This window comes from Silurus meridionalis, chromosome 8 (assembly GCF_014805685.1).
Source record: "Silurus meridionalis isolate SWU-2019-XX chromosome 8, ASM1480568v1, whole genome shotgun sequence".
Taxonomy (NCBI): domain Eukaryota; kingdom Metazoa; phylum Chordata; class Actinopteri; order Siluriformes; family Siluridae; genus Silurus; species Silurus meridionalis.
The window spans coordinates 13,983,092-14,127,270 of NC_060891.1; the positions used below are offsets into that span (position 1 = coordinate 13,983,092).

At 37.4% G+C, this 144,179-nt stretch overlaps 5 protein-coding genes and 1 long non-coding RNA gene across 13 annotated transcripts in view; 3 read left to right on the forward strand and 3 right to left on the reverse strand.

Moving 5' to 3' along the window:
• Positions 1–10,137: 10,137 nt before the first annotated feature.
• exoc5 (exocyst complex component 5) lies at positions 10,138–25,662 on the reverse strand. The gene is given in 19 exon segments (XM_046856541.1): positions 10,138–12,003; positions 13,046–13,058; positions 13,060–13,259; positions 13,408–13,522; positions 13,689–13,775; positions 13,859–13,979; positions 14,069–14,177; positions 14,270–14,417; positions 18,027–18,236; positions 18,342–18,421; positions 18,514–18,654; positions 19,019–19,063; positions 19,151–19,260; positions 19,413–19,441; positions 20,228–20,292; positions 21,429–21,623; positions 21,758–21,905; positions 23,936–24,030; positions 25,471–25,662. Coding segments are annotated over 19 exon segments (2,127 nt in total). The 5' UTR covers positions 25,498–25,662; the 3' UTR covers positions 10,138–11,814.
• Positions 25,663–25,807: 145 nt separating this feature from the next.
• Positions 25,808–29,363, forward strand: ap5m1 (adaptor related protein complex 5 subunit mu 1). The gene is made up of 8 exons (XM_046856542.1): positions 25,808–26,048; positions 26,752–27,418; positions 27,516–27,743; positions 27,855–27,994; positions 28,303–28,388; positions 28,478–28,590; positions 28,684–28,780; positions 28,917–29,363. Exons 1-8 carry the CDS (start codon positions 25,933–25,935, stop codon positions 28,994–28,996), a joined length of 1,527 nt encoding a protein of 508 aa, XP_046712498.1. The 5' UTR covers positions 25,808–25,932; the 3' UTR covers positions 28,997–29,363.
• A 4,179-nt stretch (positions 29,364–33,542) lies between these two features.
• On the forward strand, positions 33,543–36,877 carry naa30 (N-alpha-acetyltransferase 30, NatC catalytic subunit). Its single transcript, XM_046856547.1, has 4 exons — positions 33,543–34,693; positions 35,946–36,069; positions 36,352–36,407; positions 36,591–36,877. Exons 1-4 carry the CDS (start codon positions 33,872–33,874, stop codon positions 36,726–36,728), a joined length of 1,140 nt encoding a protein of 379 aa, XP_046712503.1. The 5' UTR covers positions 33,543–33,871; the 3' UTR covers positions 36,729–36,877.
• Positions 36,878–37,014: 137 nt separating this feature from the next.
• Positions 37,015–43,105, reverse strand: LOC124390544. 5 transcript variants are annotated; one of them, XR_006926760.1, is made up of 7 exons: positions 42,573–43,104; positions 42,270–42,337; positions 42,102–42,173; positions 41,923–42,002; positions 41,380–41,530; positions 41,087–41,198; positions 37,015–40,972 (listed from the first exon to the last, which is right to left on the reverse strand). It is a non-coding gene; the product is annotated as an uncharacterized LOC124390544 (long non-coding RNA). The 5 variants fall into 5 exon arrangements; XR_006926757.1 differs by lacking the exon at positions 41,380–41,530 and having other exon boundaries at positions 42,573–42,801; positions 42,896–43,097; XR_006926758.1 differs by lacking the exon at positions 41,380–41,530 and having other exon boundaries at positions 42,573–42,813; positions 42,896–43,097.
• A 2,592-nt stretch (positions 43,106–45,697) lies between these two features.
• slc35f4 (solute carrier family 35 member F4) lies at positions 45,698–80,190 on the reverse strand. Of its 3 annotated transcripts, none has more exons than XM_046856544.1 (7): positions 79,547–80,031; positions 54,893–55,193; positions 53,048–53,267; positions 50,419–50,544; positions 50,124–50,316; positions 48,447–48,536; positions 45,698–46,637 (listed from the first exon to the last, which is right to left on the reverse strand). In XM_046856544.1, exons 1-7 carry the CDS (start codon positions 79,785–79,787, stop codon positions 46,396–46,398), a joined length of 1,413 nt encoding a protein of 470 aa, XP_046712500.1. In that variant the 5' UTR covers positions 79,788–80,031; the 3' UTR covers positions 45,698–46,395. The 3 variants fall into 3 exon arrangements, with proteins under 3 accessions (XP_046712500.1, XP_046712502.1, XP_046712501.1); XM_046856546.1 differs by lacking the exon at positions 79,547–80,031 and adding an exon at positions 68,533–68,915; XM_046856545.1 differs by lacking the exon at positions 48,447–48,536 and having other exon boundaries at positions 79,547–80,190.
• A 53,527-nt stretch (positions 80,191–133,717) lies between these two features.
• Positions 133,718–144,179, forward strand: part of pgfb (placental growth factor b) — a 16,714-nt gene continuing 6,252 nt past the window's right edge. The window contains exons 1-2 of one of the 2 annotated variants that reach the window (XM_046856397.1): positions 133,718–134,399; positions 143,347–143,383. In XM_046856397.1, coding sequence (XP_046712353.1) covers positions 134,334–134,399; positions 143,347–143,383 — 103 coding nt within the window. In that variant the 5' untranslated portion in view covers positions 133,718–134,333. The remainder of the gene's footprint in view (positions 134,400–143,346; positions 143,384–144,179) is intronic. The other variant, XM_046856396.1, reaches the window with a different exon arrangement.

Sequence of the window (144,179 nt, forward strand, 5' to 3'; positions counted from 1 at the left end):
AAGTTTCAGTTTCCAACTCATTCAATTAATTTCTGCTCTTCTACCCCCACTTCCCGCTTTATTATGTGACAACCGAAAGCAGGCAGAAAACTAATTCACTTATGAATAAATACAGAGTGATGACTGTAGCATTATATCTTTATAATGTAAAGAGTGGAAGGTTAAAAACAAGACATATATGTTACCTTTTTACTAAAGTTAACATTTCAGCTCAGTAACTTAAACAATGATGAGTAGTGTAGACTTTATCAACATACAGTTTCCATCTCTCAAAATTTTCTCTCTCATGAGATACCACTAATCCTGTCTCCTTCTTCATTCTATATCTGCCTGATTTATCCTGATGCTTTACTTCTTAAAGTGTTCTCTTCAATTGGAAACCAGTTGCTGCTGCTAAAGATGGCTCTTAGGACTGCAATTGTCATTAACAGTTTTCCATTCAAATCTCCATCTTTGAGTATTTTGAGTTAATAATATGTGGTTGTTTTTTCTTCAAATTTTGACATTTTTTCTTTAAGTTTGTGAGAGAAGACTAATTTGAAAAGCAGAGGCTTATCAGAATACTTTTCTAAACAGAGGACAGAAGAAAGCAAAAATGGAAATGTGAACATACTTTCTAGGAGGCCATTTTTTATACATATGGTGAGGAATTAGATATAAAAATAAAAAACAAAAAAAAAAGTGTCTCCATTTATTTCTTATTGATTATGGGCAGAATTTGCTGAAGCTGTGTAACCTATCATAGCTCACTAACTGATGAAGGCAGGGCTGTGGTGTTTGATATGCTTCAGAGAAAGATTTAAAGAGTGGAACTGATTGTGCATGTCTCACTCAAGCTCTGCACAGCATTCAGCCAGCGGGCCTGCCTTTCAAAGCTTGCCGATACACACACACACACACACACACACACACACACACACACACACACACACACACACACAATAATACATTCTCAAAAGCCCATCTCTTACTGGCTCTCAGAGACTGTATCTCAGCTCTCCACTTTAACCAATCCCTGTTTATATAGTTCTATAGTTTCTATATGTTTGTATACAGTATATGCCTTCGTATAGCAAATGTTTCATTAATTAAATATAATTAGTATGCATTAATTTATCAAAAGTAATTAAACAAGTATATATAAAGTATATAAAAAAATACTTTGATTTTTCTGAAGAGGATGAAGTGAGGTTCACTTTGAAGACTCTCAGACACAAGTTTCACAAGATGACATTTCAATCACTGTTCAAAACCTTTTATAATGCTTGATTTTTAACTTAGTAATTATAAAATATGGGTTATAAAAATCTGTTACATACATTAGTAGCCTACAGAATAAACCTAATACATTAAAACAATACTTTATTATGTCTGTTAGGCTGGCATCTACAATAATGTTGCTAAATGTATTTTCTCCATAATTAAACATAGATGGATGTGAATGTTACTGGCACACGCACGTTTTATGCGATATTCAGGTGTGAATACATGTTTACATGGTCACATGAATGTGTTATGGATATATATACGAAAACTTCTATCATGATATTGCAACATTTGTGAATTTGAAGAGAAACTTTATGTCCGCTGCAAATGCCACTCTGGTTAGCTTAATCAGCCTGCAAAACCTCTCTCTTTTGTTTGATTTTCTTTCCCCAGTGCAACAAATTGCAACATATACAGTAAGAAAATTGTAGAAAGAAGAGAGTTGATAGAAAGTATGACAGGAGGGATGAAGAGAGAGAGAGAGAGAGAGAGAGAGAGAAAACTGAACAGTTAGAGGGAGATCTTTGGGTCATTGCCTCCTGACACACTCACACACACACACACACACACACACACACACACTGGCAGATCACCACCTCATCATGTTTGCCCTGAGCCTCCCTCATCAACCCACACATTTGATGTGTTTATCTTTATCAGATATGCACAGAACAAGACATGAGAGGGAATGCTCTCTCTCTCTTTCTCTCTCTCTCTCTCTCTCTCTCTCTCTCTCTCTTTCTTTCTTTCTTTCTCATTCTCACTCATGCTCTATGTCTCTCTGCCATCATCGCCTGGGGGCCAATTACCTTCCGCTTTGCCAACAGAAGCTCACATCCCCAGCGCTGCAGCTCTCCTCTTCTCTCTCTCAGCATCAACAGAACCACAGCAACATCTGTCTCTGAATATGCAATCAACTCTACTTGTCAAAGAATGAGGAAAAACACATACACAAAGCTAATATTTACTGACATCAAGCTTTTCCCTCTGTTCAAAGTCACCAGTTAGTAGTAAATGTTAACCACTCTCATGGGCACCTGATCATATGTTTAGACTTCAGAAGTAAAGTTTTACGGCCATGCCTATGCACGACATATCACTGTCTGGGATAGGACCACCCAGAACTCAACTAATTAGCAGCACAAATAATTGGGTTAGTGTCAATTTGCATTTCAGAGGTAAGCAATGATCAATGTTTGTAGCTATTTATTACTAATTACAACTAATTCATAGTTGTAACAGTCAGTTGATAGAGCAGTTAGTGTTGCAGCTATGCAATACAATTAAGAGGAGTAATACATTTGATGGGAAGTGGCAGCTTAGTGGTTAAGGGTCTGGGTTACTGATCTGAAGGTCAGGGGTTCAAGCCCTTGTATTGCCAAGCTGCTCTTGGGGCCCATGAGCAAAACCTTTAACTCTCTTTGCTTCAAGGGCACTGTTTCATGGCTGACATTGTGCTTGGACCCCATCTTCCTATCTTTGCTGGGATATGCGAATAAATAATTTCAATGTGCTGTAAAGTACATGTGACAAGTATAAAGCACATTTACTTTTTCACCTTTTTAACAGGAAGAACTCCTGTTGCTTAACAGGAAAAAGTCCCTGTGGCTGAAAAATCAAGTTTTGACCAAAATAAAAGACACTGTACATCAAATTTAAGATATCATAATAATGAAATTATTATAATCTTTGCTAGACCTTTGGCAAAGATTATTATAGAGTAAGGACTAGTAGTGCAGGGACAAATTGACTGAGACATGCATCCAGTGTGTATAATGTCGAAAACCATCTCACACAGTGAATTTTTGACAGATACACAAGGTACCAAACCAACATAATGGTAATCAACTGGACGGATACCAGCTGTCAAAATGCCTGTAATGCTTCACATCCTCAAAACAGGACAAGGCTTACACACTTTATACAGACGACAAGCTGAAAAACAGTTTCAATATTGTGAGTAACATTTACTTCAAGTGCTAAGACAAGAAATGCAGTAGAGGATGATCAAAGTAATTTGACTCATAATTCTTTGATAAAATCTGTACATCTTATTAATTCTGTATAAAATTAAATGCAAATTAAATGTACAACCAATAGTTTTAATGGAAGTTTTACATACAATATTCTCTGTTTTAATGTCAAGATTGAAGAAGAAAGTTTACTTAGATTAATGAAATGCACATATTATAGACAAAATAATGGGGACATGAATATAAGAATCATGTGTTTTTAAAACATCCCATTCCACATTTAGTCCATATTTGCTGTTAGATTAACCTAGAGAAGATGTTCTAACTAGATTTTAGAGTGTGGTTGTGGAGATTTCTGCTGATTCAGTCAAAAGGGCATTAGTAAGGCCTGGGGTGCAGTCATAATTTCAATTCATAACAAAGGTGTTCAACAGAGTTGAGGTCAGTAAAAGCAGACTGTAAAGCAGACTATTTGAGAACTCCATTCTGATCAATGTAAACCATCTTTTTGCTTTGTGCACAGGGGCATTGTCATGGAAAAAGTTTGGGTCTCCTAGTTCAAATGAAAGGGAATCCAAGGCATCATTTGTGTGCCTCCAACTTTGTATGTGAAGTGTTTTAGTAAATATATAGTCATAGATTACAGTTTCTATCTCAGAGATCATGTTATTTGAGAGAGGAGGAAGAGAGAAGAGAGAGAAAGACAAGAGACAGAGAGTGAGAAAGAGAGAGAGAGAGAGAGAGAGAGAGAGAGAGAGAGAAATGGTGGAAATCACTAATGTTTAGACAGCTTGGGGCCAATTATCTGCTTTAAATCAGAAAGATTAATGAACTGATATTAATTTGAATGCAAAAAAAATATAGAAATGTGGTGGATCTCTGCAATTGAAGGAAGGCAAATTGTAGAGGGGGGCTGATGAGAAAGCATGTGAATAAGATTGAATGAGTGACAGAGAGAGGCAGAGCGAGAGATTATGCATAATGTCCTCCACTACATTTGGACCCTTAGGCTAGTGTGCAGGATAACACAGGGCCAATACTCTTAATTCAATCTCAAGCTTTTCCCCGTAATACTTCAGAAATTATTAATTTTGGCCCCCGCCTCCACAAACCACTGTGAGTATGAACATCAGTGAGCTGCATAAGTTTGGAACTTTAACCCAAGCTATTGATGTGGGAAGGGCCTTCAGGCAGACCTACTAATGAATGGATTGTGTGCAAAAGAGGGAACGTTAAAAGATGGTATTTTATAAAGTAATTTAAGAAAATCCTGTTAGCTGGATCAAGTACAAGAGTATAATTTCTCAAAATGGTGAAATAATTGAAGTTTTTTTTCCCGCTTCCCTGTCCCACTCACACACAGAGATAGGAGCTATAAAACACACATACAGTGACTTGCCCTTATTTAATAAATTACCTCAGAGATGTTGATAGGAAATCAATTGCACTGTAAACACTGATATTTGTAGTGTATAGGCATGGGAATGATCTTACACAAACACACACAAATACACTACATAATATACATACACTCAAACTGAATGGATATTATATACATTATAAAATGTTTAGATTTATCCCTGTGTAACAACTCTTAATTAACACAAATAATCAATAAACTACAAAAATTAGCTACTTTTTTACTAAAATTAAAGATTTTCTCATACAAAAGAGAAAAACCAATACTCACAGCATTTTAATACATATTTTATAGTTTTAGTTTTCATATTTGACACTCTAAAGGGCACATACAAATAAGATACTTCCATAGTTTGCTTTTAATTTTTAAAGCCATTATAATAAGTCCAGTTTCTTTATTCACATCAATTAATCATAATGAATGCTCATTATGAAATAAAATCCTGAGACATAGATGTTTGCCCTGAAAATGTTTTTGTAGGACTTTTCATAAGAAATCATGAATAAAAACATTACAATCACTTTAAAATACCTAACGCTTTTGTAATGTATTATGCCAAATGACATCATTTGTTTGTTTGTTTCTATATGTTTTCCTATTTTTTCTTAATAACACATAATTTCAAATACTTATGTTAACTAGGCAGCATATTTTGTCAGAGCATAATTTTTTAAATATATCCCACAAAGTCAATATAATAGTATGAAAACATTGTACATTTAAAAACTAAATTGCCATAAAATTAGCATTGTATTTTAAACTAACTTTTATTTATATTTTTTAGCTGAATTAGCTACTGTTACATTAATTCACAATAATTATGCTTAATTCAGTGTATAATAAAAATAGTGAAAAACATTTCTTAGCAGTACCTTTTTCCAGCAGCTAGCTTTTGTTGCTAAATATATCAGAATATATTTGAATTTCGTCTGCAGGGGGGAGCAATTAGCAAGCTAGTTTCATGTTAGCTATTGTTCTTAATTTATGCAGGATCTAATAAATTACCTTATTCTTGGTCAGAGAGCTCAGATTTTAACTGACAGTTATATTATGATTTTATCATTTAAATTTGAATAGCTACAGTCGTATAAAGATTGACTATTGTATAATAAATACAATTTTATGTTGCTAGCTAGAGGATAATATGTCTCCTGACAGGCCCATTTCTAGTTTTACTCTTGAATTTAAGATTTACTTGAATCTATTTATGTTTCATGTTAGGAAAAGAATTGTAAATTGTAAATATATATATATATATTTTTTGTTTTTAAAAAAAAGCAGTACTCTAATAGTTACAAAGAATGTAATTTCATACAGTATAATCTGCTAGTAGTATTACAAAAAGTAATAATACGTAATTAAGATCATGTGATGTCAAACTGTAAAATGAATGAAAATTTTGGTTCTGGTTTTACTGTAAATAAAGAAATGTTTATATTGAATGTTGGTGAATTTGGTCAAATGAAGAATCACTGTATTTCTTAATTGCAAACAGCTGATTAGTTGCTGATGATCTCAAGCTAATTTAGTCTCGTCCTTCACTCTTCCTATCAGTATATGTTTAGGTGAAGTGACCCAAGTGTATTGCCTGAAAAGTGAATGTATGGCAGAGATGAACTTTGATGGACATTAACTCTATCCTCAGCTCTGGTGCAGTACACACAAACATTCCTGCTTTCTAATCTCTTTAAATTATTATTTTTTATTTATTAGTTTTCTGTGCTCTTTACCTTTACATTAGCTATTTTTGTCATCACCTTCTCTCTCTCTCTCTCTCTCTCTCTAACCTCACTCACTCTACCTCCTTTCTAAATTTACCCTCTATATTCTCCCCTCTATCTCCTCTTTTCCCTTTTTGTTCTTTTTTTCTGTATCTTTTCCCTTCTCTCTGCATTTCTTACAAAGGGAGCAGGCAGCATGCCTTCCCTGAAAATGAGGCCACGCACAGCAAGTATGCAAATGAAAGCAGTGCTCGTGGATTAGAATGGGACACCATATACCCTAAATCATGATTGTCAATCATGGTGAGGGATTAAGGGATACGGGCTTATAGACCTAAAAAAGCAACACTCCCCCCCCCGGGTGCACTCCCATTGTGAAGAGCTGAGAGAAGAGGACTTGTCAAGAGGAAAAGGACGCTGCTTCAGAACACTACTGCCCTCTTCTTGTTCATAATGAGCACTGCAGATGATCTTCAAGCAGTTCAGCTTCACTAATTATGCCCCTTGTTCTGAAGCTCATCAAAAAAACAATAAATGTGCATAAAGGTTTGTCCACAAATTAAAAAAATGTGTTGTCTCCAAGGTGAACAGATGCTCTTGGGAATTTGGAGTGACTAAAGTGTGATTCTGTAATATGCAGTATATATATATATATATATATATATATATATATATATATATATATATATATATATATATATATATACAGTATATGCACTGAATAGAATATAATACTAAATAAACAGTGGCAGCGTATAAAGAAATTGCCACTGCCCACACTAAAATGGCTTTCAAGGTGAGAAATGGTCTAATTCGAATGTTACGTTATTTATGTAAAAAGTTGTTCCAAGTTTGAAGAAGTAAAATAAAGCATAATGTCTTATGAACAGCCCTGTGAGTTGTATTAGAAAGCAAGCACCTGTTTACACATTGACTGTTTTATTAGAATAAACCTAACATTCATTTACAACATTTGACAAATATCTTTTGCAGTCTCCATTAATATATATATATATATATATATATATATATATATATATATATATATATATATATATATACATACTCCTCATTTATTTTATTTTTTTTGCAATCAAATGCCCATTTTAGAGTGAAGTCTTCAATCTTTCTCCAAATACAGCATAAATGTGAGCTGTTCCGACAATGAGATGGCAGAAGAATCTTCATGTATGCCTTCCTTTAATTTCGTTCCTGAATTTTATACACAGTATAAAATTCCGTCTATTTCTTTTTAACCCTGGTTACTAATTCAGTTGCCTTGAACGCCATCGGTTCATTGGTTAAAAATGGCCTGTATTAATATATATTTTTTTACACGAAATGTCCAACATTGGAGGCCAACATTGCTATGATGCTGATTTTAAAATCACATCATGATTAACAATTTACAAGCATGTTATTTAGCAGACAACATGCTTTGCTGATGATGCAATGGTCCATTTCTTGAGCATCATTCCTGTCTAAGGCAAATTGGCATTTACATCACATAAACATCAACAGTGTTAGCTTGTTAAATTAGTTTTTAATGGCGTATTTATTGATGGCACATTTTTGTACTCAATTAAAGAAAAATATTTAATTTAAAAAAGGACTTAATATTACTTAATTACTCAAAACTCTTAATATCAACATTAAAAAAGCTCCCAACTAAAATCTCAGGCAGTTTTTATAAATATGTACACAAATGGATGTAGAGTCTGTACTGATTTTTATTGAACTCCTCAACAGGGTCCATCATTTCTATCTTGAAATCTGAACTCCAACTTCATCACGAGACCAACTGACACAACTGCAGTGCTTTTCTTGCAATACCTTTTATTGCTATTGGGCAGAGAAATTGGTGAGGAAAGATGAACATGATACCCATGTCAGGAACAAAACAAACCTCAAAGAGCAACAAGACCTCCTGCAAATTTCACAGCTCCATGCTCCATTGCTCTATGCTAACATCTTAAAAATGAATATGTACATATCCTTCCAGAAACTAACCCACAGAGAGACACTAAAAAAAAAGATTTATTGATACAAGCCCAGTGGCAGACCAAAGACCAAGTGCTAATCGTTCCACATAATTAGGTAAAGATTTAGCTTATAGCTGGTATTAAGCAAAGCTGCTGTTGACATGGATCGACTGCTGTAATGCTGTATTGTCAGTGCTCCAGGAGGTAGAGGGAGGACTGTATGAGAGAGTTATGTGCTCAAGCTGGGATTTGTGGGCTGCTCAAACCACTGGAGGGGACAGGACACAGGGGACAAGTTAGACCTATGACACGCCAGTAACATCTATGTGGTGTGAAATCACTGCTTTGGTGTGCGCACCTATCTGCATAAAACACCATAAAACTGTAACCTAACTTTTTCAGGACTCCAAACTCGTTTTTAGGACAAGTTAGAGACGATGGCTTAATGAGTAGGAACATATGGAATGTATGAGCACTGGTCTACACTGAGCCTGCAGACAGATCACTCCAGTCGAAGACACTTGAAGGCTAGAAGTGACCCTTCAAAAGCCAGAGTGGCTCCACTGGGTCTCAACAATGTCTCGGAAAAAGTAAATTTTTACAGTCACTTAATATAGACAAATAATAATACGAATAATTCAATTTATTTAACTATATTAATTATTGCAAGTTACAAAACTTTTTTAAATAGTGGCAGTATTGATTTTTAATCATTAATGATCATGTTCATTTATTAATTACTTGTCTTTAGTCTCTTGTTGGGAATGTGTTGAATTAGGAAAAAGGGGCTGATCAGTAAAAAAAGAAAAAATTCAGAGTGTATTTTTTTTTTTTCATCAAAACACTTATTTTAGACACAATATTTCACCTTTCAGTTTAAATGAATAATATAAAAAGGTAGAGTTAAAAAAATATATAATTAAAAAAAATTGAAATAAAGTCTACAAAAACATACTTGCCTGTGAATAAGGGGGAAAATTTTTTAAATGTAAATGTAAAATCACTATGGCTAATAATCAGAGACGGGTAGTGCGCAATGAGGTTGTATTCCAGCATTTCACTGTTGACAGTGTTTCTAATCCATGCCACCTGCTCAAACAGAAAGCCCCAAACACGGCAGCGCTCTGTCCTACCTCCATAATGAGTCAAAGGTCCCATGGGACATTCACTGCTCCTCTCCCTCCTGTTATCGCCCCTCCACCGGCTCACTCGCTAATGCGGAGCACTAATCGCTACGGAAAACAAATAGCTAGTTGTCAAATGTTTGGAAAAAGGCTTCAGTGTTTGCACCAGGGCCTAACAAAATAATTTTTACAAGCTATCCAGTTGTGATTAGGGCTGAGAGAATTGAATTTCCATGGCACTGATCATATTAATATTAGACTAATTAATTGTGCTGTTTAACTTTGAACATTTGTCATTGTGTACCTTCAGTACACTTAGCCAGAGAAAGAGTTTGGCCAGCTTTCGAGCGCCTGTGTACCGCATCGCTGTCACATCATCATGTCTTTGAAACTGCTATGTGGTTAGGATCATAGCTTCACCCAAGTCTGGAGAATAATTTTCTATCTTTGAGCATTATTACGAAGTGTTCCTTAGCAAAAATATTTTAACAAAATGGGAGAAAAAATAGAGTGAAAAAACTGTACATTGCGCTTTAGTAACTGCCGAGCCATGAACGTTCATAACATAATCAAGTAATCAGTAGTGAACTTATAAACCCAGTGAACACATGAGCATACAGATCATCAAGGAAAGGAATGCATACTCTCAAATATTACTCATTGTTATACTTTATTGTATTAGGTTTGCATGTTAATAGCGGGAAAAAAAGTAAGATTGACTATGTGACAACTTGTTTTATTGTTCAATATCAGCAGGTTCAATATCAGTAGAGCAGTCATAGTGCCTGTGTCAATGCAGGAGATCAACGGCGAGGGAAATGAAGGTGTTAAAAACATAAAATAAAAAGTAACAACAAAGTCAGGCACTGGAATCAGACATTCCCCTTCGTTTCCCACAGGTCCTTAGAGCTAAGTTCATGTAGGGTCATATGGCACTGTGTAAAAATAATCACAGACTGGTTTTAGAGTTTGAAGAGAAGTGGTGTTGACTGGAGCTCATTGCCAAAGTTGAAGATGGCAGACACTTGACCTGTTTTAATCAGATTCAGCAAACTATTGTACTATGGATTGTATGTTAGTACAGTAATATGTACCATCATTAGTGTTTTACATCTAATGCTTTTGTTATATTTCTTTGTTAGCTGGTAGTAAACACACAACATTTACAGTCAATATGTCTGCACTATACATGCCATTCACACAATGAAAGTCTTAAAAGTGTCAGGGTTTACTTTTTCATTTGTAAAATGACTTTTCAGGAATTCTTAAGGAACTGTGGTAGATTACAATGCCATATGCAAATATATGCACGATGTGTACATTATACTTTTAACACACATTAAAAGCTTTATCTTGACTTCACAGAAATTTAGATTTTTTTTTTTTAATCTTACCCCATTGAACCCCATTAAACTTCACTACCAGTACTCTAGGAAGAAAATAACTCTGATTTTGAACCAAAACAATTAGTTGATCAAGTGTACAGCATTACAATAAAAAAAAAAAAAAGATTAAAATTTAAAGTAAAAGAAATGTGCCTCTAACTAATGTGATGTGATTAAAACTAAGCAAAAAGCTCTGTTGATTGGCAATATCACCAATTACTTCCAGTTGTTTAGCAATTAATATTATTTATTCAAATTCTATGTTAACAGCAGTGACCTGGGCCATGTTTTTTTTGTTGCTAAGTCTTGACCACACGAAGTGGCTTTCGTTATGCAAATTCTGTAACGGAAACCAAAAACAGATTTTACAGACTACGCAACATTGTGAGGAAAAAAAAAAAAAAAAAAAAGACTTGCTCATTAGCAGGCGCATTATGCAACCTTCTGAAGTGTCTCCAGTGCCAGCAGAGTCACATATATTTGGTACAATAAACTACCTAATTTGTTGTTTCCAGATGTAAACCAAATTCATCTCCAACCTCAGCTTAAAAAAACAAACAAACAAACAAAAAAAATAACCCACAATTCAGCCCTCTTAATGCTTTTCATTTTACAGATCAGTGATGTGTGCATTACAATAATGCAAAAAAAAGAGAGAAGAGGGGAATACATTTCACATCAATGAAATGCCATACATTCATACATGTAGATTACAGGTTAAAAGAAGAGCACAGAAAAAGACACAGCAAATAAAATTTGAATATACAAATGAGCAGATGCATAAATATTCTTTTTTCAGTATGTATTGGGCCACACAATCTTTGATGAAGAGCTGTTGTGTAATTAATAATAAAAAAAGAAATGTCCGAAAGCCACTCAGATTGACCCGAGAGTGCTTCTCTGATTGGACAGCTGTGTACTGGTTGTGCAGTCTTACCAATCATTAACTAAAATGGCGGCCCAGTCTAGCTGAGCGATAGTCCGCTCTGAGCTGCACAAAGGCATGCAGGAGGTTCCTGTCCAGGTTTGTGAGCTGCTCTCCAGAGCAAACCTGCTTCAGATTGTCAGGAACAACAACCAGAAGGTTACAAAGAGCGTGCAATGTGTCAAAGAGCTGCAGGACCAGAGGAACCTGGGACAGAAAGTGACAACACCCGAAAATCACAAATCCAGGTAGAAAAAAAATTTCCACAAATTCTATGAATAAATGTGATTTATATAATTGCGAATAACGATACAATAACACAAACTGTAATGATGTACCAATTTAAAAGGGAACAATTTTTTAATGTATTTAAAATTGTATAGGCAGCTATTAGTAACCAATTAATAAGCAAATAAAGCTAATTTGCCCATAAGTAATTCTCAAAATATTCTCAATTTCATAATTTGTAATATAACTGTGGGCCTACCCTAGATTCTGATCAAAGACTGCTAAATCAAACTGTATCATATCATGGTAGATTCAATAGTGTTGTAAATATGTGGTCAATTTTGGCATGTGAAGAAACAGTAGAACTGGTACTATATAAGTAAAGATTTATATAAAAAAAAAATAGATGTGATGCGGTTTACTCATTTCCCCACCCATATTCTGATGAATCCCAGTCCTGTTTTGTTATTTAGCTAGTAATTCAACTTTTGGAACATTTAAAGTGGTTTAGTTTAGCAACTATGCTCATATGCTCAACTTCCTCATATTTTATGCCATTATATGTGTGTACAGTGCAACCTCGTTCTATGATCCCTGGCGAGTAACCAAAACTCTCTCCTTTTTGATTGAAGAATTGTACATGTACTATACTGTTAACTAAACAAAAATTAGGAATTACTCATAAATGTTTTATTTACTACTTTAAATGAATAATACAATAATAAAATAGTTTTTCAAACATTTTTATGTAATTTATCAGTACAAACTCTGTTGTGAAATGTTACTCCGAACTTTCGAGCCACTCGCGCCTTCTCGTGAACTATCAGACTAGTCCGGTTCCAAATGAAAAGTTGCAAACTATTGAGATCGCAAGTATCGAGGTTCCACTGTAAATGCATGCGTTCTACATAAAGAATGTATTGATTACTGTTGAGAATTATGGTTTGGCTGCCTTTCACATTCAATTTGTCCAGAAGCGAACTTTTACCCCTTATGAACATGAACTCTGACCCCTCCTTACCCGGAAGTCTTTGGCAGCGGCGATACTCTGCCACATCACAAATGGCCAGCATGCCTCCCATGGATGTGTAGGTGAATTGCTGCAGGTGCTCATGTATGAGCCTGTGAAAGCGCACGCCCAGCTCGGCCAGCACAGTGTCCACGTTTTTTCCGTCCATAGACTTCCGTACACGCTCCACCTGCTTACTCACGTAGGTGCATACCTTAGAGCAAGCCTAGGAAAAGAACACAGAAGCAACACTTCAGCATCAGGTCTAAAGCAAATGAAAAACCTAAAAGTTCTATGATTAGATTATAGTTTAATAAGTAAGTTTTACATTCTATTTGTACTTCAGCTATAATCAGGAACTTGATATTACTTACTGTAGTGTACTGTAGTGTACTCATCGCATTGTTTTCATCTTCTGGCCTGAAGTCAGTTTTCTTTTGCTCAGTGGCTAGAATATATTTCATCTGTCCGATCATGCAGTTCAGTGTTCTAAACATCATCATCAAGAGAGGCCAAATTTACTGTGTGGTCTAATTTCAGTAAACATCCTAACTCAACTTCATTATTCATATACTGCAGAATTATCATGCTGATCATAGTAATTTCTCAAAAAGCCATCAGTATCAAAAAACATGGAGCGATGTAGAAGACTAACCGGTCGATGCCCGTGTCTAATTTCACCTCCATCTGATCAATCACATCCTTTTTCTTTTGCAAACACTCTGTTAGCTTAGGAGAAGAGCTGGAACAGTCATAGAACAGGCGATATAAAAGACAGTAAAGGTAAATAATTACGTCTTACTTAATAGAAGTAAAAACACTTACCTAATAAGAGGCATAAGATGATCATTAAACTGCTTATCAAAGAGGTGAAAAATAGTGTTAGCCTGCTGTACAACATCCAAGAAATAGAGGTTGGCATTTTTGGCATCTGCAGAAGGAATGGCTGAGAAACAAAGATATCATTCTGTTTAATAAAGCAACCCCAGACAAAAACCATAAAAATTGCAATATAAGTATTTTTATCTTTTCTACCTGAAAGGCCAATCTCCAAGGCATAGTCAATATGGTCTACACAAAGGTGCTCAACAAGCAGCAAAAAGATCGAGTAGGCATTTTTAGGGAGATCAGCTGGGTCAGACAACTGTAAAAGAGAGAGGGCGAGATACAGATTATTAGGTTCCACAATCCATTTACAGAATGTGTGAGGTTCTAGAGTAAATATAAAACGTTTGCCTTGTTGCATCTCTGGAAGGCATGACGTGTCTCCTGCAGCAGACTGACCACAACCTCCTGTGAGAGAAAGGTTTCTCCATGCGTGTCAATAGTGGGACCCAAAGCCAGGTTGGTGCGCTGCCTGAACCGCTCTTTCAGCTCCTGGATACTGTTTGTGTTTATGTGAAAAAGAAAATGGCATATATACTTATTGTATTCAGTTCATGAAGACTCAAGTTACAGGGATGTGCTGAAAAGTCAGTTTGTTCTGAAATAGCACAGGTTCACAGTTTCTCTGCTTTGAATGAATACTTCAAAATTTTCAACTTTATCATCTGCATGTGCAGCATATATTTATGGACAAAAGTTTCCTCTGCAGAGAAAAAAAACCATTTACTCTTAAGTTACTTACAGTGGAAGTATACAGTCTGTAATTCATCTCAGTCACAACATATGAATATGAAACCTGGATTTATGAAAATTTCCAAATAAGCTATTACAAATTAACTTATATACATTAATAATAACCAGTGGAGAGAGAATTACACAAACCATGTAGTTAAGTTAAAGTAGAGATACACTCAGAAAAATACTACACCAGTAAAAGTGCTCCCTTCAAAATTCACTTGTAAATGTACAAAAATATTTGCCTTCAAATGTACATAAGTATCCAAATCACTATGATTAATTATGGCTATAATGTTCTATTATCTTTTTTGTCTCTTCAGAGACTCGGGTGCCATCCATCTGATAGGAAGTAGTTCTTTAACTCCCTTCCTGTAATAATCTCTCTGAGAGATGTCCCTCATTATAACCCAGTCATTATGGTTGCACAAGCCAGTGCAATTCAGGTATGTACACACACACACACACACACACACACACACACACACACACACACACAGAGACAGACATCTATCTAATATTAGATAGATAGACAGTGGTCTGTAGGATGGCTTTGGAAGTGAAGAAGAAGATGGTGGAAACTGAAGGAGGAAGAGTGTAGTGTGAGATTCAGGGAAGAGGTCAGACAGGGGCTCGGTGGTGGTGAAGAGGGACTGGATGATTGGGCAACTACTGCAGAAGTGATAAGGGGGACAGCTAGAAAGGTACTTGGTGTGACACCTGGAAATAGAAAGGAAGACAAAGAGACGTGGTGGAATGACAAAGTGCAGGAGAGCTTAAGGAGAAAGTGGTTGGCAAAACAGAATTGGGATCAGCAGAGTGATAAGAAAAGTAGGCAGGAGTACAAAGAGATGCGGCAGCAAGTGAAGAGGGATGTATGAGAAGCTGGACACTAAGGAAGGAGAAAAAGATTGGCAAGGCAGAGGGACCAAGCTGGAAAGGATCTGCTGCAAGTCAGAGCAATCAGAAATCTTCTGCAGATGGAAATGTGTTGACTAGTGAGGAGAGTGTGTTGAGAAGGTGGAGGGAGTATTTTAAGCAGCTGATGAATGAGGAAAAATGAGAGAGAAGGAGTGTGCTGGTACCAATCTTTAAGAATAAGGGATATGTGCAGACCCCAAGGATCGGCTCTGAACCCTTTCCTATTTGTAGGGGTGATGGATGGATTTGTCGAACGGGTCAGACAGGATTCTCCATGGACTATGATGTTTGAGGATGATGTGATTTGTGGTGAGAGTAGGGAGCAGGTTGAGAAGACCCTGGAGAGATGGAGGTACGTGCTGGAGAGAAGGGCAATGAAAGTCAGGAGGAGTAAGACAGAGTACATGTGTGTGAATGAGAGGGAGGGCAGTGGAGTGGTGTGATGCAGTTGCAGGTAGAAGAGGTGAAGAAGATGAAGGAGTTCAGGTACCTGGGGTCAACAGTGCAAAGTAATGGAGAGTGTGTTAGAGAAGTTAAGAAAAGAGTGCAGGCAGAGTGGACTGGGTGGAGCAGAGTGACAGGAGTGATGTGTGATAGAAGAGTATCTGCAAGAGTGAAAGGGAAAGTTTATAGGACTGTAGTGAGATCTGAGATGTTGTATGGTTTAGAGACAGTGGCATCAAGAAAAAGACAGGAGGTGGAGCTGGAGGTAGCAGATCTAAAGATGTTGAGATTTTCGTTGGGAGTGACGAGGATGGACAGGTTTAGAAACGAGTTTATTAGAGGGACAGCGCATGTAGGACATTTTGGAGACAGTGTAAGAGAGGCCCGATTCAGATGGTTTGGACATGTGCAGAAGAGGGACATGGGGTATATCTGTAGGAGAATGCTGAGGATGGAGCCACCAGGAAGGAGGAAAAGAGGAAGACCAATGAGGAGGTTTATGGATGTCGTGAAGGAAGACATGCAGGTAGTTAGATTGAAAAAGCCACATGTAGAGGACAGAGTAGTATAGACCCCTAACGGGTGCAGAATAAAGAAGAAGAAGTCCCTCGTCATCCCGAAATCTTTAATCACACAAACCGTTAACTACACACAAAACTGAACTGAATAATCTTAGAAATACTTTTCCTCATTAGTGTTATTGTAGTGTTAATTCATTCATTAATTGCAGAAAGAAATAACATGAAAAAGAAATAATTAATGAAGAAATAAATAGATGACAATAAGTTAATTAATGTATTGATTGATTAATTGATTCATTCTTCATATCATTTTTTTCTTTCTTGTCTTTAGTTTTTATTTCCATCTGTTTCGAACATTTTCTTTATTATTATTATTATTATCTTTTTTATAAATTTGATAAATTATTATTAAAAAAAAATAACTTTTTTAACCACATTATCTGTGTAAAGCTGCTTTGAGACAATGTCCATCGTTAAAAGATCTATACAAATAAAAATGTATTGAAATAGAATTGAATTACTCTTAGTACACCACATTGATATCAATTAAAATGATTGAGTCCAAAACTTTCTTTTCAACTATTTAAAAAAAAATTACACAAATAAGGCCACGGATGTTGTGGCAAATTAGAGTCAGGAGTTTCTTTCGTCATTTATTACTTTAAAAATGTCCTGCTTGCTGTTGAACTGATGCTGAACTGTTTTTGTGCTAAATAGATAACACCGAACAGCAATAAAAAAAACAAGTTCAATCTTTAACCTCACCTTGGTTGGTGGTTGCTGCCTGCTTGATCAATAATAGATATTTGAATTTGAAATGTAGAAGTTAAAGTAAAAGTCTCCCCAAATGGAAACATTTCAGTTGAGTACAGATACACGAAACAGCTACTTCAGTACTGTAACAAGTTACAATTACTTTGTTACTGTCTACCACTGATAATAAATTAGCTCTAATTTTTAAACATCCTTTGATAAAAAAAAAACTACTAAGAAAATAAACAGCATTATTTGCCTAACTGTGGACAGATACCACAAAACACAGAACTATTTTTATAGTATCATCACACCCACCATAAAGTCTTTATTGATGCACTTGAACAATTTCCCTAGAGATGAGGCTGGAAGAGATTAAGCTGAAAATTTCTGGAGTATTCTAGAAGACTTTCCACTTCATACATGGTGTGTAAATTGTTTGAAATATTTTTACTAAATAATTAACATATTAGCGGGATGAAGATCAAAGAAGACATTCCAGTTACTTGTTCAAATGCTTTTTGATAGTTTTGCATGTTGAACATAAAAAAAAAAGGCCATCTGAATGTGCCATTTGCGACCAGCGATTTGAACCTATGTATTTCTCTTAATTTTTACAGAGTAAAAAGACATGGTTATGAGTTTGACAGCTCAATCTAACTAACGTTTCCTGTGAACTGTGCAACAGATAATAAACCGCCAGACAGACGTCAGCATTTAATAAACCTCCTCACCTTCCTGTGCCAACTGGACGTTTTTGGTGGTTCTTGGAGTCGTAGTATCGTTGCAGAATAGAAGCACTTCGTGACTGCAGATACTGCCGCTCCACGTCTATGTAGCTATCCAGGTAGGAGGAGAAGATGCTTTTAATCAGTTTGGATAGAAAGGTGTGTTTGTCCGAACCCAAGTTAAACTCTGTTAGTTTAGCAGCCAAAGCTGTTGTCCTGAAAGCAGAAAATCCAAAAAAAATATGTAAACGTAACAAACATTGTTAAAGGAGGAGTCAAACAGCTATGATCTGTACTTCAAATACAATAAGCGATAAATACCTGGTGTAGAGGTCATAAAGGTTTTTGAGGTATTGCTCCAATTCAGTGGAACGAGTCTCAAGTCTTTCTTTAACATATGTCTAAAAGCATAAAAGTCCAGGTCACTACACCTCTCGAGATGATTTCACACGAAATGTACAATGTACTTCAGCATCTGTTAATTGGATTGTACCTGTAACTTGTTCTCAAAGATGTTTTGGATGAGTTTAGCCATGACCATTTCAGGGCTGCAGAAGACCTCGCCCACCTGCTTATTGACCCGCTGACAGAGAACAGCAGTGTCCTCAAACACATCACCCTGCATGTATGCACCCTGAAAAACAGACAAAAAGATATTATTTTGCTATTTTATAACAAATGCATCAATATAGTCACTACATACAAGTTATAGTCTAAATTATGATTTGAAGTCTAATATCTGGTATATTTGTTCGGCAATATCATCTGCAATATAATTTAATAATTTAAAATTTTTATGTGCAATATCTTCACATTTTCATGGCAATTTTTTATTTATTTATTTATTTATTTTATAACTATATAATGTTTACTACAACTATCACGTGTTTGCATTCTTTGTTGGAGCAGTCTCTGGTACAAGAATTCCTTCAGGATTAAAAAAGTTCTCTCATCTTATCTAAAATATATTAAATATGTGGTGTCAAAAGCGAGCTCACCTCTTGGCACTGTTTGATGTAAACATCTATACAATGGGCATATCCCTGAGTAAGAAAGAAGGAAAGAATAAGGCAATATCTATAGACAGTGTAGACAAGATCAGAAGATCCGATGCAGGTGTTCTACCTCACCTTGAAATGTAGCAGGACTGCAGCCACTTCTCTCATGCGGCCGATTTCCCCTCTTTGCTGAGCCGAGGTGAACTCCTGAATCAGCTGCCGCTCCAAGTCATGGTATTTACCTTAAATCAGCACACGTGTCATTTTAAAATAAGCACACTGCTATTATTGACAAAATTATTAATCATTTAATACTTTAAATTTCTACTTTGTATTTATTTTATCACTTTTCACGAATTGTACTTTAAGTACAGTAAATGAAATAAACACTCACTTGCTATCTTGGCCTTTACATCAGCAAATCTGAATGTGAATAAAGAAAAAGAGATAAAATAGCAAAGAAACTTAAAACATCCAGGTTGAAAAGATGGGATGGCAAAAGAAATGATATAAAGATATCTCAAAAAGCAAATGCATCAAAATTTAAGGTTAAATTTCTTTCCTTACTTAAAAAAATAGGTTATGTTGTAAAATTGTTTCCTGAATATACATGAAACGTTTTACAGCAGAGACTAGTAATCAAATAAAGTTTAATGTAATGCTGTTTCGGTCGAAAACATTTTAAGTTGAAAAGAATCTGCTCTGATCTTATTAAAGATTAAAATTTCATAGCTTAGTATCTTAAAATCATTATAAAAGACCCTTATAACTCCATGGTGTTGATTTGTCTGGGTATGTCTAAGCATGAACAATTACCAACTTTTATTTGCAATAATTAGTTTGGATACAAATCAAATGTGTTCAGTTGTTTGTATTTATAAATTATTTTTCCAGTGGTGGACAAATGGTAAATTCATCAGCTAGGCCATCATTCAAGTATTTACTTTTCTGCCTCCTCGCATTTAAGAGTTATTTTAGTGTAGTTATTGTCTGTATTTTCAGTATGTTTATTGCAAGGGCCAGTATTGCAAGATGACTTGTTATACAGCTGCAGGCATGGGAGTAACTTGACAGCTTTGCCCTACCGCCCTCTGGGCAACTAGGAGTAAAAAGATTAATAATCAGGACACACTGATTGTCTGCTTGTCTCAGGTAATTTGTTCTCTCATTTCATTCGTATCATTATCATCGTTGTCTCGCACTACCTACCTATCAAACGGCAGCTCCTGAGCGATCAGGTGCAATTTCTGAATGATGTCAGCAGCTTCCTTTATCTGCTCAAAAAATAATAAGTAAAAAAAAGAGAAAATAGAAAAACACATTACAATGTGATCATGACTCGCACAGATACAAGTGTGAGTCAGATAAGAAGAGATGGGTATTGTGCTAACAGAGGAAAAAGGACTTGATAAAGGCCTTTGAGGCATTGTGGCACAGGGCTTAAACCCAAGGATCACCTTACAGTAAATCTCTGCATCTCCACATTCCTCCAATCCTTCCAACCTCTTGTCTTGCACAGGGTGAATATAAACGTGCCCAACAGAAGCCCTGCCATCCACTGCCCATCTAGCGCTTTACTCTCACTCTGTAGTAAGTATTATGAATGGACTACGGCTAATCCCATGGCAGCCTTACTAAATCTATAATCTGTCCCGATGGGCAGGTGGGAGGTCTTGCCAATAACAGAGCCAGACAAGAATAACCCCACACCTCTCTTCACTGCTTACACATTGGGAGAACAGGATCGGAGAAGGCCTCAGCATCCTCACATCTTCCACTCCTGCTTCCTATTCCTGCCTGCCTCAGCTAACATCATTACTGTGCTCCCGTGAGGTGGATCCAGCTTTTTCTGCTCTCCTCATCGAGGTTTTCTAAGTATCTGTCCCCCAGCTAAGATTAGCTAAATCCCATGTAAGTGATGTAGCAGTCTCCCTGCAGTGGGGGTTTTTACCAGTGCTTGTCTTCCCACTGTCTGGGGCCAGGCCTCTTTTTCTAAGGGATTAGGTCGGCCTTCCTTTCCTCTATTTTTTCTCCCCCTTTAGCTATTCACCACCGTCTCTTCTCACTGACCCATCAATTTTCCTCATAAAGGTGGGCTCATTTCTGAGGGGGAAAAAAAAACCTGAAAGGTCTGCCGGGTATATTCCCACACGTCTCTCAGGGAATGTGTTGGTGGTCTAATGCTAATAACATATGCAAGACTTACCACCCAAGTTACACTGATTTGAAAGACTCTTATGAAGTGGCATTACATATTGAGTTGGTGAGCATCAATGTTTGGATATTAAAACAAGCTAATCATTACAAGCTAATAATTTTTTCTAAGCTGCTCCATGACCAAACATAAGCACAGCTTTAGATCAAATAAATCATAGAAATATAGCTGTGGTTAAACTTTTGGAATACAGACCTTATCAGAGTTGTTAAAGACATCACTTCGTAAGTCTCCATCAAGGAATTCATTAAAGTAGGTCATAAGCCTCTGGGCCTCCACAGCCCGCTGCCTCGGAGTATTCACTCCCTCTAGCTGGTCTCCCAGGTGACACACCTTGGTGGCCACGTAGCTGATGTGGTCATCCAACTCCTGGAAGTGCTGAAAGGCGACCTGTGAAAACAACCAAAGACTCCCAATCTCAGAATTTCCAAATCCTTCATAATCACACATATTCTATTGTTTCAGTTTGTGGCTTTGTCCAAAAATAAGGTCTTATAATGTTCTAATCTATCAGCTCAACAAACCTGGTTGCTTCTCTGCAGTTCCTGGACTTTGTGTGCAAACTCTTTGGCTTCCCGATGGCACTGCTGTTCAAGCTTCTCAACTTTCCTCTGGATCCTCTCATCTAACAGTTTCAGTTCCTCTATATGGTTTACAAATTCTTCTAGCAGCCTACAAAAACAACAAAAAATTACTAGATACACATAAATCATTTTTTTTTCCAGAGTGATGAATGTAGATGGTAAAAAGATCAGACTTTAATGTACAGCTATTAATTTAAAACAACACACATTGGCATACCTTTACTGGGGGATGGTTGCTTTTTAATTCCTTTTATGACAAAACAATTAATTGACAAACAACAACATTAATGATGCTCAATTCAAAAAATTACTAACATGATAATGCTTAAAAGCACTGATGTTGCATGCTGAATGTCCACACAGTAAACAACTGTTTATAAAAAAACCATACATATACTCGGGTATGTTTTCACGGAATAAACGTTCACAAGCCAGGTTTTTAGAAACTGTATCCGACTGTTACCACTCGAACAATAGCAACTGTCCTTGAACATGAGATAGAACAGAGTTTAAACAGAGTTTTTGGAAAGCTGCAGTAAGACATGGGGGACGCATTACATTTCTTTAAAACTACATTTACAGTGCTGGCAAAACAGTTAATTGCCCAGTACCATAAACTGCAACTCCACATAAAAGTAGCCTTTTCATGTGTGTGTGCATCACATACTACTCAGAGCTTTGTCAGCTGCATTTCTAAGCACTTGCAGGACAGCAGAGTAAAAACCTTTGTGTCAGCATGTTTGGATTCTCTGGATGGTTAAAAAAAATAAATAGAAAAATTCCAAAGTGATGAGTGCAAAATCTCATATCACAATAATTCCCCCCAATGCTCAGTGCAGCTTAGGGTCTCTCTTTCACTGAAATTCGTTCTCTTCCATCATTTGTGAGTCAGCACTTCAGATGCTTCTATCAGCCTCTGCACGGGTGAGAGGGTAGTGTAAAATCTGGGCTGATGTTTCTGCACTGCCAGACATCACCACCATACTTCTCAACAACATTAAAGTGAACTGCTGTAATATATCTAGGATACACAGTTAGGCCTGACGATCCAGCACCATTAATCCCCTCACATAAAGTTAGAGCCCACAACAAAGCATGACATTATGACAAAATAATCTACAATGTAGTTGTGGATACTGTTACCACCCAAGGGTTGGTAACAGCACATTTATTCCTCTCACAGTACCACAATTTTACCTTTCTTAAAAACCTTTCCTCCATTTATATTAATGTTTATTAATATGGGATGTCCACAAAATTTGTTAGTTCCTGTTGTCAGTGATTTTAAAGCAGCTCACAGCATAACCAAAATCTTTGGTTATGAAGATATAAGTGGAAAGAATAGAGACACAGCTTGAACTCTCTTTAGCAGAACTAACACAGGAAACTACTTTCAAAAACATTCAAAATTTCCCAATTGGAATCAGTCACTCAGTTGACATGGCTGTAACATAAATTATTGGTTAATGATAATGCAGTCCAATAATATTTCATTAACAGCACATTCACAGGGACTGGAACAGCAGATGCTACACATAAGCTAAAACTTATAAATGGATTTTAAAAATGCTGCACTCCAACAAACAAAAACATGTAATCATTGATGGAGTGACTATTGAATTTTTAAAAAGATATTTATGAAAGGCTGAAAGAGAGAAAGACAGAGTGAGAGAAAGCAGTGCTGAAAGCAATTTAAGGCCCGTTGCAGAGGAAGGCAGAAAGTGGGGGCTAACGAAAGAATGACTGTTTATCAAAAGTGTACAGGAGACAAAATATAACGCAGGTTAAACTGGTGTAAAATGACACTATTCCAAATGCTTATCCTTCTAATGAACATTTTCAGGATGCACTAACCTCTTTACATATATAAATAATCAATGACTGGTCCTAATGAATAATTTACAATAATGTTCTCCAAATGCAACTGCATTGCTTGCAGGTGTGCGTGTGTGTGCGTGTAGCACGTCTTGGAAACCTCAATGGATGCTAAACAGCAAAAACTCCTACTGGCCAGAATACTGTTTCTCCACCTAATTCTTCTGTACTTTTGCAGAGAAAAGAAGTCGGTGCAATAAACATTGGATTACATTATTCTTTTTTTATGTCGAGAATTCATACTTTTTAGGATCAAATGCTTCTGCCCCTCCTTTAGAACCACCTCCTGGAGTTCTCCAAGCCAGACGCTCAATGTACTCATCTGCATCAAATGGCTCCTATAGGGGGGAAAAAAAGTGAATGACAGTTACGTACACATACATAGAGATACATGCGGAACGGTGTTCGCCTTGTACAGATTACACACGGTACGCAGCTCATTTAACAGGTAAATTACGATAGGAATATCAATAATTCAATGCAGATCAGGTGTTCTACATACATTTTACCATATCAGTTCTACCCTGTCACAAGACCATCAAAAAATCTGGAAGGTGGATTTTCAGCAGCAAAGATACAATGATATGGTAGTGCTTTATCTTTATTATCCACTATAGAGACATGTACTGTTGGTCCACCTAGTAGACAAAGACGTGATGTCTAAATAGAGCACCTGTATGATCTACAGGCGAAATGATTAGAGGGTGACATTAAGAGTATTTGACAGACACCCATATTCGGAGTGACTTACAATTATCTCATGTATACAACTGAGCAGGTGAGGGATAAGGGCCTTGCTCAAAGGACCAGCATTGGCAGCTTGATTTTGCTGGGATTTGAAAAGATGTCAGTGACAGTTACGGATTCATACATAGAGATACAGATGTCAGGATTCACCTCGCACAGATTACACACTCCATGCATCCCTTTCAAAAGGTACAATCGAATAGGAATATCAATAATTCAATGCAGTGTTCTACATACATTTTATCAGATCAGTTCTACACTGACACATGACCAACAAATAAAATCTGGAAGGTGAATGATTTTCAGCAACAAAGATGCATTTATATGGTAGTGTTTTACATTGATTGTCCACTATACTATACTATACTATCCTATACAGACGTGCACTGTTGGTGCACCTAGTTTTTGAGACGTGAGGTCTATATAGAGCACCTGTATATTATATATGGAAGCTGTCATTATGAGAAATGACAGGCTTAGTCTCTGCCAGACAACAACTTGTTAACTGCACTGAAGCAGATAATCTTTTTAGTGTCCTACAAACAAATAAGGGACACACACAAAAATGATATATACACTTAATCAAGCAATAAAATCAGATCTAAAGATACTACGAAGATCCTCCTGTAGAGACACTTCATCAACCTACAAAAAAGCAGGAATGTTGAGAGTTTCCTCAGAGCTCAGGATAGATCTGCATCCGAAATGACTCTATAATGATTAGAAAGTTGTATTACAGACGGAATGACTGCTCTTTGTAGTGCACTACTTTTCAAACCATTTGAGATTTAGCCCTTTTACAGCTGCTCTTCTTATCCGCCTTGTTAAACGCTAGCAAGCTTAAGTCGTAGTCAGTCTTATAAAACACGCACAATCGTTTATTCACAATGATTTTATGTTAAGCATTTTTAAATTGAATAAAAAGTACAATTTATATATACATTATTAAATTCAAGTCGATGTGTTATTAAGCGAGTTAGCTAGCAACCCAGCTAACCTGCTAACTAGCTTGGCTAAATAACGCAGCTCACCTCAAATAACTGCGCCGTCGTGGCCATCTTTCCTGAGCAGATAGACGTTGCTCGAGGTCTGACAAAAAGTCTGACAAATTCTAAGTCTTGCAGCGGCTCATACAGATAACGCTCATTCCCCGTGAACCAAGGCCCTCTGCTTCCTGCATACAGCTGCCATAACCGGGCCGGAAAGAGCGAACAAGCACAACTCGGCTTTAGAAGCAGGTCTGAGATCAGCTCTCAGTTCGTGTCTCTCTATCAGAATGATCCGTGAAGGCGCGCGCCTGTTCTGACGTCAGCGTCCAAAAGCACCGACAACAGGCAGCCACGCCTCTATGTGTCACATGTCATTTCAAAACAGGAAGTAAACCAGAGTGAAAATCCGGGGTGTTTTTGCACATTCAACATTTTTATTTTTTAGACTTTAAATAAAAGAGTTTTCTACAATGAGAGGAAAACAAGGCTGCACGGTTAACTGTTATGCTGTCAGCCAGCTTTAAAATTATTTTTGTGATTGAAGGGGCCGGGATGAGTATCCGAGCGCTATGGGTTTTCACCCACGAAAAGGGTGAATCTGTAAAAGTGCAGTTTTCTAGGTAAGAAGAAATCATAATTTACATCATGCAACATGTGCAAATATGGTACTGGTTTTCTGACAGTGGCTAAATCAAAAGTCTGTTAGCCAAAAGGTTCAAGTTTGGGCATATCTGGCCTTTTGTTTCTTCTTCTTCTTCTTCTTCTTCTTTGTTTACAAATGAATGATAATTGCATTATGCGAGAACAAAGCAACACTTTTAAATCTTTCACTGATAATGTAATCCTGTGAAGAAGCTTTTCTTACTTTTTATGCATATATTTGACTTTTTTTTTTTTTTTTGCTGATGTGTTCTTTCAAACATGTATTTCAAACATGGTGCTATACCTGGAAATTATGAAGATGCATGAGTGTTAGGGGTGGTGTGTCACGTGTATGTTCTCATTTTCGTGTTACTGCATTAACTGCTCTGTAATACTCGCAGTACTTGGTCTAAATGCAAGACTAAATTGATTTAAGCCAACATGAGCTAGATATCATTCACATGTGCATAAATAGCCTTTTTAAAATGTGCTCTATGGTATTAAAGCTGGGGTGGAAATTAGGCTCATATTGTTTATTTCACCTATGTGGCCATGCTAGTGCTATGGTCTTGGGATGTGAAATAAAATATGACATGGCCGATCTATTCTACCAGACTGTTTGTCTCTATTGAATGCTTTTGTCTTTTCATTTCACATTGTACCCTGTGGTCTTTTATTCAGGCGGTACCCCACAGTGGAGTTTCGTGCAAAATCCTTTGCTGGAGCTCAATATGTGTCTGTTCCTGAGGACAGTGATATAGCCCAGCTCCTACTGACCGAATTGGGCCTAGCAGACCCTGACAAGCCCTTTATTGCTGCAAGGGATGACTGTTGTCACCAGCAGCGGTCACCTGCACTGGAGCTTCGTGTTAATAGCTCAGGTGTAAAAACCCTATGGCCGGTCCTAACCATCGTCCAGGGTGGACTAATCCTTGCCTGTCTCCTGCTGATGGAAGTCCCATCTGATCCTCGACCTCCCCTTCCCAGCCTGGCTTCCGTCTCTCAGGGCTTAGCCCTGTTATCTAGCCTACAGGGCTTCCTTAGTGGCACAGCAAGTAAACCATCAGAGCCAGATGTGCTTGTCTCTCGCTTGGAAACCCTTCCTTCGGTACTAATGCAGGTTTGTCCATTTGGGACCCCCCTGGACAGTCTTCCTCAGTCTGGGGTGCTGCCTGCAGCTATGGCTTCAGGTCCTGGTGGTGCTCAGAAACAGCCTGCTTGGAAAACCGGGGTTCATCGAGGAAAAGCAGTGGTAAGCGTGGCCCTCTCAGAAAAGGTGAGGTCCATGCAGTATGGAAACCAAAGCAAACAGGATCTGTGGGATGTGCATGGAACAGTTACATGCAAAGTGAGTAAAGTGTTCTGTTTCTGTGAATATGTAAATAAATCATAGTGCTGTGTCACTTAACCAAGATTGTGCCTTCTTGTGTCTGTTATGCTGGTAGTGTGAAGTGGAGGGTGTTTTGCCCAATGTCACAGTCACCCTCACATTGCCACCCAATGGCTCACCTCTGCAGGACATCCTTGTGCACCCCTGCGTGACATCGCTGGATTCCAGTATTCTTACAGCTAGTAGTGTGGAGGAGAATGACAGCTCTGCTTTTTCAGGACCATACAAATTTCCTTTCTCCCCGCCTTTGGAGCCTTTCCGACTTTGTAGTTATACCTCCCAGGTAGATGTGGTACATTTAATAGTTACAAGTGTTAATGATTTCTGTAATATGCAGATTGAATGGCCATCAGTAATATGGGACACTAATTATATATTTTACTTTTATAACCAGGTACCTGTGCCACCTATTCTTGGTTCTTACTTTCTCAAGTCAGAGGACAACCTCCTTAGGATCAACGTGGTCCTCAAACTCCATGAGAGTGTCCGAAACAGCTTTGAATACTGTGAAGCACATCTGCCATTTTTCAACAGGTTCATACATGCACATTTCTTATTCAGCATTTGTTTATTTATTTATTATATCTCCAGGCTGATATGGGAGCACTGGGAATGCAGCAGGATCAAACCATGCAATGAAATGCTTTTTTTTATTAATTACTTCATTACATATAATCAAATGAATAAATAAGGATAAAAATTTACATGTTGCATACTATAATAGAATATAGTAATAGAAGAATTCACAATAATAGAATAGAAAAGGAACAAAAGGAGCAGTGTTGTGCTCCTTCATTACCTCATAAATGAGAGTGAATCATGTCTTAATGGTGTCTTTACAGAAACCTAATGAGCCATGTGGATATAAAAGTGACTTCAGGGCAGTTAGAGGTTTCCAAAGAGAAGAATCTGCTCATCTGGTTTCTGGGTAACAAAATTACATGTATTGTATAGAAAAGACTAATAAAAGTATCATTTTATAATTGTTTTATTACATTTATAATTTTTATATAACAGGTCAGAAATTTCCAAAGTCCCGAGAGGTATCTTTGGAAGGAACAATTAATTTCTCAGGGCATCTTGCTGGACCATCAGACCCCATGTGTATAGATCTCATTGCATACATAAAAGTAAGTGTGATTCTGCTTACCAATCAGCTCTTGTTTTAGATAAAGTAGATTATTGAACATCTCTTTATCATTAGTATTTATACTGTATTTTAGCTTTACTTCCGCGTAGCTGATTTTACATTATCTGGATGCTGTGTGGACCAGCACTCTGTGCAAGTGTATTCTTCAACAAAGCCACGTATCATCACAAGTGAGTGTTTTAATGATTTTTCAAAACAATACAGCAATAGAATTGTGTGTCAAATGAGTCAAGAGCATAACACAGTTTTTTATAATGAACATGAGGGTCATGTAGATTTTATAATAACTCTTGTTTTTTCCCAAAGCACGAGAACTGGTGTCTTCTGAATACTACATCTGGAACGCTACTGGAGATGCCCCTGTGTCTGGACCTGTGATACTGTAGGAGAATGATTATACAGCACAGAGACCTTAATATCTGATACACCACCATATTAGATCTTTCTATATTTTAACATAATGAGACAATGAGACAATATGAGTGATTTTGTTGTCAGTAGACAGTGACTGAAGTGTTAATGCTGCTTATAAAATGATCTTTAAGGGTAAGAGGTGTGCAGTAGTCTGAAGTGTCAATGTGCCCAGGAAGAGTAAACCTTTTGCAAGTATTTGTTCCAATTAATTCCAAATCCACATGAATTTGACACATTAGGTGCATTCTTTGTTTAAAAACAAGTTCATTGGTCATTTTGTTCACAGGCACAAAATGTTGCTGTAAATAAAAAATAAATATGGCACTGATTAATGTAAAAGATGACCTTTATACACATTTCTTAAGAGTTGAGCTTTTTTATATTTCAATTTAATTATTCAACAAACTCAAGCTTTGTCATTCTTCCACATACATATTTATACAAAAGAACTAAATGTCGTTACTACAGAACAATGTGCATAGACAATGAACAGTAAGAGTAAACATTAGAAATAATTAAAAAACAAACATTAAACATAGCGGAGTTAAGGTGAGATAAGTATGAGGTAGATGTAATTAATGAGGTTGAAATGTAAGTAATGTAAAGAGTTAAGTGTGAGTACACAGTCAGAGGTGACCATGGGAAAGTGTGTGCAATATCCACTGCATTAAATCATGTCCATAGTGCACAGTTAAGGAGGAGGAAGCAAGGTAATGGGTGGCACAAGGGTGTTTAGCTGGCAGCTTTTGTAAAGGAGCTGTTACAGAACTTTGTAGTGCAGATCCTGATGCTTCTGAACCTCCCACCCATGGCAGGGTCTTTATCAGACTGGGAGTGGTGAGAGGGAACCTTCATAATTGTAGAGGCTCAGTGTACGTAGCATGTATTTAAGATGTCCTAGATAGAGGAAAGGGGGAACCCATATGATCTTCTCAACCATCCCCATTATGTGTTGTAGGGTCTTGCGTTCTAAGGTTTTGCAGTTTCCGAACCACACAGTGATGCAACTGGCCAGAACGTGCTTCACAGTTCCTTTGTTGACGGTGGCAAGGATGGGAGACTGGCTCTCTTCCGCTGAAGATGTTGTTAGGCCTTCTTTACAATGGAGTTAGTGTTGGTAGTCCAGGTTAGGTCATCAGAGATGTGTACACCAAGAAACTTTGTACTACTGACTCTCTGAGTCACTACTGAGCCACTGATGAGCAGGGGAGGGCGGTCACCCGACCTTTCCTGAAGTCTACAACAACTTCAGAAAAGGGTCGGGTAAACATCTGCGTACACTCTGAATAGCTCCTTCAGTCTGCTTTGTTCCAATTAGCTTTTGGCCAGAGTCTGTAAGGAGACCCCTTAAGTCTCTTTGGCTTCAGCATGAGATTTTCTGACAGACAGAAACACTTCAACACAGGAGTTAATTACTCCACAGTGGTCCACTCCAGCTTGTCTCTGCCTCCTATTCCTCTACATGAAAAAGACCTTTATAGAGCCTTCATATAATAATCAAGCAGTTTCTAACATGCAAGCTTGTAAACCTTCTACTTCAAGTCATGGATGATGACCAGAAATGTAATGTTGCCATTTACTTTACTGTTACAGCTACATTGAAGCTGATGGCCATTGTACAGAGTTCTCAGTCTGGTCAGTTTGGATTTATAATTAATTGTAAGAGACTTCACTTGAATTTTATTTAATAGCACGTTACTTAGACTCTGATCCCTAATGAGCAAACCGGAGATGATGGGAACAAGGACTATTCCCAAAGAGACATGAGGAAGAAGGACCTTGAGACAAATCCATTGAGATCCAAATAAGATTATACAGCAAGGTACAGACTTCATCTTAAATGGCTGCCACTTATTAAAAGCCTTTATATTGTTATACATGCTATTGATGTATTGATTAATACTCCATTTTATTTTTGCACTTAATTTTGTTCCCTCTCCTAACAATTTTAACATTATTCAATATACAGCATACCCTTGCTAAAGGGTGCATTTCCTCCCTTTTATTCAGATGTTAAACAATTATTTTGACTAACAAAAATGTGTTAAGCTTATGTGCTTTGTTTTTGTTTTAATCACCAGATAAATACAATAGAAATTCAGATTGAGTGATAGCTCTGGTCATTTTAATTTTAATTTAGATTGAGAATTTGAAAAAATGAAAAAGGACTGTTCTTTTTATTTTCTTTAATATTTCAGAACCAAACTACGAAAAAACAAGTAATTTTTCTAATTTCTCGTGAAAATTAGGGAAAACAAAACTAAAAAAGGCTTAACTTGTTTATGTCTAATTGCAGAACTACAGAAGCAATACTTTTACAGCAGGTTCAGGACAGTCATGCCAGGCCAGGGGTTTCATATCAGAAGTGAGCATAGTTTATACAGTCTATAGAAGTTGTTGCGCTTCCTAATCCACGTAATTTTCTTTTATTAGGTGTAAGCTATTTTACATATACTTTTATCATTTTTAAATAAGGTCACTTTTCAATTCATATACTGTGTGTGTGTGTGTGTGTGTGTGTGTGTGTGTGTATATATATATATATATATATATATATATATATATATATATATATATATATATATATATATAACAGACCAAAAGTTTGGACACACCTTCTCATTCAAAGAGTTTTCTTTATTTTCATGACTATGAAAATTGTAGAGTCACACTGCAGGCATCAAAACTATGAATTAACAAATGTGGAATTATATATGGAATTATATACATAACAAAAAAGTGTGAAACAACTGAAAAATAAAGAAAACTCTTTGAATGAGAAGGTGTGTCCAAACTTTTGGTCTGTAATATATATATTTATATATAAACAAAATAACTGGCAACAAAAGTGAGTACACCCTTGTTATCTAGCACTGCTTTAATCCTCCTGGGCATGGAAGTGCCAGAGCTGCACAGGTTGTTGCTGGGATCCTCTTCCAGTCCCCCACCTTCAGCTTCCTCAGCAAGGCAGTTGTCATCTTGGCGGTGTGGTTGGGGTTGTTATTATTTTGGAAAACTGCTTTTTTCAAAGAAAAAAAAAAAAAAAGGTTCTTAAGGGAGAGCATCATGTTCTGCTTCAGAATGTCACAGTACATGTTGGAATCCATGTTTCCCTCATGTTTTCTGCAGCTCCCCAGTACCAGCAGAACTCATGCAGCCCCAGACTCAGATGATGCTACCACCACCATGCTTGACTGTAGGCAAGACACAATTTTCTTGGTTCTCTTTACCAGGGCGTCACCACACATGTTGGACACCACCTGAGCCAAACAAGTTTATCATAGTCTCATCAGAGCTCAGGACATGGTTCCAGTATTTCATGTTCTTGGACAGGTTGTCTTTAACAAACTGTTTGTGGGCTTTTTTTGTGAGCCAGCTTCAAAAGAAGCTTCCTTCTGGGACGATGGCCACTCAAACTGTTGCAGTGTGCGGCATATGATCTGAGCACTGACAAGCGGACCTTTCACTTCTGCAACCTCTAAAGCAGTGCTGGCAGCATTCATGCGTCTGTTTTTTGAAGCCAGCTTCTGCACTTGAAGCACAGCACGAGGACTCGACTTCTTTGATGGATCCTTGTAAGGCCTGCTCCAAATAGAACCAGTCTTGTAAAAACCTCTGTATGACACTGGCCACTGTACAGTAACTCAGTTTCAGGGTGTTCCGATCTTCTTATAGCCTTCGCCTTCTTTGTGGAGAGCAACAATTTTAATTCTCTTATCCTTAGAGAGTTCTTTGCCATGAGGTGCCATGTTGAATATATCCAGTGGTCAGTATAAGAGAATTGTACTCAAAGCACCAAATTTTAACTCCTCTGATATAAGATAAAAACAAATTTGTATGTTTTAGACATGTGGCTTTGCATGGTTACACGACGTACATCTGTGTATTCACTTTTGTTGCCAGCTATTTTGACAATAATGGTTGTACTGTATGTTGAATTATTTTGGGACAGTAAATCTGTACTGCTATACAAGCTGCGCATTGACTATTTTAAAATATACATGAGTATGTGGCAAATTAAATTTGATTTGAGATATATATATATATATATATATATATATATATATATATATATATATATATATATATATATATATATATATATATATTCACTAATGTAATGTGTATATCTGTATATATGTATTTTCAGCAAACATCTGATGTTTATATATATATATATATATATATATATATATATATATAAAATAATCAAATAATATTTAATTTGCCACATACACATGTATATGTATTTGTGTGTGTGTGTGTATATATATATATATATATATATATATATATATATATATATATATATATATTACATTGCTCATGCCCTACCGTCACAGGCAAAATAAAAGCTTCAGTCGGAGTGTGATTCTACACCTTGCTTTGAATGAATTATTAAATTAATAACACACATTGCAACAAATGATTAATTACGTCGTACCGGAAGTTCCACCCATAGTTCGTGCAAAGCCTCATGGGGCGTAAGAAATATGTGCCTACGCTCCGCCCACTTCTGATCTGAAACTACTGTTACGTATTGCTACTGTAGTTCTGCAATTAGACGTAAACGCTGCATGTGACGCAATACTTCATTTCCCAGGATCCTGTATGTGTCGCAAATTGCCAACCCTGCTTTGCGATAGCCGATAGGCCAGCTAGTGTGAAGTGACTTGAGTAATGGCTAGAGGGGACACGAGATAGCAAACGAGCTTACAATTATTCGCCAGTTTTTATTATTTTACCGATCCTGGAAGTCCGGCTTGTATTAGTCTTACTCGGCGTTTAGCTCGAGGGCTCGGTTTGAGCTCACTTCTATTGTTTACACTCATACTGCATGCAGTGGAATGGCTGAAGTGCCGCCTGGGCCTAACACACTGCCTGCGTCCTCGGCTGAAATTAGATCGCTGCCCGTGGATGGCTGCTCGTTCCTGGGGAACAATGAGACATTGGACTGCGGCCGAGGAGACATAATAGCCCCGGGGACGGAGGCGCAACAAGCCACTGAGCCCAAAGGGATAGTTAAATTGAGCCAGAATAGCGTCCATCACCTTAACTCGCCTGCTCAGCTGCATTCTTCACCGGCCCAGCTCAACGGCATCGCCAGCCATCCAGAGCACGACGAACACCTCGGCTATAAAATCGCCCAAAACCACGTCCAGCACCGAGCTCACAGATCGGCCGACTGTCAGCACACTGCCTCTGAGTATGTGGACAGCACTGGCGAGCGGGCAACCAGGAAATCAGCGTTTAACGCCAGCGACAGCTCGCTACCCAGTAACGGAGTAGACTCCCTCGATCCCGCGGTCAGGACCGAGCCCGGCTCTTCAGATCAGCTGGAAGGAGATTGTACGTGTCTGAAAGCCGAGCTCGACAGGACTGTTTGTCGCTCCGAGTGTAAGGATCATGTGCAGAAATCAGCGGGGGACAGAGAGCGAGGCCTGGGGGCGCAGGGAGATGGAGCTGAGGAGGCACCATTAGAGGATCAGATAGCGAAGCTGTCAGTGAGCACACCGGCAGCGGATCACAGCCCCATCACTTATGTGAGATACGAGTCCGAGCTGCAAATGCCGGATATCATAAGGCTCATAACTAAAGACTTGTCCGAGCCCTACTCCATATACACCTATAGGTACTTCATTCACAACTGGCCCCAGCTCTGCTTTCTGGTATGTATGTAGTAATACTGCCTACTAGGGGTGGGCGAGATGAAAAAAAACACACCACGATAGTTATTACTTTACACATTGATAGATAGAGTAATATTTATGCTTGGTTGCGTTAGTAATATTTTGAAAATAAATCGACTGATGTACTTTTCTGGAGATGTTTAAAGTAGTGAGATTTAAAAACAAAACAAAAACTATTGCATGTGTGTGTCCACAACTTCTGCTTACTGACAGCATGTTTGTTAAATGCAAGCCTAATGGATGTTCCTAATTTTGTTTGTACAGTCTTGATCTGAGGTGCCCAAACGTTTTCCTATGAAGGGCCAATAATCAAACATGATTGAGAGCGGTGGGCCAAAAGTAATTTTGCATTATACCTAACTGTATTATGTTCAAATGAAAGTTGCCATGGTTACCCTCGTTTGAGTTCATAATATTTAAAAATAAATGAATCAAAAACATGGCTCTGTAATCTGCGTAACTGATGCAGTTCCATTTTTAAGGGTTCTAGTTTAATTAAACGTTTATAAATAGTAAAATATTAATATAGAACAATCCCATTTATAGTACAACAAAGTTCAATGCTTAATACAGCCATTGGCTTGTAATATCATTGACCTTTAATGCGATACATGAAACTGGTCCTTTATTTATTTATTTAAAACATTTTTTAAAGGTTTCTCAAAATTGTGCTATTTCAGTTATATTTTCTATATTTCATTTTAATTGCCATTTTTTTGCAGGTTAAAAATAAAACTTAATATGTAACATGGATATGAAATTTCTGCTCTTGATACACTGACATTAATTTCTGTTTTTTTTCCTCATCTGAAACCCTTTGCGATTAATGAACACTATATTTATATAACTTTTATTTATATATATATATATATATATATATATATATATATATATATATATATATATATATATATATATATAGCTAATTGTACCATACCATATGCAGGCAGCAGTTGACCCTGGCACCTTGGATTTCAAGCTTGGTGAATGATTTGTGTTGAATTTTATATATATATATATATATATATATATATATATATATATATATATATATATATATATATATATATATATATACACAATGCTCAAACATATTTTAATTTTAGTTAGATTATTTAATCACTTCTGTTTGATTAGATTTAAAATTATTAGAAGTACTTTTTATTCAATCGACGGTTGGCACCTTTACTAGCCATTTCTAGGATGATTTTAATGCTGATCTGTATTACAGGCAGTGGTGGAGAAAAACTGTGTTGGTGCCATTGTATGTAAGTTGGACATGCACAAAAAGATGTTCAGACGGGGATACATTGCCATGCTCGCTGTGGACTCCAAATTTCGCAGAAAAGGCATCGGTATGTATGCTTCGTGCAAGTTTAGTCTTGCCATTTAAAAGCCTTCTAACGTCTTTTAGAGGTTAGGAGTTATTTGTGTGGCTTTACCTGCCCTGTTTGCTTTTTCTACCTAACTGTTACAGTTGCTTGGATTGCGTGGATCATTAGATATGTTGGTTGGTTGTGCCGGGTTTTATTTTACTTGTGCATTATGGTAAAGACTAAAAAAGTGGCACAGTGGTGCTCGAGATCAGTCACAAAGTTCATTGGTCATTAATGTGTATCATTCTGTTGTAATTTCAGGTACAAACCTTGTTAAAAAGGCCATTTATGCTATGGTGGCAGGGGACTGTGATGAGGTAAGACACAGCCTAGCTCTTAACTGATAGTTCTACACAGCTTCTATTTTGGCTGTACATACTACTGCACAAATCCATGTAGATTATTCCGACAGCTGTTTTAGAATTATTCTATTACCATTATCAGTTCTGATCAGTTCCTTATTTGAACCTTTTGCATATTTCCCTTGCTGTGTTTTGCAGGTGGTGCTGGAGACCGAAATCACCAACAAATCAGCCCTGAAACTTTACGAGAACCTGGGCTTTGTCAGGGACAAGCGGCTGTTCAGATACTATTTAAATGGAGTGGATGCTCTCCGGCTCAAGCTGTGGTTACGCTGAGCTCTCCTGTGACGTCCGGACGCTCCGTCAAGTCCTCTGTCCTCCTGTCCCTGTGTCCAAGTGAGTACGGAGAGTTGGCCTCCAGGAAGCCAAACCAGAGAGGCAGCCGCATGACAAACAAGCAAAATGTAATAAAGCGTTTTACGTACCTTTCTCTGTGCGAGAGAAGTTATTGCAAAAAAAAAAAAAAAAAAAAACCGAAACAAAAAAACAAACAAAAAAATGGGGGTGCTAATATTTAAAGCAGTCACCGACTCTGAAGAGGGACAGTTTCTGGATTACACTGTTGTCCAAAAGCCGGATTGCAGGTCATTGTGTGAATGCAGGACATTAGCATCACCTCAAGGAGTCGTGTTGAACTGGATCAGGCTAAAAGAATACAAACAAGGCATCACCCTCTATACTTTTATTTTTTATGAGTAATTGTAACTGAGGGATGGAAAATAAACTTCTACAGTCAAAATGATTTAAACATACAGAAACAAACGGAAAAAAAAATAGAAGCTACACTAACAAATAATTTTTTTTCCTTCCTTCCTTTTTTTTTTTTTTTTTCTTTCTTCAAAAGAGGGTTCATAGGGATGTTCTGATTGTGTTAAAGGTCGAAGGATTGGTTTGTGTGTGTGTGTGTGTGTGTGTGTGTGTTTGTGTGTGTGTGTGGGGGGGTATTCTTTTATGTGTGTATTTTAGTCCCTATATTTGAACAGACCAAGCTCTTTTCACTGTAGGAATACAGCTGCTTAAGCCAGATATGCACTTCTTGCTAAAGGAAGACATCACATTGCACTCAGAGATAGACCATACATACAAAGCCATTGAATTGCTCACACCAGTCAGCTTCAGTAAGTTTTTACCAGAAATCACTGTCTGCACCTAATTTGTGCCAGAATAATCCTTCTCTCCTATTAAAACTACTTTCTTTAGCGCGTGGGGGACATAACTTCAGGCTGGTACTTTTCTTGTTTTTCAGAGAATAACTAGTAATGGTTTGTCAGATATTCTTGAGAAGAGAAATCATCAAGCTGTGCACATTATCTGATCTCTAATGTGCTGTGTTATTTTATGCATTTGATTATTTTATTTTCCCTTTTCAATTTTTAATTTATAGCTCGTTTGTTGAAACCCTTCCAGTCATTTTGTGGCATATGCACCATTCAGCACCATTAGCATTTAAGAAAAAAATGGCCACCCATCTTTATAAACATGCAGGATCTTTTAACATTAATGAAGATGAATCACTGATAGCAATTCCCTTAATATAATAAAAGACTTCCAACTTGTTTGTGAATACTCCAGTGAGTACCCATCCTAAACAGCTATCTGTCCAAAGTGTTTAAAAACGTATGGAAATGCATAACTTACAGACTGCCAAAGGTGCAACTTATCAGTGATAGTCAGTAGTTAATTGGTAAATGAATGCCTTGTACGCTAATATGCCATATGTTTTAGGAGGAAGAAACTACAAAAAATAAAAAATTGGATCATCTCCTCATTGCCTGAAGTTACTTGAGCTCCGGCACTGCTTTAGTTTCACAGCAGGGGGCAGCATAAAAGTATAAGCAGCTCATCACTCTGTATTAGCAACCACTTGTGCTGAGGAGGATCTGCAACAATTTGCATTGTGAAGTTGTTTCACAAAGTGTACACAGTATACAGTGTGAACTATTATATGGTGTTGGAATGAAAGACTGATTGAGAGTGTAGATGACTATAGACCCCACACTGCAATGTAGAAGTTTTCATTTTTAATTTTTTTTCCCCGTGTGTTCCTCTGTTATAAATACTGATTTCTCTTGCGATTCTGGCTGATGTGCTTTGCTGTTTTTGTTGTTTTGTTTTTTAAAACATGCAGATTTTTGGTGGGGAAAATGTGATTCTTTTATTTGTACAGAGGTGCAACAGTATTGATCAGATGGATTTTTTTTTTCTTCGCCGAGAAACAGAGTTTTGTGAACCCAAATTGAATAAGAAATGTAATGCTGAATTATACTGACCCTTAATTCATTGGATACAACAGTTATAGAGTGAGATGCTGTATACCCCTTAGAAACCAGCTCTGGTGTCCAGTTGTCCTTTTGGTCTCTTCTCCTTGACAAAAGCTCTTTTAAAGGACCCTATTCTTATTAAAAATCATAATCCACTTGTTTATGTAAAGGGTTGGGCTCCTTCAGGACTTGAATAGCTGTTGAGAGATGGAAATGTGAGCTGTTATTGTGCAAATGCCCCCTCTTATCATTCACCACTGTTGACAGATATGCCTGTTAAATAACTCCAACTCTTTGGGCCTAATTTGTTCTAGGTACAAAAAAAATACAATCTGAACAGACACTAATATCTGTTTGGAAGCTGGGCAGTTCTACATACGTTAGTTCATGGTTTCTTCCTAGGTTTATCAATGCTTTATGAAATGAGCATCCACAATTCTAAAATAGTTTAGAATAGTTGCACTTTCAGATGCATTGTTACTGATTCATTTCATTTATTAACGTTTAAGATCTTTATTATAGGTTCATTTACAAAAGGACAACAGCTGGCAGGTCCTAGCTGCATATGACACCATTCTTAAAAGCAGACATGATCCTGATGTGTGATGTTTTGGTCAAGGAATTATCAGGGCATCTGCTCTTCACTATAAACATTTCAGTTGTGTTTGTGATCTGGTTTTAAGTTGCTTCTGATTTACAAAAAAAAAAAAGAAAAAAACAAAACAAAAAGGAGACCTGCACCTCACGGAGTCATGGAGTTGGGACGTACAGTATGGTCCACATGTTTCGTCATCCCATTCATCTTCCTCTGCCTCTTACAACATTTCTTGCAAATTTTCTTTGATTTCAAGTGGACAACAGACTTTGTTTAAAAAGTATAAATAAATTATTTGATTTTTTTATTGCAAACGTGTCGTGATTTATTGCTACCTGCTTTGCTTGATTATTACTGTGTACTTTTGTATCGTTGTTTTCTCATATCCGATGTGAATATTAGCTGACTGAGAAGAAAATTAACATTATGTTGCTTTGCATCTGACATTTTGTATTACAGAGAAATTTGGTTTAAGATCATATTCACCACTACTTCAGTCAACCCTGTCTTCAGTCGACTCCCACACTGGATTTATTTGTGGTTTCTAATTAGCAACTCATTTGAATCGGTGTTAAATTCATATTTCTACTGGATAAAGACCACAGTACAACCAAAATGAATGTGTATTTTATCATGATAATTATGTCAGCTGGGAACCATTCAGCAGCAGCTAGCATTGTTTTCAGGAGGGCTGGGAACAGGAGAGCCACCATGAAGCTGCGCTTTGCCCGCACAGCATATCAACGGTTTATATTTGGATTAAAGCCTTACTTAAGAGGGAACATTTGATTTTTAAGTGGTTCCTGGTATTTGGTCATTGCATCTAGTTATTTTATTTGGAACTGTAATAATTTTCAATCATTTGCCATAAAATTAAAAGAGTTAAATATCAAACATGGGTCACATTTTCACAACACAAATGGACTTTAGCACGTCACTTGGAAATGTGTTTGCATTAGCAAATAATGCATTTACACAACAGTGTTCAGTGGTCAAGGCTGCAGACAAAACACGTCAATAATGTACAATTTAAAATATTTGCTTTCATTAGACAGCTTTCATAGTCAGATTATATTAGCATTAGACAGCCTATCCGCTGAACCCATGTGCATCAAATCATCATGTCAAAACCAATGAGGTTAGTCATGGCTTTTCAGTTGCATCTCCAAACTCACATCAGTATCTTAATTTATGTTTGGTTTTCTCCAACTTCCATTTTTGGTAAACAGCGTTTACCTGGCCTGTAGTATTTCTTCCCTTTTCCCTTTCTTCCTTTTCACAATGTTCCCTGGGTGCATCAAGCCACTGATGGTGTCCCCACTGGCCCTCCAGTATATCCCAAGAGTTTAAATGGTTTCGCTCATGCTTTCGAAAGTCCTCAAGCCAAGGTAAAATCTGCTGTCCTAATCTTTTTGGCGATTTTGTTACACTGTTATTCAAATACCCAAAGAAACCATCCGAATTACCCTTTAGTCCAACTTCTAAATTCTGTCGTCCTGGCAGTTCTTCTATTTCAGTGTCTGGATCAGTCAAGTGAGGACTTGGCTGCAGAAGCTCCCTGAGGTCTAGATTCTGTCCTGTTGTCTGATCCCAGAAGATGTCTCTCTGAGTAGGCCTGGACACCAGATTAGTTCTTTCTGTCTGCCCATTACAGGCTCCTGCAACTGGAGAAATCAGAATGTGTCAACCTGTCTTCTCTTGCATGAGCTGTGACTTAAACTGGATCAGTGAAATATATTGAAACATTATTTTAAATTAAATCTATTTCAATCACTCACTGTTTAAAGTAAAAATTCTCCGCTCCCTAAGGTGCTTCTGACGGGATTGACGCTTCTTGGTTGCTTGACCAATTAGGAGTGTCTGTGCTTGCAGGAACTTTCCATGGTTTGTCTGTGCAATACATAAACCCACTTAAGGGAATCTCTTTCAATGCTGGAAAAGTTTACATATAATACACTCTAGTGTAAACAAAAGCAAAATCTTATGTTGGGCCCTGTTGATGACCAGTTAAAAGAGTTATCTTTCAGTGTTCATACTTCAGGATTTTCCTGAGAGGAATGAGGACTTGTACCAGCAGAGTGGATTCCATGGAGGAAGCACTGTGGCTTCAGCCCAGGCTACTTTCCACTCCAGCAGCATGGTAATCAGACCCACAGGGAAAAACAGGGCAAGGCTCAGTGCTCACCAGCTGTCTGCTTTGTGCTTCTTCTATAAACTACTTCCTGTGGATTTCTAAACATCTCTTAAAGATCACACCTGTGTTCTCATTTCACTTTATTTCACAGCCTCTATCACCGTTGCTGCCTCAAGCTCGGGTAATGGTTTCATCCTGAGTCTGAGATACTGATTTGATACAGTTTTGCATGTTTTCCCATTTCCTCCTATCTTTTAAAACACGCTGGTAGGTGGGTTATCTACTATATAGATAGACCTTAGGTGTCAATCAATCCAAGGTGTTATATACTGTATGAATGAATAAATCCACTTACTATTTCTATGTAAGTATATGAATTTAGTAGGTTCTGGACATGGAGAACATGCTAATTTTGCCTTTACCAATAATTAACAGTTACTACATACATAAATACATACATTCATTACAAGTGCTCTGTACCTGTAGGCTACTGCCTGCACCACAGCGCCTCCCTGACATGGAGTGGAATTTTGGAGTGTGACAGCCCTATTTCTCCATTCCTTTGCATAGTAAAAACATATTTATATACCATATACCATATCACTTATGGTAAAAACTGAGAAATATAACAGAAATCAAATTACTGAGCGTGTGCGTACCATAGTAACATTTTCATCAGAAGCCTTAGATGTTGCTGCCAGCTCCATTTGACATGCAACAGCTTGCCATGCCTGTGAGCAGGCATGGAAAAATTCAAGGTCAGTACCATTCCAACCTACTGAATAGCAACATTAGCTTTATTTTGTTTGTACAGCAAGATTTTAGACCTTTGGTTTTTGTGGTGGATGAGATTTGATGATGCTGTGTATTGGTTCAGCGTGTACATTCTGTGAGTCTGAAAAAACAAATTACTTCACACTCCAAAAAAAAAAAGGTGCATTAAAAAAGCAAACAGTGGCAAAATTTATAATGCAATTATCAATGTGATTGGCAGTATGAAGAAAACCGTACTGTATCCTGTAAGTTAGGGAACTCTTGAAAGAAAACAGAAACGGTAAACAGTTGCTGATTTGGGGTATTAGAAAGAAGTGGCCACTGTTTACAAGATGTTAACAAAGAAATGATCTGACCTGATGGTAAATGAACAAGCTGAGGTACATGCTGTTTGAGTGGTGGCAGTTGTCTGATCTGCTGGTGTCCCCGAATTCCCTGCTGGTGTTGTGGTAAATATTGCCCAGCAGTGATCAACCTTGGTGAGGCTGTTTGATGTAAAGGCTGTTCCTGTTTTGGTGTTACTTTGCAAATCTTTGTTCTGGAGTTGCTCGTCCCCATTTCACAGCCACTGCCAGTAGAGTTACGCTAAAACAAAAACTGTATCATGATTGGAGTGAAATAATCCACACAGACACAGGGCCAGAATGAAAGTAAGCATTTCACAATGCAATCCAAATACCCCGTATCCTCTGACTTCCAGGGTCTTCTTTTAGCACCTTCCACAATAATAATTCACAGAACTCGTCCACTCCTGTCTGAATCTGAGCTTCGATCTGTAGTATTTCTCCTCTACTCTTTAAGTTTTGTGAAACTATTGCAAAGTTGTGTAAAGACTGTCAGGTACATGCACCACTTCCTGCTTTATATTTCTGTTTTTATTTTAGTTTTTTTATAACGTGGCAATGTTACCATAGTGACATTCCTCATGAGTTACTCTTTAACAGTGTGGACATGCTTGAATACTGACGAGGGGATATCTCTCCTGCTGACTGGTCAGGCATGGCACAGCTGAGAGTGCTATGCTTGATGATTGACAGAATCCACTACAATTCTTCTTTATGAGTTGTGTTTTAGATTTTCTATGACTAACTGATTCGAGTTCATATGAAAATTGCTACATACCATTGTCTACATATTATCCTGCCATTTTCTAATTTAAAATGGGCTTTGTGATCTTTTGGGTGTTTTACATATGGGTGTTTTTATATGTATGTACCATAGTAAGTCTTGTTAAAGTGGAGCTAAAAGGAAACAAGATGCAGTGCTTTTGGTTTTCACCAATGGACTCCAGAGGGTCTCTTACACCCTTTTCAAACAAATGATTTTCTTCATTTTACTCCTGTAAATGCTTTACAATAGCACAACCACTTTTATTAAAAGTAAAAACTGATGCTTTACATGATGTGGTCCATAAGCTGTGGATGAAAAATAAAGAGAGCTGTCAGGTCACTGCAAGACTTGAACTCTAATTCTTACCACAGCCATCAAACATAGCTGCCCAACTCGAGGAAACACATGCACTTTCCCACTCTGACTTGCCCTCTAACTGATTAAGCACAGGCAGCTTACGAATACATGCACAAACACATTATTTAAAAAGATCTTCATTAAGAGAAACAGCATGAAGTAATACACTCACTGTGACTTTTGTCACTGAACGTTGCCAAAGATGTGATATTTTGATAAATTCTTTGTTGCTGAACTGTTTCTGTTCCTGGTTTTAATCTCCTTTGCAGTAATTTAGTCGGTTTGTAAATTGACAGAACTCTGTCTGTATTTGACCATATTTTGGAGTACCTTTTTGTTTTTTTTCTGCTTTAGTGTTTATTAAATATATGTCATAACCAGCATTTGCATCTGTTTAGCATTCTGTACACGATAAGATCAAAACAGGATTGACATGAAATACTGTATGTGTCTGGGGGGGAATAAAGCAAGCAGTTTTTTATATTCAAAAATATGAAGGTCATATGAATGAACTGCCTTTAAACCATTAGAACCAACCCAAAGTTCATGCCATATTTATATTGAAAAAAATCTTTATCTATGTGGACTTTTGAATTCTAATGTAAATGTGAAAACAAGCTGATGCTATGCAAGTTCATCAAACTCCAAATTCATTATACAAAAAAAAAAAATGTGAAAGAACTTTGAAACCAAATGGTCCACCATACTAGGCCTGGGCTTATTTATTATATTTGGATCCATCATCAAGTCATCTATCAAAGACCCCTTGGAGCTGTGAAACAGACCAACTGATTTGTTCTGTTCATTTTTAATCATGTAATACTAAAGTCAGAATATGTGCTTTTTTTACATTATGGTGAGAAGAAAACTTGTAATTTTTCTTTAACTGACAGATGTGAGATGTATTATTTCCCAAAATGTTAATGTTGAAATCCAAAGTGAAAAAACCTGTTACTAGGATGTGGTTGAAAAAAAACCTTCCTTATTTAATTTTTTTTTTTTTTTTTTTTTTTATCAGTCTGAAAAAACCTCTCTAGTTGCCCTCTGTGTATTAAAAAAGGACCTCATTCTTTACAGTAGATGGGTTCATGCTGTGCTCTCTTAAATTTCCAGGCTGAATGTAATGAGATTGTAATGTGAAATGAAATAGTTTTATGATTAGCAGTAAATAGTTTTCTCTCTTATTCCACCCGACACCATCCTCTGCTTTGTTTTAACTTAATATATATATATATATATTGATCAGGCATAATATTGACATTATAACATTATGACCCATGAGTAAATATCACTGATTATCTCTTCATCGTGGCACCTGTTAGTGGGTGAGATACATTAGGCAGCAAATGAAAATTTTTTTACTCAGAGTTGATATGTTAGAAGCTGGAAAAATGGGCAAACGTAAGGATTTGCGTGAGTTTGACAAGAGCCAAATTGTGATGGCCAGACGACTGGGTCAGAGCATCTCCAAAACTGCAGCTCTTGTGGGGTGTTCCTGGACTGCAGTTGTCAGTATCTGTCAAAAGTGGTCCAAAGAAGCAGAACCGGCGACAGGGTCATGGGTGGCCGAGGCTCATTCATGCACATGCCATCCAACAGATGAGCTCCTGTAGCTCAAATTGCGGAAGACGTTAATGCTGGTAATGGTCAATGGGTCAGGACTGTTTTGGCAGCAATGTGGGGACCAACACAATATTAAGCAGGTGGTCATAATGTTATGCTTGATCAGTGCATATATATATATATATATATATATATATATATATATATATATATTGGCATTTCTTTCTGTATTATTTCAAAATTTCCTTTTGCAATTTAAGTTAAGGACTTGAGAAGGGTTTGAAACAATTCCTATGTAACTGTTAGTGGTAAGCAACACAAAATAATATGACTGCTAAAAAATAACATATTCAGCTCTCTAGTTCACAGCATTGTGTGCCTCACTTATTTCTAAATGATTATACCTGTCACAATGATGCATTCTTCTGCAGAAAGATAGTGAGAGTCAGAATGTTTGCCAAAAATAGCATTTTGAGGCAGGTTTTCATCTTTAATTTTCAGTGTAAGAAGAAACGAGGGGCCCCGTTCATCTATAGGATAATATATATTCTCCATCTTATGTACAGCATAATGCCGTCAGATACAATGTAAATAACATTTGTATTATATATTCTTTCTCTGTCAGATGCATGCATTTTTAATACAGTGAGCCAAATTGGCCCTGATCGAGTCTATATTCACAGAATACAGTCCATGTGAGGGTTCAGCAGGCATAGCTGGGATGAAGGCGTGCAAACAGAAAAGGCTATGTACTCCATTACTCAAGAGAGTTCATCTCCCTAAAGAAAATTTACTCCCATGAACATGAAATCCCAGCAAGAAAAACAAATAATTTAAATAAACCTTTCTTTTAAAAAGGGAGATTTCCTCCTCAGCACAGTCAGCAGAATGCTCCTCTCTAATCTCACATAAAGGAGAGAGAGAAGTAATGCTATGATCCTCATATTTTCAGCTCCGCCACTATCCACACAGTTGATATTGCGTTGTTGTTGTTGTCACAGCATGTTATAATCCCAGTTCTCCTTTCTCTCCACTTTGTTTCTTCCAGAATCTCCACTCATACACCCAAACTACCCCTGACTCAGACACTGCCTCATGGCGGATCTCTAGCACTCATTAGCTCTAGGGCCGAGGTCTAGAGGTCATAGGTCATGCCAAGGGGATCGAGACAGCACCGTTGGCTCTGCTGCGGCTGCGCATGTTGATGCTGGACTCTGTGAGCTCCTCGCCGTGCTCTTCTGATTTCTTGTCAGCAAGTGTGGCAAGGAAGCGCAGTGTAACGGTATCCCACTCCTCAGGCAGCAGCAGCAACAGGAAGCCGACGCAGATGATGCAGGTCGCGGCTAGACGCACCACGCTGAAGATCACCTCATGCTTCAGCACATCAATAGCTAAATGCAAGAATGTCAGAAAGCAGAAGAAGGATGAGAAAGAATTCACTTGTATGTTCTGCTATCCTACTCATCTTCTTACTGAGAATAATAGCAGCACACCAGTAACATGATGCTTTTCATTTTCATATGAAGTCTTATCATTTTCTTAACCAATAGTTTAAATAATTGGAGAAATGCAGTGCTAGTATTTGTGTTCTGTATCTGTATGTAGTGCTCCAAATATTTCTATATATCTGTGTTTGTATTCGGATTTAAAACAAAGTGCACATGGCATTAACTGGAATTGGTGAGGTTTGTTTTTGCTTTTTCATCGAACAAAAATATCTCTAGAAACATTGGAAAACATCTGTTAATTCTGGTTCTAACAAAATTGTCTCAAATGTAGTTAGTAAGTTTAAAAAAATATATAAACAAGTGACCTCTTTTAAAACCACTATGTGCTTACGACTGCTTATTTTTCCTGCATGCCATTCTAGTTGTGTGCTTTGGGATCCTGTTGCACACCATTTAGTCCTATTTAGATGCCCTACCACCCTTTCTGTCAAAAACAAACAAACCAATATATGAATTATGTAACGACTCCTATTTGAATGTACACGATAAGGATAACAGTTTGGATTTGGATGTGCAGAATAGGATTTGAATGTGCTTTTGAACATGATGTGTGCTTATTCAGCTTAAGTCAGCAGTGTGATGGGGGGCAGTCAACATTTCAATTAACTTGAAATGCGTTTAATGAAGTTGTAGTCAGTGATCAATAGCAAGTCATTTAAGATCATCCGCTCCAACCAGTGTAAAGCACCTCTTCATGAAGCTGGCTTTGTGCACAGGGGCGTTGGTAAGCTGAAATAAGTTTGGGTCTCTTAGTTAAAAAAATTTAATGCTACTGCATCCAAAGACATCCTTTACAATTGTATGCCTCCAACTTTGTAATAACCATTTGGGGAAGAACCACAGAAGAACAGCTCACAAATTATTCATGAAATTCCATCATTGCAACAACTCCACCTAAGGCACTTAAATCATGATGCAACAGAACACAAGGACAACTTAAACCAAGGAACACATTCTAATATCGTAACATGGGCAATTCCTGGAACTTGAGAAATGACTGGATTATAAATATTTCCGGCCCACTTGGCTAATGACTGTAGTAAATGAGGTCTCTGGAGAAATATTTCAGCTTTACTGCATCCTTCCATCAAAAGAATGTAAAAAAAAAAGTATAATTGTACCCCAGCAATGAACATATAAAAATAAAAACTCTGTGATCTCAGTGGTGCCAGAACAAGTAAATAGGGGTCATGTTAGTGTTTTAAAAAGCCTGCCTGAATTGACCTACTGACCTTGGCAGGCTGCTTTGACAGATATGTACCTTCATCAAGCATTTAGTGTCGCTTGGCAACAGATTGTGTTTTTTATGATGAGCACTGCTGCTGGTCAGGATACACACTGCTGATCAGGCTTCTCTCTGATATCTTAAGGAAGGAGAGATGCTGTGGGAGGCTAGCAAATTTGCTGTGTAATGGTTTGGATGCTTTTAGCAGTAGACAGAGTTGGGGAGGATAAATCATAAAAACTCTAATCACTTGAGACATCCTGCTCAGGAGCGTGTATGTGTGTGTGTGTGTGTGTGTGTGTGTGTGTGTGTGTGTGTGTGTGTGTGTATATGTGTATATGAGTGTATGAGTGAGAGAAAGTGAAAAAAGCGACTGAATGTGCTGTACGTACTTAGATAGTAATTTACTGACATTTCCCAACTGAATTACACAGAATGGATTTGAAATGCAATGAGAAAAGTCACACCTGCATTCCCTGGAACGCTGAGTAAAGTCCCAATCGATATGAGGATGGGGTAGGTGAGAACCACGCCTACATTTACTAGAATGTTGAATACTGTAAAACAGCACACACAGAGGAGAGAGTAAGAGAGAGAAAGAGAGAGAGAGAGAGAGAGAGAGAGAGAGAGAGAGAGAGAGAAAGGAGTGAAAATAATTTGTGACACCTCCTTTCAGTGCAAACTCTAAATGTGTGGAGAAAATAATCGATGCTGTCTGCTCCTCTGAGAATTAGTGTTCCACTTCAGTATTAAAAGACAGTAAACAAGTGGATCTCTTACTATCGAGCCTACGCCTGCTGACACATCACATATCGGATAGCGGAGGTGATGAAATGCTACTTCAGAGTGTAATTCGATGATATAAACCCAAAAATTCTCTCAGATAAAGCATTTTCAGCACTCTGAAAAGTTTACTATAGAGTTTAATTTTGTCCTCAGCAAATTCGATATATGGGTCAGTGATGGTGTGTTGATCACTATGTTTATATTTTATTGGTAAGTAAAAAAGTTTGCATCCCCTTAAAACAATCTAAAGAAGACGTAATTATTGCATATGTCAAGATCTTGCTAGTGAGCGAGTTGAGGTCAGAGCTCTATTGAGGCCTCTCAACTTCAGCTACATCTTAGTCAAGCCATGTCTTCATGGACCTTGCCTGTACACAGAAGTGTTGTCATTTGAGAACAGGTTTGTGCCCTGTTTTTTTTAGAAAAGCTCTCAACTGGAATACTATAACAAAGACATTTCATACAATTAAGTGCTTTTAAGAAAGTAGCAACAGATTCGTAGGAAAATCCTGTGCGTGAGTGTAATTTGTCAGCCATCCACATTTTTTTGCCGTATACTGCATATCAGAAGAATTATCTATATCTCCATTTCTGAGTGTTTGTTTACCCATTTCATTATTGTCATTAACAGCTTTTTTCTTAGGGCTGTGGTGGTTAGGAGTCTCAGAGGAAACCCACATAACCACTTTGTGAAGATAGTGGAATATTGAACTTGTAGCTAACTGTTCACTAAGAAAGAAACGTGGTTCTAAACCTGATCACCTCAATTCATTACTAGCAAAAGTAAATACCACTAAATATAATTTCAGTGTTCATGTTTATCCATTATTGTAAAAAACAACAACAAAAAAAAAAACAGATATGTTGAGAAAATGAAACAATGTCTTCAGCTTAACTATATTGTCAACAAAATTGTTTTGAATTTTAAGCTTTAAGAGTATATACATTTATTTTTAAATCTTCTTATTTTCACAATAAAAAAATGCAGCTACACTAAAAGATATGCTAAATAATTGCAGCTATTCAGCCTAAATCATTTTGACCAATCATAATGATCGTGAAAGGGCAGCTCTGAAACATATGAAATGCTTTTCAAAAGCTTCAGTGCCTTTAGAAAGCTGTCTGGATAGAAGTAATAGTTATCAGTTTCAGATCTGAATTGGAGGTTGCGACATTCAAGACAAAAAAATTCTCAAAACACATTTAATAAACACAATATTATTTCATTTTAAAATGTTAAAATGTATTTCTATTTGTTTAACTGGGTGTGTAATATTAATGATTTTGACATTCTTTCAGAAATCATTTGGACCCCCCCTGCATTTAACTAAAAGTTTTAAATGGTTGTGTTTGCTCACCCAGCCACAGGCTGGCCACGCCACACAGGTAACCCCATGGCAAAGAGGACAACGAGCCCCAGTGCTCCACCCTGGTGAAGTAGAGGATGAGGGGCACACAGGAGATGAAAATCAGGTTAAAGAAGCCCATGGTGGAGAAGAAGTGAGCAACTTCTCCCAGGTTGGCACTGCCCAGAAACATCTTAAACAAAACCTGGAGGTGAAGAGATGACATGATCCTAAATATAAGAGACTACTCTGAATATTTTTTCATATATAGTTATGCTAAAAAAGCAATATTACAAACTCCACAAACCTTGTAAAGTGCTGAGGTGGAGGCCGAGCCAACGGCTAAAGCCACACCTATAATTGAGTCTCCATGGAATCCATCAGCATAGGCCATCATGACAATACCTGTGATGGCCATAATAGCAGCTACAATCTAAAAATTCAAAACAGGCAATAAAAGATCCATGATCACTGTAGAGAGTCTCAGTTAAAATCACTGCACCTGTAAAATAGAGAACTAATTTGACATTCAGTAAGGGTGGTGAAAATGTTATTTTACAGTATTAAACATTATTAAAATAAGAAATTACTGCCATTTTGTTATTTATTGAGTAACCATGTAATGTTTTCAAAACCTCTCCTATACTGCACTGTGGATGTGTTGGAGTTTGGGCTCTGCAGGGTACATTAAACTAAAAAAGTTTGAGTTTTGGGGCATTTCTGCTACTCCATTCTTTATATCAGAGCGCTGCATTTGAATCACATGAAACTAGAGATACTGAGCTGACTAGCCAATACCACTATGTCAATACATTCTTATAAAATGTGTATAAACACTTTTCTCTAATGCTTCCTCTATAGTTTTGTGTTGATTTTAATGTACATTTAAATTTATTTTACACATTTTTAAATCTGTTGGCTTTTGGGTCAAAGTCTGTCAGTGTCTTTCTGAACTCTTAAATGTGCAGGTTTAATATATTGGCTTTTCATGAGAGGCACATAGGGTGACTTCATGGTGTTTTCTAACTGATACAAGTAATTGTTTGGTTTAGCGATAATATATTTCCATTTGTTGCACACAAATTGCATAACAAATCTGACTTGTGAGACGGGTTTAAACATACACTTTATTAGAGCTTAACCGATTGATCGGCCGGCCGATTAATCGGGCCGATTTTGGCTTTTTAATTTTTTTACTAATCGTCATTGGCTGATTGTGCTGCAAATTAGGCCGATTATTAGGCATGCATCTGACACGCCAAACCGTGTGAGAGAACATAACTCTCTCATACCAACAGGTGGCAGTAGTGTCCAAAAAGGGAAACCAGGCGCGCTACAACTGTAAACGTCTAAAGCAAGCAGCATTTACACCTGCTGCAATCATTACTAACGGATTCGTCTAACCTTTTTGCATCATATCTGTTAAATTGCAAAGACAAGGACCAGAATGACAACCAGCGTGTTCCGTTTTTTTCACGTCTGCTCATTCGCTAAGCTAATTAGCCAATAAGCCAATTAGTTCTGTTTCTTGCAGACGAGCTCCGCTGCTAATTCGCGGTCTGACAAGTCAAGGATGCGAAAAAAATAACCTTAAGCCGACCGGCGCTCAAAACAACAGTGACATCCCCGACGGCCGACCGTCAGCTTGGTATGGTTCTTAGCATTCGTTCTTAATCTAGCCTTATACAGTATATTCCGCTGGTTAAATATGATGTTGCATTTGGTGAGAGAATGAGAATAAAATTTAGAGAGAATACCATTTAGAGAGAGAATGAGAATAACATTTGGAGAGAGAATGAGAATAACATTTAGAGAGTATAACATTTGGAGAGAGAATGAGGAAATCTTTTTGGAACCATATTGTTAGAGAGCATTCAACTCGCTGTAGTTTAAGATACATGTAGGCTCAGATACCAAAACCTGGTAACAAGTCCAATGATTGGAGAGACTTGTGTTGTTCAATAAATGTTTAATTTAAGCAATTTTCTGTATTACATATTATTTAAGTATTAGATTTTATTAGATGAAGGGGAAAAAGAAACAAATTGGCCAAAATAATCGTCATCATATATCAACCATATCCTGGCAACCTCTACACTCTATGAACTAAAGTATTGGGACACCTCAGTTTTCCAGCCATTTGTGTTTCTTCCCCTAAACTGTTAGCATAAAGTTGGAGGCACACAACTGCAAAGGATATCTTTGACTGCAGTAGCATTACATTTTTCCTTTCAATTGAACTAGAAGACTCAAAACTTTGCCAGCATGACAATGCCTCTGTAAAAAAAGCTCCATGAAAATAACATTTACATGATTTGGAGTGGAAGATCTTAAGTGGAGTGCTATAGTGCTCTGGCCTAAACCCTAATGTACACCTTTGGGATTAATTGAAACGCTGGCTGCACCCCAGGCCTCCTCATCCTACATCAGGACCTGAACTTTACTAATGCCCCAAATCTCCACAAGTACCCTTCAAAATCTAGTGGAACATCTTCCTAGAAGAACAGAGGTTATTATAATTATAAATGGAACATAAATGTGGAATAAATACATTCATAAATCTAATCAAATATGAATCTTATGGCCAGGTGTGCACAAACCTTTGTCTATTTAAGTCACGTCACGTCACGTCAAGTCAAGTGAAGTTTATTTCTATAGCGATTTTCACAACAGACATTGTCTCAAAGCAGATTTACAGAAATCAACAGTTAAGGTGAATGGTGTGCATTTATCCCTGATGAGCAAGCCATGGCGACTGTGGCAAGGAAAAACTCCTTTATTTAGTTTATTTTGTTTTTACAAGATGCCATGACTTTCTGCCTCATACATTATTCTGTGCATTTTTCAATATTTGTAGGTTCATGTAACATATCGCAATGTATCATAAATTTTTTGCTGTCAATTAGAGATATTTAAGAGGTACTAAAGATACAGACCCGCACACCCATGAAGCGGTCTTTGAGCACAATCCAGGACAGGAGGAAGACAAAAGCCTTGTGGCAGCAGTAGAGTGCTGAAACATCTGTGGCTGTAAGTTTCCTCAATGCCAGCACATACAGATAATTAGTCAGCGTCCATAAGATGGAGAAAGGTGCTGTTCTCTTTAGAAACAGCCTCAGTGTCATTCCTTCTTCCCCAAACAATCGACTGCACTCCCTATACAATGAAATAGTAAATATAGTTAGCTATACAATTATACAGTTATAATAAAAAAAAACTGCACCACAGGCACAGGAAACTTGGTGAAAACATACATTAAGATATTGTAAAATATATATATATAAAATATATATATGTAAATGAGACACTAATTTTATTTGCACATAACACTATAGTTGAATATCATTAAAATAAATGTTTTAAATGAATGCCCTTCTTTTTTTTTTTTTTTTTACAACCAATGGGACAATTTTATGTTTGCATACTTTAGGGTAAAATATAAGGGTTTATTTTACCCTAAACTATTCAAAATAAGGTTAGGATAAAATGAGATGACTGTCAAAACTACAAAAGATTTAAAAAAAGCACTTCTAGGTCTTCCAAAAATCTTTTTTTAATTTATTTTTTTATTAACCTGTGAAATGATATGAAAAAAATGTTGGCTCCCTGGGTAATGTGTCACTATAACCCAACAGTAACCCTCAGATTTGTTTAAATAATCTATCAGCATGAATCATTTAGCACTTTATATAAAGGGTTTATAACATTTAAAAGCATTGCATACACCTTTATACGTGCATACAAATGCATGACATTTTTTCACTTACAATTGCAAATCTTTTAATGTTATTAGATGCTTCACAAAGTAATTAGTTTCAGTAAAGAGGAAGAATATAAACTAATGCAAACTTGAAAGCCATTACTAAAAAAAAACACAAACCATGAAGTGGAACAGATATAAGACAGAAGAAAAACAAACAAACAAAAACACAAGTACAATAATAATGTTAATAATGGCAGCACAATATTAATAGTAATAACATTCAATACAACTATCATTTGTTGTGCGGGTGTGCATATGTGTGTGCATGTCTATGTGTGTGTTTATGTGGTTTAGCACTGCACTTGGCCACTAAGGTAAACACATGATGGTGAGATTGCAGGTAAGTATATGAGTGGTGTCCAGACAGAATTGAATTAAGTGGCCATCAAGGCAGACACTTTTCCCATTCATATAAAGTGAATTTAGCAGTGAGAGAGACTGATGGTATTCTTTGATCCAATTCCTCGGGCTAAGTTTTCTTTGTGTATGGGGTAAGAAGTACTCTGCTTCTTTTCTAAGTGATATTAATTCCTGCTGTGTCTCCAAGCAGATGGGGCAGGGTGGATCAGAAGGAGGGTTGTTTGACTAGTGAGTTTTTGGCTTTTTCATGGGTGTGCTCTACTAAAAAAATTACAATTTGATTAATTTGTTTAGTGTAAGGGCACTACAACTATTATTTAGAGCTGATATATAAGTAAACTTGCATTGGAATGATGTTTTATAGCAGGGGTCACCAAACTATGGCTCGCCAGACCAAATACGGCCTGCCCCAACATTTGGCACCAGCATTTGGAGAACAAAGCATCAGGTGACAGAGTTTAAATTCATGAAAATAAACTTTGTTAAGGGTTAAAGTAAAATAAATTTAGTAATTCTATCAGTAAGTGGTCAGTTCTTTTGATCTGAATACTGCCTGTGGGTTGTAGGCTGAATTCCATTAAATAGCTGACACCAAATTCTTTATCTTTTCACTTCCCCTTTATTGCATTCCCAGTTAATCTCATTTTGATAAACTCACCTAAATTTTTGAATGGGTGTTTGCTTTTCTCTTGTGATGGCCACATGGCCAGAGTAGTAGAGAGGAAAGAAGAGGATGTTCCAATTGGTGCTAAACCAGGAGATGAAGAAAGGGCAAGAGAAGGACTTAAAAGTCCACTGCACCACCTGAGTGGTGCCCACCCAGGATGAGGAAACACACAGGACCAACAGCAGGCCGCCGATGACCTTCAGAACTACGTTGGCACAAGTCTGATAGGCGGTGACTTCGCCGCTCGTCTCACTGGCTGGAGTCTCGATGTGGGAGTCCGAACCTTCATCTCCTACAGATTACACAATATTGTCAAATGATTACAACTTGCACCAGTTTTTAACATATTATACTCATTGATTTTTTATTTTTTATTATTATAGACAATAAAGCTCTCAGAAGGGTTAAAAATACAAAAAAGACATGGTAGTTATTAGAAAAAGAAACCTAGAATTGAACCCATTGAGCATTACAAATCTTCAATGCTGAAAAAGCTGCATCTGTCCCTGGTGTCTCTCTGAGCTTGGGAAGGATATACTGATCAATACCTTGCAGTGTCAGTTACCTGCAGGTGAAGCACTAATGGCAGGTAAAAATTGCCTACATGGCACAGTCCAAGCTTACAGTATGTCAAAAATAGCTCCACGGGGTCATGAAGCAGCACCACTACGATCTCAAAATGGAACTTAATAATAAAGGCATAACTGCCAAGTTAACCAGGTCACATATCCTGTTAAACATAAAATTATTCATGTTTATCTGTTCTTCTAATTTTATACAAAAATCTATTGAGTTACTGTAGACTTACTGTCAGACTGGCCATTCTCCAATGACCTCTCTTATCAGCAAGGCATTTCTATGTGCACTCTGTCACTTGCTGGAGGTTTTCTATTCTGATCATTATTGTAAATGTTACCTAAAGCTCGTGAATATTATCTACTCGCATTATTATCTACTGTTCTACTGCCACATGACTGACTGATTGCAAAAATGGTCAGGTGTACCATCTGTAGTAGTGTTATTACTGTTTATTATATATAATGAGAAAGTGAGAACTGTGGAATGTTACACTCTAGGCACACTACATATTTAGATTTAAGAGTTAATATCACCACTGTGTATGAATCAATAGTCTTATCAAATTTAGTCTCCCATTGCATCTGCTGACAATAAAACACTAATTTAAAGTCACTGCACAATCTGAATCAGTTAATAAGTTTCACATAGATCTGCATTTGTTTAATTTAAGAGCTATTATTTTCATTCTGTGTGGTCTATGGTACTGTTTATCAATCTTGGTTGCCAGAGAACCCCCTGTCCTGCACATGTTATTCTTTCCCTTCTTGTAACACACCCACTTCAGTATGGCCTGTTAATGAGGAAGTGGGTTGGGAACCTGTTGTCTATGACAAAAATAGCAAAGCTACTGTAAGGTGTTCAAGCTACAGAAACATTTGTTTGACGCTGGATCTGAAAATAGCACAGTGCCATGTTAAAGTGAGAAATAGCCCACACAAGTGTTTTGAGCTATATGATGTAGCTTCCTGTTGTTTATTTGTTTGCCGAGGATTTTCGTATTTGTGTGGGCGTTTAAATCTTTACTGTTTTCGATGTCTCAACTTAAATAATCTTAAATTATCATTTTGATTTCCTGTATTCTCTACTTTCTGTCGGCTGTGTTACTCTTTTTTTTTGTTAGAAGGGCACTATATTCCCTGTTGTAAAGCAGTGAGTGGAGGCCATTCCCTTCGGAACTGAGAACACACACTACAGTAACCACATTAAGGTACGTAATTTCTCTGATATGGCAAGCATCCAGCTCATTCAGTGTGTGGAGTGTGAAATGTATAATCAGTCTTTTTCCATCGTTAGCGATAATTTTATCTGTGAGAAATGTAAGTAAGTTAGCTCTTTGATGGAGAATCTCCTAGCATTAGAGGAGCACATCCAGAGTCTAAAGAGAATTAGTGAGTGTGAGAACAGTCCAGGTTCTGCAAGGGAAGTCTGGATGCTCTAGGTGGAGTTAGGATAACACCGACTCCGGCATTAGAGCCCTCGCAGTGGGGAGAGTGGGTGATGACTCTGTGACATACTAGCAAAGCTAATGCTAAGGCTCTTTCACAGGAGCACCATTTCTCTCTGCTTCAGGTGTCCAACAGGTTTGCTCTCCTCAGTGAAGCACCCGCTGAGAAACCTGAAAGAGCTCTGTTTATAGGGGCATCAACAGCACAGGTCAAGTAGGTTTTTAATTTCTACCATATATAGCTGATGCAGTACAGAGTGAAATGAGACAATGTTTCTCTAGACCTCTGGTGCTACATTAAACAACATAGAGCTACATCACACAACATAAAGCTACATAACAGAGCAAGGACTAAAGTAAGTGTCGCCACATAAAGTGCATGGTGTGCAACCAGGTGTAAACAGTGCAGACAAAAAACAGTGCAGACAGGCAACACAAGACAATGTGGGACAGATACACAAAACACAGAATACAAAAAAACACCAACCAGTAAACCTATTGTATACTATGATTATACAGTAATGTGCAAAAGAGGACTATAAACAAGAGTGCATTTGTAAACATAAACACAATGTAGTGCAAAAACAGCAGTAGCAGCAGACAAGAGGTGCAAAACAGCATGTAACAGTATAATATGATTAAATATAAATATAATATGGGTGGTGGAATGGATTGAGATGAGTAATTAGTGTGTGTTGAGTTCAGGTGGTAACAGTTCAGTAACACACATTTGAGTGAGTGTGTGTGGGTGCTATGTACAGTTCAGTTCTGTGTGTTGAGGAATCTGATGGCTTGAGGGGAAAAAAACTGTTGCACAGTGTGGATGTGAGACCCGAATGCTTCAGAACCCCTTTCCTGATGGCAGGAGGGTAAAAAGTGGGTGTGAGGGGTGTGTGGGGTCATCCACAATGCTGTTGTTGTTAAATTTCTGTGATAGAGGGGAGAGAGACTCCTATCTTCTTTGCTGTTTGTCTGTCTTCTGCTGTCTGTCTGTGCGATCTGAGACGGTGATGTTCCCAAACCAGGCCAGATGGAGGGTCGTAGAGATGGCATCGTCTGTGGAACGGTTTGGATCATACGCAAAATGCATAAGGTCCAGTGAGGGTGGAAGCTTGGTCTTGATGTGCCTCATGATGAGCTTCTCGAAGCACTTTATTATGATGGGTGCAAGTGTGATGGGACGATAGTCATTGAGGCAGGAGACTGTAGACTTCTTCGGCGTGGGGATGATGTTCTGTGCCTCGAGGCATGTAGGAACAAAGGTGCTGTTTAGGGATATGTTGAAGATTTTGGTGAAGACATCCGTTGTGCCGGGAACGTTGTCTGGTCCAGGTCTCCGCTCTCTTGGAAGTGGCTATAGATTCGCTCGGTGTGTGCATGCTTTGCCTCTTTGATGGCACGGGACAGTTGGCACTGCCCTGAAAGCGAAGTCTCTAGATTTTAGCATCACACACACATTCACGGTTTCTCGTTGGAGAGTGTAGTGTTGGTTATGGAGATGGTCACGTCATCAACACACTTGCTGATGTAGCTGGTCACTGATGATGTGTTCACCTCCAAGTTGATGAATTTGCCTTTGGTTGCAGCCTCCCTAATCATGTCCCAGTAAGTGCACTTAACACTGCCCTGAAGAGCAAAGGTGGCTCCTGCTGGCCAGGTTTTCACCTATTTTAGAACTAGTTTAGAGCTTCTGACAAGCGGACTGTATGCTGGAATTAGCATAACAAAGATGTGGTCTGAGTAGTCGAGATGGGGGCGGGGCTCCACAAGATACTCGCCGGGAATGTTTGTGTAAACAATATGCAGCATGTTTGCCCCTCTCATTGCAAAGTCCACATGCTAGTGGAGTTTAGGGAGCACATTCCTGAGGTTCTCTAAGATATTTCACAAAGGGCTAATGGTATATGCCTTTGACAGTCAGAGGTCACTGAGAGTAACATTATAGAGAGTTGTAAATTAGCGAAGACAATGTTCTATGCTTTATCATGCTCTGGCCATCCCAATCAGGCGTGGCGATGGAGCTTACAGCAGGTTATAGTAGCTGAACTGCTGGATGTCCGAATTGTGTTTCAAAAACAACGTGGGTTTCAAAGATAATTAGAGTTATTTTGAGGGCAAGTGTGGCCTGTTATGGCAGGACGGTATCCATCCCACTCGGGAAGGTGCTGTTCTCATTTCTTGTAGTATAAGTCATAGTCTCAGAAAAGCACTAGTTAACCAGTGACAATCCAGAGCCAAGGCCAGAGAGCAGACAAACAGGCTAAACCGACTGTCTGCTAGCTGGATGGAGTTGTCACACAAGGGCCACCAAATTGAGACTGTGATTGTCTCCCAAGCAACTTGTAACTTGATTAACATTAAATTAAAAAAGACTAAATGCACAGCCAGCACATCTGATCTAAAAATAGGAGTGTTGAATATTAGAATTCTCAAGTAAAAAGGGCTGACTATAAACAAAACTATTACAGACCAATATTTTAATGTAATGTGTTTTACAGAAACGTGGATTAAACCAAACAAATTTTTAGCATAACGTAAGCTAGTCCTCCTGGGTATAGTTACAGTTCAGTCTAAATAAAAGAAGAGGTGGCTGTGTTGCAGCTATTTATAATAATAATCTAAGCATCACACAAAAAACTAAACATAAATGTAACACATTTAAAGTTCTTAACAACAACATAAAATATATACCATCCAAAAACAAGTCTAGTCAGTCAATTCCATTAATTCCTATTTATAGATTTTCAGGGCAAATTTAATCACAAATCTTGCTACTTGTTTAGACAAAGCATTAATTGTTGGTGACTTTAATAATAATTTTAAAAATCAGGAAGACTCCTTAAGAACAGCAGTTGTGTCCATTCTAGATTCAGTAGGAATTAATCAGAATGTTATTGGTCCTAACATTTGGATTCGATATAAAAAAATAGTCATAATTCCATAGTATGAAGCTATTTCAGATCAATACCTTATCTCTTTTAAAATCTGCCTGTCATAGCATAAGTACCTCGCCACGTTACCATGTTAAGCATACATTCACCTCAACTACTGCAGCAAGTTTTATCAATAATCTTCTGGAGTTAAATTAATTAGATCTCCGTATCTTGACAGTTTTTCAAATAACATAGAAAGAGAGTCTCCTAAACTATAAAAAAGCTCTTAGTGCTGCTAGATCAGCATATTTCTCTACCCTCATAGAAAATAACAAGCATAATAATAGATTTTTATTCAGTACTGTAGCAAAATTAACAGGGAATAAAAGCACTGCACTAACATGAAAACTACCAATAGGTATAAATGATTTCATAAACTTTTTCAATAATAAAATAGAAAACATCAAGCAAAAAATCCAGATGGTTAATATAAATTAATACTATTATATATATAACCCTGTAGATAATAGTGTAATTATAACAGATCATCAGTTACACAGTTTAACTCCTATTCAAGAGAATGGCAATTTAGTTTATTTCCTCATCAAAATCATCAACTTGTATTTTCGATCCCTTGCCTACAAGCTCAATAAACAGATAATTCCAGAAGTAACTAAAGCTGTTGTAAAAATAATAAACTCTTCTATGATTGGTTATGTACATAAATTTTTCAAACTGGCAGTTATCAACCCCTTAATTGACCCTTGTCAGCTGTCCAACTATAGGCCAATATCAAATCTCCTCTCTATCTCCAAGATTCTAGAAAATGTTGTAACACAGCAGTTATGCTTACACCTACCGTAATTTCCGGACTATAAAGCGCACCCTTATATAAGCCGCACCCACTGAATTTGACAAATATTTTTATTTTTAACATAAATAAGCCGCACCTGTCTATAAGCCTGTCTACACTAATGTACTTTACACAGGCTTTAACGAAAGACACTTCTATTAGGAGCATAGTGGTATTTTGGGAAAAGACCGTCACTGCATTCTTCCGGTATTACTGCATGTGTGGAGACCGAGGATTATGTCCTATTTCTTTTCTGATGCTCATTTCTAAGTTTCTTTGACTAACCCATAACGCTGTTGCAAAGAAAAATGAAAAAGCACGAGTTTTGGAAACCTGTCTGTGCTTATATGATTTCTGTTGCAACTGGAGTTACAGAGCTCTCCCTTCACCCAGACTCAACGTGCTACAACGGCTTGTATCTAAACAGTAGCTGACCAAGTAAGTCATTGTTCACTGTCTTCCTCCTTCCTTTCACAACTACAATGGTAAATTGACCTACGAGTGCATTAATGTGCGAGTTTTCCGAGGTACGAGCGGTTACTCGGTCGATTTTTTTGCTTTGTTACACGAGCAAAAAATTGATGTACGAGCTGGAGACGCCGCTGCAAGATGGCGAAGCGAAGCCAGAAAACGAAGATTGTGACGAAAATTAAAATAAGCAAAGAAGAAAAAGTAAAAAGTTTAGGGATACGTATTGTACAGGAGTGATAGTAAAAAAACGAGTTTTCACTCCGCCTCCGCTTATCACCTCTACCCCCCTCTACACACACACGCACCACCGGCGTTTTCGTTAGCTCAAGTCGTCTCATCTCCATGGAAAATACACTGAATAAAACCTTATTATATCTTTACATACTCTTTCTATTATGTTTTTATACAAGATTTGTTATTTAAAAATGTATTTTCCAATTTAATAACGTGAAACATAAAAACAGGGTGTCATTTTGAGGGTTGGAACGGATTAATGCCATTTTAAGTATTTTCAATATGAAAAACTGATTTGATGTGCGAGCAAATTGAGATACGAGCTCATCCACGGAAAGAATTAGGTCAAGGTACCACTGTATTTCTCTGGGAAGTTTATCACACAGGTGAGGTGCTTTTTTCCGTTTCCATTCGGAAATTTTATTGGTCTAATGTTATGGGGTTCAATTTTTTGGCTTGAAGTTTGTGAAACCCAGAAAAACCCTGGAAAAATCCATAAATTAGCCGCTTCGTTGCTTAAGCCGTGGGGTTTAAAATGTGGGAAAAAAGAAGCGGCTTATAGTCCTAAAAATACGGTACTTAAAGTGGTAAATTACCTGCTATTGGCCTCTGATCAGGGTTGTGTCTCCTTACTTGTTTTGCTCGACCTTAGTGCAGCTTTTGTCACCATTGATCATTATTTTCTCCTAGCTAGAATAAAAAATATTGTTGGAATAAAGGTAACAACTCTCTTAAGTCTTAAGCCGGCTTAAGTCTTATTTGACTGATCGCTATCAGTTTGTTGATATAAATTGTGTGTTTTCTACACTCTCTGAAGTAAAGTTTGTTCTTCCGCAAGGATCTTGTCTGAGGCCCATTGCTTTTCTCTTTATATATGCTGCCTCTGGGTGAAATTATACGTAACATGGTATTAGCTTCCATTGCTATGCTGATGATATACAGTTGTATATTTCAGCAAAGCCAGATGAGAGAGATCAGCTTAACAATGTTGAGGAGTGTATAAAAGACATTAGACAGTGGATGCTTGATAACTTCCTTCTACATAACTCAGATAAGATGGAAGTACTTTTATTAGGACCACATGCAGTTAGAAGTAAACTTTCGGATTACGTAGCATCTCTATATGGTCTTTCCATCTCAGTGTGTACAGCAGTCAAAGACCATGGTGTAATTATTGTACTCTACTCTAGTCTTTCATTTAAGGCTCAAGTGAATTACATTAACAGGATAGCCTTCTTTCACCTTAGAAATATTGCTATAATTATAAATATGTTGGTACAGGATGCCGAAAAACTAGTTCATGCTTTTGTTACCTCTATATGAGACTACTGTAACACTTTGTCTGGGTGTTCGAGTAAGTGCATAAGACTAAGCTTCAGTTAGTCCAGAATGCAGCAGCAAGAGTCCTTTACTAGATCTAGAAAATATGACCACATCACCACTATTGTAACAATTAAATCTGGCATTTATTATAAAATACTACTATGGATGTATAAAGCAATTAACGGTCTCACTCCGCAGTATCTGAGTAAACTATACCACTCTGTACCATTATGATCCCCACACCTACTTATATCAAAGAAGTACAGACTATTTGTTGGTACCTCAATTAAGACAACAGCAGGGGAAACAGCCTTTTATTTAGTGTTCAGGATTTAAACACAGTTTCAGTGTTCAAGTCGAGGCTAAAAATATTTATTTAGTCAAGCCTTTTATTGGTAAGTTTTTTAGGTAAAGGAGCAGATATGGAGGGATCATGGAAATAAAGAGTTCAGTGAACTGGGATTAGTATGCTGTTGTCTCCTCACTCTCACACGTTCACTCAGGTTTGACGGTGGTGTTGCGGGCCATCTCACAAGTCTTGCCAGAGTACCCAGCTGCACAGTGTCTAACTTTTATACAATAATAAGAATGTTTAATAATCCATATCTTTCTCTCTCTCTTTCTCTGACCAGTGTTCCTGTCCCTCTCCTCTCTTTGGATCTGCCGGCTTCGTCCCATCCTGCCTCTGGATGGTGTTCTCTTCGACTGGAGGCCACTCTGTCCAGCTGGGGATGGTTTCACATCAACTGCCTGGGGATCCATGAGATTACGGAGTAACACAGGAGCTTTAAGGATGGATTTGGACTGTACTTAATTTCAATGGTCTGCTATACTGACTCAGGAATACAGTTTACATTTGATCATCACTGCACACCTTAACATCGTTTAGCTGTAACAAATGGACATTCTGTGCCACAAGGATGAGGATGGGTTCCCTCTTGGGTCTGTTTCCTCTCAATGTTTCTTCCTCGTTCCATTTTAGGGAGGTTTTCCTTGCCACAGTCGCCACCAGCTTGCTCATTTGGGACAAACAATCTTATTCATTCTTTCTTACCACATTATCTGTGGTAACCATGTTATCCATTGTTAAAAGCGCTATAAAAATCAACTGAAGTTAATTGAAAATAGCTTGTTGAAATAAGTTAATTGGAAAAACAAACCCAAATAAATTTCCCCATGACCATGTCCTCCTATAGTTTATACGACCTATTGGCCTATTCATACAAATCACATCCCAACCCAGAAACTCTATGGCATTTTGTGACTGTAATACATACCCATACCGCTCAGTTTCAAAAGGCAGTTGCTCTTATGCATTCTATTCTTATTTCTAATCAGTGGTCAGGGACAAGCTATCTGAAATCCTTAACCTTGCCATCCCTATATGTGCACCGAATACAGCATTAATTAGTCATATATTCACATTATAAATACTGGAAACCATATATAGTTACATATTTGTATCTCTTTATATATCTTATTATATACTATATCTAATTAACTTAGCAAAAAATTTAATAAAAGAATCAGTAAAATGTAGAAAAGGTCACAGCAAAACAGGAACAAACTACTAAAGATTCCTGGGCCCTGTTTTGCTTATTCTCTGCTTATTCCTTCATATCAACATGCAACCACTGTTTCTATATTATATACCTTCACCTGTTAATCTCTTTTTGTTTTTTTTATTTATGAGTTAGAATAACTTTGACTATTTTTCCTTGCATATATTTGAAATCGAACTAAGTCAGACACACAAATAATATATTAAAATGTAACAAAGCCAACAGTTAAGCCTATGAGCTTTAATGGGTTTATGTTTAAAAATGTCAAGATTTCTTGCGATATTGGTTCTTTTACTCTTAAAGCAGTAACTGATGACAGACTGAACAGAGAGGAAGGGAGCTAGTAGCACAGAGCCAAGATCCATTTTGCAGTAGACACAGAATGATCAATTTACACCAGGCCAGGAATAAAAGATGACATGCGCTAGACCATCACTGCTAACTTGCAGTATGCTTTGTCAGCATGTGCACTTACACACACACACACACACACACACACACACACACACACACACACACACACACACAATTGGTGGCACACACGCACACACACAATCGTTTTTGGTAATTCATACAGTGTTGCATTATACCAATGGGGATTACCATTATAATCAATTTTGAACAATAGAACACAATAGAATGTAGAAAACATACAAACTGTTAAAAATTATTAAATGTACAATTTTAAGAAAAACATAAGGTGGAGTTTGATGGCTGGAACACTTCTCAAAACAGAAACAAAAGACTGGAAAAGTAAGTGTTACTAAAAATACACTGCTAGAGGAACATTTTGCATCTAATTATGTTAATTGGCAACAGGTCAGTAAGCTGATTCATAAAAAGAGTATCTTAGCGAGGCAGAGTCTAAGATATGTAAGAGATACTGTAAGAGGTTCACCAATCTGCAAAAAAATACTAAATACTAAAATTTATTCAAAATTTGTGGAACAATAATATAATAGATCTTCAGCCCCTCAGTAACACTGCATTAAAAACATGATTCTGTAATAAAATTCACTGCATGGGCTCAGAGACATCTCCTGAAATCATATTCTCTGAAGATATGTTGCCATATCATCTACAAATGCAGGTTTTTTTTAATTTATAAAGAATTTAAAATTCTTTTTGGAACGGTGTTTTACAGGATACAGTTTACACAATGTCTAAATGGAAACAGCGTCTTTTTTAAATTGGGGTTGTAAACATTCATGGTTTGCTGATGTTGATGCTATTGTACTTTGAAATAAAAAGAAATGCAACGTAAAAGTGATTTCATTAGTAGTGCTAGACGTGTAGACCCTACTGTACTCTTATAAGTACATTTCCTCTGGGAGTTCTTTTATTTCATTTTTATATTTTGACATAGAACATGGGCCAAAACAGTTTTTAAGATTTATTTATTTATTTTTTGTTGTAAGTGTTTAACTAAATACTCTGTAAGTATTGGGCAGCCAGTTCAGGCATAAAGGTGTAATTTGACCTAACAAACTAACCAATTTTTTTCATGATAGAAAACTCAGCAAACTGAGAAAATTCTTGTATTTTTTTAATTTTCTTTCACAGTTTTTTGTTTTCAGATGTGTTCAAATTTTTTTATCAATGCTTTCTTAATTTATAAACACAGACAGTGTTGTACATCATTGGCAGAAAATGGAATAGAAGAGTAAATAGTAATCATTTATTTACTGGGTAATTCTAATGGTTGCAAATTGGGTAAAACAAAAACTGTAACTGACCACAAAATAAACAGCAAGCATTTAAAATTAGTGAATCAATGAATGTAACATTTACAAAATATTAGTTAATATTAAGGAGAGAAAAGTGTTTATTACATTTAACTTATTGTAGCTCACTGTTAGACTTATTAATAGATTTCCTCCAACTCTTCCTTAATCTTTATCTCTTTTATTCTCTCTATCATTTTACTCTTTATCGCTACCTGTACATCATTTAATTCTACCACGTGAGATAAAGGGTAGAGCAATGAAAGTAAAACCTCATCTAAATACAACATCTACATGTTTACCAAATAAAAACCTCCATGTTCTAAATATGCACCTACTGTTTTTCTGGTTTTCTGTATTTCTGTCCACCATATTCATATGTGATAGATAATAGGCACTATGCTTAGGTTTTGTCTTGATTAACTAGAAAAAAATTATACTGAAATTATTGAACAAAAGTGAGGAATTCCTTCAGCTTGAGCTTTAATCATTCACAATTGCTGTATTATAAGGTGTTCTGCTGCTATTATGATGTGTTGACCAAAGTGTTAACATGCCATTTTACCATCTAAATGATGACCAATAAATCTTTTTAGGGCACAGGTTTTTATTGAAAGATGATTGTCCTAAACAGAATTATGCCACAACAGATAATTATGGCACCAAATCTAATTAATATCCTGTACATAGTATATAGTATTTTAAGTACAACCTTCAACTTCACACTTTATGTTTTAGGTCTCTGGTACTTTAGCTCCAGTATGGAATGTCCTATTAACACGGTCTAGCAAGGAATGTCCTATTGCTGAAAATCTTAAAATCCGAGTTTTTTTTTCCTATTATGTGCAGTGCAAACACCACATCAGATGCAACATGGCACCCGTATTCTCAGCTTCCCCAGTAATCCTTCCCTCATTCATCTTCAGCAACTGCTGCCAATGGAGAATTGATATTTGATCTCTGATACAGACACAATGCTGAACCATTAACTCTGTCTAAATCTGATCTGAATAAAATTCATTATTTTGGTTTGTTTTCTTTTTGGTTTTGTTTAGTTTCGCATTACAATGATCCAAAAAGCAGCAGTAACAAAACTGATGAAAGCTTTATATGAACAGTTTCATTCACTGGTCTGAAATATGTAGAATATGTAAAAAAGTAAAACAGGCTTTTTTCAAGTTGGTTCAGCATTAGCGAATATAATCCTGAGCATGTAATCAGCAGTTTACTAGGCAATTCTATAAATTATTATTATTTTTTTATTCCTCAGTTCAACTTTCAAGAATGCATGGAATTTCTACAACATTTCAGTTCAGTACTTTGGCTTAGTTTTTAACTATCTTTTCAGTTTAGCAGACCAAAAAACGCTGCCTTTTTAACTTTCTATATTTGACTTAGACTACAATTAAACTGTGCTGTAAAGTTTGTTCAGTAGTGGACTGAGACCCCTTTCCATTCAAGTTATTTTGGTTATTATAGACTACATTGTATGTGGGTAAGGAATGCTATATGAGTTTATCATAATGGGTTGCATAAATCATAAAGGTTGCATGTACTTTCATCATCTCTGTCAGTATTAATTTACTGGTTAGTTCCAGGATAATTAGCCTGGATCAAGAAACAGCTAATATGGTAAACACAGATCCTTCTTTAGCCCAGTGTTCAAAAGGAAAAAAAATATGACCAGTGCATAAAAAATAAAATTAAGATTCTAGATTAATGAGATTAAACCTGTAATACTGCATTTTCCTCTTGCATTTTTTTGCGCATACATTTGAAGTTTTTTAGATTTGTGTATATTATTGTTCATTTGTGCTAGTTGGATTTACCGTTCTGTTTTGAACAGATGATCTTTTTTTTTGTGGACATAATAGGGTACTTGATTTATTCAAACATCTCCATCTAGGTAGTATTAACAATTTTGAGCTAATGTTAACACATTCCATTTAACTAGACCATTTCTGCACTATGAGCTTTTTCTTATTCAGAGGAAATCTTACTTGTTACCATGTTTTGGCTGATGTTGTGTACAGTATATACCTGGCTTGTCCTTAAATGAATAAATTAAACATATAATTAAAAAAATATTTTTACATTTGAATTACATTAATAAAAAATAAGGACTAAACTAATTACTTACTGTAGCTACTCTACAGCAAATAAAACATAATTTTTCCTATAACATTTTATAGCTACTTCTTTTTGTACCATGACAGTAGCAGCATTCAAGTGTGAATCTTTGGTATTTTTTTCTACTACTGTGTCCCTGTCCTCAGCGTGTACCCTGTCACTGAACAAATCCTGCCTACATTCTGTTCCTACATCCTGAAGTTATCTAAATCTGCAGAAAACCAAACTTGCTATCTATAGATATGGATTTATCTATGTTTGTCACCAGCATAGGAAAATTCATGGTTAACACATACATTTCATACTAATGTTCATACATTCGTAATGTTCATAACCCACATATCCTAAAGCAAAAAGTGTCTGACACTCTATGTCCATATCTCTCACTCTCCTCTTTTCATTTCCCACAAGCAAAACCACAACCACAAAACTATTTACCTTCAGAGATGGGGCAGGTGAGGACCTGTGTGCTGTAAGAGCTGAGAGGAGCCACTCTAGCGCAATGTTTCTTCATCCTCCTGTGCGTCCCTGTTTCGGAAGTGTGCCTGATATGTGTGTGTGGAGGTGTTTGTGTGTGAGTGTGTTTGAAAGAGCTACACGACTCAACTCTTCTGACAGATCCTCTTCACCTCTACGTGCATCTCTGCTTTAACTTATTCTTTCTTCACAATATTTTTTTCTCATTTTTCTTATTGTGTATTCTTTCTCCTCCAACTGTCAACTGACTTCCACCTGTCTTTCTCCAACTCTTTCTCTGTCTCTACATATAACCATTGCCTGGCACGATGCTTCCAGAGTCACAGCTGCACTGTCATTCTTTTATCCTGTGTCTCCTAGGGAGACTGGGCTTCAAGTGTGTGTGGAACAGTGCAATCATTCTCTCTCTCTCTCTCTCTCTCTCTCTCTCTCTCTCTCGTGCTTCTCGCCTCTCCGCCTCCCTGGCTGCGCAATATATCCACCGCTTTGTTTGGAAGGTAACCAAGCAGCTCTGGCTAATTATGATGGGTTTGCCCCTCTCCCATCCTGCCCGTTTGTCCCTTGCCTCTTGTCTGTCGCCTACATTGTCACATGGACCAGTAAAAATAAATCGTAGATAATTGGAAAGTGTGCCATCTTTCTTTCTTTATTTCTTCCTTTATCATGTCTCATCTTCCCCAATCACTCTCTACCTCCTTCAGGCGCTCTTGTCCTATACTCGAAAGTCCTCTACCCGTTACATCTGAACGAGGTCTTGCTCTGATGTTGGAGCCACTGCAGCGCTTTGCTTGCCAAACCCCAGGCCTTAGGGATTTGGCAAAATCTTCCCGATAAAACATTGCGCTTTTGCTCTGTCTTGGATTACCTAAGGCATGGTCGACTATGTTGCTACTAAAGTGCTGAACAATAGAACTACTCCTCTAAAGCACTCTGAGATTCACAGATGAGTGCATAAAGTGTGGGTTTGTTAAAGACAAAGAGACATCCATATACATAGTACTGGGATAATAAAGTGAGTAAACTGGTCTCAATCACTGCTTTTGTTGTTTTTTTTTTTTGCCAGGTCACACTAAGGTGTTATATACAGACTTTGCAAAACTGCTTAAAAGGTTTTATTTTCAAACTCAGTGATTTGGGCATCATGTCTGCCCAGTGCTATCTCACAGCTACAAAGTTATTAGATCCTGGGTTGGAGCTGAGAGTTTTATTCTGAACCTCCTAATGAAAAGACTCTGAGCTACCACTGCATATTCATTTTTCAAACACTTAAACATTCAAGCTGGGTGATACAGAACAGATAACCTGGCATATGGTCATCATTATACACTTTTATGACCAGCTGATTGTCAGTACTTATATGTGCTTATCTTTTTCTTTTCGCTGCCCCTGTGTCTTCCCTTGCCACATCCATTAACCTATTCCTTGACCTTCCTCTTTTCCTCCTTCCTGGCAGCTCCATGCTCAGCATTCTCCTACCGATATACCCCATGCCCCTGCTTTCCACATGTCTAAACCATCTCAATCTTTCCTCCCTCATTTTGTCTCTACATGCTCTGTCCCTCTAATAAACTGATTTCTAATCCTGTCCATTCTCATCACTCCCAACAAAAACCTCAACTTCAGCGCTGTCACTCTTGCAGATACCCTTCTATCACAAATCACTCCTGCCACTCTTCTCTTCTGAACTCATTTCTTCACTTCTCTAACACACGATCCATTAGTTTGCACTGTTGACCCCAGGTACCTAAACTCATATACCTTCACCACCTCTTCTCCCTGCAACCGCACCGCACCACTCCACTACCCTCCCTTTAATTCACTCACATGTAATCTGTCTTTCTCCTACTGACTTACATTCCCCTTCTCTCCAGCATGTACCTCCACCTCTCCAGGCTCTTCTCAACCTGCTCCCTACTCTCACCACAAATCACATTATCATCTGCAAACATCATAGTCCACAGAGACTCCTCTCTGACCTCATCTGTCAACCTGTCCATCACCACTACAAACAGGAAAGGGCTCAGAGCCAATCCTTGATGCAGTCCAACCTTCACCTTGAACCAGTATGTCGTTCCTACTGCACACTTCACTGCTGTTACATTGTCCTCATATATGTCCTGCGCCACCCTCACATACTTCTCTGCCACACCTGACTTTTTCATAGAAAACCACAACTCCTCTTTCAGCACCCTGTCAAACGCTTTCTTTAAATCCACTTACACACAACACAACTCCTGACCTTCTTTATACTTCTCAATCAACATTTTCAAAGCAAATATTGCGTCTGTGGTGCACTTCCTTGGCATGAAACCACACTTTTGCTCACAGATAGTCACCTCTTCTCTCAGCCTGGTTTCCACTACTCTTTGCCATAACTTCATGGTGTGACTGATGGTGTGTCTGCACATCTCCCCTATTCCTAAAGATTGGTACCAACACACTCTTTCATTCCCCAGGCATCCTCTCACCTTCCAGAATCTTGTTGAGCAATCTGTTTAAAAACTCTACTGCCATCTCTCCTAAACATCTCTCTCAATTTCATAATTCATCAGCTGTTCAAAATACTCCCTTTATCTTCTCAACACACTCTACTCACAACTCACTTCCATCCTTTATTGCTTGCAGCAGATCCTTTCCAGCTTGGTGCATCTGCCTGGCCCGTCGGTACAAATCCTAGCTGTCTCCCTTATCACTTCTGCAATAGTTGCCCTATCATCCAGCATCTCTTCACCAAAACCTGTCTGACCTATTCCCTGAATCTCATACTACAGTCTTCCTCCTTCTGTTTCCACCATCTTATTCTTTTTAGTCTTCACCTTCCTCCACTTCTTCTTTACCTCCAAAGCCATCCAACAGACCACCATCCAATGCTGTCTAGCTACACTTTCCCTGCCAACACCTTACAGTCTCCAATCTCCTTCAGGTTGCATCTCCTAAATAGAACGTAGTCCACCTGTGTGCACCTTCCTCCACTCTTATACGTCACCCTATGATCCTCCTCCTTCTTTTTTTTTTTTTACCACTGCCATTTTCATCCTTTTAGCAAAATATACCACCATCTGCCTTTCCACATTCCTCTCCTTAAGACCATACCTACACATCACCTCCTCATCACCTCTGTTCTCTTCACCTACATGCCCATTTAAGTCTGCCCCAATCACCAATCTTTCATTCCTATCTACCACTTCATCTAACTCACTCCAGAATCTTTCCTTCTCCTCCATCTCACAACCTACTTCTGTAGCATAGGCACTAATGATGTTTATCATCACCCCTTTAACTTCCAGCTTCATGTTCATCACCTTTCATCAGAAACTCTCTTCACCTCCACTACACTTTTACTGTACTCTTCCTTTACTTCCTTTACTCTTCCTTTTGACCCCTACACCTTTTCTCTTTCCATCCACATCATAATAAAACATTTTAAACCCTCTTCCAATTTTTCCGGCCTTACTCCCTTCCACCTGGTCTCCTGAAAACACAACATGTCTACCTTTCTCTGCCCCATCATATCAGCTACCTTTCTCCATTTACAAGTCATAGTACCAACATTTAAAGTGCCCACCCCAACCTCCACTCTCCTATACATCTCCTTTTCCTGCTGTCTCTGTAGATATTTTCAACCTCTCCTTCTCCTCTGCAGCCTAATTTCCACCATTACCCTGTTGGCTAACAATACTGGTGATCGGATGCCCTTCCTAAGGCAACTCTCCCCTTTTTTCTGGGACTGGGACTGGCACTAAGAGTGCACTGGCTTGTGCAACCTTAATAGCTGGGTTTTATATGTGCTTATATTTTTTAAATAGATACGTAGGATATAAAAGTAAAGTTATACATTTCATTTCTATAGCTATAATATTTTGTGGGATGATCAACTAAATATCGTGTATTGTGCCTTTGATATTGTAATATCCAATTTTTGCACAAATGTGCTATTTAAATTATATATATTTTTTGTCTGCATGTACTTTTAACCAAAAAAAAGTGAGCCATAAGTTAATGCCATTTGTGCTAGAAGTAATGCATATTGTTGATAGCCTAAGGAGTTTCCAGGAAGTCACAACCTTCTGATCACCAGCCCAGAAAAATTAACTGCTGAGTCACTGCTACTCCAAATATCTACACTGGTATAATAAACTTCCTCCTGATCATAGTATCCTGCCATGCTGATGCTTAAGGTTGAAACAGACAGCACAGCAAAAATGTGTTTACGTTTACTAAAGTCTCTATAATGCGGTGTGGATTTCTTTAGCAGGGTGTGTCCCAAAGCTGTCCAGGCCCACAGCTATCCTGACAACTCAGGGAAATCCCATTAACACGGCATCATTCTAACACTGAAACTCTGTTTGCGGTTTCAAAGTAATCACAGCGATGGATATCTGATTCTTCAAACACCCACACACTCCTTCTCCTACACACAGGTCCTACTTTATCCCAGCAGACAGTAAGGCAATAGATTGAGATATTCCTGACATAAGCACATGTCTTACCCTTAGTTTCTGTCTTTTTCACACACACTAAAACACTAAGTCTAAAACACTGTGTGAAGCACACAGCAGAAAGTTCTGTATTAGGATAGACAACTATAGCATGGGAAGCATGACTCACAAACATATCAGTTTGGGCTAGTTTAAACAGATATATGTATATATGTGTGTGTGTAATTCCAGAGGTAATTGAACCTGTTTTAAAATTGATAAACTCTTCCATTAGCACTGGTTATGTACCTAAATACTTCAAACTGGCAGTTATCAACCCTCTAATCAAGAAACCTGACCTTGACCCATGTCAGCTGTCTTACTACAGGCCAATATCAAACTCTTTATATCCAAAATTTTAGAAAAGGTTGTAGCACCGCAGTTATGCTCACATCTACTACTACACAATTTTTATTACCACATTATTTGTGTAAAGCTGCTTTGATAAAATGTTTATTGTTAAAAGTGCTATACAAATAGAAATGAATTGAATTTAATTGAATTGAACAAGTGAAAAATATTCAAGCTCATTCCAGGAGTGGGCATCCCAGAAAAAACACAAGTTCAAACCATGCAAGATTTAGAGAAATAAAAAATAAAAAACAAGAGTTACAACTCAGATGCCACAGGCCTCAGCATGTTAATGTACATGATAGTAAGGTGTGTTTGGAAGGGTTGCCATGGCAGCAAAGTTGCATTTGAACAAACCACTAGAACTCGGTATGTGCTTTGGACAAACCAGACCAAAATGGAGATGTTTGGTCATAATTCACAGGCCACCTTTGGCAAAAATCAAACACAGCATATCAGGCTATAAACACCTCTAAATACCAAAGTAATCTAGAGTCAAACGTAGGGTCACGTGTGCAACAGCTAAAGCTTGGCCAAATTTTGATCATTCAACAGGACAATGATCCCAAAGACACCAGCAAATCTACAATGCTGAAAAAGAAAGAAACGGAACCAGAGTTATTGCTGGTGGTATTACAAGATAATGAATAATTAAGGTGTACTTAGTTTTTCAAAGTTTTCCATTTCGGCTTGATCTTTGTAACATAAAAAAATGAAATTATGTAATATGTGATGTGATGTGATGTGATGTTCATCTGAGGTTGTATTTAAATTATTCTAAGACCTGATAAGGACCAGATTAGGTCTTGATATGTAAAACCGTAGAATTCAAAGAGGTGTACTTTGTTCTTAGAAGGGTTTATTTTCTTTTCACATGACTGCATTTGTTAGCAGGTTCTTTTAATGTTGGAGCTGAAAAGTACGGCTGATATACATTTTTGAAGTATTTTATGTGTATTAATAGCAATTTATAATTTATAATTATAATTTAATTTAATTCAATTTTAAGATTTTTCTATAATGTATTCACAATGTAAAAGTCTCAAATGAGCTTTACAAACGATTAGAATAATAGATAAAAATGTAAATAAGTGATATGTGCATTTATCACCAATAAGCAAGCCTGGGACTACTGTGGCAAGAAAAAACAATGTTATGAGGAAGAAACCATGAGAGAAACCACACTCAAAGTGGAACCCATCCTCATTTGGGTGTGAATATAAATCATAAAAACTAAAATTTAAACACCGGCAATATGATGCCCATCAGAGAATAAAAACCAAAATGGAGAAACAATAAACAACAACTGAACATTCCAGCACTGTCAGCATTGTCTGTAAAGGGCTCTTGCAGTGGATTTGGCAATTTTTCTGTGTTTCAATACGGACAATTTGCACATTCCTATATGAAAACCAAAACCACCGACTAACACATTTTTTTGCCTTTTTTTTTTTTTTTTTTTTTTTTTTAATTTTTCTTGTATTTTATAGAACTCATAACCTGTTTATTTTGAATAATGTTTTATATTTGTTTAAATCCATTATAGTCTCTTTTCAGTAACATCAGGGATCTCACTATCGCCAGTATTGTCCATCTATCGATCCATCCTAAACAGAGATGCCACATAATAGACAATAATTCCAAATGCCCCCCTTCCTTCCCCCTCCCATAGCAACAGCCGAGCCCTGGCCTTCTACCCTGATACACTGCTGCTATCAGGCCTTTGTCATTTAGATCAGTGGCATGTTCTCCACTATTGTCTACACACCTTGCCTGCCTTTTGTATGTCTCAAATACTCAGTGCTTTAGGAGACGAAAGAAAGAGCTGAGAGATATGAAAAAATGAAGACAACACCTACACACTGAAAGTGTTTTACACACTTCATATCCACTTATTCAACTAAGACCTCATAAAAGACCTCCAAGCGTGGAGGCGATGAGTGATTTGCATAGATATTTAAGCACATCTTTTCAAGAGTAGACTCAGCTTGGATATACATTTTTAATTTTATTTTTTTGTTCTCGTGGTTTAGGAGCATCTGAGATTTTGAAATCTCAGAGACAGATCAAATTAAGATGTGTTTATTTAAGAAATAAATTTCAATGTTTATAGTTTAAATCTGTACACTAAGGAAATGTAGATGAGTTAAAAATGAAAAGGGTGACACCATGTGGATGTGGCAGAGTGGTACACCTTAGTGAAAAAATTCCAGTGTTACTATCATATTTTGGCATATTTCTACAATGTTGCTCATACATATTTATCAGACACTTGTGTTCAATCTCTCATTACACTGTTAACTTGCTGAAGATTTTCGAAACAAAATGTATTTATTTATTTATTAATTTTATTTCCAAGCATATATCTTGTGGCAATAATTACACCTGTAAATATACTGGAGGCATGTCCAATTATTTACTATACCCTAAAATCAATAACTAAAAGCAATGCCACATTTCAATCTTTAAAATGGGTAATAGTATTAAAATTCCTGTCTGTGGATGATTAATATGCCACCTCACGCCTATGTGTATTACGGCAAGACCATGCAAGCTCAAAAAATGAGTAAATGCTTCTGTGGCTGGATGTTACTGGCATAGTAATCAGTGTAAGTAGATTTGCAGTCATGGCGCCAGCAGTCACAACACTTTCCACTCCCTCAATCCCGCATTGCCAGAATGCTAGTAGATATGTTAAACAGCCAGTAGAGGGCAGTATGGAAATGTAAAACATGTAAGCATGCTTCTTTTGAAAAGGGGTTAAAGAGGGCATAATACAGAAAGAGGAAATTTAAGCAAAGTCTCTCCTCTGTAAGTTCAAATAATGCAATATGTCTTCTAAATACACATTTCAGCAGCAGAATTAAGCAAAGAACAAATAACACAAAAGTCTTATGTAAACTACAGACAACACATAATTTAGTAACTATAGGCCAAATATTGCTTGTTAGGCTATTCCTAACAAGACAAAATAAGCATCACATTAGAAAAAATTTTTAACCTGGACACATGCCACACATCATGTCTACTCCCTACTCAATTACGTTGGGTGATCACTTAAATAATGCTTATAAGATTATATCAGAGGTAGCACATTACATATAAACACTATATCACACAGGGGAGTTTAGTGCAAAAAAAAAAAAAATTGGTAAAATTAAATCTTTCCACTCCTAAACTTCGCTGTCTATGCATCTACTCTTCAGACTTTGCAATCAATACTTCTACACATATGGTCTGATAGTCGTAGGGTCAAGTATTTGAGTCAGCAGGCTGCTCAATGTCTATTCTCAGCGAGTCCGCAGCTAACAGTGCCTCTCCGGTTGTATAGCGTCCCATTAGGCTTGTGGATAAAAATAGTCCACCAAGAGAGGAGGTCTCAGGAAGCTGGAGATATGAGTGTTGTGATGGGGCTGACTCTGCACTCAGAGTATTCAGCCAAAATGCTTAAAATCACATCCAAATATATCTAACCACTTTATGGGTAATTAAATCTCTCTGAAACTTTTTTCCTGAACCAATTACAGCTGTACAACTTCCTTGCAGGCTCACTGCAGTGTGTGAGAGGAATCAATTTAGAAAGAGCCTGAGAACATGCTTTGGAAAAAGCATTCATCAGTGGCCCTTTGAGGGTTCGTTGGATAGTTAAGGGTTCTTAGCTTCAGGAAAAGTAATCAAAAAACAGTGTTATAGACATCTATACAGAATCTTCAATGCCTGTCCATTGTTCATCTCAGCCTATTATAGGACAGTTACAAGCCAAGAAAGGTGAATGATAATCCATGCTTCCTACGTGATATGTCAACTGTATATAAAAAAAAAAGCTGTTCATGCTATCTGCCTTAATCTCCATACATTAGCTCACAAACACCCACAATTATCTAGCGTCAGTGTGAATGACAGGGGAAAGAGTAATGCCATCTCTCCCACCCAGAGAACACGGCCAGTTTTGTTTTCTTGGCTACTGGCAATGGATGGCTGTGACATTAGAGGGATTTAAACTTACAATGTCCTAATGTTAGGGTAAACGCATCATGTTGCAGCGCACAGAAGCTGTATTTTTTTCCAAGGATAGTTTAATTACAGAAAATATTTTCCAGTTGCTTTCTTGGAGGGATAATTCAGAATAAACTGAAAGGAAAAGATTCTTTCATTATTGTTTTTTTTTTTTTTAATATACATGAAGAAAACAGATACACCATAATCTTTTTTTACCTTTAGTTCAGTGCTTAAATCAGAGTGTGAGCAAGTACACAGGAGCAAGATACTAGTTTTTTTTACGTCATTAACACACACATCAGTGTATTAAATAAAATATGTCTATTCCAATCCACTAATATTAGTCTTTTTGCATCACAGACATCTGAGACTTTTCATGAAAATATGTTTCATTGATGTCCAGAATTTTTAATGTTCTATCTAATTAATTTAAATTCTGTCTATTCGTATCGACTGTGATTGTTTTGATGAATCATGGCAAAACTGCATATCGCTATTGAAATGTGCCATGGTAGAATTGCAATGTACCAACTTTGAGCATAAATGCAGCCCTATAAGAAAAAAATTATATCTTTGTTTATCAGTTGTCATTAATACAACTATTGGCTTGACAATAAGAAGTAAAAAACAGATGTAGATTTGTGTATTTACAGTAACAGTAACTCTTTTAATACCATACCACTCTCAGCCTTTCTCACACGTTCTCTGTTATTTATATAACTGCCGACTCAGATTTTAACAGCCATGGTAAGTGGGTGTAATTTCAAAATAAAAAGACCTGAAGGCACTTGACTATGACCATTTAAATCAAGGTATAGTTGTAATGAACTGTAATAATTACAAGATAAATACGGATGTCATCGTCTGGATGTAGTATAAGATTTATTTACCTTCCTGAGTTCCGCTTGTAATAAAAAGCCAAAGCAATATACAAGATGTCTGCAAAAAAAAAAAAAAGCAGGGTTTTTTTTCTCTATAAAGCTGTCAGAGCAGCATTATTCCTTATGTCAGAAGACACTAGCAGTGCAAGGACGTTCTGACCCTCCTCTTGGCCCTGTGTTATTCTGTCAGTTTTGAATGTTTTAATTATGGTGCACATAAGCACTGAAGCAGAGCAGTATTGTTGGATTACTAAACAGTAATTCTTCTCTTACACACGACATCCAAGAATGCATTTCTCACTGGTGGGGTTTAAAGATTTTGCATTATGCATCACTATGTTTTTGCACAATAGTGTTGATCAGGATGACCGAATGAACGCATGAAGAACTAGATGTTGTTCTGGTATTCTAGAGAAAGATGCTCTCAAACTCAATGTACCACTTTAACTGTAAAATGAAATGCACATCGAACAGATTGGTTTCATTATTAAAAGTACAATGGTACACTAATACCATTATATCTGAATGAAACGGCTTTCCAATTAGTTAAAACAATGACCAGCTGACATTATTTACAGCCCTGTCTTTGAGGTATTGAGGTAGTTATTGATGGTTCATTCAAGGAACCAATCAAATATCTAGATGTAACAGAACTGTATGAATGCCCTTCAAACGAGCATCATTTTAATCATTTAACAGTAATGGGGTTTCCAACCTTTAACTTAATCAAATAAATAAAATAACCATAAACACATATGCATCCTGGAACTACTGTTTTTGAACAGGTTCCAAGCTCTGCTCCTAAAGACCCCCCTAGTCTTGCATATTTGTGTATTTTTCCTAACATGCACACACTCAAACACAAAGGAACGAGGTTTTAATAAGCTACTTAGTTGTAAGGGGTGCATGAAAATACTATGTTTGGTACACGGTGTGCTCAAGTAACATGTATTCTAGTGCATATCATATGCATTGCATCCAAAGTTTTGCTGGAAGTTATGGCTTGTGCTGCCTACCTCCAGAGCACACCATGTGGTGGGTACATTGTGGGTTTGGAATCCATCAGGTTTTAAGTGGAAAAGCCTCCCACACACACATGTACGCGCTACACAATTGTAAATTAAATGGCAAATCGTGAACGCTCCATTGGATCAAGCTTGCCGTCAGTGCCATCATATGCCAATGCGTTTGCGAAGGCAAGAGCCAGCCTTATTACCAGCAGCACGATCTGCCCAGCGTGGTTCTCATGTCAGACATGTTACTTACTCCTGTGGCTGGAATATCCCGGGTAATAGCCATAGTAGCCCGTCATGCGTAAAATGCGGTCCTCGATGTCGTGCACGCCGTTGGCCGCAACTCGTGGCGCGTGCCTGTTCGCCGCTCTGGGTGATGCTCTGGGAGATGCTCTGGGAGATGCTCTGGTCGGTGGGTGCGAGCTCTTGGTGCTCGTGGACGATTCGGGATGAGAGCTCGCCTGTTCCACCACATCACTTTCGGTGCTGCTCATCCTCCCGGAGAAAGAAAAAAAAGAGAGAGAAAAAAACAGGCGGGTCGGCTTCTAAGCAACAACCGATAAGCACGCGAGACCCGCCGACAAAGACATCACCAGTCGCGGAGGAGACGCATTCCGATACTACTACACAGCTCCACCGAGAAGGAGGGGGAGAAACTTGCCTGGGTAGCTCTTACAGAACCGTGACACCAGGGGGCGCAACGCAAGCGCCTGGTGGAAACACGGCGAATCCGCATCCTAGCGTACTAAAGAGTGCGTCCAAAATAGTATGAAACGCCGCAGGGAATTGATTTGAACAGAAGCGAGTGTGCGGCGATATCACAAACCCTAACATTCAAACAAACCCAGTCCTGAGACAGCTATAATATTACATGCCTCCTGCTCGTCATCATGTCTTACCACGAATTAGAAATGAATGATGGAGAACTATTGGGCTTCTCGTGGGAATAAAAGAAGTGTATTATGGCCGGTGTTATAGGATTGAAATTACAACCATACAAACAAACGAATAAACAAGCAAACAAATCTAGATCTAAAATACCCTCTGTCCATTTTATTAGGAATACCCCAAACACCTGCAATTTTAGACACTTATCTCATTAACACTCTTCCAAACTCTTCTAAAAACTTTTAAACCAATTCACCTTTTTTTAATAATTTAACAATTTTCTGCTGCCCAGTTTCAGCCTCAGTCAATCCACCTCTTAATACCATTATAATGATTCCACAATTATACAAACCATCAATATCCTACAAAACGCTGAGCGAGAATGAATGCATTACTAAAACAAGACACCAGTAAACACAATTCAACAAGTGTCCTTTTACTGGAGCCACAGTTTCACTGCCCACCATCTTTAGGAAAAGCATAAAGCAGTTTCATGCATTTTTGAGCATTTTTTACCCATGCGTTACAGTTTCCTGAGGGACAGCGCAAGTAGGACGTTTTGGAGACAAGGTGAGGGAGGCCCGATTAAATGGTTTGGACATGTGCAGAAGGGGACATGGGGTTTATCGGTTGGAGTATGCTGAGGTTGGAGCCGCCAAGAACGAGGATAAGAGGAAGGCCAAGGAGGAGGTTTATGGATGTGGTGAGGGAATACATGCAGGTGTTTAATTTGAAAGATGTAGAGCAGAGAGCAGATGTAGAGGACAGGGTAGCGTGGAGAAGGATGATCCGCTGTGGCGACCCCTAACGGGAGCAGCCAAAAGAAGAAGATTACAGTTTTCCTGTGGATCTGAAATTAATTTGTGTGCAAATAATACAGGAATGAAAATGCAAAAGTATAAATAGTTTATGTAAAACCTTTTTTTTTTTTTTTACTGTTTTCGTTTACCTTTCCTCACAATGTCCAGCTTTTCTTAAAAGGGTCACCTTGTAAATATCCTTGTAAGTGTATCTGCTACCAAATCAATATCTTCCCCTCTGTTAGCCATTGTGGAATAAAAAACAGCTATTTAATCCACACAAATATATTTTAGCTTGTACACTTTGCAGCAGATGCAGGTTCGAAATCTGACCAGCGCACTCTGACCATCCAATCAATGTATGTAAAATTGCAACAGTTTCAGACAACATAGAGTTTATGGTTAAAATAGCTCAGAGTGCTGGACTTATAGCAACATGAGATGTGATGGCTTAAATCTAGAAATCTATAGAAACTACCTCTTATATCTGGTAAATTTTCACTCTGTGGTGCAGCAGGAGCACCGCACACAAAAGAGAAGAATTAAGAAATAAGGAATTTTCACAAGACTATTGGGAATAATTTAATACATAACCATAGAAAAATATATATTAAAACAACAGTGATTCTGATAAAGTTTAGGACAGCAGAGAAGGGCTTGCAGGCCCTGACGACCCGCCACTGGTTTATGCTCATACTAGCCTCAGATTCTTCTTCTCTACTGTCTTGGTCATGGTTTGATGTGTTGCAGATTCTGTACTTACAATTAAAAATTCTCAATTTACCTTTAATTATATGTTTTTATTAATAATTAATGATATACATCTATATCTAGTCATCTATATTTTAATATTGTCATTTTTAAATTCACACCAATGCAAGTGTGATTTTGTCAGGGATTCTAATCACCTCCACCTGTTCCCCATTACCTTTCTCCTTTAGAAGGTCCCGATTTCACCTCTCTTACTGTCGGATCTACTTGTTGCCATAAGAGAGCTACCGGACTTCCTACCACCAGTATTCCCCGTATTTCCATGCTCCTGTCTCTGCTTCGAAAGAAGCGCTGAAGATAGGTTTGCCTTTAACGGTTCACATTGGCAATCACCCCTGCACTACCCGCATTACGGATCCTACCTGCATTACGGATCCTACCCGCTCTCCGGTTCATACTTCTCCTCAAGCCTCTGCCTTGTATATATTCATACTAAATAAAGACAAGGTGTTTAACCATACTCCGGTTTCCGACTCTTGGTCTATCCGTGACAGATTTAAAAAAGAATAGCAACAAAAAATGTAGATGCAGCTCAATGGTAAGTGGCGCTATAGTGATCTATTTTTAGAAAAGGCCTGCGGGCGACTCATGTGGTCCTTGTGGGGGACTTGGTGCCCGCGGGCTCCATGTTGGTGACCCCTGCTTTATAGCATATTGTTCTGTGTACTTGTGGCTATTTTTACTTCTTGACAGCAAGAGTCGGCTGCCTTTTTACTGCTGTATCCCAGATAGCATCACTACATGAGACGATTATATTTTTGGAAGGGAGGAGGCAGATACAGGATAATCATTAATCAAAATTATGTTGTTATTTATATTACTTATGTTATTTATTTATTTTATTCAAAGAAAAAAGCTCTAGAGGCGCCTGACTGAATGGGTAAAACTAGTGTTAAAACTAGTATTATAATCTGATCCCAGTTTGATACAGGCTTACAATAATCAAACAATTACACAATTAATGCCCAAAGAAACTTGAGTATATTTACAAGAATCTTGAATATAATTAAATGTTTTGTATTTCCAAATACAAGATTACAGTGAACCCAATATAAAAATATTTAACACATCTAGATTATTGTTTCTTATTCAATTGACAAAAGAAACTGTAGCTTTATTTCTAGAAATAAATGCTTAAAATTGACTAAAATATCTTCTCATAGACTTTTTCAAGCTCAAAATGTTATAACTGCTAAGAAATTTTTATTCAAGGCATTTTTTCTTGCTGCCTTTTTATTTTAGCATTTTGTTATAGTTGTATAAAATTTACTAGATATCTTGTACTTCAATTTTGGAGGTATGTCCAGTTTGTTTATATCAGTCAAGTGCCCAATTCTTACCACTTGTTGACGGAGGAGCTCAACGGTACATCTAATGTGTTGAAAATACTTCTGCTTGTATTAGTTAACCCGTTTAAAGACAAGTTAAAGCTGAAGCTGAAACAGATTGAAACATATCTAATAGATTTTTGTTGCTTTTTTATTTTGATCCTTTACAAGACCAGTCATTACAATATTACAAACACAAGTAAGTGAGACTTTTGCAGTTCCAGTATTGCCTTTATCTCCAACACTCAGTGTTAATTTGAGGAGTCTTGATATAATATTCAATTTCCAAACTCCAGGCTTTGTTATTGGCCTATCATTATTACTGTTTGACCAAAGCCTGCTTTACATTTACTTGTTTAAAGTCTAGTCTTTTCTAGTATATGCTTATTTGCTGATCACCTGACCAAACCTGCACTTACGTCCATCTGTCTCTTTCTTATTTGCTGAAGTGGTGATATCATTACTATGCATTTTTCTTTAATTTTTCTTTCAAATCAGAAACCATTTCTGAACACACATTTAATAAGAAATATGTAGCTGTAACATGGTAAAAAAATAATTCATGTTTATATTAACCCTAATTAGAATAGACTGTTATAAATTCTACTGAAGTGTTATTAATGACCTATAAAGCAGTGATTGGTCTCCCATAAGGGTTCCTGAATTTTTGGTCTCATTATGGGTCTGCCATGTCAAGAGGTCCAGGTTCTTTATTAGTGCCTAGAATAATGAAAAGCACAGCTGGGTGCCTTCTTCAAGGTACCTCATTTATGGAATTGCCAATTAGTGCTCAGGACTGAAAACCTCTTTCTTTAGTTAGGCAATTTTGCTAAATAGCTTTTCCTTTAGGGGTTCACCAGGTTTATAATCTGGTCTGTCTGTTAGCCTCTATCTCTCTCTCTCTCTCTCTCTCTCTCTCTCTCTCTCTCTCTCTCTCAACATTAAAAAAATATCCAGTGTTACTGGAAAACCAGCTCTTTAACCACAACATATTCTTAGCATGAGAATTTGCAGCAACTTATGTTGCAAATACCAGCCACATTTAGCTGAAAGCAGTGTTGCCTTGCCAGGTCAATAGCAGGTCACAAGTGAAGCAGCTGTTTATCACCAGTTGCCAGAGAAAGCAGGTCGAGTTGAAGCATTTGAAATATATCTATTTTCCACCACCCAGACCATCATAACAAATAGAAAGAAAAACTATTGAAATTCAAACACAGTTAAAGAGGGAGAAAATCTGGAACTTTGAGTGACACACCATGGAAGGATTCAGGGAAGCAAAAGGGCAAGGTCTTATAGTTAAACAACTTGCAAGTGTTTTAAAAGGTTAGCTTTGAGTCATCAGAAGAAGAAAATAACTTTTAGGGGCATTAAATATCTGTGTGGGGGGTGTCTTAAGGAACCCTAACCCTTGAAAGTGTATGAAAATTTGAAGCTGTCTACAAATGATTTAGTGCTTCACCAGCTTCAGTGTTATTAACATTGTATTGTATAATTGGTTGCAAATTAAACAAAGTTGAAATTTGACTAATGTTATAACAATGACTTTGCATCCATATAGTGCTGCATTCACATATAACAATGTCCCTGTATAATATATATTTAGATATCCCAATATATATAATCTACTATGAAAACAAACAATCAATAGATCAATGCTATTATCATTAATCACAAAATGTTTTTCTTCTGTAAAGTATTTGATACGCTAGAAAGAAGAAAGTGTGAAAATGGTGAATACCAGCTCTGTCTTTCTTATTATTTTTACATTATTTAGCATGGTAGTGGGTGGTTTCTGTGTAGCTGGTGTCATCAGAATGACTGCAGTTGAACAGAGAAATGATTTCTGAAAAGAATGTGGAGGAGGAATTAAGGAGGAGGAGGAACGGATGGATTTCCACACTGTCGTCACGGAATTTCTTTGCCTACTCGTGATGTGCCTTCATGCCGTTTCCTCACCACAGGCCTGTGAGTGAGCCAAGGACGGTCCATATGGGTCGTTCTGTCAATTTTTCATGGTTTAGAAACATATGCAGAAAACATACAACGCTATGGTAATATGGTATGTTCTGTATTTTAACTATTTACAAAATCGTGTGATAGTTAGGAAAGTGAATTTTTAAGTAACCTTATGTGTGCTCTTAGAAAAGCTGATATAGCTACATATCTAATGCATGAGGGGCCAGTGAGTTGGGCTTGAGGGGCCCATTAGTCAGTTATGTAAAGTTCATTTTTGTCTTTAGTAAAATGTTATACAAGTGCAAAGCCCCAAAACAATCTCTTTTCTTGTGCTGAGTACAGACTTGCTGTGGGCTCTCCATCTTCAGCTTTACAGCGGCCTCCTGCTTCTGCAAGCTGCCCCAAAAAAATGTGCTGATGCACAGGCCATCTCAAATCCAATATCACGTACTGTCGTATTTCAGAGCCTCTGTCTTTCGGGTCTCAGTCCTTTTCTGTCATATTGATTTGCAGAGACCTAGAGGCAATTTTCTTGTAGTGAAGGACACATGCCGAGCTTCGCTGTCACTTCTTATTTTTTTATTGCCAGATCGTGTTATATTTTCCTCACTGAATTTCTGTATATCTATCAGCTTATTTTCTTATTTTTCTCAATTTGATTTATTTCTTTTGTGCTTCTTTAGGTTTATATAATTTCTCTGTATGATTTCTGGTGTTTTGGGGCCAAATCATCATTATTTGATTGCCTTATAGATCAAAAGGTTACAGAAAGACCATCAACAAAAATTCTTAAATATTCAATAGCTCTACCAACAAACCACTGTTTACTGCTTCACTGCATCACAGCACAAACATCATTAATTGGTACAGCAGGCATTGTTGGTATAGTAGGCATTCAGCCTAACAGTTAAGAAGATAACCTCAGCTTTTTTCTTTCAGAGTGCTAAAAAATAATGTATGAATTAAACAGACATTTAACTTTTTAATATAAATTTGTGATTTTGTAGTAATCTGTATCTATATTAATTCTAATTTATTCTATTTCATTGCTTACAGTCATTTTATCACTCATACATTATTTACAATGTCAGCCAAGGAGCTAGCCTGTTAATACAGGAAAAGCAGTAATACCTCATGATGGCTCGACAGCACTGAAATGTAAAGTAAGCTGGGTAGCTGAGGTGAACAACAGTGTTGGATGAGAGTGTTGTGGTGGCCTGGCTGTCAGCCCTCAGAGTAGGCTGTTAGACAGATTGCCTTGGTGAGGAGGGCCTCTGCATGATAATAAGGGCTGGACCTGAGAGATCAGCATCCTTCCTTCTTCCTTCATGATCTCTTCCAAGCTTAAAAAATGATTTTGCTAATAAAAAATTGGATTTCATCTAGTTCAATCCTATATGTATCAGCAGATTTGCCTGTTTAGCTGATCTTTTAACCGACAGGAAAGAGAGAACGAGTGAGAAAAAAAGAAATGAAGAAAGAAACAAGTTGTAATAAGATGTCAAAGTGACATCACATCAATTAAGCCGATGACAGGAATAAAAATCTGATGACAGAAGGGAGTGATTATAAAGGTTTTTTTTTTATTTCTTAACTAAATATATTGAAAATGACAATAGTGACATTTCTCCAATCTTCAACAGTCCAGTTTCAGAAAACCTGTGCCTACTGTATTCCACTGTATTGTGTGTTTGATTCCTATTTATGCCTGGCAGAATAGGGGCTCGATATGCATGGTTTAAAATATTGTGGGTCCTGAGATTTATGCTCATCATGTGTGTACGAAAATCACAGAAGATCTAAAATTTTTTGAAATACTCAAACTAATCTCTCTGGCAGCAACAATCATGCACTATCAGTGAGATCATATTTTAACTAGGACTGTCAATCGATTCAAATATTTAATCGCAAATTAATTGCAAATTTTATCTGTTCTAAATGTAACTTAAATGAATAAGTTTTAAATACTCTAATTAACATGGACATGAACAAATATGGATGCTTTATGCAAATGTATGTTTATTATTAGTTAAACTATACTCCAGTGGTGGGTGGTGAGGGCCAGCAAAGCCTTCTCTGCTGGCCTAAACACTATCAGAAGTGTCACTGACCTACATTTACTACCTAAATTCTAATATATGTTCCATAAAATTATTATTAATTTATTCCCAACAGTTTATTCTTTTCATTTTGTAGCTTTTCTCTTGGCTGCACTGCTTCCAGTACGTGTATGTGTATGTTGGATTTTTTGTCCAATCAGATTTCACTTTTTTATGCCTACGGAGGAAGAGAAATTAATTTGGTCTCAGACATATTTAAAAATACATTTTCAGGAAAAGCTAGACATCATAAGGACAAGTCAACCAACCCCAAAGCTAGCTAGCTTGTCACAGCCCAGTGACCAGTAAACACGTGCAGTACCACTGGATTACAGCCTCTGAGAAGCGGTGCAAATTATGAATATGCATCTCTGGTGAGTAGGTTGTATTTTATTTAAATTTTGAAGTTTTTTGAAGTTTTTATCATGTTATTAGACATTGAATTACATAAAAGCAAATGTTGTAAGAATTTAAGAATGGGTTTTATCACTTGAACGGTACTTTTGCTATGTTTCTACACGGATGGTTTTAATTGCCCGATGTGTGCATCATGGCGGATTTTTGGTCTGGGGAATAGGAATATAAGTGTCTGATTTATTACCACAGTAGATGGCGGCGATGCTTAACTTAAGAATGTGAATCACCAATAAAAAAAGAAAAGAAGTAGAAGAAGAAAAAGAAGTAGAAGAAGAAGAAGAAGAAGAAGAAGAAGAAGAATTATTGCAGTTTTTAGTGCTTGATTTGAGACTTGAAAAAAAAATTTTTTTAGTGGAGTTTTTTTTTATATCTAAGCAAGGAAAGGATGTCGTAAATAAATGTGTGTGACATTGATGGTTTTAATTTTGCCTCTTTTATATTTATTTATTCATATTTTAATTAAAAATGGTCACAGAAATGCAAGAAATTAATTCAATTAAAATTTTTTATTTTTGACAGCCCTAATTTTTAACCATCTTGATAAGTGATGTGAATATTAAAAGATCTTGAATAGTAAATGCAAAATATTATGTTTTATGCTACATCCACATGATTGGCTGTACAAAAAGTTTCTGTTGAGTGTATATATATACTGTACGGTATTGCGCAAAAGTCTAAGGTACTTAAAAAGGAATGGGTGTAAACTAAAGATAAGTCTAAAATATTTAAATATTTTATCATACACAAAAAAAACATAGACTAAAAAGACCAACAATAATAAACAAGGAGGACACATGACTTTGTCAGTGTTAAGCATGTCATTAATTGTACATGTGGACAAATGTTTGTGGACACCTCACCATAAGATTCATTTTAACTTTTGAACATCCTACTTCACAATAATTCCAGTTATAATAACTTCCACTTTTCAGGGAGGATGTTTTACTAGATTTAGGAGATTTGTGCTAGTTCAGACAAAAGTCACGGACTGATGTAGGGTGAAGAGGCTTGGGTTGCTGTCAGTGTTTCAATTTATTTCAATGGTGTTTAATTGTTCAGTAAGGTGGAGGATAAAGCTTTACAGCAGGCCACTCCAGATCTTTTACCTAAAACTGCATACAGCATATCTTCATAGAGTTTACTTTGTGCACAGGGGCATTGTCATGCTGAAACAGGTTTGGCTCTTCTAGTTCAATTTAAGAGAATATTCACTGCGATTACATTCAAACACATCATATACATTTATTTGCTTTAACTTTGTGCTAACAGTTTGGGGAAGAATCACATATTGCAGGAATAGTGTGCATAATATCTACACTTATACTCTTAAACTAACATTTAACATTTTAGAAAAGGAAAATATTAGTTTAAGAGTGTAAGTGTAGATATTATTCACACCCAAACTGTTAGCACAAAGTCAAAGCAGATAATTATATATGATGTGTTTGGATGTAATCACAGAATTTTGACAGTGATATTACGAACATATTCATTACCTTACCTTTTTTTTTTTTTTTTTTACTTATTTGTGGCTGCTGTCATTCCCAGACTTCCACCAGATCCTAACATTAGTTGTGTGCTTCCCTTCCCACTGAGACTTTGATCCTGGTTGAACCTGTGAATAAATGGACATGGACATATTCAGTCAGAAGGGCACATCAGCTTAGTACTGCTAAAACTCTACTAAGTGTGCTAATCAGCCTGTATATTCATATTCAGTATAGGAGTTACAGAGCTACAATACATACAAACACACAACCAGTGGCAATGATTGCTTTTTGAAGCAAGATCTGTGGCCCTAGTGTAAGCTCCTAAACAAGACAAATTCATTAGCAAATAAAATCATGAAATCTGGTTCATACATTTTACTCTGATGGGAACATATTTGACTGGATTTTGCATTTTCTGTCCTGGACTATGATAAAGGAAGCCTAGTAAAGGTATATATTTCTGCCTCAACAACTTAAAATATGATTCCGTTTTATCGACTGAATGCTTTTTTGTGTCATTCTGCATGAAAGAGCTTGGAGACTCTGGACAAAATCTAAACAATTTCTGCTTAAAAAACATTATATCCCTAATCATATCAGCCTCAAATAATTATAGCTGCGAATAGACATACAGCCTTCTGTCACTTTATTGATCTTGAGAGTCTGCTGAAATGTAATATGGCAATACAGGCGAGATATTAAGACTTGAGCATGGGTGCTTGTGCCAAAAAGAGAACAGGGACACTTCAAGGGGATGAGCAACCTGACGAGTCTCTTTCTTCATGCCTGGTCACCTTTGTGATCAATTTCTTAATCCATTCTCAGTCCTGAAAATATCTCATGCGCACTAAAGATAAACTGCTACTCTGACATCATATACAGAACGACAGGGGTGGCTTTTCCATAGGAGCAAGAGGAGCATCATGTAAAAAACATTCATCAATGCCTAATATTCATTAAGTCCTCATTCAAAGCATAAAAAAAGTGCTGAAAGAAACAAGTTTTTAATCATTTTTTTTGTGTAATCAACAATTAAAAACACTGATATTTGAAAAAAAAAGATTTAGTAATTAGTAGGACTGCAACAACTAATAGATAAAATCTATAATAACCGATAATGAAATTTATTGTCATTAAAGGCTGTTATCGATTAGTTGGGCTACTAACATAGCTAATTGGGAAAATGGCGGGCAATACAGGGTCCACCGCGCGGCAGGTAAAAGTGTGCGTCCCAAGTCATTTAAGGTATGAGAGCATTTTATTGTATATTAAACACAACCGAAACGCAAAGAAATCTGTACCTGGAAGTTATGCAAACGGAGCTTGTGTAGAATGGAGGTACCACAGTGATGCACAAGCACAAGAGAAGAAAACACACTGGTATCACAAAACATCAGCACTTAAAACAAAAACTGTATAATTCTCATCATGTGAAAATGGTATAATTTAATGAAGTGCCATTGAGTAAACTATTTGCCAGCTTTGGGACAGTCGCAATAGATTAGACTAGATTGTTCTGTCTCGACTCGCTCAATCACCTCGCTCGTGACATAGTGATGGATTCAATTAAACCGGTGCAAAACGAACACTTAATCTAAAAGCAGTAAATAAGAGCAGCAGTGAACAATTACATTTTTTGTCACCGTTGAGGTTTTCAGCAAATTATTATGCAATTGAACACCAATGCATTTCCTTTTTTTTCCTTTTTTTTTTTTTTTATCAAGCCTGTTAGTTCGCTGCATTTCTCCGTTCCAGTCTCTTTTTTATAGCATATATCTATTACAACAGTTAACTTATCTGTTTTCAAACGTGAATAACTGCGGCTTTACTACGTTCAAATGCTTGTTTACAATGTTTGTATATTTATGCATATATAATTAAATTATTATACACAACTTAATTGATTATATATTATAGATGCTATATCTTCACAAATTAACAAAACATGTTTTTTTGTTTTTAATTTTCAATACAATGTTGTATTATATTTTATATAGGTTTTTTAAGCATAGATGTCAGCTTGCTATTTGCAAACTACAATACAAATGTTGATTTACACAAATTGCTTTACCTTGCATACTCAAATGCTGTTAACAGAAAGAAACGACCAAGCTTGAGTGAATGTGTGCAAAGGAGAAATCCCCCATGCAGAGTTAAAGATGCTGAGGTTTTCATTGGGAGTGATGAGGATTGACAGGATTAGAAATTAGTTCATTAAAGAGACAGCACATGTAGAACGTTTCGGGGACAAAGTGAGTGAGGCACGGTTGAGATGGTTTCGACATGTGCAAGGAGGGACATGGGCTATATAGTAAGAAGAATGCTGAGGATGGAGCCACCAGAAAGGAGAAAAACAGGAGGCCAAGGGGGAGGTTTATGGATGTGGTAAAAGAAGACATGCAGGTAGATGGTGTGAAAGAGGCAGATATAAAGACAGAGTGGTATGGAGACGAGTGATTAGCTGTGGTGACCCCTAATGGGAGCAGCAGAAAGAAGAAAAAGAAGAAAAGAAGAAGAAGAAGAAGAAGAAGAAATCCCCCATGCACATCTCAATAAGCAGCCACTTTAAGCTTTAAAATGTCTAAATTAAAAAATAGTTAAACTTGATATAGTTAAATGTTTTGGATTTTTTAAGTACACTTTTATACATTAATACCATGATTTGAGTTTTATATAGTTATAATAAGCAAAAATAAGTGGATGTAAAAAAAATAATAACATTTTGCTGATTAATCGAAAAAAAAAAAACGACAAGAAAAAAAAAAAAATGTTTACAACAATGTTTAATAACCGGTTAATTGATTATCAAAATAATCGTTAGTTACAGCCCTAGTAATTTGCTACTGCCCCATTTATATTTTACTAGAAAAATTATATTACCCATTGGACAAACCTGTTAACTACAACAAGTAGTAATAGATGCCTGTTGCTGTTGGGAGTGGAATCAGAAAGCCCCATGTGAAGTCTATGAACATTTTCACTGTGGGAGAATTATCTAATTAGACAGTGAATGACAGAATTGACAGAGCTGCAGTTTTTTAGACAATATTGGGACAGTTTAAGCATTTTTTTCTGTACAACAATAAGCAAATAATCAGAATCTCCAAGTTCAAGTGTTAAGTGCAGACAGTGTATCAGGGTTAGAAAATAATTTCTATATGTTTCACAGATTGGGAAAGTAAAAGAGAGAATGTCTATGCAGTCATTGGAAAAAAATGAAAACCCTGGTATTAGCCCTTTAGTGCACATAAAATAAAATAAAAAATAAAAAAACACAGCTGCAATTAGATATTTCCAAAACTGCTCATGATGATCTCTGTGTCTGTATATCTGCTCAATGACAATATGTCAACTCTCGAATGCCTATTCAGGGGTTATTTAAAAAAAATTCCCAAGATCACTTGACATAAATGAAGTGTGATAGTCTTTTGACTTCATTTTCTTTGAGGCTATAGCTGAAAGTCGCAGCTGGAGAAGAGGCGAAAATGTTCAGGTTTTAAAATAGCCTCAGCAGCACACATTTTCAGCAAAGGTCAATTAGAAAATAAGCTGGTGAATATTTTATGTAAGTGATTACTTACACACGTTGGCCAACAGAAAGCATGGCTTTAACTTGCCATGTGGATTTAAAGAGCTGCCATGCTAATGCTCCTGTTGGGCCAGAAGACAGTCAGTAGTATTATTGGAGCTACTGATTTAGGAAAGTTAGCTAAAAAATGAAGCTATAGCTGAATATTTAGGGATTCTGTTACAGCAACCGAGTAGTTATACACCATCTGACTAACTGATGTTGGCGAATAAACATATGGACTATCTGCAGTTAACACACAGCAGTATGTTTGCATTTGATGAATAACTAGCAAAAATAATACTGGAAGCTTTGACCTTTCAGGGCTGTATGGATCAGCATATATAGAAAGTGCTCATACAGTCTTATGCTTTTCTACTACAGTAAATTTCAGAGCATACTATATTCACATGACTACATTACCCTGGGTATTATGTAAAGCGTTATGTGCTATTGTATGTACTGTAAATCCCACCGTTAAATTTCTTTTGGTGGTTTCCACCAATCCACCTACGTTTAATGTGGACCCCTGGGAGCCTATTATGCAAAATATGTTCTTCAGAAAACTTACACATTTTTCTTTTTCTTTTATTGTCTCCTTTTCTTAGATAATTAATTACTATATTGTGCTACAAAATAATAGATTTGAGTCTTCATTGTATAAATAAATTAACAATAAACTGATTGTATCACTAGTGTAAGAAATTCACATTGAAGTCAACTTTTCACATTTCTTGCAACTTCAGTGGTGCAACATTTAGTAAAATGTTGCACCACTGATATTGTGAATATTATGCAAAACTGACTTGCTACATACTTTGTTATATTCTAGATAAATAATGAAATAAATAGAAGAAAATAACCATAACAAACATAAAGACTTGATCCCTTGTGGTTCTTTAGTTCTCTTTGTGTTCCTCTAGAAAAGTGTTCTCCCATTTCTTAAAATGGAGAAACAACAAATATGTTCATATATGTTTATGTATTAACTATCATTTTATATATGTTCATATATGGTCATATATCAGATTTTTTTATGGGGTTGGATTGTATTTGGTTTGAGCAAAGCATTACAGTTTGGCTTTAGACCAAAACACTTATTTTTAAACTCAACAGACTTGTTTTCTTCTTGCAACTTCATCTTGAAATTTCATTGGCAGCTCCCTGGTATTCATGACAAAAAATGTGATCTCCCGAAATCATATTTATTGTGCAAGCAAAAAATTGGCTATAGGTGAATTTAAAATGAACACATTGTTTAACTAGTGAGTTAAAAGAACAAGGGGTGAATGTTTATTAATCATGCATTTAATTTTTAGTTTTTTTTAAATACTTATTCTGAGGATGTGCAAATAGTTTATAATACTTATTTTATTTCTGGAGAGAGTCATTTGATGTTGCAATCCAGCAAAAAGAGATGTAATCACTCAGGCAGAATACTTCTGGAGGCACTGTATATAGCATTTAGAAAATATTTTTAGGAAACCTTCCCGCCATTAAAAATGTATTGTATTGAAAATACTTTGAACGTACATAAAGTGTAATTTTGTTGGGCCTTTGGACTAAAAAAGAGAGTTGTTTTGTATTTGCAGGAGCAGAATTTCAATGAATATATTGTTGATATTTATTAATGATTAATCAAAAACTGTACAAACTGCTTGTTCAATTATGTATCGATATTCTAATGTTAAATCTGTTCTCTAAAAGACCAGGGTGCCAAAGTGTCTTGTAACTAATATTCTTATCTATAAATAACGCATTTAGAATGTTTAAAGTACTCTTGTTCATGCTGCAGAAGCTTTCCATGAATGTTTTATGACTGTGGATGGTGTGAGTGTGATTGGCCAGGACTATAAATAAGGCATGGCTTAGTCTTTGTTAAAATGTTTTATTGGTTGCTTGAAACATATGTAATAAAGGACTGTATATGTACAAGCATGGAAAAAGTATTTATTACTTACTATCTAATGTTTCTATACATATGTAGGATAAATTAACCTAAATATACTGTGTAACTGTCAGGCTGGGAGAAAGTAGCAGGTAGAGCGGGGTTTATTAAAGACATAACCGCGAGCCGGGCAGGTGAGTGAGATGAACGTGAAACAGGTAGGTATATCCGTGGTACGCCCTGAAGAGGCGAGGTCCACAATGTCAGAACCTGAACCCAAAGCACTGAGGAGTTATCCGTGGTACACCTGGAAAGAGGCGAGATCCACACAGTCCAAACCGGCAACCGAAGCGTTGTCGTAATATCTGTGGTGCGCCAGGGAAGAGGCACGGTCCACATGAAAGGAGAGACAGTCTCGAGTTCTGCCAGCATAACGTTCAATAACAGACGGCAAGAGCTTCGGCCCAACACGAAGGTCTGGAGCGGAGCGACGCCCGCCGAGGAGGTCGCTCAGCCTAGGCCCGAGCAACGTCCGAGGCGGCATCCAGAGGCCGAGCGATGGCCATGGCAGAGTACAGAGGCCGAGTAATGTTCTCAGCGGGGAACGAAGGCCGAGTGACACTTTTGGTGAAGTTCGGGAGAAAAACGTTGCCCGCGGTGGAGTCCAGAGGTGGAGTGACATCCTCGGCGGAAATTGAAGGCAGAGAGACGCCCTCGGCAGAGATCAGAGACCGAGCGACGTCCCCGGCGGAGTCCCGAGACCGAGCAACGTCCTTGGCGGGGTTCAAAGGCCGAGCAACAGACAGAGCAATGCCCTTCATGGAGATCAGAAGCTGGGAAACGCCCTCTGCCGAGTCCAGGGGCGGAGTAACGCCCTCTGAGGAGGTTTGGAGACGACCCTTCAGTGATACCATGAAGCATGACTTCGTCCTCAGGGGCATTTAGAGGCGTGATGTCACCTTCAGCGGGACTTGGAGGCGAGACGTCGCCTTGAGAGGAACTGGAAGGCGAGACATCCCCTTGAGAGGAGCTTGAACCCGCCACCCTCGGCGGAGCACAGGAGCGGAGTGGCACCCTCGCGGAACCTTGAAGCGGAGCGCACCCTTGGCAGGACCCTGAAGCGGAGCGGCACCCTCGGTGGAACCCTGAAGCGGAGCGGCACCCTCGGCGAAACACAGGAGCGGAGCGGCACCCTCGGCAGAACCTTGAAGCGGAGTGGCACCCTCAGCGGAACCCTGAAGTGGAGCGGCGCGCTCGGAGGGACTCTGAAGCGGAGCGGCTCGTTCGGAAGAACTCTGGAGTAAAGCAGTTAACGAGTTACAGGTGTTTGAGATTAAGGCCGGGAGCAGCCGAGATAGCGGCAGAATGAAGGAGGTGTGGCAGGGGAATCCCTGACAGTAACACCATTCATGATACATTAAACTACAACATATTATATGAGATAACTGATGTTGAGTTATGGAATTACTTACTATCTGAAACTAGTGTCACATAGCTGTTAATGTAGAATTTGCTCATAGTACTATTCAACATTGATACACTCCTATCTTGGGTATCTCTGCTGTTGGATGTAGATCTACCAAATGCATATATGTAAATGCAGGGGAATTACATTTTTCAGGCTCTTCTTTGTGCTTGTCATTAAACTGTAACATAGCAGAGCTCTGGAAAAAAAAACTCTTAGGATTTAAAAATTTTTTTTTGTTTGTTTGCCACTTGATTTTCTAATATTAAACAAATTTTAAATAATTTTGAAAGAACTGTTATTTTCAATGTAATCTTTTGCCACTAATTGAAATTAAGCAAACAATTCAAATAATATATATTTAAAATGCTAATAAATTACTATTATTGTTCCATATTACTCTTTCATATTTGTGCATGCTCCTTCCAGTCGAAAAAAACCTGTAATGGCATTAAGTTGGTGGAATATTTGCTGACTTAGCAACAAGAAAGATTTGGATGAAAAGATGTGAAGATTTTACAAGGTATGATATTTTCTATATTTATAAATGATTTACACTTAAGCATCAACTATTTTTATAAATTAATCAGTTGATTATATCAAAATCATTGATTAAATATATATTTTAGTTTTGTCGTGACTGCAGTTATGGGCGAATTAACTATTTCCTGCCTTGTATAAAAAAAGAAATATTGAGTAACTTCATCATTTTAAGATTCACTGTCAACTGACTATGTGCATCATGATTTACAGATTGCGTGTTTGTTTATTTTAAAAACTTTTTACTTTGCTACTATGCTAACTTTCAAACAAGCATGAATGGTTACTAAACGTTTATAGGATTTCTCTGGTAAACAAATCTGAGCAAATATTTGTAACTTGAATCATTGTAAGATCGACTATATGAATCATATTTAAGCAAATTACATCTGTATGTTTTGTCATCTCTACGTTTATTACACTTTGCTAGAAATAACCTTTGCAAATATGTCAAAATGTTGCACAAACACACTTAATCGACTGCATATGAACGTTTTTTACGTTTAAAGGTTTGATTTCATGTTACAACAAATTGTGTACATAAAGTGAAAGATGCATTTTTATGCAGAGATATTATCTATTTTTACAGTTTCAGAAACCTCATTATTGTTCCGCATTCCGTGTTTTGGACTACGGTTTGTGTAGCACACTTGAAGAAGATAACAAGCATGTGGTTGATTTGGGTTCTCTCTTTATTCAGCCAACATATTTGGTAATCGAGACAGATCTCTCCACAGCACATCTCAAGATGTGAATACCATTCCCCAACACGTTTTTCGCACACAACAAATCACTCTCGCGTTATTCACTCTTCTTCTCTCACTCTTTTAGGGATTCTTGACCTGGCTACTGCAAACATCATTGTGCACCATGATCTTCTGCCACCATCACTGTTCATCAACAGGAATCTGTACTTTCACTAAAGGAAATTACCCTTACACCATGGAAACAATCTACATTATCTGTGTTATTTTTCTGGAATGTACTTATTAACTGAACATTGATAAAACACAGAAACAAATTATTTATGCTATTTTTTCTTTGAACTTAACTGGTTAACCTTGTAGAACTAAAGTGCAATTAACACTGTAACTAACACCAATTTTGTCTAATTCGACTCAGCATTTTAAACATCCACAATACTAGGCTGACCGAGGGTGTTGTAACTGAACATTTTTTTTTGCTTTCCTGTTTCTCAAAGGATATACTCTTTGCAGACTAGTTGCGAAGAAATCTCTGAGTCAATCTTTTTTAGCTTCATCGGTTTCTACAACCTCTTCTCTTCTCCCTCTGACTCTGCACTGTTCAGCATCGCTGTATCCTCTGGATGCGATTCTAGTGGTTCTGACTGTTGACAGCAGCTGTACTCTCGACACTCTCTGCCGATTGGCATTCCTACCAGACTTCCCTAAACATCATCATCATCATCTGAGCTGTCACAGTGCATCAGATTTTCCCGTTTTGAGGGTTTCCTCTGCATGCTTTTCTTCTTGTTATTTTCTTCCGATCCTCCGGGTCGGTGTTCTGTTTCTACAGGTAAGTAGTCACACAGTAACAACAGGTTTCTGTGGAGTATTATTGTTTTTCCTTTCCCATTTTCAGGTAGGACTTCATATACTGGTCTATCTGCTTCCTCTGGGTGACCACATAAATTTGCTCTTCCCAAAATGGTCTGAGTTTTCCAGGTCCACTTCTCTCCTTAAAACTAGGGATCAATACTTTGTTACCAGGAAAAAATTCAGCTCCGTGCACTTTCTTGTCATATAAAGCTTTTCCTCTCACTTTCACCTTGTTGGATATTCTTGAGGCTAGCTCATATGCATCAATCATTTTCTTCCTCCAGCTCTCAGCATAGTCATCGTAAGAGGAGTTTTGGTCCTGTGCTTGTATACCAAACATAACATCAATAGGCAATCTTGGGATACGGCCGAACAGAAGGTAGTATGGTGCGAACCCCTTTCGCCTTATTTCTTGTGCAGTTGTATGCATTCACAACCTTTGCGAGTGATGTCTTCCAGTCGGTTCTGGCGGTCTCGGGTAAGGCTCCCAGCATTGCAAGCAATGTTCGGTTAAACCACTTAACTTGTCAGTTTCCCTGTGGGTGATATGGGGTTGTATGGGAAGCTTGCACACCACTGTACTCTGGTAATTTAGCAAACAGCTTATTGTCGAATTCCCTTCCTTGGTCGTGGTGCAGTTTTGTTGGGAAACCAAAATTCAAAACAGTCACCGAACACCTTCTCCGCAGCTGTCTTGGCACTCTTGTTTCTACATGCATACGCTTGAGCGAACCGTGTAAAGTGGTCCATTACAACTAAAATGTATTCATAACCTCCTTTACACTTCTCTAGATGTAAAAAATCAATGGAGACCAGCTGAAACGGATAGGTTGTAGTAATATTAGTCAGAGGAGCTCGGGTTACCCTGTTCGGATGCCTGTTTCTCAGAGAACTGCAAACACGTGTGATGTGGTGTTCCACTTTCTTTTGCATGCGAGGCCAATAAAATCTATCCCTGATCAAGTTCATCACTCGTTCGGCTCTGAGATTGCCCATGTCTTCATGTAGTTTCTTATAAACAAGCGCATGATATATTTTTGGCAGGACCGGCTGATGACGGGTTGCTGTTCTCCAGAACAAAAGACCATGTACATCCAAGTACAGTCTGTTTATTTCCCTTGACAGTCCCCGAGCCTCTTTGCCATGGCTCCTGCTTATGTGTCGGGATTTTGACTTAAGACACATCAAAATTTATTTTATTTCAGGATCGTCTTCTTGGACATTTCTCAGGACTTCCTTAGGGATCTCTGCATCTGATTGGAGCAACTCCTCCTCCTGTCCTACTGCCAGTGCTGATGTAATGGTGAGTGGACACAACCACAGGCCTCTCTCCTGTTTTTGTACCATCACTGACTGGGATATACTGACCATAATTTCAGGTTGTACCTCCTCTGAGCAGGTTCCCATGTACTGTTCCATTGACAATGGCATGCGCGAGAGACCATCGACATCCCTATTCAACTTTCCTGGACAGTATTTAATGGCGAATCAAAAATCGGCAAGTTCGGCTACCCATCTGTATGTGGTTGCATTGAGCTTGGCTGTTGTCAACACATATGTGAGAGGGTTATTTTCTGTGTACACAATAAAGGATGGTGCATAGTACAAATAATCTCTAAACCGCTCACAGATCACCCACTTCATGGCCAAGAACTCCAACTTTCCTGAATGCAGGTGGTAGTTTTTCTCAGAAGCAGTTAGGGGTCTTGATCCATAAGCTATTACCACTAACTTGCCTCCTTGCCGTTGATATAACACTGCACCGAGGCCTTCTTTTGAAGCATCACAGTGTAGTACAAATGGTTTATTCAGACATGAATAGCCCAACACGGGTGGGTTGGACAAGCAGTCCACTAACTCGCAGAGGACCTTTTGATGCTCATTAGTCCATGTGAGATGATGCGATGATGCAAGCTGTCCTTGGCGACGTTTTCCCTTGCCCTTCTGCTTCAGCTGTACTTTTGTTTTTGGTGTCGTTGTATCAGTGAGCAGCATATAAAGTGCCGCAGCCCTGCGGCAGAAGTTCTTGATGTATAACCGGTAGTAGGAGAGAAATCCTAGTAACTTCCTTACTTCTCCAACTGTTTTAGGAGTCCTCTCTTTTAGGGCTTGGACCGGAGCAATGTCAGCAGGGTCCATTGTGTACCCATCTTTAGTCACCAACCTCCCTAGAAATCGTACCCAATTCTGGAACACTTCGCATTTTCTAGGCGTGAGCTTAACACTATGCTTCTGGTAACACTGCAATACCCTTCTTAGATCCTGGAGATGATCATCAAATGTTTTCGAATGGGCTAAATTATCCTCTAGGTAAGGCTGACACACCTCATACCGCAGTTCTCTCAGGCACTCCTCGATGCTCCTTTGGAATTCAGCCGGTGCGTTGAACAATCCAAATGGTACTCTTACCCATTCATATAATCCCCACGGAGTTATGAACGCAGTGAGAGGTCGGCTGGATTTCTCTACAAACCCCTGGTGATAAGCTTTACTTTGCTCGAGAACTGAAAACCAGGTGCTGCCCACCAAGCTGTGAAGCATGTCTTGTATTCTGGGTATTGAGTGTCTGTCTGGAATGGATTGCTTATTTAACTCCCGGTAGTGACAGCAGAGGCAGAGCGTTCTATCCTTCTTACACACACATACTACCAGTGAAGAATACGGTGACTTCGAGCTAGTGATCTATCCCTTATTCAACAACTCCTCCAAATATTCTTTAACCTCTTTATGTAGTGGCTTCAGGACCGACATGTATGTGTGCTTCACAGGTGTGATGTCATGGAGGCGGATTTGTAGCTGAAGGGACGGAATACATCCAACATCGCCATCATCATGGGCAAAAGCATTACTCTCCTCTTTCAAAAGCTGTTTTACTCTCCGTTGCTGTTCAGATGTTAAATGTTCAATGCGAACAGGAGGGTTCCATAGGTCTTTCGTTTGGGTTGGTACCATCTCATCATTTTCTGAACATTGGTTAGCTTGTTTACTGTCTTTGAGGAGCGGGCCTTGTGTGGTGAATGTAGTGGTATTACACGTTCCTTTCTGAAGGCGAACAATATTTTCTACCCTCAGTCCGTCTGCCCACCGTGTGCACTCATCTGGTACAAACAAGGCATTCTGGTCAGACAATATAGGACCTGTTTTGATGCAACATTTTACAGCTGTAGCCTGTTTGGCTGGAATCTTTGTTAGTGACTTCCCTGCTCTCACCACTCCATCGCTGTACTCCTCATCTTTGCTTCTCACTAAGGTAAGTAGAACCTCTGCTTTCTTGCAGTCACAGAACAGGGCAGTACTCATGGCTGTGGTTGTTACTCCATTAGGCTGTTCAACACCGTTGTTCCGAAGATACTTAATGACATTGTAAGCGATAATTGTTTCATCTGCTACCCCATCCTCATTAGAAACTAAGACAGGTACCTCCAATTCCAGCAGTGTGGCTTTGTCTGTTCCCAGTTTGAATGTCAGTTCCACCCAGGTTTCAAACGGAATGACTGTTTGATTTACTGCCCGACCGGTGAGACTTCCTGGACCTAGGATCTCTTCAAGGCTACATGGCATGGTGTGTGGGATGTGTTCTTTTCTCCACTTTTCATGTATGAGACCCACTTGTGACCCCATAACCCATAGTGCTTGTGTTGGCACTCCATTAGGAAAACAATTTACCACACACTTCTCAAATTACTCTCCTTCCGCTTTGCTGTTTCTCTGTCTTGCAGTTGCTTAATGCTGTCACACAGGAGGAGAGGTGGGAAGTAACGGAGTACAAATACTTCGTTACTGTACTTAAGTAGATTTTTCTGGTATCAGTACTTTACTCCACTATTTATTTTTTAGACAACTTTTTACTTTTACTCATTACATTTTTACACAAATATCTGTACTTTTTACTTCTTACATTTTCAAAACCGGCTCGTTACTTTAGTTTTAATCCATTGATTTGGTGAAAAATAGTTATTTTCACTGCGCGCCGATTTCAGCCGAACAACCGATTTCCTGTCACTGTGCATCTTTTTCAATCCACTGGTGTATAAAGTCCTGACTCTCAATCTTTACGAAGATAAGAATCAGCAGGCAAAAGGCAGTGAGAAGTTTGGGGTTAATGTGGATGAGACAGAGGGAGTCAGTGATGAGAACATGACTGAGAACAGACACATTCATGATCATCATCATCTTTTCTCTGATTGTGTTCTATATGTGGATCTTCAGCCTGAACACATTCATTCGGTAACAACATTTTTAATTCGTTTTGTATTAATATATATATATATATATATATATATATATATATATATATATATATATATATATATATATATATATATATATTGTAAACGGCACTAAATGTTATTAACGCGCTATCAATTCAGCGCACATTTCTGTTTTTACCATTTTTATAAAAAATGTAAATACATAAATAAATAACTAAATATAAAAGAGGGGAGATTAAAACCTTCGAAAAAAAATACATTTATCCACGACGTCCTTTCTTTACTTAGATAAAAAATAAATAAATAAACTCCAGATAAAAATATTTTTAATCAGTAAACTTTTGTTTTATTTTTTTTATTTATGCGCCAAGTCTCAAATCAAACACAAAATCCGCCATGTTTTACACAATTAACCCTCTAGGTGGCGTTTTGTGGGTTTTTCCCTCATAATGGCGACACAAACTACTTTTTACTTAAGTACATGTCAGAGCCAAGACTTCTTTACTTTCACTTGAGTAAAAAAGTTTAATCAGTACTTCAACTTTTACCCGAGTATCTGTACTTAAGTAAAGGATGTGTGTACTTTTGCCACCTCTGCACAGGAGCATACTTTGATATTTTAGCGACTGTGATGATGTAGTGTGAGCTGTTACTGCCGTACAGTCTTTTAATTGTCCCCTTTCTTTCTTGTAAGCGGTCCCCTGCACCCTCTGGAAAGATGTCCACTTTGTCCACATTTAAAACAATGGTCACACTGGTCACCTCTACCTTGTTCCTGACATATACGGCATCCTCGCTTTCTTTCTCGTGGCTGAATAGAACGGTAGGTAGCCATCACCTTCCTCATTTCTTCGATCTCCTCTTTCAGCTACTTGACAGCCCCACAGAGCTCAGGGTCTTTCTTGGTTCTGATGTGATTCTGCTTGGATCTCAATGACTTTAGTCTCCTTTACATGGGCAGTCTTTTTAATTTTTGCTGTCTTTCCGACTCTAGGCTTGCTGCTTCATTCATCTTTGTGATGAGAACATCTGTGACTGAAGGATCATCAAGGCAGGCCTTAAGCTGATATTTTATGTGATTGTTTGACAAACCTGTCCCCAGCGCCCGTACAAATCTTTTCTGTATGAGGGTAGGGCTGTATAATTCTTCTCCCTCCGGTTCTCAAGCAGCAGCTAAAAGTCTTTTTTTTAATTCAATAGCTTGAAAGAGGAAATTTTGTGGTGACTCACGGCTCTCCTGAGTGATGTTTATTAATCTATGATACAAGTCGGTTGGGCTTTCCTCCTTATAATGGCCTTTCAGAATAGAACATAGTTTGAAAAGGTTAAGTCTGTTTTAATTTCCAGCATATCACACAGGCTCATACCTGGACTGCTTGCTCTGATCACTGCATCAATAATTTCAGACTCTGTGTTCTCTATTTATTCCAGCCTCAATCTGGTGTACCAAATTGTTGTATGACAGTTTATCTTTCTGTCCCCATTCCCCTATTTGGCCATTAATCTTGAAATCCCGTCTAATGGTGACTTCTGAAACAGGGGAGCTTGAAACATCAGAAACATTCAGACTCACGTTCTGGATTTCGTTCCGCAGCATACTGGTAGACATCTCGAAATTACGGTGCAGTTCGGCGTACTGTTTCTTTAAACACGTGAGCTCCGATAAACTCCCATCTGTATCACCGGCGCCATCTTGGTCCGCGCCATCGCTGTGTTGCGTCATCCTTCTGGCAAACTCTAACAAATCTTTCACGTGTTGGCAGGCTACATCATCGCCATCTTCTGTCTCGATAACATTCTCTACTGCCTTACTTATTAATCTGATCAGCGAGTGTCTGATAGTTCTGATCATCTGATCATACTCTGTCCATCTACTGACAATTTAGCATACACACACAATTGATCAAAACACAATAGCAGTGTTAATTATGGTGACTTATGGTTGAATTATGTGAATTATGGTTTACTGTAAGCAGCTCTGATTGTACAGTTTAATAGCAGCAGGGAGAAAAGACCAAAATATTACAAAATATATATGTATATGTATATATATATATATATATATATATATATATATATATATATATAATTGACAATTGCAATTGATCAAGCCATAGCCGGAGCAAGGCCTCGTTTAGCCGGTCTTGTAGTTGCTCAGTGTTCATGCTCATGGTCATCGTGAATTAAAACAGCATCGCCATCCCATCCTCATTGCCAGAAATTTGTAGCACACTTGAAGAAGACATCAAGCGTGTGGTTGATTTGGGTTCTCTCTTTATTCAGCCAACATATTTGAGACAGATCTCTTCACAGCAGAGACAGATCTCTCCACAGCACATCTCAAGATGCAAATACCATTCCCCAACACGTTTTTGCACACAACAAATCACTCTTGCATTATTCACTTTTCTTCTGTTACTCTTTTGGGGATTCTTGACCTGGCTACTGCCACCCGCTGGGCACTCATTACCTGATTGTGAATATACAAATGTGTGCTAACTGATTCAATTAAGATACCAGAATTTTCAAACGGACATTTCCCAGAACAAACACTCTTAAAGGGGGGTGCTAGATTCTACTACAAAACTATCAGTATATTCGAGATTTCCCCACATTTGGGACATTCACTGAATTATGGTAGTGTTTTATTTTTTTGTTTTATTAAACCGAACTTTACTTGTGTAATTTTGCTGTAGAAGGGTTGAGGTCTCTTGTTTTCTTTCTCTTTTTGACTTTTAGATATATGAGTTTTGGGAGTGACATTACTCCAACATTTGTGACTCTAAAACCCCTATTCAGACGGGACTAGTTTTACAGGGGGTCGTTAGAGAAAATTCTGTTTCACAGACGTACTTTGTGATTTTAATCCTGTCCGAATCTGCCATGTCTGTCTTTCTCACACAACCTCTGTAAAAATTCCAAAGTAAATGACCTACTGTTTTTCAGCAAACTCGGCGGTTCTCTGAAAAATCTAATCCCGTCCGAATGCGAATGTATGTGATTGCCGAAAATATTTTTTCCAAAATGCGTTTTCTTGTGTGTTTTGGTCAACGTGAGCTACCGTACTAACCCTAGCGCACAGGTATTCAATTTTCTGCTTTCTTTTTCGCTATTTTACTATTGATCGGTCATATGACCATATGCAATACACGCATCCTGGACATGTGGTCTTGTGCAACGCCCACATGTAAAACACAGACACTCCTACCTCCGTAATAAACACGGAGATGTTAGTCCCGTCCGAATCCATCCATGAAATGACAGACGTTGGCTGAAAAAAATTATTTTGGAAAACTAGTCCCGTCCAAATAGGGCTTAGGGGACAATCACTCAAATGCAGTGTTTTATGCTCCAACTCAGGAGAAAGTGCAAATTGATTACCCTAGTGTTCCAGCGGTGCGTGATTGGAGGGTGGAGCCGGATTGAACGAGCAGTAAGAAACACCTGTAGCTGAGACTAATCAGTGTGCTCTGTTTCAGTCTGGCAACACCAATAAAGAGGAGAAAGACATTGACGTCAGGGAGAGCACCACCAAGAAGATAAAAGCGGAAGGGCCCCCAAACAGTGACTAAACTCAGATGCTAGAAAGTGAAAGCACGCCGATCCGAAAGTAAGACGGGCGGATGCCAAAGTAAGGCGGGCCGATCCACGTGTGGGTGCCACAGAACGTCAAAGAGGAAAGGCGGCCCAGACCGTAAGTTTGTGGGTGAGCCCCGGCATAACTACTGGAAAGGAAATAAGGAAAAAGGAAAATAAAAGCTCTGCTTGGTGTACTTGATGTCTCTTTTTCTTCCAGCACGGAAACAATGAATTTATTACTGTGGTGCCGAAACCCTGTGCTGGATGACCAGGCCAAGGAGGAGTACTGTAGCCGCCGCAGCCTCACCTGCATCCTGTTCAGCGAGATGGGACTGGCGACGTAAATGGACACTCCATCATCTGCCACGCCTCTCCAGGGAAGTCCAGATGGTGGTGGCGGCTTCTCTTCATCTCTCTCATTCCCCTTCTCCTTTTCCACCGACCTCCACCCACATGATTACTCCTCGGAATCTGGGAGCACTTTCCACCACCTTCTGTCTTACATGCCGGGGGGGGGTAGGTCAGATCAGGCCGGGCGGTTCCCTGTCCTGTGTCGGTTGAGACTTTTGCCTGTCTCACTTTCTTTCAGCGCAGATCCAGTGAATTTGTTACACATAGCATGCAATGATATATCAATGTTACTTTGGAACTATGAAAATAATGTGCAATGTTGCAATGTTAGAGTGTAGTAACATTATGTTTTATGTTAGATATGGTTCCTTGTATATATATATATATATATATATATATATATATATATATATATATATATATATATATATATATATACATATATATTTTGTAATATTTTGGTCTTTTCTCCCTGCTGCTATTAAACTGTACAATCAGAGCTGCTTACAGTAAACCATAATTCACATAATTCAACCATAAGTCACCATAATTAACACTGCTATTGTGTTTTTTTAACTGTGCAATAATACAGTTTTAAACTGTGCAATATTACCTATGTGCAATATGTTTGAAAGTGTAACTACTGTATTGTTTTTTTTTTTTTTCCTTTAGTATTTATATTCTTATCTTATCTTATCTTATCTTATCTTATCTTATCTTACCTTATCTTATCTTATCTTATCCTGTCCTGTCTGTCCTGTCCTGTCCTGTCCTGTCCTGTCCTGTCCTGTCCTGTCCTGTCCTGTCCTGTCCTGTCCTGTCCTGTCCTGTCCTGTCCTGGGGTAGAAAGAAAGAGATTGTGTTTTGTAATGGCCAAGTCATCAAATTAAATATGCATTAAGAAATTGGGGGCAAATGTCAAAATGGGCATATAGAAACATTTTAAGAAACTGTAATTGCTGCAGAAGACCAGTTCACACCAAAAGCCTGAATATAAATTAAGCATTTCTTTTTTTTTCAAATCATTTTGAGGACATCTAAATACTTTATATAATTTTCTTTCTGTAGACAATCTTTTTTATTTTTTATTTTATTGTAGCAGGAAAAAATATTTTTATATGCTTAAATGTGATGCTGCAATACAGCAAAAAAAGAAATAATCATTAGGGAGTGAATACTTTCCGGAGGCACTGTAAATAAAATCTATAAAGCTGTTAGTCACAGCTACAGTTTATAGGCTTTTGTATAGGAAATATAAAAGGTGTATAAGGAACCATGCAGAGCAGAGCTAAAGTGAGACAGAAGTTTAATTCCAGCCTTTGTAAGTGGGTTTATTATAATAATAGCCAGTGAATGTTATAGCTTGGTACATACTTGTTTACCCCTTCACTTGAATGAAAACAGAACAGCTAGATCAGGTAGTTACAAGCTTAACTAATTATATTAACAACATGGCTAGCTGCAATACATAGTAATTAAATTATTTTCAGTTTCAAATTAACAAGTAGACTAGTTTTGAAAAAAACCACCTTTATTTATGTTGAGGAAATACATTTTTTATTCATGACGTTGTTGGGGTGGTAAAAACTGGCTGAATAGTTATATTCTCCATATTTTTTATTTACTTTAGAACAGTCAGTTTAGCAAAGTCTAAATGTTATGTTGTCAGTCTTTGATAATTAGCTATTTAACTTTAAAAAGATATCTATTACTATGCCATATAAAATTGTTTTGAATCTTGTATAATAACAATCTATCTTCTTCTTCCTCTTCTTCTTCTTCTTCTTCTTCTTCTTCTTCTTCTTTTTCTTCTTCTTCTTCTTCTTTCAGCTGCTCCCATTAGGGGTCGCCACAGCAGATTATCCGTCTCCATACTACCCTGTGCTCCACATCTGCTTCTTTCACAACAACTACCGGCAGGTCTTCTCTCACCACATCCATGAACCTCCTTTTCGGCCTTGATTTTTCCTCCTTCCTGTTACTAAACCTTGAATTCACTATGGAGCACAAAATGTGTAATATAGTCATCTTCTGCTAATAGCAAGCTGTAGCATTTTTTTTATTCTAGAGGGCAAAAATCCAAATGTCCTGTGGCTTTAAAAAGATTTATTTTACTATTGTAAATGGCACATTATACTTTATAATGCATCATTTATTAAAAGTTGAGAAGACAAATGTCACTCTGCTCAATTCCTAATAAGTAGCTTTAAGGTGGTCAGAATCACTAAACTTGAACTAAATGAACTAAAGTTCATACTGAAATCAACATCCAAGAAATTCAAATATGGTTTTACACAAATGCAAAGCCTGTTTGCTATTTGCTGTTTGCTGTTTTTCACACTGAAGTTACTTCTGAAGTTACTTTATTGTCCTTTCAACCATACACAGTGAAATGAAACACAATGCAGTCTATGTGTATTGAAAAATATTATGGCTTGGGGAAAAAAATGTTGCTTTATTTGGATGTGAGGGTCTAAATTCTTTGGTCTCGTTTACCATATGGAATGAGATTCCAGTAAATGGTTTGTGTGAAAGGCTTTTTTTTTATATCTTATGCATGTCTTTTGGCAAATTGATAGTGTACAGTATGTAAACTTCAGCACAACTGTCTACCTACTTTAACTGCTTGCACAAAAATGGCATCACTTGTATGAACCTAGTGACTAAAGTAAGATGACATGAATGGAATATAACTCAGTAGTACTGCAGCAACTCATGCCTGGTGCAATGGTACCACTGGGTCTGATATCCGGAATCGAATATTTTACATCGCTTACACTATTATACCTTAGACAGTTCATGTTATAGAACTCTAGAATAGAGATTATGTGCAGCTATGGCTGCAAGCCATGAAAAGTTATGAGTCCAGGCTGATACATTTACACTGAGTCAATTTAAACACCCCTGCTCTCCTGCAGCAGCAGTGATGGATGAGGAGGTTCTAAAGAGAAGGTTCTGGAGGTGGAAGGAGCCCACCTAGGAATAGACCGTTATAAAAACGTGGGAATGTTTGTGTAACATTTATGACAAAGCAATATTTGTAGATTTAATGCATGTTTTTGGTTTACTTTGACGTGTCAGACTAATGTGCCACTACACTACTACAACAAATTTTGGGCATGAGACACTGAATGAAGTATGTTATTCACTTTATTACAGAATATATAATAGCTCACAGTGAAGGAAATGAATAAGGTTATTTTTTTCAGAACATGGATCAGTATCATATTCACTCCATTTAATTTCTCAGTGGCATGATACCAGATATATGGAAAAATTCAATATGGACAGATTTGGGCCTAGAAGTTATAACAGTTTCATCTTGCCAGCTGAGGTAACAAGAGTCCTGTCAAATAAAATCAGCCTCTGTCAGTAAACAGTAGTAAGACAGCTTATGTTGTTACACTGCCAGTCTGCCAGTGCAGCCTCAGGATACAGTGAAGGTCACGGATCTTATTTTGCACATTCTAGCCTTGAGAAATGTAGCAGGAAAAATGTATATTCATAACTGGCAATCAGAAGATGTGGCTATCTCGAATGCGATATTTTTAGCCAACTAAGCCAGCCATTAATTTATCTATCCCACCTCCTGGCATAGCTTTGCTCTGCATGTAATCAAATTAAATACTGTAATAAATCAAATAAAATCCATAATGAAGTGACAGCCATAGCAAATACAATAATAGCAAACAGCAAGGCAGAGGAAATCTAATAATAATTTTTGCCATACTATAAATTATTTGTCTGCTGCATTTTCAGGGGTGACCTTAAAGGTATGCCTGACTAAAACCCTTATAGAATGAAACATTCTAATATAAAGGATATAAAAAACACAATATACTGAAAGAAGGGAAACAAATATTATATACCCATACACATTAGGTTCAGATAATGTTGTCCAGCTATTGCATGCACTTCAAACACAAAAGATTGAAAAATGTATTCCTAGTAAAATCCATTTGCTGCATTCTATACAGTATTTGTGAGTGCAAAACTGGACCTGCTAACTGTACATTGTTCATAAATAATGTAGCTGCTGCTTGCACTTTCTCAGAAAGTCCACCCACCTAGTCACTTGCTGGCTCTGATGGGCACACAATAGATATTATTTCCATCATATAAAAACAGCAAAAACGGCAGACAAAAAGGTGTTTTATTGAGGGCAACCCAGTCTTTTCAATCACAAATTTTAGTCCCTTTAGCTATGTATGGCATCTTATCAGCCTGTTGTTACTGTGCGGTTCTGATAGTGAGCCAAATTATACGAATGTGAGCCTCCTCAAATTAAAATCTATTTACAGGATTTAAGAATAAATTATGAGCTTTACACATCACCGACTCCTGAAAACTGCTCAATCATTGTCTCATCATCGTTTTAAGACTTCATTTACAGGCTAAATTCAAAGTAGAGGAGAAAGTAGAAAATACTATTTAGTGCTTGTAAATGCGAAATAAAATAGCAATGTTTGCATTGTGTGAATAAAGAGTTATATATACTATATGGCAATCAGTGAACGCATACCTGGTTATCAGACTCATGTGCACCTTTCCCCAAAAGTTTGCCATACACAATAGTACAGAATATATACAAATGTATAGTATGCTGTAACATGACAATTTGCCAAAACAGTTTCAAAATGTCAATGCCCCTGTACATAAAGCAAACGCATTAAAGACATAGTTTGCCAAAGTTACAGTAGTATGTAAAAATCCAAGTGGCCTGTACAGAGACCTTACCTTAACCTCACTATACACCTTTGCAACAACCTAGCTTCTGAACACCAGACCTTCTCACTTGACATCAGTGTCTGACCTAATTACTTTTTTTGTGTGTTATTTATTCATCTACAAACTTCTTTGTCATGATCAGGGTTGCAGTGGATCTGGAGTCTCTCCCATGAATAGGAGATGGGAATACATCCTGGATGAGATAGCAGTTCATGGTTTTTGCAGGTGGAAAGAAACTGGAGAACACAGTGGAAACCCATTTGGACATGGGATAACTTGCAAAATTCAGACAGCAACACATTCTCAGTGGAAACTTTAAAGTGACAGCACAATTGTGCTGCCCTACATACATTATCTGAGATATTGTCAAAATGTTCACACATCAGTGTGACACTCTTTCAGGATAGACCAGAAATGAGGAGACAGCAGACAGATGTTGGACAAATGAAAGGGGGGCTCTTTATTTATATTTTCCCTTTTTATACTCCAATACTTTTCAACAAATTTCTGTATAAGAATATGCCCACACACACAGATGTTTTAGTGTCGCTCAGATCTTCCTCTCTCATGGCTCATGTCTCTGCCCATTTTATCCAAAACATCAGAACAAAACACTTACCACTTACTCTCCAAGCTCCAGGCACAAACTGGTGGTTTAACACATTTCTGTCTTCACAAACAGTTGCTTTTGTATGACCTTTTGAAATACAGATTTTTATGGTCATAAGTTAAAGCGTTTTTATTAACAAAACTGAAGTAGCGAAGCAGTAATAGTGATTTTTCTAGGAAAAAAACATAAAACCCCATAATAGACATATATTAAAACCTATAGCCAAAGAATAATAGTGTAAGACAAACGCAGGACAGAGAAGTCCAGTTCCATAAATATCGTTTCTGTGGTATAATGTCAGATGCAGTTAATAATTTTCTTTCGATTAGCAGAGCATATTTTACTACTGTAAATCTATAGCCTGTATATATGCTCAGCAACATTTCAGGGTTGAAAATCGTTATTGTACAAAAGACCCGGCTGTTCATGAATGTCCCGGATCCAACCCAACATCTAGTCCCAATCAATTGAAGCGCACAATGTTACCTTGGCATCCTGTGCTCATGCACAAATTGAGCTGGAAGGGAAAAACAGCGGTGTCACACAGGCACGAGAATACATACATACATTATATTTCCGTGCTGGGTTGCTATCGGGTTTTAGTTAGTTTAGTTAGTTTTAGTTCGGCCATGGAGAGGGCCTGAAGGTCCCCAACTGTCTTCAGGGAGGAGATAGACAAAAAGATAAGATAGAAAAACAGGGCCAAAACAACAAGGCCAAAAATTGGACCAGCACCATCTTACCTCAGAGACCTCGTCACACCTGGCACCGAGGTGGTGGAATAAACTTCCCCTAGATGTCCATACAGTGGAGTCGCTGGCTATCTTTAAGCAACAGTTAAAGACCTACCTCTTCCTGAAACACTTAAATGAGCACTTTCCAAGTTTGCTTCGTAAAAATCAAGAGATATAATCTGATTTATGTTAAGTTTGTAATCTAACGTTCCAGTGTAGATTTATTCCTTGCTAGACTCTCAAAGCACTTTTGCATGTCACTCTGGACAAGGACCATAATCTCTCTCTCCTCTGCATCACAGTGTCAGTGTCAAAAATGGGTTTCCTTTCTCTGTATTCCACACAAAGTGCAGTCTACTTCTTGCTTCAGAATTATTGACCATCTAGCTAGCAATCTATTTGTGGCTGCTGTTGGAGAAATGCTTAAATATTAATTCTTTATCTCCTTATATGATAAAAAGCAGTTATAGCTTATAGACATTGTTATTAATAGTTCAGAATATGACTGTGTCTATGCTGTAAAACTTTGTGTATCTCTTACAACTCTTCAACAATAATGGAATCATTTAATTTTTTTCTTTTTATATATATTTGTTTTTATTAACCTTTCCCAAACATTTCCTACTTTACAGAAAAAATATCAACAACATTTTAATTATAAGCCAAAGTGAACAGTACTGTATGTATATTTCAATAACACTCAATGGGAAGTGTTTGTACTCTTGTTTTTATAGAATTTATTGAGTAAAAATGCAGCACCCTGACTTTTTAAATAAGCATCTTCAGACCACATGTAGCTCTGTGTATATTTTATTACTTTGCATAATGTACTTTTAAATGCATTCTAGTGCAAAGCATGTCAACATAAATTAATGAGCGAAAGAGCAGTAGTAAATGAGGAAAATCAGTGAAAGAAAGTTAATCTATTTAGTATTAATTTCTGAATAAATGTGTTATGTATGCAGAAAAAATGTGTGTATTCCAGTAGGAGCAATTGTACAGTTATACATAATTTAAATGTAGGCTATCTATAATTGAATGACTATCTTTTTTTCTGTGAATTTTTTTTGTTATTAACTGCTACCGTTATTTACTATATGACAGTATGGGTTTATAAACTACCATGCTTACTTGCAATGAATGGAAATTAGTTTTAGCCCTCATGGAACTCTACATACACTTTGCACAATCGATCACCTACTGCACTAGCAGTACAAGTCTGAGAACAGCCCACAGCACTGTTACATCGCTGCACAGTACAATTTAACCCATTCATCACTGATCTATTGCCTCCCTCTCTCCCTTAACTGATTTCTTTTGAACTACCTATTTAATTTAACCAAAATATACCAGCTTTGATTTACTTCATTTACTACCCATCCATAAATATTCTTCACAGATGACACCTATAAAATAATTCCCATTCACGTCAAGTCACTTTTGACTTTATAACGGTTGATATTATTTTTTTGCTGAAAAGGCTGCCTTAGTGAAGACCTTTTTATTCACAGACCATATTATTGTCTATTAATACACATAACTGCATTGTTTTTTAAAGATCTGTCAATAAGTTTCTATAATGCATTGTTGGCAACAGGCCATAACATCCATAATGCTTTGATTCTTTTCTTCTGGCTCTTGTTAGACCCTAGCTTTAAATAGCTTTCTCAGATTTCCATAACAGAACAACAGAAGAGGCAGTGATATGAATCACATGACATGAGATTGTTAAGCAGTGAATTATAAAAAATATAAGGCTAAATAATAAATAAGGAGAAACTGATGCAGAGATTGCTACCAGTATAATGCAACATCATACTGGATAAATGGGTAAAGAAACATGTAAAATCCAAACACATGACCCAAGCAAGTGTCATTTCTTTAGTATATTTGCTCTTAAAATAAAGAGAAGTAAGCATAAATGAACATTCAGTGCAGACCGACTTACAAAAGAGCTTTGTAGTTGTAACAAAAACTTAATTTAATGCTAAAACCATACTGGAAGAGGTTAAGACAACATGAAAGGAAACACAAGACATTGAATACGTTCTGAATAGAAGTGTTTATTCATATGTGCAGTGAAGTGGCAGGTCTTTAGTCTTTGTTTGAAGAGAACAACCAATTCAGCTGTTCGGACAACTAGAGGAAGTTTATTCCACCACCTGGGTGCTGAGACAGAGAAGAGTAATAATGTATGTCTTTTTAGTATCTAGAGGCACAGTGGGTCCAGCTGAGCTGTGCCAAAGCCTTAAAGGGTGTATGGTGCAGAGCAGGACATAATGCCTCAACAAAGCTCAGCTCTGGTCCATTATTTGGTTTTACTGCAGTGAATTAGTGCTTTAAAACTGATGCAGGCAAGGCGGGTGGGGGGTTGGGGGGTCAGCATTGGGGTGGTGTAGGAGAATTTGGAGAATTTCTTGCTGCTGCATACTTGATAAGTTTCAGGGGTTAGATGGAATGGGACTGAAGAAGCACCAGAGTGGCCTCTGTGCTTTGAGAAACAGCACTTTGCGAGAAATTCCTCTGTGGCCAGTAAATGTTGACATGCTGGTCAGAATTAAAGTGTGACTCCACTGCCCTCCAGTGGGAAGTTGGCGTTTTATGTACAGTATTTTAATGTTTCTATCTAATGTTTTAATCTATCTATCTATCTATCTATCTATCTATCTATCTATCTATCTATCTATCTATCTATCTATCTATCTATCTATCATACATACATTTTCCTAGTATTTTCTTCACAGAAATGACCAAATGCTTACAATCTTGCTTCATACTGTTTATGCTCAATGTTATTTTTTGTCAGGGTTTGTCAGGATCTAGAATTAAATATTTTTTTTTATAAATATTAATCTCTAAATCATCCAAGTATTATACAGTTTAGCATTTAGACCAATGCCTAATATGTTTACTCTTACTGTTTTGTGTTCTTTACCCACCAAATACCCTGTTATCAATAACCTCCAGGCTGTACTAATGCAGAAAGCTTGCTCTCTCAAGCTTAGTTCTCATGTGTTTTTGTATACTGTATCAAATTTCTGTCCTTATGTTATATCAACACATTGTTTTCAGTAGTTTTTCTTGCAGCAGCTCCTGTCCCTGATAACTATCACATATTCATAAAACACATTTTACTATCATTACATGATGTATAACCTCCACATGAAAAATGTAATAAGATTATATAGAATAAGAATTACTAAAGCCAGTTCATTACCTGCAAGTTAAACTATAACTGTTAGAGTGTACAAGTGCTACAGAGGTCTGTACGAGAGCAAAGAGACTATTTCAATGTCAAGCAGAGAAAAGGTCTCACTAAACCTCACCAAGTTATGTGCTAGAATTGATTCTATCAGTATGATGAGAAGCAGGTGAGAGGGCAGATATCGATCCTCAAGTCAGCAAGAATGGATGTGAGGATCTGGTAATTCATGGTGTCAGAGGTTGCAGACTCACTGGATTGTAAATCTCAGTCACTGCAAGCAGGACAGTCTCTATAGGATGCATAGCATTGTGACCTTACATGCTTAGTGAAAACGGCACATAACAGAATTTTGATTAGAAATGTAAAAAGGGAAAACGCTAATGACTTTAGATTTAGGCAAATCAAGGTGACATTCATAGTGACATAGCTCAAAGAGAATTAGGTTGAGAGGATATCACATATGATTAACGATATAGGCTGATATATAATCAATTTTTAGAGTAACCCTGTGACTCTAGCAGCCTTATTGTCCTGTCAGCAGCCACTACTCCCACAAAAATGCTGACCAAACAGGCTTCTGGTAGTGCTGATTGCTGTTCCCCTTTTTTGACAACTAGGTTCAACACAAACTCTCTTAACCCAAATAGGTCACTGATCACAAAACTCCTTTATTTGCTTGGCATTTAGAAAGCGACTAATGGGTTAGAATCCACTCTACTGTTAGGATCAACTGTTTGAAATGTTAGATTCATGTTGTGGGTTCAATCCACTATGGATGGATGACTAAAGGATGATCTCTAAATGATTGCCAGTGGAAAGATCTAAGATGGAGAATAAGAATCAACCTTAAATGGAAGCCAATGACATTACATTTTCAAGGTTTTTCCAAACATGACATGAAACATCATAATTCAAGACTGGAAGTGTAGGCTGAAGATGAAGTCAGCTTTGTGCACAGCTGACTGGCAGTCAGAGGTCTCCAGCACTGAGGTGGTCCACAGCTGCAGATCTGGGAAAATACATGAAATGGGCGAGGACACATCTGTGCACAGAGACCCTTTAGTATCAAGGAGCAGTTAGAATCAGAATTCCCCAGAAACAGATGATTAACAGTTCTGAAAATTAAGTTGTGACAGTGTAATAGGGTAATATGCATCCTTGCTGTTCTTCCTTCCTATATTTCCCTACATTTTATTCTAAGCCATAACACATTTCTTTCTCATTTTCAAAAAGAAAGTCAAATTATGACAATAATAGCTACTGTAATATTTTATGACACCAGGGGGAAGCAAATTTCTGTTTTATTTTGTTTGGCATTTGCAATTTCCTTTTCTTTCTTTTTTTTTACCCCCAAAATTGTTAATCTAAACAGTAATTCTTTATTAGTGTCTATGGCTCTGTATGGAATAAGAATTATTATTCTCAAATCTCAAGCCGGTTTTTAATTGAAGAGGGCATGTGGCTTTGTTCTTATAAACTCTTTATAGATCAGATATTTACTTCAGTAAATTTTTTCATTCCTATCCTGACACCTGGTAGCCTGCTACTTCCATCAGTTAAAGTCAAATCTTTAGGGCACCATAAAACCGCTATGGGTCAGGGAAATCCTCAACAGCATTTCCATCATTTGCCGTGTGAACTTTTGATGGACAGACCTGAGGTGTAATTAGAATAACACAGGGGTGTATAAATTCCACCTCCTTAAACACATCTTTGGGATGCATAACTTTCATGATGATGTAATTTCAGTCAGATTATAGTCCTGATTATAGGATAGGCACTGCTTTAAATGGACAAATGCTTTGTAAATGTGTGGTTTCTTATACTATGTTTGCCATTATGAGTCACTGATGCTCTTTCCATGACATTGTTAGGGTTGGTGAGTTATAATTGGTGAGAAATACTAAGTCATATTACATATTTTAAAATAGCTTTAGAGAAAACAATAATTATAGATCATCATCTCTCTTAAATGAGACAAACGGTTACAAACAGTAAGCCACAAAAGCACATTTAAGACATTAAGACTATGGGTTGAAGAAAGGGAACATTTGCCCAAGCATTTATATGTATAAATGATTATTAAGTTTGTTTATTACATGACTATACCATCTATCTAATTTAAGAAATTTAAACTGATCACAACGTTGTTTCTTAACATCGAGTGTAAAAACTGTAAGGGCAATTTAAGGGCAGAGTGAAAGTTTTCCTAAGCCAGAGGGATTAGTTTATCACTGTGTGAAGTAGACTGGAATTTCATAAAGAGTAAACCCAGGGCTTGCTTACACTCAGTGGGTTGCAAGAGGACAGGGTGGCCGGTGAGAGTTGAACTGGTTTCTTTCAGAAGCACATGGCTGAGCAGTAAGCTTATACTTAAACTGTTAAGGATTTTTCTAGATATGATCTGTGCTATGAATGCAAATGTGAAACATGGCACTCTGAAAGTATATACAATAAGATGTTTAAGGCCAGAATGCTACCTCATTTTTACATGAAGATGCATTTAATATGATCAGTACCAAACAATTCCTTTTTAGTTTGACCTAAGACAATAGTTTGTGTGTAATATTACATTAAGTAACCAGGAATTTTCTAATTCTTGTGTCTCTACAATAGTCAGACAATGCAGAATATCAGATTTTATACCACAGTTACTTATAAACAGGAATGTTACAATATTGTTCCAGCAGTTTCTTTTACATGGAGTAGTAAGGATGGAACCGATTAGAACAGTGACTCTTCAAACATATGACTGAAATAAGCATCTCTAACACAACACCAGAGTGAGTTTTAAATGCTAAAAAGTAATAAATTCCTTTTCAGTAGTTCCCAGAGCCAATAAAGAGGAAATCCACTGTGTTTTAAATAATCCTGAGAGTTAAAATATTCTTAGAATGTCCTTGAGAAACATACTAGAATGTAATTTCCTATTGGCAGTAAACCTAACTCTGTATAGAAAAGTTACTTTGAGTTTAAATATCATGGGCTCTCAAAAGCATCACCAAGTTAAGAGTATTCAATTTGATACTTGATGGCGCTCTACCATTTAAACATTAGTTAGTATAGAAAAATCCTTACATTTATTCCAGCATATTGAACTGTATATTTTACCTGTTTTTCTAATAATGAATTAATGAATTTTAGAATTGAAAGTTGGTGTAGACAACTAGTGAAAATCTACACCTTGCAGATCTTCAGCTTGCTTGGCTTTTTGCACCTAATCAACTGTAAAGTAACTGAAAACTGAGTATGTATGCATGCATTTTGTGAAACAGAAGAAGGTTTATCATCATCTTAATAATAGGTGGTTTATTTGATGTGTTCTATAGTTAATATATAGTTATATAGTATATTAGATGGAGCAAGTCAAACGTTTTTTGGAGTTTGTGGCTTTTATTACAGTCCAGCATTGTTAATTCCCTTCCACCATCGACCAGCAAACATCTGGATAGGATGAGGGCTTTGTAATATGAGGCCTGACAAACCATATCAGCTCATGACATCTCCACACATTAACATTATTTTTTCTGCTCTTGCCAGTGAAAAGACAGTTGTACACATTTGAGAAGGTAATTTTTAATGCATACTGGATGTGAGCTTTACTGCTTTACCTGTGCCCTGTCTATTTACGGTACAATAAATAACAAACATTTTGTTGAATGCACCACATTTTCTGTTATTTTCAACCTCGGTTGTAAGTTTGGTTTGAACACTGGGGACACATAATATTTATCTGGGCAATTGCAAGATGTATCATGGGGTTTTTATTGTCCAGCATTCGCCCACTTACACTATTGTACTAACACACACCAGAATCGTTTGTCTCATCAACTAGATTTTTCCTTTTTGTCAATCAATGTAGCTAATGTCTATTTAAACTTGATGTATTCAGTAAAAATCTAACTTGTTATATCTTCAGGATACGTGCAAAAATGTGCATACTCTTACTGTCAAATGCTCACAGTTATTATATATATGCAATTATACATTAAAGTGAAAAACCACAGGCCTAATGACACTACAAAAGAGTGGGGGTTAAAAGAATAGGCAAAAGAGACTAAATGGGAAGCAAAATCTATAAGGCTTAACACACACACACAAACACACACACACACACACACACACACACACACACACACACACACACATGTAGTCTCTTTGCCTATTCTTTTAACCCCCCTCTTTTGTAGTGTCATTAGGCCTGTGGTTTTCCACTTTAATGTATAATTGCATTGCTTTCACTGCTGGGACACTTATCTTCAGACACATTAAGCTTAACAAAGTTCATTGTGATGACTGTTTTTATTCATTACAATCCTTAATGAGGCACATTCAAATTAATGAATGCTGACTGAAGCATGCCAAACAAGTATGCAGATTTTGTTTTTGATAGAATTAATATAATGCTTATAATATTTACTCCATGTCCAAACTGTTTCCCTATTAGAACACCATTAAATAAACATAGTGTCATATCATTTGAACTTTTGCACTCAACTGTTAAATGTTAAATGATTCAGCACTGAATATTGTTAGTGAAATACTTGTTGTCAGTGGTTCTAACTCTATGGTGCTTGGCCACCAGTTTGCCTGTTCTCATAATGTTTACCCATTAGAAATCAAACACTTGTCAACTAAACTAATGATTATACTATAGTGTGCATTGATAACACCTAAGTAAATTGAAACATTTATTAACCCCCTATGCAGTTGAAACAAATCATTGGCGTTATAATATTGCAGGGGACAACAAATCTTACCTCTTTTTAAACTTCATAATGTAATAAAAAAGATGTTAGCTTATTAAAAAAACATAATTCTTTGAGGTTTTAGGCCACAAACATACAAATAGTTTCAGCTGGACTTGGCAGCCAAGCAACACTCAGTTTAAGATCTCCATGAACTTTATGTTCTTCTTAGGTTGACCAGAAATGGGTTAACATGCCAAAACAAAGGAGTCTGCCAAAGCAAACAAACACTAGAACTGACTTGCGTTTTTATGCGAATTGGTACTTGAGAGCTCACGTCATATTTGTCAGTAAACAGTGCTTGAATGGACTATACTAGAATTAAATGTCTAAACTAGACATACATGTCAGATTAAAACCAGAAACACATTTACTAGTATGTAATAAAAATGTAGATGAATTGAAATGTCCTTGAATTTACATGCTTAGCACACAGTGAGACAGTTTCCCTAGATACTTTGTAGGCGTTTGATTGCCTTGGGGAATAATTAGAGATATTTCCCAGCTGGTATATTGTGCATCTGTAGATCGGGTCTTTTAGTACATGCTAGGAGCAGTCAGACAGAATGTGGATGTTCAAGCCAGTCTGTTGTTGCTCCATATATGATTTATTTTGTTTTCAAAACATGCATTTACCAGAATTCACATATACTTGGAGATAAAAAAAAAATGACTCAGCATTTGATATTGGAAACAGGTTTAGAGGTTGCAGCTGTTTCTGTAAAATAGTATGTGCTTGTTATAATCGGTACCAACTGCTCATGTAATCAAGTCAGGAGGCATAAGCAAATGACCTGAAAGCATAATTATAGATGTTTATCACTCTGATATTTGAATAGTACTTAGTTTGCAACCAGAGTCAAAATTTTTGGAAAAAATAAAAACAACTATCCTGGCCAATGTAAATAATAAAACTTAAAATGAATTTTTAAAAACAAGAGAATATTTAATATAAACGCAAACAATACATCTGATCTGTAAAATAGTTTTAGTAAGAGGAAGTTTGAATGGGGCATCTGGAGTATTGATTGATTAATAAAATATCTCTGCAAAATAAAGATCAAATCCTGATATCAGATGTGCACTAATGTTATGACTAATGAATTACTGATTTTATTATATATCAAGTTTGTGATTTGTGGTTAAAAAAAGAAAGTTTGAGCAGCCAAGACAAAGGACGCAATCACCTTGCGTGAGATGGAACAAATGATTTGTAATGTGTGATGAGAGAAAAAGAAAGGCTGTGAGAGAAGCAGTGTTCAAAAAATCTTAAGAATTTATTACTTGGGTTTGGCATTGGACAAAGTGGGCCGAACTGTTCATATTCATGAATTCAACAAGTAGCAAGTGAAAAGCAAGTGTGAGGAAATGTCAATGACAAGGTAAAACCCTCTGTTGGGGGGAGAAGGAGAAAAAGAAGAGCGACAGCCTACAAACATAAGTGCAGTTGCTTCTCTTGTTAAGGAGGTATTTCCTTTAGTGTCTGCTTGTTCATACTCCCTCCCCCTTTTCACTATTTATTCCACACAAAAAACAGTAGAGCAAAGATGCACACACTAATGTGCAGCCAGTACCAAACCCCCAAAGTCACTATGTGATCTCAAATCTGTCCAATTTGTTAGTGTTAATCTATTAAAACTGTCTGCTTGGGAGCAAAACGGGGGAACTTGAGTTCAGTGGGACATCCTGTTGACCAAGCCCATTGGGTTATCTCTAAACTGGATGTAGAGATAGTCACGACACAGTAAGCTCCCACTGTTGCCTTAGAAATGTAGCATGAGTAACTGGGGATGTTACAAAGCGTGCTGAAAATGGGAGGAAAGTCTTTGTGTGTCTACACCATCAAAGGAAGCAGATGCTAGTCTGATGATGCCTTGATGCTCAGGGATTTTTTCCTCTTTGTTGAAGGGATATTATGACCTAGCTGTCTTATTTGCCATTGTATCATCTTCTCACCATCATCAACATCTGTTTCACCAGCATCAGGGTCTGTCTGAAGTATAAAAAGCACAGGTCTAGGTGAAGCCCCCCTGCCCCCATATACACACAACAGTTTTTCTTTTGAATCAAATCTTCAAGAACAACTGAACTTATTGCACTTTTAAACCAACAAATGCTGGAGGCCAAAGTGGTGGAGGCTGTATGCTTGGATTACAGAGTGTGTTATAGATTGTTAGATTATGTCTGGAATGTTTTTTTTGCACCCCTGATGAGAACAAATGAGTTTTAATGGCAATTAGTGCTTAAAATTGTGCTGCACAAGAGTTCTAATGAAGTCTATAAGGAGATCTTAAATATCTACAACACTGCACACTTACGATTTAATTCCACAGTTCATCTAGATGTGATGTTGAGTGATAAACCTGCACTGCTGTTCCAGACATCTTTGGGACTTGAGGATATTTTGGGGTTTGACGTAAATTCTCCTTTTGTTTTATATTATGAGATGCATATATGCCACTTTTCATTACTTTTCTACTTCACCTTAAAGCTCAAACAAACATATCCCCATGCCAGTAGTTCTTATCTGTCTTGTGCTGGCTCAACAGCTGTATTTTTCAGCCTGTTTATCATGATGAAATTATGAAAGTTTGATTAGCCAAATAGCATTTGATGATCAACTTATGTGCTTACATTGGTAAAGACTTATTGTCTTCGTTGATATTGCTTTGCTGAACAAGTGTGATGGTATCAACCTTTTGCAACAAGTTACAAAATGACAAACCACCATTTAATAACCATGTATATCATGTAACCATGTTATCTGGACTAGCCAACATTTCCTCCCTAAGCCAAACTTTTCATCTAATAGCTGTTTAACAGTCATGCTACTTTGCAGTGGTGATGGATAGATGTTTGTGGAACAAAAAAATGTCACATGCACAGGATCAATTTGCAGAAGAGTATATGGCATATATTTTGGCACACATGTTGCAATATCTTAAATAAATCTTCTGTTCAAAGTGATTCAAATAGTCCAGGTGTTTGAAATTGCAAGGATAAAGAGAGCTGGATTGACTATACATAATGTACATACTGTAGCAAATTCAGAGCAATCTCTTAAGAACATTCTTACAAATTAGGCAAATAAGGATGATATTCTGATGAGATCATTTTAATAAAAATAATAATCTTTATTTTTTATCTTGAGTTTTTTTTATATTTAATACAACGTCAACCTTCATATAACATATTTTTTCATTTATTGAGTTTGCAAATGATTATAAATTAGTGAATATGACACCATGTTGGCCAAGGACATTAGTTTAAAAGTTACAAGACAATTTTTGAGCAAGTCACTGCATGCATGATGAGTGCTTTCACCTGAGTCATTACACTGACTGATAAAGGAAGGATTGCTGAAACAGTGCAGTCTTTATTCACCGTAATTTGACTCTCTTCATTAAGGAGTAATTTGGTATCATGGTGATGAGTCAACTACTGTATTTAAACAACACACAAAAATAGACAAATGAGGAACGAGAGTATTTTAAAAGATTAAGGATATAAAGGGAAAGCTGGTGGAAGTTTAAATTAGTGAGTCTTGTGAATGTGAATTCCCACCAACACTTCCCCATGCCCCCTCAACAAAATCCATTTCCTAGTGTAAATGCAAGGTGCACCTGGTCTGGTACTGCTTATCTCATGGGACTCTGTCCCACTTTCTCATCGTTCATGACACAGATGCTCACCAGATGTTTTACTAATTTCCTACTACTGCTAACTACCAAGTGTGGTCTCTGGGATTACGCAGTAGCTTGGAAGGTAGCCAGAAATAGTCAGCTACAAAATTAAGGGTTCATCAGAAACTTTTCCTGTCTTTTTTACTATATTCCACTAGTTATTTTTTTAAGATGCTTCAGGCATTAAAGTGACAAGTTGTTAAAGTGTTACTATTATATATTTTATAGAAGATGGCCATGCAAAAACTATTTTCCCCCTGAGCTGATTTATACTTGTTCTTAAGTCATCTAATATGCACTTATTTTATACTTTCACAAAACGTTCACAAGTTTTCACAAGAGAAAATGTTTTTGTTTTTTTGTTGTTGTCAAAAACAACAAACTCTTCATACTGTATCTCATCCTTCCAACTTTGGAAATGCCCTCCATAGGGAGTTCCTGTTCCCTCTGCCAACCTCATGTTTACAGACAGCTTGTCCAGCAACCCTCTGACCCACTCAGAGTTAGTGTACTGTGAAACAAATCTGTTTATGCTAAGCAAGGACAGCACTGCTGAGATTCTATGCAAGACCACTAACATAATTAGCCACACATAGATGTAGTTAAGATGGCTTTTCAGTAGGGTGGCATAAGATACCAGTGAGTTTTTCTTTTACGTTATAAGGTCTCTATGTTCTCCCCAGGAAGAACATAATCTCCTAAATCAACACAGGAAAAGAATTGGTCAGGGTTAGGCACTTTTTTAACCTAGAGGCAATCTGGGTTTATTCATTTTGGTGGGAATCTACTGGACCAGGATACCATAATAGAACTTCCCCCTCTTTTTTTCTCCATGAGAACCTACGGGAGCTGTTGGACAGAGTCCATGGAGTTTACAGCTTTACCTTCATGTCAGGCTTGCGTACATCTTGCAAAAAGAGGGGTGCTTGTGTCATGTGATCGTGGTCTGGGGACCGCCAGGCTTCCCATGGTGCTTGTGTTCCTTCACTTGACCCTAGGGACCGGGGAGGATGCAGAGGAACTGGGAGACTAAGATAGACAAAGATAGTGGGACAAGGGGGGAGAAGCTGGAAGAGAAACGAGTAGGGGTGTACGGACGTGAAAGGGTAAAGGACAGCAAAGAGGAGGGATGGACGGACTATGACGCCAAATCATGATGACAATTGACAAAGTGAGGAGAAAAAAGGAGGAGGGTTGAGTAAGAGATACATCTGCTTCTCATCTGGTATGGGAAAATACCCAGATCACGCAGATTATGCTGGGATCCCTAGAATGGCCTCTCATTTTAGATTGGGATCTCATTGCCCTTGTGTCTTTTATACCTACCTACGACTTCCATGATTATCCACTGCTCAATTTAATAAAGGCCCTAAGCTGTTTTTCTGTTTAGGGTTTTGTGTGATTGCTGCATATAACTGTTTGTTATTTTATTTACTCATTCATCAGTGCTGGTCGAAGCAGAGGTGGTGTGGTTTGTGTGGATACCGGCTCATTTACTAACATTTTACAGTTGAAAGTCAGAATTAAATGTTCACTATACTCTCGAGAGCCTGTTTACATTATGAATGGAAACTTTTAGCTCTATACCTTACGTCTGTCAACTTGATGAATGTACAGGGAGTCTGATTATATCATAATGCACTGCAATTGCATCGCCTATAAAACTATATAAGACTGTACTTCACCGAGCAATGTGAAGCTTGAGCAACTGCACATGAAACTAATGCCTGATCAAAACCAAAGAGTCAGAAACAAAATGTCAGAGTAATACCTTACAGCTATAAAAGTTTTCTTATTTTGGCTCAATAATTTAGGAACTCCACCCTAACACTGTATATCAATCCAAGCAGGGATTACACACAAGATAAACTGCAGAAGAATTCATCTGAGGTTTACCCACTTCTGGATAAAAGTTCAAGTATTGTTTCAAGTTCTGAATTCTGTTTCAAGTTTTAAAAGTCATCTGGATTGCAATGATAGACACAGTTATTATTATTTTTTGTATGTAACTTAATTAGTCAGTTCTTGATCAGCCTTTTGCTACTGTTTGTCTTTCATTCACACATTACCTGAATGATGCTCTGTGATGCATATTAAGGTCTTCTATGATCAAACAGAGGCTTAGGAAGTATGAGGCTGTGCATTTTGCAATCACTGATGCCTTAGAGCATGTCCTGTTTCCTTGATAAGATAATTGTTGAGCTTCATAATGAATCCAATGCTGACATCTCCGCTGTTAAGTGGCACAGATTACAGGAAGTTCTGTGGTATTTACATTTGGGACCAAAATGCAGAAATGAATTATGCATAAGTACCTTGCATAAGTACTCACCACCATGAAATAGAAATTGGAACATAAGTTTTTTATTTGCTATTGCTTAATATGTCCAACATTTGAAGAGAGCAAATAGTGCTTGCACTCACATGTTATTGTTTACTTATATTTGTTTATATATTTGTTTGAATACTTATGCAAGGCATTGTATACCATTAAAAAGTTTTGTAACAAGACCTTTTGGGCTCAGTCATTTTTTTTGCTAATCAGCCTGGCAAATCTCAGAGTTGAGCTTTGTTTTGCTTTATTCCATTTGGGCTTTAGAGTGAATTCCCATGAACTTCTATCATATCATTAGATAGTAAGACGAAAAGGCAGGAGAGGGGGAGAGAGAGAGAGAGAGAGAGAGAGAGAGAGAGAGAGAAAGAGAGGGATTGGTGAGGAAAGGTAATGTGCTGTATATTCACTTTCATTGAATTGAGATAAATCCAAGTTAATTCTTTCATTTCTTTTCCTAGTTATGTCATAAAAAATATTTGTCATTGGATCTAATAAATGCATTATGGTCTCATAAATTAAAATTCAGGGACGTTTATAAGTGTACTTTTAAAATACACATTTTTCTCGAAACTGACAAAAAAATGGCTCTTGCTTTATAGAATTACCTATTTTGGCTGGCTCATGTTAATCAAGTCAAGTCAAGTTTATTTGTATAGCGCTTTTCACAACAGACATTGTCTCAAAGCAGCTTTACAGAAATCAACAGTTAAGGTGAATGGTGTGTATTTATCCCTGATGAGAAGCCATGTCGACTGTGGCAAGGAAAAACTCCCTTAGATGTTATAAGCAAGAAACCTTGAGAGGAACCAGACTCAAAAAAAGGAACCCATCCTCATTTGGGTGACATCAAGAGTATGATCATAAATCTTTAAACAATACAGAACACTGGAGAGTGAGAACAAACATGAGCACTGGACTGTAAGATTATAAGTAATGTTCTTTCCACAGTCATTTGTGGTTATAAAACTAGGAGCTACTTAGCAACTCATAAAATAACTCAACATTTGCGATCATCACAAATCCAACACCAGCTTCTCCATGCCAAAGCCTTTAAACACTTTAGGAGGTCCAATGTCAAAACTCCACACATGAAGTGGGATCCATTTGGCACTGGTACGTCTCTAGATGGTATGGGAAGTTTGTGAGTTCGGCATCTACTTCTTTAAAGGTCCATAATCTTCATGGGGTGGGACGTGACTGGGGCTGGAGCAACCTCAGGATGCCTCGGATGGGTAGCGAAAGAGAAGCATTGAAGAGAAATTAGCGTAGCTGCTGTTCATGATATCAACAGCACAAGTCAATAATGTGCATTTGATCAGATGTACTGGAGCACAAGTTTATGATATGTGACGTATGTTATGTGTAGGCCTTGTTAAAAAGATAAGTTTTTAATCTGCACTTGGAGAGTGTGTCTGAGCCCCGAACACTGTCAGGAAGACTATTCCAAAGTTTAGGAGCTAAATGTGGGAATGCTCTACTGCCTTTAGTGGACTTTGCTATTCTAGGAACTACTAAAAGTCCGGAGTTTTGAGATCTCAAGGAACGTGACGGATTGTAGCGTGTTAGAAGAATTAATCCATGGCAATAGCTATCAAATCCTACTAGATGTTAGTTTTTCTGCATCTGTATTCACTAGCAGTATCAGATGAATTTTTATTCACTTTAGAGCATGTATTCAAATCACCACATATGGGTTTTGTAATGAGCCATGCATTATATTGTGTTTAATTAAATCACAACATTTATTGCATCAGAACTTGGGCCATGTGGTTCTCTGGGATCTGCTCTTCCCCTGGCAGATATAGTGCCAGAATGGTCAGGGACAGAGTAAAATAACAAATAGACTGTATCGGACGTAATCAAAGCCAGTGCTTGAACAAGTGCACAGTGGCCCTGGAGCAACAGACTTCTCCAGTAGACACATCCGCTGTGGTTAGGTGACATGTCTCTGCCAAATCTCATCATCTTGTTTTACTACTGCTTCAAAAACATCTGCCATTCCTGTTTTGTAGTCCACACACACACACACACACACACACACACACACACACACACACACACACACACACACACACACACAAACATACAAACCCTTACCCTTCTGCCTGGCTCATGTTATCCAACAGAAGCCAGCGGCTTCTCAGTACTATTTGAGAAGTCGTCTTTCTACACACATAAATAAACTCTTAGTGAAAACGTTTTACTTGGCTGCAGTTCATGGAAACGTTAGAAAAGCGGATGGATTTCACCTTGCATTTGCCCCTAACATCTTATAGTTAAGTCTTGTAATTGGATGCTTTTGTGCTTACAATTCAACACTGGCTATTTTTTTTTTTTCATTTTGTTCCCATCATAAAATGTTTAAATATTGCTTAAAGGACAATAAAAAAATTTATGACATATTTTGAACACATTTTTACATCGAAAATAGCATAATTACATACGAGAGACACATTATAATTTTTGTTGTTATTGTTCAGAAGGGCTTGGGATTAAAATATAAAGTATCATCTGTAGACACACCTTAGTTACAGACTGAAGAACACATCATCCTGACAACAATAGGCATTTGAAAAGAGAGAGAGAGAGAGAGAGAGAGAGAGAGTGTGTGTGTGTGTGTGTCTTGAGGAAGTATATGGTCACTCCACATTGCTGCTTTAAAACATAAACAGTAGAACTCCTGCAGATTTAATAACTACTCTGCCAGTTCATTAATGCTAAAATTGTCTAAATAAATTTATGAACTTCTTTTATATTACTTATTAACAAATCCTAATTATGATAGAAGATGGTTAAAGTTTTATGTTTGTGGTTTTAAAAAATCTTTAAACTATCACTGGTGCCTAAAACAGCTTTTTAATGTAACTGTCTTGTATTGCTCATGGGTCATACACTAGGTTTCTTTAAAGTTTATATGTTCATAAGTTGTATGTTTCCATTGTTATACTTTAATATAAACCTTTAAAAGAATAAACATTTCAGGTCAAGCAGACCCAAACCATCTTTTTTTTTCCCTCTGACTTTTATCAATATTTATTTCAGTGCAGGGAACACATGGAATCAAAGGGTGCACACATGCTCTTCCTTGCCTCATTTATTCCCAAAATCCCAATGGAAATGCTCGCACACAATTCTCCTCTACACAAGAATAACACTCTTTTCCATACCTTGTATTATTATCACCAGGCAGCCTTGGGCTTTTGACCTGTCTCTAGCAGGGAATGATGAAATGCAGTCTAACATAAACAAAAGGCATCGCTCTGTTCATCTCCAGTTTGCAGGCTTGATTCTTTTCTTGGCTAATTGAATCTTGGAGATATGGGCAACACATTATTGTAAGTAAAAGGATCATAGGATCATACTGTCGAATAGTCTTCAGCTTGACCGATTCTACAGCAGCTCTCTGATTCCACACTGGAGAATGCCATGTGACCTGAATTTGCAGATGATCACAGTACGTCTGATGGAACGTATGCATTGTGCACAACTTCCTCATAAACAAAATACATGCACAATAGAGCAGAATGTCAGAGGAAACGGCACAGCACCTGTTGAACTTAAAGATGTGATGAAGACTGTCATCTCAGGCGTAAATAGGAAGTGACACAGAGCAACTCAATTGAAAACGACACACTGGTGCAGTGTCTTAGACATCCTCCGGGGGATTTCATTGCGGACTGGACCATTTCCCTCAGTCTAACACTAGTGTTTACACCCGAGTCAACAGGTGGAGACTGAGAAAAGACACGTGGAGCACAGGATATAGGGTGATGTCATGTCCCTTTAGGGAGCTGTTCAGGTGTCACAGCCTAAGAATCATCTCATAGAGACATTTAAAATCTTTTTTTTTGTCTGATATCCAGTCATTACATGTTGTATTTTTTATAGTGCTTACACAATTCCCTTATTGAACCCTTAACATTTAACAGGAACAAAGCACATATTCACAACATTAATACACACTTTATAACATATAAATACTTGAAAACTGCTGTGTTTTTTTTTTACATAATGAGTCAATTAAGGCATATAATCAACCAGTTAAATGTCACTGGTAAGTTTTCAGCATGTATGAATATATTTGAATTATATTTTATTCTGTTTTTGGTGAATGTATTTTAAATTCTGATTGAGTAAACACTGTATTGTATTAACATTTGAAGAGACATTAATTCATGTATGTTACCTTACTTTGCTTATTTGTTGTCAGTGCTAATGATTTATTAATGCATACGTTCATTTAAATGTTCCATCATCTCCAGAAAAATGTTCCATAAAAAACATCTTAATGTAAATCATTCGCTTTTTCTAAAGTGTACAGAACTTTTATATCGAAATCAAGTTACCAGCTACACGTTATACTAATAGAAAACGTTTGCACATTCCCTGCATTTTTACTGGTTTCAAAAATATGCTTTATCGTTGTTTTATTTATTCTCTCTTATTATCACCAACCTTGTTACAAATTACACAAAATTATGAGAGCCTGAAATTGTAAAAAATTAAGATTTTTTCATTTTCACCAGCTGGTAAATAATCCACAGGGCACTGCTAAAACCAAGCTTCAGTGTTTCAGTGTCAAGCCAGAGAGCTTGTACATTTACTGTTGTACTCTATGTCCTCTAAAAAAAGTTTGCCTTTTTTTTTTTTTTTTTTTAAACCCTTTGTTGCTATAATTGTATAAACTGTTCAGCAAGATTATACTATTATGTGAAATAATCCAAGAATTCCCCTTCATAAGTATTTGTTGGCACTTCAAAAAACAAGGCTTTGAATAGCAATTTAACAGTATTTAGGCGTCCTTCTGTGAAACACTTTCGAGGATATATGTAATATGCTAATAATTAGAAACATGCCAGGATAACTGCATACGACACAAAAAGATTCCTTTTTGCTAGTTCAGTTCTATCCAGGTCATACCAAGGTATCTTTTACAAGACATTTTAGTTCGTAGATTCTTCCCAGATTGAGTCCATAAATTTACACACATTACTTACAGTAATAAAAGGCATCTACTGAATCACATGGCTGAGTAAAATCAAAATTGTGTTCTGTTTTGGATCAGATACTGGCAATATCAGCATATCTAAACAAACATACTGAATATACATACTCACTGATTTATAGATACATACTGTACATATACACATGTAACACGCTAGGAAACAAATTATTGTCTTAACCAATAGTAATTTATAAATGACAATGATTGAAATGATAAGGCCACCTAAAAGAGTGTACATGATGTAGTTAACTCAATGGAAAGAAAGAGCCGTTGTTAAAGCTCCAATGAGCACTCACGAGGAGGACCGAGCCCTTCTCTGCAAATGGGTATGCTCACATGTGATGTTTGAGAGCGGATGAGAGGACCCAAAGGAAAACATTTAAACTGCAGCTAAAGTGGTATGCACCATGTCTACGTAAGCATCCTGGTGCAGTTTCTTGCAGCTGTGAGCAGAGAAGAGGTTCAGCTTGAGTGAAAATATCCATTTTAATAGGTGGAATGGCTTACCTGAGTAAAACACTGAACTTAGACACATTGTACACTCTGACTAGGCCATATGAAGCACCACAAGCACACATCAGTGCAGCGAAGCTGAGATCACGTAGACGTGCTTCGTGTAGCATGTCTGGACCCTAAACAAACATAAGCTAAACCCTTGTTGTGTTTGCGATGGCCACTATTAGTTTAAGCTTTTCTTTCTGTGAGTCACCTCCCAGTCAGGAGCGAGTCTGAACAAATCTATAATCTGCCAACTAATTTCTGCTTTGGGTTATTTGTTCATTCGGAATAAAATCTGAAAAAGTAATACTAAATATTTAATGTCCAGTAATACACTATGAGAACAGGTCAGCTATTAGTACTGGAGTGCAAGCAAGTAGTATGGAAAATACAAGTGGAGCTGAAATGTTTTCTTTGGTTCGCAAAGACTGTTAACTACAGTGTTTGATTATTAAAGCATAATGGGTTACTTTTTCTAGTTTAATGCACCATAAATGCTTGTTAGAAAACACGTGTTATTGGCAGAACTGACACTAGTGATGTAAAATAAGCTCTTTAAACAGAAACAGACATGTGCCCTTGATTTTAATCACACTTCCCTGATATGAGCATTATGAACGTATGAACAAAATACTTGTTATAATTTTCAAAACAGACATGACCGGACATGCAATTTTTCTAAAATAATGAGGCTGTTAGTTTATTATCTGATTAAGTCCCAGTGCATTTCTGTTATGCCACAGCAAGTTGTCAAGCCTGACAATTGTTTTTATTTCATGTACACATCATCCTTATTTTTCCGTATTACATTTAATACCATAAAACATCCACAAAACAAGTTAGTTCCTATTATCACTTACATCACATAGCTGTAAACTTACCAGCCTTTGTTTTTCTCTCTTGTTAATAATTTTTAACAGCAAAAGCGTTTAAAAAGACAATGGATCAAACTCTTCCTAAAAATATGAAATAAATGTATTCTCAACGAACGTCACCAGATCAAAAATGTCAAATATTTTAAATCTGTTTAGTGGGATCTATCAGTGTGGTGTTACCTGGTTGGCATATGAAACTTCTTACTTTAGAGAGAATCTCTAGAGATAATTAAGTTCCATCATTTTGCAACCAATGATAGAATTATGAATTTCCCATAATATGTTGTTCAAATTCCCGCATCCCAGTAACCTGCTAACTTCTGAATCCTTTCCTTCCTCGTAGTCTGATATATGTTCGAAATATGTTCGAGAAGCGGAAAACTATCTGTTTGCTCACACTGTCTGGCTAAGTGTGCTCTTTACAATAGCTCACAACAGCTCTGTCATTCAACACTAGGGGAAGAATGCAGTGAAACTACTCAAGGATCTCTAGCTAGTGCATTCCAACCTTACTGCAAACACCACACCACTATATAGAGGACATATGTTGTGTGAGGAATTGGAAGAATGAAAGCGACAGAAAAGATGTGTCCTCCCCCAAAACACAGCATTAAAATGGAAAAGAACATCCCTGTGATTCAGTTATTTTACCTCCATCATGTTGTTTTACAGTGTTTTTTCGACACAGTAATGCTTTTGTTACTGGAATGTCATAATCCAATTTGGCCAGGGAATGGTGTGGCTTGTTTCTCAGGATGCCTATTCTGAGTCTGTGCTTATTCTGGTCTTGCTGTCCACCCCTGCTGTTTAACTCAAAATAAAAAAAGATGAATTCTGAGCCTTTGGCCACACATGTTAGAAGCGAATGGATGATTAATCAACATGGCCACTTGTTTTATTTACTTATGTATTTATTAACTCTCTACTAATAAACAGTTCAATGAAGATGGATTGCTATTGAAAGAACAGAAGTTCATTAAATATGACTTTTAAAAAAAACATCAGAATGAATGATTATTTCAGTTTGAGTGTCTTGTCTATGAAGCAAGTCATAAAGATTGTTTATTTTTCTGCTTTATACTTAACATCCTGTAGCAGCCCAACAAATTATTTATCATTGCTTTTTATGAGTGCAAGTACTAACGGCGAACGATCTGAGAGAGCAAGGTAGAGAGAAACCGAGGGAGGCGAGGAGGAGAAGGAGAAAGAGAAAAGAGGGTGGGAGTGTGAAAGGCGCCGGAGGAGGAGATTTAAACGAGCAACTTGTTGAAAAGTGCTGAGGGCCAATTAGTAGCCCAAGTGTGTGAGCATGCGGAGGGACGCCGGCGTGAACGGCTTACAGAAGCTTTAAAACTAACTTAAAACAAAAAACAAAAAAAAAATACATAAAAAAAAAAAAGCAACAAGTCGTCCTTAGTTCTGCACGTGCCTTCACATCTCTGACATGTTTCTGTTGAAGATCTAGTGAAGATCTAATGAAGGGAAAAAACGCTTGGAGTAGCTGATGTTTATCTAGTCACTCGGGAAGGAGACGCACACCGCGCATCTCGTTCGGGAACGGAAAAACGACATACGAAACGATTCGTTTTTTGACTTTTTTTCCTCCTGGGATATACAGTATTTCTGAATTTGGACTGGAGTTGCTCCAAAGTGGATTTCTGTCTCTGCAGTGAGTGGACCGAGGTCTTGGCAAAGAAGTTATTCCAAGCATGAGCGTGTTGGCGTCGCTGGTGCAGCTCGTAGCTGCTGCGGTCCTGACGCTGCCCCTGATTCAGGTAACACACACACACACACACACACATTTTATTATAAACATGTTCTGCAAGTGCATTGCTGTTATTAGTGTGGTGAATGCGTGTACATTTCTTTGTTCTGTTGAACTGGTCCACCGGTAAGGGTTGAAGTAGAGGCATAGACATGCACGAGTACGTGCAGCTCTAAGGACAGACGTGTCTCTGTCTTTCTGCAGGAGTGTCATTAGGGTCAGTAGTGAAGAAAAAGCGTGTGACATGGGGCTGTTGGAGGTTTTTTTACGTCTTCTTTTTTCCTTTAGCACCCCATTGTCCGCAAAATTACAACCTGCTCTTTTTTTTGAATCGTTGCCACATCGAAAGTGTCGAGTCATGAAGAGGAAACGTGACCGGCCGCATTACCCAGTTCGACCCGCGTGAGTTTGTCACACTTTCCCGAGCCTCCCAAAGCGCGCGTGCGCCCTCGCGCGCCGATTGCGTCATCCTGGAAGTTCACTCTGACGTCCATCGCATTTGTGTCGTGGGTTAAAACCTTGTACAAATAATATCAAATCTTTACCAAGTTTCTATGCTTTTATGACATTTTATATTTTAAATAATGGTCATGTATGAGCTCTTAATGCTGATGGGCTTGGAAGGAGAGAACTGAAAAACTCTCTTCTTTCACACCTGCATCTCCATCAGCTCACACAAGTGGAGACCTGACCCCTTTAAAGACTAGATCTAATATCATCCTAACACCTCTCTGTTTCTGCTTTGTACTTTATACCAATTTCGCCAAAAAAGAGCTCATTTTAACCCTACTTCTGTTAAGCACAAACCTTGAACATCTGCTGGTTTATTAACCCTTCTATTGATTTCAATGTAGATACTCAACAAGTCACTGTAGCTACTGAATAATATGCTGTTTTATCACAACACAAGGCAGGACTTTTATGGATTAAGCACATTATGGTCGTTTAGATCTCCTAGGTCCTGGTATAAGACTGCTAGGACAGACCAGTGTTCCCCTGTGTCCTTTGTCTTAACAGCTTACATCTCAAAATACAGCCGCGTGTCTTCTGTATGTGAAAGTGTGTGTGACTTTGGTGCTTGTGCCAACACTTTTACTTTCCTTAGTGCTTTCTGGGACCCAAGAGGTTTCCAACATTTGTTGTAACTGGCTTGGTCGAACTAGACTTTTAGTCAAGCACCCTTGTAGCGCGAGTGAACATTTAACACATGCCAGACGTTTTTCAAGTTCATTCACTGCTTCCCATTGATGAATCCTTCCTGAATGCCTGAACTAAAGAGTTCTCACAAAAGACTGGAACCTTCCCAATCTCTCTCTCTCTCTCTCTCTCTCTCTCTCTCTCTCTCTCTCTCTCCCTTCCCCCTTCCCTCTTACTCCTCATTATTCTTTTCTTTCTTTTGCTTCATCTCCCTCGACATGCTTCATGTCTCTCTTACAGCCCTTTTATTTGTTCCATTTTCTCTGCTCTCACACTCCCCTCCTCTGTCACTGAGATGTGGCGAAAATCCAATTTGCTGTAATTCAAGGGGATTTGTATAAAGCAGACCGGTAATGAGAGATATCACTTGAGAAAGTATAGGGACTCAGTGTTACGTTTCTGGAGCTAGATAATCAGCTCACAAATGCTTGGAGAAAACATGAGTAAAATCCAGCTTCTGAGGTTTCAGAATGGCAGACACTTATACTTAAATGAGCAGCTAACTCACGCATCAACCAGCCAACTGTTGGAAATCTTATTCCATCTTTCCAGTATACAGGGTAAGCAAAATATAGTTTTGCACATTGTACTGTATTTACATTGCATGTTAAAACCAATCGATTCCAATACATTACTCATTTTTTCTTATTTATTTATTTATTTACTTACTTTGCTACTATTATTTTACAAGTATCAGAACATTGAAAATCTATGAACTCAGGTCTTTATACTGTAGATACAAAACTGGTTACCATTTCTTACATTTCTTGCAGGGAATTGTGATAAAATGATCCATATAGCAGTGCTCCATGACTGCCTACATAGGTGGTGCTGTTGAGCAGCGCAAGAGAGACCAAGCACAGGGAAAAAATTATGAAGTTTCTTGTAACAGTTTGGAAATATAATTCCAAAAAATGTCACACAAAAGAAAACAAGTGGGTAACAGCCAGATACTATCAAGTCGTAGGCCTGTTGCTGAAGACTCTGGATGACACACTGTTATTGAAAAAGTATTCCTCAAGAGTTCTTTGCATGGGTTGTGAAGATGAATTTATCTTGGAATGTTTTCAGAAAGTGAAGTCCTTTATAGTCTTGTATTTATTTAATTCTACAAAGAAACCTTCAAAGAAACCTTGGGAGATCCTTTTCCTAGAATATATCTATGAATACAGTGATCTTGTAATCCCATGTAGTTCTGCCCATTTCTTGAAGTTTCATGAGGTTACCTTTATTATTTTTTTTATCTCAACAGAGCACAGCAGATGTTTGGGAATCAGTCATATCTCCTCTCATAAAGTTTATCCTGAGAATTCTACTCCATGACTCCACTTTGCTGCTTGTCTTGTCTGGTTGACCACTAAACAGAAAAGCTAAACAGAACGGAAAGTAAATATTGACCACCCATTTGGGGAAAAAACAAAAAATATCTTGTCCCTCCCTGCTCTTTTGGATGGGGGGTTCTGATTTTAAATTTACTAAAAAAGCTTGCACCTGTCCCAAATTCTTCATTTTTAATAACAGTATGTGTCATCATTGCTGGTAAAAAAACAACCACAATATCATGTTTATAACTTGTTGTTTTTTTGTTTAGATTGTCATTACAACAGTTGTCATGATTTTTTTAGGATTTTAAAACTAAGCGCAAAGTAAACAAATTATCAAAAATATTATGTGCAAAATATTAACTATCAATAAAGGTCTCAATAATGTGAGAATTTCTAGACTGTGTGGCAAAAGAATGTCTCAGGAGCAGGTGATTTTTACTGTCATGCAGGTGGTTTAATATGAAATATGAGACACAAAGAAAGACTACATTCATTAACATGGAAGCACACTGAGTGCTTTCATGGTGCTGTCTGACACACTCACCTTGTTCATTCATTCATAGTCAGTATATGCTTTTTTCTGGTCAGGAGCACCCTGGTTTAAATCATTCATTTGTTTAGAATTTGAGAAACATGTTGCAGATTTGGTTTAGGGTTTGCAGTGGATCCAGAGTCTATGCCAGGAACACTAGGCATGAATTAGAAATGAGGTGGGGATGGCATCAGTCCATCGTAGCACACCATTCACACACACATTCCCACACTAATTTATATCCATGGGCAGTTTAGAGTCACCCAATGCACTTACCTGTATGTTTCTGGACAAGAAGGACATTTAGAACTCAGATCAAAGTAGGTATTGAGCTCTGCATCACTATGAGAAAAAAAACTCTATTAACCTGATTGTATTGTGCACAGCCCTTACCTTATATTGAATTCAAAAATCATTTCTTTTCAGAGTTCACTAACTTAGTACAGTTTGATTTGGCAATTATATTCCACTTCTTTTCCAAGGCTTTGACAAGGTCATTGCAAAACTTTGATCTTTCTTTGATTATCCCTGTTTGCTTGTCTAATTTGTCTTGTTTTGTTTTTTTTGTTTGTTTCGCCAAACACATCCTTTAGAATTTAGATGCCCCAAAACACATTTTGCCTGTGGTTGCTTGTATGTTTTTAACAACCCTACACTGTAACCTATGCATGTGATAGATATAAGTGATTGTTATAACATGCAGAGAGTGCCCAGTACTCACCACATACGTCTGCAGATCTTTTAATGACGCTGTATGTCTCCTGAAAGTTTTCTTAATAATTTTTTTGTCCCTTTTATCAATTTTAAATAGATGTTGTGCTCTAGGTAATGCCAAATTATGGTGCCCCATCTTCTCTATTCATCGATGACTCTTCATATTCATTGGTACATCAAATATTTGAGAATTTCTTTTGTTCATCTCTTCTGAGCAATACCTTTCGACAATCAGGTCCCGTAGACCATTTGTTGGCTCTTTGTGGACCATGGCTTCAGTAAATTAGGCCAAGAAAATCTCAAGAACCGAAACAGCAGGTCTTATTTATTTGACCTTATCGTTTTGTACGAGTTTTAATGTGATTGGATCATTTAGAGCACATGCCACATTATAAAAGGGTGTGCACACCTATGCAAATATTTTTGTTTTTTCCCCTAAAAACATTTTAGTTTTACTTCATTGGATCCTGGTAACTGCTGATTCAGTCAAAGATCTCAAAAATGACTTTTTTTAACTACGGTATTTCTACAGCGGTCATGTGAACTTGTTTGCTTCTGAACACATACTGAGCTTTGTCTTCCTAAACACTGTAGTGTCAATGAACAGCTTTTATGCTAGCGTATTATTTATTCTAAACTACTTTATTTTAGCTATTTGTTATATTGCAAACATGAGTCATGTTTTTTGTTTTGTTTATGTTTCAGCTTTATGCCATTCATGTAGATGATTGTGCCGATTATGTAGATTATTAGATTATTGGGCTCCACATGCAGGATAGTTTGTGCACATGCAGGGCATAGTTTTGTTCGAAAAGGAGGCACCTGTCAGGAAACTGCCATGAAATACCACAATTACCTGACGATGCGATTGTTTTAGCATGCAGCTTTACATCCTTTCATAAAGTATTCATGTGTTTTCCTCTGTGCTATTTTCTGTCTGGTATCTGAAAGCGCTTGTGCTTCCAAGTAAATTTCCATCTATATTTGCTTCCTATGCCCCAGATGCCACATATTCTCTCTTAAATGTCATATGATGTGCTATTCCACTTTTCCTGCCTTGTTTGTACCCTGTGAGTTGTCTCCTGTACCGTTCATCTCTGCTTCACCCGGCTTTCCGTTATATGTATTCTTAGCTTTCACCTTTCCTGTGCAGGATAGTTAGACAGAATGCTGAGAGAGAGGTTGTATTGAACCTTTGCCCTTTTAATGTTGGTTTCCTGTCCAGGTCATCTCCTTCTCGTCTCGTTTAAACAGCTGGAACGATGATGACATTGACCTATGCTGGTGTTCTCAGCTCGCTTTGTATTATCCAGGCTTAGCAGTGAGGAAGAATATGCAGCAGCCTTGTAAAAGCACAGTGTTATTAAAGGTAATCGGAGCTGGACAGAAAGCAGGATCTGTGGTAGCTTCTGTGCTTCAGCATGCAATTTGAAGACGTGATTCACTACAGGTGTTTCCTCTCGATCAACACTTAAGCAAAATAATACTTGAGTCAGACCATCTGTTTCTGCATTTATCAGCTTCCTCTGCTTTGGTTCTGCCAAGAAGGTGCTATTTATGCAAGAGCCACTGACTAGGCAGCTGGCAGTGTAAACACCTGTGTTTTCAAGTTACAACACTCAGAGATAATCCTGCATAATTAGTTTATATACATAGCTATACTGACATATACATATGCACATATAACCCCTTAATGTATATATTAACACCTTACTGGTGCTGTATTATTATACATGTGTTAACATTTGGGACATGCTGAACAGTAAACATGCAGCACCTTGGTATTTTGTATCTTGGTTATCTATATGACAAACTCCGTTTAAATGCATTTGCAGAGGCACTTATTTGCAGAAAGATAATATGTGCAATAACAGTTTAAATGAAACCATTATAAGTCATGAATCTGGGGAATTAAGCTCGTTTTCAGTTTGTGTGCAGGAGACAAGAGATATCTCCCCTGGGCACTGATGCATTGCATAACTCTTGTTAATAAACAAAATAGGCATTTCCATAACACTTTTCATGAAAACTGACTCTTTTCAGCCTTCGGTTGTTGCAGCATCCATCTCCACATTTTGATCACACATTTAGTAGACACTCAGTTGTAGTGGTGACAGGAGGTCTGCTCCTTCCTGTGCAGGCCTGCTCGTTGCCCAGGGGACAAAGAGTACAATCACAATCTGGAAACATGGACCTCTCCTTCCTTTAGTGGCACTCAAGAGACTGTCATCTGCTCAGTGGCCTTTAATCTCTCATCTGGAGGCAATTTATTCCCTTTTACACACCCATGGCAGCATTTACTGTAATAAGGAGCACAATTACTCTGGACTGGCCCATACACATAGGCCCAATGAGTTGTCTTTGCATTTGTTGTTGTATGGTGCCTGGACTGATCACTGCTGTTGAATTAACATCTGGTGAGTCAAACCCAGAATTTTTTAACAGTGTCTGGGTGGAATTTCTGATGCTTGTATGTGTGCACATGAGCTAAATTGTGAGTGATACAGCCAAGAGGGCCGACAAGTTTGTGGCACGCTCATCAATCAGTAAAAAGCAGCATCGTGTTTCCCCTAAATCTGGATCACCTTTTCTTTAATTTGACCTTAACATGTTGAGCAGCTGGAAAGCATCAGCTTTAAGACAGAGCGCGTTGTAGTACTTATCACATTAACTTACCCCAAATACAGCTTTTTTTCACTCCTTCAATAGACTTTAATGTGACAGATCTACACCAGCTGAGTGCTTTAAAGGGCTGTTTGAGCAACACTTGTAAATACTTGTGGTCCACGGATGGTAGAATGTTATAATGCAAATTCTATTGTATTCATACGAAGAAAGATGATTATATGAAGGATTAATATATTTACAGAACAGCATCTATCTTTCTGGGCTTTTAAGTCTCTTTCAAGGATCATCAACTGGAGCTGAGAACTGGCTGAAGATGTGTCTTTTGCAGTTTTGTAGCAGTTATGTAGCACACTTGACCCTTAATGAGGCTGACTTTTTGAGAATGTTCTACTATATTATATGTCATGAGAAAACTGTAGTTGGCAATTTTCTCTGCTGTTTTTCTGGAAAATGTGTGCATTGTCAGCAAATTGTTCTGTAGCACTTTCCCATCTGTAGTACTATCTGTAGTATTTATCTGTATTGCTTTCCCACTTAAAAATTGTAACATTCCCAGTTGCATTTTTTTTACAAGGAGCCAAATGTCTGCAAAAATATTTAGTTATCACTTTGTTTGCTTTTGTTTTTTTCTCAAAACTTCCTGCCCCATATCCAACAGACTATTCGAATCGAAATCTGATGTCTCTCAGCTGCCTCTCAGCTGCCTCTTGATGTCAGAGCTCTCTTGTGTTGTCTAAGTAATGGAACATCTGAAAGAGTATTGCATAAATGTCAAGTCTCGAGGAACTTGTTAATCTCACATTAATCAGGGGCATCACACTGATGCAAATAATTGCACATCGGTCTGTTATACACGATACAGGAGAACTGTCCTAGAGCATAGCTTCAGTGGTTCTCACAGATCTTGTCTTTCTAATTATTATTGATGGACAAAAGCAGAACAGTGGCAAATTAAACTGTTGAAGGAGCTGTAGAGAGTGAAAAATGACATCTTTTTAAGAATTTATTTCAGGGGGAAAAACATAATGTATAATTCACAATCCCCTTTTTATTGTTTCCCTGACATAAACAGAATGGGTTTAAAGATCACAGAATAAATGGTCATTTCTGCTCTAGTACATCCTGGATGTATGGTTTCACCGCATAGCCCCTCCACAAGTTTTGCGTCATCATTAAGATGCCTTTGATGCTCTTCCAGTCTCTAATGATCTATATGATTCTTAAAAAGCCATAAGGAGCTGGCCAAATCTAAAAGTGTCCTCTATAAATCTAAATATTGAATTATAATCCACCCACACATGCGCACGTACACACGGATGAGCAGTTGCTACGTGAGCTTCTCCACATATCCACAATAGTCTGCCAGATTTTATTAAGGCAACTCATTTTTTTGGCTCAGGAAGCCTTAAGGTGCTGAATGTGTGGCTTATTCTGGCTGACACACATTATGCCAGGTTTCTCCAAATACACCTCCTCCCCCACCATGGCCACCCCAAGCATTCTTTCCATGAAAGGCATCCAAGATCGTCGCCAAAAAGAAACCATTGTGGTGAGGTAACTATGTTTAACACATAGCCTGCCTAAAATATTTTGATTGTGTACTTTTGGCATTTATAGTACATGATGAGGAACCTGCTTTTTTATAGTCATAAATGCAAAAAATCTGGTTCATTATCGAGGCAGTGACAGTATAAGGGAGTTATGTGATTGCAAATATGTTTCATTATGCCTCTATTTTTCCAAAATAAAAATACTTTATTTATAGTGCTGTAGTGCTATTTTTACACAAGTTCGCTCCATATCAGTCTATGTGTGACCTATACATATTCAAGTAAGGTGAAGGTAGGCAATGTAGGTCACTGACCTGCTAATTTGTTTAGCATTGAGCCCTCTTATCCTGAAGCATGGCAGAGGAATTTCACAGACCAATGAATCATGGTATGATATCAGTCTACGGATTTGCTTCTCTAGTTAGCTGAAACTCTGTTCAGGATCTTGATCCATTTAAACATAGGGCTGGTTTTAATTATGTTTCAAAAGTGGCACACATTACATTTTAATAGTATTATTATTTTAATAGAAATTTCTAAGGTGAGATGTTAACGATAAGTATCGTTTTAAAGGACACTCGGAGTGTCTAAAGAGTTAACATGGTGGTGGAGTCTTAGGTTCCAGAAAAAATCTAATGTTGTTTAACAAAGGCTTAATGGTGAGTGTCCACAGAATGGAGATAGGAGAAATGAAAATAAATAGATGAATCACAGAAAGAATTTTTAACTTAAACAGACAAAAATGGGAATATGATAAATCTTTTGGCCACATCTGGGTGACTTTTGGATTGAAAAAGCTGTCTTGTACCACCAGTGTGTGCTAAGAGATTTTGATCTTTTATGTTATATTCAAATTTCCTGAAAGACAAATGGTTTTGTAGATTAACTTCAGTAGTGACTGATATCTTTAATGCTTCTTCATCTCTGTTTATACTTAAAAATACATATAATCAGGTTGAAAGTGTGTAATAAATCTGATGATCTCTGATATGATGTTTTAATCTTTTACAGTGTTTCCACTCAGACACAACCAACAGCACATCTAAAGGTAAGAATAGCCTTGTAACCAGTTAATATGTGCATGATGTTAATTAGGCACTTATAGTACATGTTGCCATTATTGTACGCAGATTACATAGGCCAGAGTGGGGCACTATGTCCGAGGTATGTTTTCTGACATAAACCAAATGCTGACATAACTTGACAACATCACTCATAGATTTTACACTGGTATTTTAATAGAAGTTCTCCATAACACCAATTAGACACAAAGATCCAAATGTGTGTGTGTTAATTTTTAAGGACTAAAGTATAAAATCCACAATTGTAAATAATAATTCTAAAGGATTCAAATTGATTATAATATCAAACCAATGCACCCAAATGTATAGACAGAATAACTCCTTAAAATACCTTACAAAGTGCTGTTCCTGAGCTGCTGAGTGTCTGTCTGGCGGTCCTGTCATAGTAATTCACAGTCAGTGTTGTGTCAGAGTTGTCACATAAAAATTGTTGAGTAATTTGTACACATACGCCATACACCAGTAAAAGTCAGTACTTCACTACAAAGTGACAGGTGGGAGTTGGCCGACTGTCAGTGGAGAGAAACAGTAATAGCTTGAGCGCATTAACCAACAGAAGTCAATGTGAGAGTCAGTATAATACGATAAGAGGTAAATAGATTTAGGAGCGAGTGCATTTTCTTCGAATATTTAATTAGTTTGTTTTCTAATATGGTGAGAAGCTAACGAATGTTACGGTACTAGTCAAGTTAACGTGGAATTTTAGTTTTACTTGGCTGCTTTTTTTGGCTAAATATGTCATATGTCAAATATGTCACATAA

Bases quoted from the DNA above. Each gene is read 5' to 3' on its own strand.
- naa30 (XM_046856547.1), top strand. From the start codon at position 33,872: ATGGCTGAAGTGCCGCCTGGGCCTAACACACTGCCTGCGTCCTCGGCT. The intron at 34,694-35,945 runs GTATGTATGTAG...TCTGTATTACAG, and splicing joins GGCCCCAGCTCTGCTTTCTG to GCAGTGGTGGAGAAAAACTG. The intron at 36,070-36,351 runs GTATGTATGCTT...TTGTAATTTCAG, and splicing joins ATTTCGCAGAAAAGGCATCG to GTACAAACCTTGTTAAAAAG.
- ap5m1 (XM_046856542.1), top strand. From the start codon at position 25,933: ATGCTGTCAGCCAGCTTTAAAATTATTTTTGTGATTGAAGGGGCCGGG. The intron at 26,049-26,751 runs GTAAGAAGAAAT...TCTTTTATTCAG, and splicing joins GTAAAAGTGCAGTTTTCTAG to GCGGTACCCCACAGTGGAGT. The intron at 27,419-27,515 runs GTGAGTAAAGTG...TTATGCTGGTAG, and splicing joins ATGGAACAGTTACATGCAAA to TGTGAAGTGGAGGGTGTTTT.
- slc35f4 (XM_046856544.1), bottom strand. From the start codon at position 79,787: ATGAGCAGCACCGAAAGTGATGTGGTGGAACAGGCGAGCTCTCATCCC. The intron at 50,317-50,418 runs GTTTGTGGAGTT...CTTCACCTCCAG, and splicing joins CCACCTCAGCACTTTACAAG to GTTTTGTTTAAGATGTTTCT. The intron at 48,537-50,123 runs GTGAGCAAACAC...GCTGTTTTACAG, and splicing joins CGTGGCCAGCCTGTGGCTGG to TATTCAACATTCTAGTAAAT.